Raw genomic sequence first — 121,896 nt, 5'->3', positions numbered from 1 at the left:
TAGCTAAAAGTCAACAGAGAAGATAAAATGGAATCATAAAAATTCCGGAATTGACCCAAGAAGGTTTGAATAATGGGGGGGTAAAAGCATCAAAAAACAAATGGGACAAACAGAAAACTAGTAGTAAGATTATGAACTTAAACTAATATCAATAATGACATCAAATGTGCATAATCTATGCAATCCGAATAAAAGGCAAATAATGTCAGCATCACCCAATTTTATACTAATTTGTAAGAAATACACTATAAATAGAATGACACAAAGAGACTACAATAAACACCCCTACATTTATTTTTGAAATTAAAATTGTAGTTGAAAATCTTGCAACAAGTAAACTTTAAGGTCCAGATAGATTCACTGATGAATTCTACCAAATAAAAAAGAAATGATATTGATTCTTACACAAACTCTTATAGAAATTTGAAGAGGAGGGAATATTCCCTAACTCATTTTTTATAGTGGCAGAATTATCCTGAAACAAAAACTAAACAGACACATAGCAGAAAAGAAAATACAGACCATTATCCCTTGCAAACATCTATGCAAAACTTCTAAACAAAATTTTATCAAATCTAACCCTAGAATACATTTAAAAAAAAATCTTAATACATCATTATCCAGGGGGGTTTGTCCCTGGAATGGGTTTAACATTCAAAAATCAATCACTGTGGGCCCTGGCCAGTTTGCTCAGTGGTAGAGCATCGGCCTGGCATGTGGAAGTCCCTGGTTCGATCCCCGGCCCCGGCACACAGGAGAGGCGCCCATCTGCTTCTCCACCCCTCCCCCTCTCCTTCCTCTGTTTCTCTCTTCCCTTCCCACAGCCAAGGCTCCATTGGAGCAAAGTTGGCCCAGGCACTGAGGATGGCTCCATGACCTCTGCCTTAGGTGCTAGAATGGCTAGATGGCTAGAATGGCTCCCGTTGCAGCGGAGCAATGCCCCAGATGGGCAGAGCATCACCCCCTCCCATGGGGCGGATGCCAGGTGGATACCCATTGGGCACCTGCGGGAGTCTGTCTACCCCCCCCCCACTTCTCACTTCGGAAAAATACAACAAAAAATTTTAAAAAATCAATCACTGTGGTTTACCACATTAACAAACTAAAAAAGAATGTTGACTCATCTTAATTGATGTAGAAAAAGCATTTTACTTACTACCCAGTCCCGATTAAGAACTCTGAGCAAATGAGAAACACAAGAAAACCTCCTCACCCTGATAAAAAGCACCTCTGGAAACTGTACAGGTAACATCATATTTAATGATGAAAAAATGATTTCTCCCAATGACTAGGAGTAAGATAAATATGTCTGCCTTTATTCTTTCTATCCCAAAGAGGTTCTAACTTGCACTGATAAGAAAAAGGAAATGAAAGCTCCCAGATTGGAAAGGAAAAAGTAAAAGTGTACATTCTCAAGTGATACAATTCACAGATAATTGATGCAATTTATATAACAGCTATTAGAGTAAGTGACTTGTGAGATTGCAGTCAAGCTATCAACTACAGCCACAGCTGTCATTTGGATACAAACTCACAATAGGCCTTGGACCAGAAGCATCCAGTTGAGCCAAATTGCTTCACAGAAATGCTGAGATAATAAACGTTGATGTAAGTCTCTACTTTTGGGAGTTATTGAGTATTCTTCAACAAATAACTAATATAGGCATTGCAAATGTGTCCATTCAATATTTATTTTTTACTGACTCTGAGCCAGGCATTATTCTTAGTGTTAGAAATATAGTGACCAAAAAAAATCAGCAGTGTTCCTGTTTCATGGATGGTGTATTTTGATAGGGATGGAAGAGCAGCAAGAGGCAGGCAATAGAAGAATAAACTCATCGGCCCTGGCCGGTTGGCTCAGCGGTAGAGCGTCGGCCTGGCGTGCGGGGGACCCGGGTTCGATTCCCGGCCAGGGCACACAGGAGAAGCGCCCATTTGCTTCTCCACCCCCGCCCCTTCCTCTCTGTCTCTCTCTTCCCCTCCCACAGCCAAGGCTCCATTGGAGCAAAGATGGCCCGGGCGCTGGGGATGGCTCCTTGGCCTCTGCCCCAGGCGCTAGAGTGGCTCTGGTCGCAGCAGAGCGACGCCCTGGAGGGGCAGAGCATCGCCCCCTGGTGGGCAGAGCGTTGCCCCCTGGTGGGCATGCCGGGTGGATCCCGGTCGGGCGCATGCGGGAGTCTGACTGTCTCTCCCCGTTTCCAGCTTCAGAAAAAAAAAAATACAAAAAAAAAAAAAAGAAGAATAAACTCATCAATAATAATAATCAGTGATAAGTGTTTTGGAAACAGTGAAAGAGGTGATAGAAGGGGGATCATTACCTTAGACAAGATGTTCAAGGAAAGCCTTTCTGAAGAGGTTATATTTAAACTAAGACTTGAAGATGTGAAGATGTGGGGATGGATTGTTCCAGGCACAGAGTTCAGCAACAGCAAAGGCCCAGAGGTGGTAATGAGCGTCTTGCTCCAGTTCCAGCAGAGTGGCTGCCCGTAGAGAACAAGCGGAGTAGATTGTGAAATGAGGTTGCGCAGATGAGGAAGGGCTGGTTTTGAGGGTCAGAAATCGGCAAACTCTGGCTTCTGGGCCAAATCCTGCCAAACGCCTGTTTTGGTGCAGACTACCAGCTGAGGATGACCTCTACATTTGTAGACGTTTGTATAAAAGAGGAGAAGGAAGGAGATATGACAAAGATGAGAGGTAGCCCACAAAGTTTAAAGTACTTACTATCTGGCTTTTTACAGGAAAAGCTTAGTAGCCCATGTTGTCGAACCTTATTATTGGTCAGGTTCAAGAATTTATATGTAATTTTCTTTAAAAAAATTTTTCATTTTATTTTCTATTGCAAAAGAGTATTCTACTGTATGAGTGTGTCACTGCCTCTTCACCCGTCGCCTACTTGAGGAACATGGATTTTTTCCCCAATATTTGATAATTATATGAATAAACCCACTAAAAACATTGAAACACGCATATTTTAAGCAGTCAATGTAGTGAATTTTGACAAAAGTATACATTCACTTATCTCCAGTTCATTTACAATATAGAGCATTTCCATCCCTGATGAGTCCTGTCTTTTTCTAATCAATCTCCTCTAATCATTATTCTGACTTCCATTATCATAATTCTCCCCTCCTGTCCCAGAAATTCATATAAATGCAATCATACAGTGCGTGAGGAACTGATGTTCTTTTGATCCCAAAAAGAATTAGTTAAGCAATGGAAGGCTTTCATTGGGAAGTTGGGCACAATTCGATTTACATTTTAAACTATTATTATTTTTTGGCTACGGTCTGAAGAATGATGAGTAGATGATAGTGTACTACTTAAGTATTCTTTATCTTCCCATCTTTTGGGGAAAAGAGAGCAGTATATGGCTCCATAAAATTCTTAGGCAGACCAGATTTTACCTACAGGCTTCAAATCCACATCGCATAGCTGGGTGCCGAGTTCCCTGCAACGCCGGAGCTGTTCTCGCCATCTCCAGTTCTCCCCAGCAGGTGGCCCCAGAGCCCCGTTCCCGACCCGTCTGCTGAGTCTGCCCGCTGTAGTGTGAGTGGGACGCCGCCAGGGGGCTCCTCGCTGCGATTTCTGCGCAAAGCGGTCTGGGTTTGCGCTGAAGTTGGGAAGCAGTGAGGACCGCTCAGGATGCTGCACCCAGGCTTCAGCCACACCTCAGGCCAGCAGCCACAGAGCCTCCTTGGGCCTTCGGGAGCTTGACCTCCATGTGCCCTGGACGGTCCATTCCGCGGGGACTCTCTTTGGATAGAGAGTGCGTGCAGGAAGGGGCGGCGGGATCCTGGCGGGCAGCGCTTCTAGGAATCTACCCACGGGGAAAGGGGGCCCGTGGGATTGAGAGGCAAGGAAAGGAGGGGACTTCTAAACTAGCTTTGGAAAGAGCAACACGTGGGCCTGGTTGGAAAAAAAGGGTGGGAATAGCTGGGACGGGTGTTAAGCGTCAGGGAACAGACGGAGCGGGCAGCGTGGCTCCGGGCTGGAAAAGTAAAGCCAATAATAGGCTTGTTTGCGCGGAGAGTTGCCTAGGGAAACCGAGCACTTGAGGGCCTCTTCTTTCCCCTCTCCAGCCTCCTCTTGGGTGCTGAGGTCACAACGCCAGCGAGTCCTCTCTTCTCCCACCCCTCCCTCTCGCCTGGGGAACCTGAAGCGCAGAGGGCTGAGAATGAGACGATAGTGGAAGATGAAGAAATAGTCTTGGACTTGTGCAAAATGAGGCCGTTGTCCCTACTGCAGTTGGTGCTGCTCCTCTCCCTGCCCAGGAGCACAGGGGGAAAAGGGTGCCTTTCTCCGCCCTGCGAGTGCCACCAGGAGGAAAACTTCCGAGTCACCTGCAAGGGTATCCACCGCATCCCCCAGCTGCCGCCCAATACGCAGACTCTGTGAGTACCTGGGAGAGGAGAGGGTAGGTCCCAGAGGCCAAGGGCAGCTGGAACGGTGGAGGGATGTACAAAAAACTTGAGAATAGGCCGCGTGTGTGTGTGTGTGTGTGTGTGTGTGTGTGTGTGTGTGTGTGTGTGTGTGTGTGTGTGTGTGTGTGCGCGCGCGCGCGCGCGCACCTGTGCACAATGAATAAAAACTGAATCCCAGCAACTTGGAATTGCTGGCACTGTAGTTGTTAATAACACAGGAAAAGGTAACAAAACTTTGGTATAAGATGAAAGTGAGAGCTGTTCTTTCTAAAGAGCTATTCTTTATTTTTCCAGCCCCTCACCCAGGCTGAGTCCTAGTTTCATCTCGCATATTAGTAAGACTAATAGCAATTCAAACTGCCTTTTCGCTCTCATATTGGGTAATTTAAAAGTTGCAAAAAAAGTGTATTTCTCCTTTTAGTCTTTCTAGATGGGAAATTATTTTAGCTGGTCTACTGTTTCATCAAACAGTTGACAAAAGTTTAATCAGGGGCTATTTTTAAAATATACCCTTTACATTTTCTATGAAGGTGACTGTGTGAGGTATCTGAGTTGATTTCTTCAAATGTGGATCCAAAAATCTCCTTTGAGATAGGCACGGTGGAGGAATTAAGCGATAAAATTTCATAAAAATACATTTTATCTCCATATAAAATGTTACCAAAAATTGTCAGATCGTTACTAGCCTTGTTGGGGGTGATCACTTCATAAGTTATTTAAGTGTCTAATCACTATGTTGTACACCTGAAATTAATACAATGTTTTATATCAACTGTTATTGAATCTTTTCAATTTCAGAGATTTGAATCAATGACCATTGAAAGGATAATTGCAGACAGAACCGAGGGACAAAGGGTTTTCTTGAGTGGTTAAAAATAGAACAGAAAGAAAAAAATAGTAAAACAAACTCAGCTCATTAAACCGGATTCCAGTGAGAAAGTGCAAGTTATTAATGTAGATAGATGAAAGGCAGTGATGAAATTGCACTTCAAGATTTTCTCAGGAATTTAGCTCACAGGGACATTAAACAGGGATGAATGTTGGCTAGGTGATTAATATTTCTGTACGGGTATGTAATTCAGTGCTTCGAGATACCTCAGTCTCTATCTCCCCGGATTACTTAGTGCAATACCCTCCAAATACTGCCTTATTTTCCATGCTCCAAAAAGCATAAAATATGTTCTCTACTCCTGACTGAATGTCTGCCTTGACTCCCCCTGGCCTCCAAGATGCAACTCTTTTGTACAACCTACAAGACCCTTTGTGGTCTAGCCCAGTCTTTCCCTGAAACCTCGCGGCTCCTAATCTCTCTGACTTCCCGCTCTCACTGATCAGAACCACCGGCACTTCCCTCAAAGCTTTCTGCTCTCAGAACCGTCTTTGCCTTCCTTCTCACGTTCTGCCCCTCCTGGTTAAAGCAGCTGGTGCCCTGTCTTCCCCTGGCCAATGCCTACTTCAACATCCAAATTAGAGGTCAATTCCTTCCGGAAGCCTCTCCTGATCCATGACCCCTAGGATGGGTGATCTACGCCCCCCTCCCCCCCGCAGAATTCTGAGTGTGAACCCTATCCTAGCCCTGACATGTGGCATGCTTTTCTGTAACATGTAAGGCATGTTATTTCTTTGCATGCCTACCCAAATAGGACATGGGCTCCGTTAGCAGAGTCCTGTCATTACCTGGGAACTGCCTTGATGTTTAAAAAAAAAAAAAGAGAGAGAGAAAGCTTAAATGAATGAATGAATATGCTCATCTCATTATTCATTGTGAAAATATAGAAGGCCAGAGATATCACTTATTCAGAGACTCCTTTAAAAGGCAAAATTCCAGCTCATTGAAGAGGAACAGTGGAAGGACACTTGGAGTCGTGCTGTTAATTTCACCAAATGAGAAGGAGAAAGGAGAGAGTCAGAGAAAGATCAATTGAGGAGGAGTCAGGAAACCTGCATTCTCTTCACTCCCCCCTCACTAACTGTGAAATTAGGTGAATGTACTTAAGAGGACCCACGTTTTCTTATGGGTAAAACAGAATGTTTAGTCAGGTGCTTTCGGATGTCTGTGGTGCTAAAGAGGGCATCCACTGATTCACAAAGGCTAAGATTGGGATAAGGACAGAAGCTAGGGGAGCTGGACCTTAAAAGCAATTGAGGGGGACTATTCTGAAGAATGAAGTTATTCCTGGACAAGTAAGAGAAAGTTGTTACAGTGCAGGGGTAATGTTAAATGGTATATAATTTAAACAATGACCATGACCATCTACAACAGTAGCAAAGTGATTTTCAAAACTCTTTTGTTAAAGGAAACTTTATGAGGTAAGTCAAATAGGTAAAGCTGTATTGTGATATTGTGCTTATTGCTGTTCTCGATCCTTTACATAAAATCTACCCACTGAATCCTTACAAGATCCAATTGAGTTCATGATTTTATTACTCTCACTTTATAAAAATACGAAAAGTTAGGAATAACAAAAATGATGTAATTTGCTCCATAACTCATAATTTTTAAGTGGTGATCCCAGGTTTGAAATACCACAGCATTGCTTTTGACCACCTCAGGGCCTGACCTGTGGTGGCGCAGTGAATAAAGTGTCGACCTGGAACACTGAGGTTGCTGGTTCAAAACCCTAGGCTTGCCTGTTTAAGGCACACATGGGAGTTGATGCTTCCTGCTCCTCCCCCCTTCTTTCTCTCTCTCTCTCTCTTTCATCTCTAAAATGAATAAAATCTTTATTTAAAAATTAAAAAAAAAAAACACACACACACTGCTCTCATATAACTGTAGGTCTCAGTCTGTGAGCCTCTCCCCCACATTGTCATGAGGCTTTGCGAAAAGAACATGGAAAACTAATGATGTCCAATAATTCACAAATAACTTTTTGGGGGGCGGTTGGCCCAAGAAATATGCAAGAACTTGGTAAATAGGAGATTAGAGGGAAAAGAAAAGGGGGAGAAGAAAGGAAAGGATGATGGGAGGAATGAGGAAAAGAAAGACTATATCTATGTTATAGAAGTCATTCCCTCTCAAACAAATTAGATCTTTGTTATCATAACTTGTTTTCTGTGGTAACTGCTTTTCTGAATCTAGATGCTGTAGAACCACTGCCTAGCTGACTGACAGATTGTTATGGTGCTGGGAGCAATTTTTTCCTAAGCTTTGTCTTCTATCTATAAATGGTGGTTCTGAAAGGTAAACAGATTGCCTCTTTCTGCACCACCCAGACACCTGTCACATGGTCTGGTGGCTGGTAGGAGAGAGCTGCATTGTTTGTGGCTGTCACTGCACAGTGGTTCTGAATCTTTTTCTCCACTTCTCCCCCATCAGAGGGGTATGTATGTACACTCTCATTTTAACTGGTTCTAACGAGGTGGTCAGTGAGGGATAGCTGGTATCCCGACCCTCGCCGCCCTCGTCCCATGGCATATCCCAGTGGTTCTCAACCTTTCTAATGCCGTGACCCCGCAATACAGTTCCTCATGTTGCGGTGACCCCAAACCAAAAAATAATTTTGGTGGCTACTTCATAACTGTAATTTTGCTACAGTTATGATTCGGAACGTAAATACCTGATATGCATTATGTATTTTCCGATGGCTTTAGGCGACCCCGCTGGGGTCGCGACCCACAGGTTGAGAACCACTGTCCCATGGCATATTCTACTATCTATGCTATACAGGGAGTTTGAAAAACAATTTCTTCTCTCAATTGAGGTCTGCTGGTTTAAGAGAACTTAAATAAGACAAGCAGAATAAAATTTTAAAAATTTAAATTTATTGGGTTTATAATTATAGATCATATTACCTCAAAACCAAGGATAACGAGATTGGCCCAGAGTGTTGCTATTTGCTATGATTGGACCCCACCATCCCTTCTCTGCAGGGCCAGGGGCGAGGATAGGGTTTAACAGCCATTCTGGATTTGTGTGGATTCTTCCTTAAATTGCTGCCTTATCATGCCTGCCCTCTCAACCTTCCTGCTTTTAGTTTCATGGTGGTGACAATCTATAATCACGGCCTTCGTTCCTTTTACCACCCCCCCCCTTCCATGGAGCAATGGTCTGTGCATCACACACTTGTGTGCCTCAGAAATGTTTCTGAAGGAAGTGCTGCAGCTGTTGTGGTTTGGGGGTTCTGGTTTTTACTTCAGTTTTTACTCATTTGCATTCTACACCTGTGGCTTTAATTGATGGACTATCGCAGAGTTTTCTAAGATAAAAACAGTCATTCACCATCTTCAGAATTTTTGCTCTGTTGCACCTGTGCTGCTACTTGCTCAGTTTCTTTAAGTTGACTCACTTCTGCAACTGAAATAATTTAGAAAGTTAAACCATGGCCAGAAATGGAAATTTTGCTTGACTTGCCATACATTGGAGGTTACGGGAAAACAAAATACAATGAAAATACACATGTAGTTATATCCTAGTTCAAGACTATTGTCTGAGAATGTACTGAGCGCCTTCTCGCTGTTAAAAATGGAAGAGTCACAAGTGGTCAGGAAATACTAAAGAGAAACCAATCCAACACAGTGTCCTGGGTGGTATCAGAAGGATTGAAAGACAATGGAAAATGGGAATCACTTTCTCATGGTGGGAGTCAATGCTATCTCATGCCATGTGGGTATTCCACTAAAAATAAACTCATGTATCTCCAAATCACATCTGTTCCACATTTCCCAGTTGTTTTAGACACAATCAGTGGTCACAGCCTGAGAAGCCCTCTGTGTTAGCACCTACGTGCAGCCCAGACACCTTGTGTCTTATAAAGGTGGCTTCACCTCATGTTTATAGGCTCTAACGTTTTTTTATTGTGTATGTGTGTGTCAAGTTTTGTTTGTTTGTTTGTTTGTTTGTTTGTTTGTTTTTTGTACTTTTCTGAAGCTGGAAACGAGGAGAGACAGTCAGACAGACTCCCGCATGCGCCCGACCGGGATCCACCTGGCACGCCCACCAGGGGCGATGCTCTGCCCACCAGGGGGCGATGCTCTGCCCCTCCAGGGCGTCGCTCTGCCGCGACCAGAGCCACTCTAGTGCCTGGAGCAGAGGCCAAGGAGCCATCCCCAGCGCCCGGGCCATCTTTGCTTCAATGGAGCCTTGGCTGCGGGAGGGGAAGAGAGAGACAGAGAGGAAGGAGGGGGTGGGGGTGGAGAAGCAAATGGGCGCGTCTCCTATGTGCCCTGGCCGGGAATCGAACCCGGGTCCCCCGCATGCCAGGCCGACGCTCTACCGCTGAGCCAACCGGCCAGGGCCAAGGTTTTTTATGTTAAATAACAGAAAATCCATTTTGTCTAGCTTAAGGAGGAAAGAAATATTTTGAAAGAATAACATGTCATTTACAGAATCACTGTAGAACCAGGCTTTGAAAAGAAGCCAGGGGCCAGGGCAGACAGGAAGCTGGAGCCAGAGCCAACTATCTGGTCGGAACAATTCCATGGACAGCACCTCTGCCACAGCCACTGGGCGTCTGTGGAGCTGGGCTCCCAGTTCCATGGCTGCTGGGTGGTCTGGGTGCTGCCATCAATAATTTCTCAACTGAGTCTGCCTCTTCGACTCACTTGCCGGAGAGAAATACCCTATATGAGAACATCTGATTGGCTGGCATGTGTTACCCGCTGTGTCCGAGATGCTGGAGGGGCAGAAAGGGAGGAAATCTCCCTCTCCCATTTTTGGTGTCTTTAATGGGAGATGAAGAACTGGATCCTTCTAATATTACACACAATAGGGAATTTCCCCAAAGAGGGACGGGCCTTGTACCTTCAAGATTGCTTATCACTTTCTTCATTCTGCAAACGTTAATGAAGCACTGGCTATATGCCAGACACTGTTCTAAGCTCTGGGTTTGGTGAATGGCACTAGCATGTCCCTGTTCTCAGGGATCTTATAGTCTATCATGGAGGCCAAATATTAATCAAAAAAATCACATAAACATGGTTATAATTGTGTAAGTGTTCTGAGAGTGTACTTGGTAATGATGGGGGCGAGAGGAAACTTGACTTACACTGGTGTTCAGGGAAGGCTTGTGTTACATGGTGAGTCAGTAGGAATTGGGTATCACGAGTTTCATGGGCTGGGGTGGGGGAGGAGAAGGGTGTCAGGGTCTCCTGAAAACCAGTTCAGGAGATGGAACTGCTCATTTGAAGAGCTTTGAAGAAGTCCAGCCTGAACAGTGAATGGGGTTTGATTTATTCATTTGAGACGAAGATACTGATGGGGGCAACAAAATTTGTTACTACCTTCTTTGTAACACACTACATGTAGGTCAAGGTGGGTTCTGATGTCCGTGGGGGCAGCTTTGGTGCACAGAAAGATTTCTTGGGGCTAGCCGCTGTGAATGTGTCCAGTGGCAGGTACTGACCGAGGCCAAGCGGGAGGGTGCAGTTAAGACACGGTGCTGGGTGTGCTTCAGAGCCCAGCCCCAACGTCAGGCCCACCCCCCAGAAGCGGGGCCCGTGCAGGCCTGGTCTCGGACCCCTGGGGCCACAGTGTCTACCTGTTTCACCTGTGTGAACACAGCCCGGCTGTCCTGGAGTCTGTTTTTCATATCAGCTCCGATAAACTAGTACTGTACACAGAGAAAGCATTCAGGGTACTGAAAACGGACCGTTAGCAAGTGAATTTTATCTGCATTTATCAATCAATAGTTTTTTCCCCCCTCCAGAACTGAGAAATTGTTCACTTGAACTAAGCTATTTGATTATGTTACTATTTCCTTGTACAAAGTATGTTTATTGCATTTCAGATTAAGATGTTTTAACCAGAGGCTCCTGGGTTTCCTGGGGGTCCATGACTGTCCTCCTAGGAAACTGTGAGGAAGTGAAATTTTGTATACAAGTACATTAGTGCACTGCTGAGAGAGTCCAGAGGTGACCTTGACCCCCCCACAAAAAGTTTAAAAAATTCTGTTTTAGAATAATTGGGCTTTTTTGTTTGACCAGAGTATATTTGGTATTACGTTGACTCAATCTTCCTATTTTATTACAAAGAACACTAGACATATTTTTTAAATAAATAAAATGTTCCTGAGCATTGAATGTGATATTTCTTTTCTCTGGAATACATTATTTCCTTGTTATGCCGCACACACACCCTTAAATAGACTCTTCATGCAGAAGTTCACTAAATGTGTTTAAAAATAGTTTAAAAACAGATTTTATAAGTGTCTAGTACCTCATGTCTAACATTAAATCCTTCATACTGACCCTGTTTTCTTTTTCACTGATGCTGGGTGGTATGCTTAATGACTATTTTGCTTTTTATTACTCCAATTAAAACATCGTTGAAGGAAATTTCAAGTATGGGTAAAATGGTCCCGTTTGTTTAAAGCTACATGTTGGGTTTTTAAATGGTTCTCTTTAGATATCAGACTCATTTCTCTTGAATCCTTAAGAACATCTAGGGTGTTCCAAAATCTTCCAAAATAATTTTTCCCTTAAACTGATAGAGCAGGTATTTGTGATTTTTTTTTTTTTTTTTTTTTTTTTGTATTTTTCTGAAGCTGGAAATGGGGAGAGACAGTCAGACAGACTCCCGCACGCGCCCCACCGGGATCCACCCGGCACGCCCACCAGGGGCGAAGCTCTGCCCACCAGGGGCAATGCTCTGCCCCTCCGGGGCGTCGCTCTGCCATGACCAGAGCCACTCTAGCGCCTGGGGCAGAGGCCAAGGAGCCATCCCCAGCGCCCGGGTCATCTTTGCTCCAATGGAGCCTCGGCTGCGGGAGGGGAAGAGAGAGACAGAGAGGAAGGGGGGGTGGAGAAGCAAATGGGCACCTCTCCTATGTGCCCGGCCAAGAATCGGGGCCCCTGCACGCCAGGCCGACGCTCTACCGCTGAGCCAACCGGCCAGGGCCCAGGTATTTGTGATTTTTAAGCCATCCTATAAATGCCATTTTCTTACATGTAGTGACATGTAAATATGCCCTGGATTTTTCTGCTACAGCTCTACTTAAAATATTTTACCATTGGAATATTCCAGAAACTCAAATACTTTTTCATCATCTTAACTGAACTTCCCACACCCCTCTTGCACCTGGAGAGAGCTCCCTGTGTCCCAATTTTCTTTTTTCAAAAACTTGATCTTGGTATTTATAGAATACATGAAGCCTTTGGCTTACATCTTGTAGGCATTAGCTTAATTTTACCCACACCTGAGTGTTATCATAATTCCTCAACTCCAGAGAGGGGACTGAAATGGTCTCTTCTTATTGCCAGCTCCCGTCACTCCACATTTTATTATTTCGATCTTTTGTGAGCTGGGAAACGAGAAGGCTAACTTTGGCGAAAGGATCTGTACGTGACAATGAGGAGGACCAAAAGTGGAGGGCCTCAGTGAGGGGCTCTCCCGGGACAGGGTCTTTCGTGGGCTTGGTGGCTGCTCCGGTTCCTTCTCGACACCCTTTGCAGTTATTTCTGGGCGCAAAGCCGTGGCCCAGAGATGGAGGTGACCCTAAAATCTTACCTCTAGATAGTGGCATTTTACTGCAGTTAGTTTTTCTTCTTTCTTACCATTCTTCTTTCTCTTTTTCAATAAATATTTATTGATCAGCTCTTATATGCAGGTACTATTCTAGGCCTAGGAGATCTATAAGAAATTATCTTATTGATCCTATATGCTAGCAGTGGGAAACAGCAAACACACACACACACACACACATATACATAGCATGTCAGATGGTGATAAGTATAATGAATAAAAATTAAAGAGAGGAGAGGGGAAGGGAAGAAATGTTGGAAGTTGCATTTTAAATGGTCAGAGAGAAGGCCTCCCTAAGAAGGCAACATCTGAATATCTGAATATCTTAGGAGAGAAAACTCTGGATCAATGCAAAAACCCCGAGTATATGAGAGGAGCACGCATAGTATCTTTAAGAAGTACCAAGAAGAGAAATGTGGCTGAGGCTGAGAGGGTTGTAGGAAATGAGGTCAGAGAGACTATAGAACAGATCATGTACTTTGTAGACCATTCTGAGGCATTAAATATACTACTCACAAAAACTAGGGGATATTTCCAAATGAATATGAAGCTATAAAATATCCCCTCATTTTTGTGAGCAGTAGATAGTCTAAATGCAAACATCCTATGAAGGATATTGAGACAAAAAATAAAGTTGCCTGAAATGATCTCCATTTTACTAGAATAACCCTAGCAACTGTGTTTGCTAATCAGGTAAGAGATGACAATGGCTTGGACCAACTTAACAGCAGGGAAGGTGGTGAGAAATGGTTGAATCCGGGATTGGTGTTGAAGGCAAGGCCAACAGGATTTCGTAATGGATTGTGTGGGGAGTCTAAGTGAGAGGGAGGGTCAAAGATGTCTTAGCCTGAGGGCTCCAGAAAGCAGAGCCTGTGCGAGAATTCTCAGTGGGGGGTGTGACTACAGGGAGCAGCAGGGTGCAGAGGGCCAATGAAGCGGGCAGGGAAAGTTTGCTGCTGCAAGAAGCAAATGGTTGCTGATTCTGCACCGACTCCTTGTGAATTCAGATGGTGTGCGTCTCAAGGATCCTTGCTCTAGGAGGGATGAAAGGCAGATTTCATCCATCAGCTCTTATTCACTGTAGGCCAGGGTGTTAACTCCACCAGCCTCCCGTGTTTCTCCTGCGTGGATGGTGAAAGAGTCCCAGATATTAACAGAGAAGCTCCAGGGGAGCAGGAGAGACCCTGCACTGACTCAACACCCACTCCCCATGCCCCCTCTCCCTATAGCCCCTGGCAACCGCTAATCTGCTTTCTGTCTCTGCGGATTTACCTATTCTGGATGTTTTATAGGAACGGAATCATAGCCTGTGACCTATGTGCCTGGCTTCTTTTACTTAGCACAGTGTGTCCACGGTCTGGCCTGATTTACGCTTCAGTGTGAGCATTACATCGATTTGGAGCAGGCAAGCACCCATGCAGGGACCATTTGGCAGCCGTTAGGCTTGAGGGCTGGGCAGCTTTATGAAGCAGAACAAACACTTGTCCACTATGCAAAAGGGGAGATTTTAGGATTGACACAATTTCTTATCTCCTTCCAGAGATAGTCATCCCTGGGGAGTCACTGTTAGTGGGGCAAAGTGGCCGAAATTGTGACTGGGGCATCTCTGTCCCAATAGGGCCCATAAATCTATAAGAAAGATGCATGTCTGTGTCAGATTTCTGGCTGATAATCCTGTTAGGATTTCCAAACTCTCTGGATTCCCCTATCTAATGCTTGCCCGGCCGTCTTCTGTAGCACAACCAAATTGCCATTTCAGATCCCTCCGTCCTCGAAATCTGAAACAAATCTACAAGCTCTGAACCGAGCTCCTCACAGCATGAAAGGATCTGTTAAGATTCTGAATCAGTTCTGGGCGACAAGATATGTTCTAACATACTTATGAAGAATCCCCTTTTCTCATAGAAACTTGGGACTTTGCAGAAAGGATGCTTCTCATGACCAAGAAGAGTAAGGCGACTTGGGGATGCTATGCTTTCTTTTTATCGTGTATCCAGTATCTTTATTTTCAACAGCAGCAAAGTAGGGTGGGGAGATATCTTGGCTAAAGCTACATCAGCTAAGTCATGGTGAAGAGTAGAGGATGGAAGTTTCCCACACAATAAGGAAACTACTGTATGACTATGTGAAGCAGGCATCCCCAAACTATGGCCCGCGGGCCGCATGCAGCCTCCTGAGGCCATTTATCCGGCCCCCACCATATTTCTGGAAGGGGCACCTCTTTCATTGGTGGTCAGTGAGAGGATCACTGTATGTGGTGGCCCTCCAACAGTCTGAGGGACAGTGAACTGGCCCCCTGTGTAAAAAGTTTGGGGACCCCTGTGAGTAGTAAATACAGTGTGCCCGTAAAGTCATGGTGCACTTTTGACTGGTCACAGGAAAGCAACAAAAAACGATAGAGGCCCTGGCCGGCTGGCTCAGTGGTGGAGTGTCGGCCTGGCGTGCAGAAGTCCCGGGTTCAATTCCCGGCCAGGGCACACAGGAGAGGTGCCCATCTGCTTCTCCACCCCTCCCCCTCTCCTTCCTCTCTGTCTCTCTCTTCCCCTCCTGCAGCCGAGGCTCCATTGGAGCAAAGATGGCCCGGGCGCTGGGGATGGCTCCTTGGCCTCTGCCCCAGGCGCTGGAATGGCTCTGGTCACAACAGAGCGACGCCCCGGAGGGGCAGAGCATCGCCCCCTGGTGGGCAGAGTATAGCCCCTGGTGGGCGTGCCGGGTGGATCCCGGTCGGGCACATGCGGGAGTCTGTCTGACTGTCTCTCCCCGTTTCCAGCTTCAGAAAAATACAAAAAAAAAAAAAAAGAACAATAAAAATGTGAAATCTGCACCAAATAAAAGGAAAACTCTCCTAGCTTCATACCTATTCAGTGCAGTTCGATGTGGGCTCACGCACAGATTTTTTAGGGCTCCTTAGGTAGCTATCCTGTATAGCCTCTACAGACTCTTCACTGACTGATGGCCTACCAGAACGGGATTTCTCCACCAAACTGCCGGTTTCCTTCAACTGCTTATCCCACCGAGTAATGATATTCCTATGTGGTGGCGCTTCGTTATAAACGCGCCGATATTCACGTTGCACTTTGGTCACAGATTTGAATTTAGCGAGCCACAGAACACACTGGACTTTCCTCTGTACTGTCCATGGCCTGGCCATGGGCTGCTCCACTGTATACACGGTGTTACATCATCATCTGCGCGTGCGCACATGCTGCCACATCATCCTACAGAAACTGGGAGGGTTTTCCTTTTATTTGGTGCAGATTTCACATTTCTGTTGTCTTTTGTTGCTTTCCTGTGACCGGTCAAAAGTGCACCATGACTTTACAGACACACTGTAGAAATGGAGATCCAAAGTCCGAAAACCTTCAGCAAGACATAAACACTTTAGCAAGGCACTTAATCTTTCTGTGTCTCTATTTTTGTATCTGTTCAATGAAAACCATATAGGAGGACTCTGCCCTACTTTAGAGAGTTGTTAGGAAGACCAAGAAAGTAATGGTTCAAGTGTACTAGGCACTCTTCATTATTTAGGGACAATCTTTCTCATTCACGAGAATAAGAGTATGGGGTTATCTAATATTTGGGGGAACACAGATTAATAATATAGGGATTTTTAGAGAATCAGACTACAAAAACAAACAAAGCAAAAAAAAACCCCACCACTAAATTCTTCATTTAAAAACATCTAGCCTGACCTGTGGTGGAGCCGTGGATAAAGCATTGACCTGGAACGCTGAAGTCGCTCGTTCAAAACCCTGGGCTTGCCTGGTCAAGGAACATACAGGAGTTGATGCTTCCTGCTCCTCCCCCCTTCTCTCTCTCTCTCTCTCTCTCTCTCTCTCTCTCTCTCTGCCTCTCTCTGTCTCCTCCCTCTCTAAAATAAACAAATTTAAAACAAAACATCCACCCCCACCCTTTGCTCCTGTTACTGTTATAACAATGCGAGAATCCCTCCTGCATGCATGCTCCCTGTCTCCTAGCCCTGCCGTGACGTTTTTGCTCTTTCTCCTTCTCTCCCAGATCCTTCCCACTGCTATCTAGACACGCTCAAGTCTCTTTCTGCTTAAAAAAAAAAAGTCTTCCCTAGTTTTCACATCTTAGTCCATCTACTCTTCCTATTTCTCTACCATTTTCCTTTCTTCACAGCTAAATGTTCATAGAACTTTCTCAAGTTGCTCTCTTGGTGTTTTTACTTCCCATTCATTCTTCTTTTACATTTAAAAAGTGTGAGTTTATTGTATGTAAATTATATATGAAAAAAAAACAACCCATAATCTACCCTCCCTCCCATTTACTCTTCAATTTAGTGCTATCTGTCTTCTACCCCCGTTACTCAACTGAAGTCCCTCTTGCCAAAGTCACTAAATAAGCTTTGTTGCAAAATCTAGGGGATGTTCTTAGATCTTTTCCCAGATTGAACCTTTGACAGATTTTGCCTGTGATGACCACTTCCCTAGTCTCCTCCACGTCGCGCTCCTTGGTTGCCTGGCACCCCGCACTGGGTCTCTGAGCCGCCAGGAGGGAGGGCCACTGTGCACAGTGAGGGCAGACTGTGAGACACAGAGCCAGTTAAGTGCACCCCTCCACGACTGCCACAGCCCAGCCTTGACTCTGTGTGGATCTACTTCTCAATACACCCTTGGAGAACAGATCACCCAGAATTGCAGGGGCTCTGTCTCCCTGAAGGGAAGTTGAGAAAAGGGGTCAGGGGCATGGACTGCAGCCCCTGTTGCTGCAGTTGGTCTCAGGACCACAATTAGTACGCATCTCTCTCCTCCACTGTTTATTCTAAATTCCCCTCACTCAGCTTGCTCTTCTGATGGCCTTGATGTCTTATCTGATATGACCCCAAATTTCATTCCTGAGGAGTCTGAGCCTGTTGTAACCAAACATTTCTCAGGCTAGCATTCCTGGACTTGTCCATTTTAGTCATAATTGAGCAACTCCATCATGTGTGTGTGGATTCTGAATTCCACACATATTCCTCCTTACAGTTGTATAACAACTGGCCTGCCTCTTCCTGCTGATCAGGATCAGTTACTCTTATCACTTCCTCCTATCCTTAAGTCTCTGCACATTAGGAGTCCAGAATGTCCAGGTAGCAGTCATAGCTTGTAGTTCCCTGCAGAGCCTAGAATTGTAGGGAGGAGAAGCACAGAACTCCTCAGTCAGTCATTGGCTATAACAGCAACTGGGGCCACTCCTGCTTCTGCCCCTTAGTTCCCAGACTTATATATTCTTCCTAATAGGACACAACATCCAAACAGTTTGTGATTTGATGTGCTGCCTGTATGATGGTACCCTATGATGGCAGAAGTATTGCCTACAAGCTCAGTTGTGCCTTTGGCGGGCTATTTTATTGATCTATAAAACCAATTGCTTCTGGATTTTGTGTGGTACTTGATATGACCAGTGCCTCCCATGATTGTGGCTCACCCACTACCTCCTTCTCTACGCAGTAAGTCTCAGTGTCAGCTGCTATGCTGTATGATATTATATGTCTAGATCAGACACTTTGAAATCTTCCAGAGAGTGGAGCTGGCTGAGGCTCTAAAGGCAGAAAAGGTAGACAGTTGCCAAGAATAAGTGTCTACTACTATGACAATAAACCACTGGCCCTTTGAGGAAGAAAGGGTTCAAATTGCTCATTTGCCACCAACTGACCATGTCGTCCCCCAAAGTAATACTGTTACATTGATCTCTCTTGCAAACTGGTTGGATTTTCAATTGTAGTAGTAGCCAGATCAGCCTTCACAAGTAGGGTCTATGCTGCTGACATGTAATGTCCCCTCTGTTAATGTGCCAATCATGCTAATTCTGAAGTAGCCAACGACAAATGGTGGCTACTATCAATTGATCAGGGCATTTTGTCTTGGTTTTTCAATGTATTTTTCTGTTGTGACTATTTTTTTTTGTTGGTTATTATTATATGACACAAAACTATTCATATATACCCACTCTCACATTCATCCACATGCATCTAGCCCAGACTTTTCTCTCTGAAAAATTCTAGTTTTTTCATTCATCTCAGGCCCCTACCCAGCTGGCCAATCCATTTGCTCACAATTCCATATATATATTCTTATCTCAGGCTACTTTTTTATGAAATCCACCCATTGGGAAGATTGTCCCTTGTTGCTGTCTTTTCAGGCCAGTTCCATATGCAGCTGATGTCCATGTTGGGTGGACATACTGAACCAACATCTATGTAACAAACCAAGTGATTCACTAACCAAGTTCTGGATTTTTCTCTTTCCTTAGGCTGATTATATGAGACATCTCATACAGCCATAGGTGTGAGCCAAAAGGGGCGGGCAGCAATCTTGGTGACTTTGGGCTCTGGGTTACCTGCTCATACAGTTCATTCATGCTTTACAGTCCTGCTCAGGTGTGATCTGTATGTACCACTTTTCATCTGATTTCTTGCTGCTGAGTCTGCCTGATACTATGACTTAGTCATTCCTACAGAATTCAGCTGATGATAGGCAGTTTAGGAAGCATGGTCATTTGGTTTCCGTGGTCAGATGTTCAGTCTCATTTGACCCAGTAGCCCAGTAACATACCAAGAGTTGTTTTTCCGCACTGCAGATAGTATGGCCTTACTCCAGAACTCCATGGGACTGTACTGTGATTCTCCTGTGAGGGATTACCTTAAACTCCATGACACACTACTCTTTTTCCTCTACGGACACCTCCAACACAACAGGGTCTACCTGACAATATGCCCTAAGTGTTTGTACCACAATCTACTGTGCAGGGTTCTGCTCATAGCGGGTTCACAAATTATCCTGGATTGAAATGAAACTTGCATATGGGGCTAGTAGGTATTTCTAACCAATAACCATCTTATCCTGGCTTCCCTGGAAAACAGAATCTGAGGCAGAGGTTACTTGCTGACAGAAGAATGAGGAAAAAGAGGCCCTGGCTGTTTGGCTCAGTGGTAGAGTGTCGACCCCGTGTGGAAGTCCTGGGTTTGATTCCCGGCCAGAGCACACAGGAGAAGTGCCCATCTGTTTCTTCACCCTTCCTCCTCTCCTTTCTTTCTATCTCTCTCTCTTCCCCTCCCACAGCCGAGACTCCATTGGAGCAGGGTTGGCCCGGGCGCTGAAAACAGCTCCATGGCCTCCACCTCAGGTGCAAGAATGGCTCCGACCATAATGGAACAAGGCCCCAGATGGGCAGAGCATCGCCCCCTGGTGGGCATGCCAGGTGGATCCCGGTCAAGCACATGCAGGAGTCTGACTGCCTCCCGCTTCTAACTTCGGAAAAATACACAAAAAAAAGAATGAGGAAAAAGAGAAGTAAGGCAGGGAGGGCTGCTGTTCCTTCTCAGTGAGATGTGGAAACCCCAGCAGGTGATGTGGAAACCCTAGCAGGTGATGTGGCAGGTGCATCTGTACAACCACACGGGGCATCTGTACAACCACACGGGGCATCTGTACAACCACACGGGGCATCTGTACAACCACACGGGGCATCTGTGGACAGGCTCGGGGGAACCCAGGCTCCAGGCAGTTCATATGAAGGCACTCACCGGCTTCTTCCCACCTCCTGTTTCTCACTGATCAGAGTGACTCCCTATACTTCCTTTGTGTCATCTGGCCCCTTTGATGGCTCCCTGAAAAGCTGCTTCCATGCCTTGTTGGGAGGCTTCTCATTGGAGCCCGGAGTGGACAAGGATGCACATAAGATGTGGCCAACAAACTATCCCTGAACCTAAGCCTACTATGAATGTTATTGTGTTAGTGTCTGAAATACACTCTAGAAACACAAAACTGGTGGCAGTTTTCCTTAAGAGTGAAGCCTGAAACAGGAATGACTGCTTAATGTTTTATACAAGTAAACAGTGGCATTCTTGAATAATAAGATTAAAATATAGATTGAACAAGTCTTGCTTTTTCTCTCTCTTAAAGATAATTTGCAAATCCATACATGGCTTTTTAAAAAATCTCTATTTTCTAATCGAATGTTATGATTCAAAATTAAAGGACCAATAAACTCCCCTTGCCATTAAATTAATCAATACAGTACAAGAGTCCATCCTTTTAACTTGTCACTCTCTGTCCCCATACGCAAGTCATACTTATAATGGAAGTTGCTCACCCGTGAACATGAAAACAAAACAAAACACTCAAGTAGGAAGAATTCTTTTTTTAAAAAACAAGTGGTTTTACCTACTTACAAAAAAGACTTGAGAACTTGGACACACTTTAAGAGCCTCTGAATATTTTTCTTCAGCAGAAATTCCAGCCCAGATGTTCAATAAACCCCAGTTCATTTTCAAAGAGGAAATAAAGAAACAAATTTTCTAAAGACTGGCCCAAATTTGAAAGCAATTAATGATGACAGGTCCAAGGATTTTACTTCATTTTATTATTAACCTTACCAGATTTCAGTGTCAGATATTGGAGAAGGTAGGTGAAAAGTCTGGGAATCTGGGAATTGAAGAAAAAATTCAGCATAAAGGGGACATTTTAAAATTGTATTCAGGGAAAGGAAGAGTAACTGAAGGACCCGCCGATGGCCAGGGGACACTGTGCACTTAGCAGATAACAACAGATGACACACAGGAGCCTAAGGAAGGGCTGTTCATAGGCTTCAAACTTAGAAAGGACCATTGCAGACCAAGATCAGCGGACATATTTGTGGAGATGAGGCTTTAACCTAATTCGCACCAACAAGCCCAGAGGGTGCTAGAGCGTTCCTCTCATAGATTTCTGGGGTTACTACATGGAATTTCTGGGGAGTCTTGGAAAATAAGTGTTGGCCCAGAAAGAATCACTTAGTTCTGGGTTTTTTTAAAAAAAAAAAAGCAGAAAAAAGTACTTCTTATTTGCTGGGTCATTTAACTGCTCTGACCTCTGGTTCTTCTGTAAATTGAGGATTATCCATTAGAATTATTTTCAGAATTAAAGTAAGATATGCATGTTAATCATAAGTTCTAAATCCACATAAACATGTTAGCAATTATTTAAATCTTTCTCTTCTTTTCATGGTCATTGCCCTTTACCTCTGTAACAGATTTTAACATGTCGCATGAAGGAAAAGTTGATGTCCAGTTTCCCGATTAGAATGTGAAGTACACGATAACAGAGGCTATGAACCCACAACCCAGAACACTGACTGGCACGTAATGGTGGATAAGAAATACTCGCTGAATGAGGCAAGATTAAAAAATAGTCTCAGCGGACTGTGTTACAAATCAAAGTGTATGGGATGACATATAACTTAGATAAATATAAACCCTACATTTATTTCTTAATAATAAATTGCCCGATTATGGGGGAAACTGTAAAAGTAAATAGGTAAAGTCCTAGCCTAGACTTCATAGTAAAAACCTCTGGGAGCTGTAGTTAACTATCGAAAGAGCCAAAAGGGATGAAATCTCTAAAAATGTTAATATTAATTTTATTCATAGTACGCGGCAGCAAATCAAAGGAAATGAATGTTTCATACGTTCATCACAAGTGGAATCAAATTTTAATAGGGAATTGACAAACTGGAGTAAATTCAGGTGCTATCCAAGAAGGTAGACAGTACCTCATGAAAGAGCAGGGGTCCCCAAACTACGGCCTGCGGGCCACATGCGGCCCCCTGAGGCCATTTATCCGGCCCCCGCCGCACTTCTGGAAGGGCACCTCTTTCATTGGTGGTCAGTGAGAGGAGCATAGTTCCCATTGAAATATTGGTCAGTTTGTTGATTTAAATTTACTTGTTCTTTATTTTAAATATTGTATTTGTTCCCGTTTTGTTTTTTTACTTTAAAATAAGATATGTGCAGTGTGCATAGGAATTTGTTCATAGATTTTTTTATAGTCCGGCCCTCCAACGGTCTGAGGGACAGTGAACTGGCCCCCTGTGTAAAAAGTTTGGGGACCCCTGTGAAAGAGCAAAAAGAATTGAAAGAGCCCCAATAGAAGAAAAGAAGATAGACTTGAGCCTTCTTCAGATATTTAAACGCTATCCAGTGTTGTCCCTGGTGGTGAGACTTAAATCAATAAAATGGTATTTCCAAATTGCCTTGTCACATGTCAGATTTAAATTCATTGTAAAAAGAATGTTTTAAAGATAACAGCTGTTCAACAAAGGAATGGACCGCTCTAAAAGGTGGAGAGACTGTGTCATCAGGCATTCGGGTGCAGACTAAATGCCTGTGGCTTAGACATTCCTTGTCGTCCAACCCATACCCACCATAGTGCTCAGCTCACAGTCCATATTTCCTAAATGTTTTTCACCGAGTGATGCCTAGGGAGCTAATCACACTTAACTATGCGTATGGGCCTGCCTGCTCAGTAGAGTTTAGAATGAGCCAGTCTTTTAGGGTAGTGACTTCCAGATTTATTTCATGGTGTATACCTATCAGTAAAGTTTTTGAACATGTATGCCTACTATACACATTGATTTAGAAATAGCTTACTATACTAATGTGCTTCTTAGCATATCTTACACATGTTTACCAAACACACATAAAGGTAAAAGGTGTGAGGCAAAGAAATGTTGTGTGTTTTCTTTCTGCGCACATGGGGTGTCATGACCCATCCACTTTGCAGGGCGCTGGTGGACGACTGAGGAGTTTAACGTACCTCCATCTCAAATACCTGGATGCTTCAGAACTTTTCTGGTCTGAATTTCCCACATATCAATCTTTAGTTTTTCTCTTTCCTTTCTTCCCTGTAGATAAAACTAGTTAGGAGTTTTAGAATATGATTCAGTGATTTTTTTTTAATTTCTCTATATGTTTTCTGTAAGCTTTTCATGAAAAAACAAATATATGGTGATTGAAAATGATTTGACTTTGGGTAATGAGCACACAACACAATCAACAGGAATAAATAAACAAATAAATAAATAAATAAAAATTTGTAAATCAGTTTCCTGGTGATCCTGCATGATTTTGATCCAATTTTTATGTCTTATGTATCAAAAATTGGTATGATCCCTTATAATTACAATAAGTTTTACAAAATTGCAACTGAATAATGTTCTGTTGAGATGAGAAATTTAAATGACTCAATAACCAGAAATGAATCAATCATGCTTATTCTTTCCTGTCAAGTTTTTAGTTAAATTCCTCTTTTAGTTAAATTCCTAAGTGCCAACAGTAACCTGGCAGCCTTATTTGAAGATTTAGATGCTTTTGCTTCCCCAATATCTTCTCTCTTTCCTAGGAGATGTGGACTATTTTTAAATGAATTATTATGCAGTACATTCCCACAATTCTTCTTTACTCTTGGAAACTTTCTTCTCTGACCTAGTTAAGTGACTATGGTCTATTTAGTGCAGAATTTTCTGAATCGTGTTGCTCTGTCGTAGTAAGCTTTCGGACAACCAGCAGAGGGCGCATCAAGAGACAAGCTGATTTCGTATCAGAAGTTTACCTCCAGTTGCCCAAGGGGGCCAGAAAGCTCCCACAGATTCAGACCTGTGCTCAATGGGAAGTAGTGTTGTCCTAGTAATGGGGAAACCCCGGGCTTTAAGCAATGCCGCCACTAGGAATCCAATCTCTTGCCTAAGATTTCTTGGGATTCTTACAGCAATGAAGGAGGGAAGTCTCTTTGTACTGGTTTCTCCTTGGGCCTCTAGTGGCTCCTGTTTTCTCCAAAACTAAAGAAATAGACCCTATGAGCTGAAGAGGTGGTGCTGGTGGGATGGAGAGAAAAAGAAAAATTCCTTCTCGTTCAGCTTCCGCTCACCAAATTGTTCTTCCACAGCAAATACAAGGGTCACCACGGGTTTACTTGAGTTTTTTACTGCTGTGCTCTCTGAGGACCCTGAAACCAAATCAGTAAGATGCTAAATCTCTGTTTCTTCAACTGTAAAGAAAACATTATTATTACTTTAATTATTCTGCTGCCACTATTATCCTCCAATTAGTAACTTCTATTTTCTGTACTTGTCTCATTTAACCTACATGTCAGCCCTATGAGGTAGGTTTCCTTGTACCCATTTTAAAGATGAGGAAACCTCTCTGTCTCTCTCTTCCCCTCCCGCAGCCAAGGCTCCATTGGAGCAAAGATGGCCCGGGCGCTGGGGATGGCTCTGTGGCCTCTGCCTCAGGCGCTGGAGTGGCTCTGGTCGCAACATGGCGACGCCCAGGATGGGCAGAGCATCGCCCCCTGGTGGGCAGAGCGTCGCCCCTGGTGGGCGTGCCGGGTGGATCCCGGTCGGGCGCATGCGGGAGTCTGTCTGACTGTCTCTCCCTGTTTCCAGCTTCAGAAAAATGAAAATAAATAAATAAATAAAATAAATAAAGATGAGGAAACCGAGGTCTAATAAGGTTTAGGAACTCGGCCAAGGTTATACAGCTAGAAGGGAGTGCTGGGAACCAAACGAACCCTCTCTAACTCCAGCGCCTCATTCTCTTCATCTGCATTGGGATGTTCTACTCTTCTTATAGTGACACCATCTCACAGTTCTACCTTACAAAGTACTTCAGCCTCTCTTATCCCCATTTCAGAATAATCCCATGAGGTGAACATGGCAAATATTGACATCTGTCCCTTCCCAACCCTCTGTACCATTTTTTAAAAATATAGAACCAGGTATTTTATTAAATTTATTGGGGTGTCATTGGCTCACAAAACCATATAGGTTTCAAGTGTAAAATTTCATAAAATGCCCTCTTTACCTCTTCAGCCCCCATTTTAAAAAATTTCAAAGAAAACTGAAAGCTCAGAAAATGCAAAGGATTTTTCTGAGGTTGCATCGATAATAAATGGAGTAGGAATTACACGGGTTTCGTCCTAAGATTGCTGCTTTGTTTCCTAGAGATGAAGGCCCAGCATGGCCTCTGACTAGAACTTGAATCCTGAAAGGCTCATGTAAGCCCTGCAGGTTTTGTCTATGCAAAGTACCTAGATGGGAATAGCAATAATAATATTTCTTGTTTTAACTACCTCAATATTATTATCAAAATCAAGTGAAATATTATACACAGGTGTTTATGGAAAAGGTAGACAATGTACAAACCAATATATTTTTATTATTAGGACTGTCTCAGGGTAGACATTAGATTGATTGGTTTCTGGGAAAACTGCAAGACAGGGCAGGTTAGTATTCAATGCTACTCATTTCCCCATTCCCCAGTTCCCAGGTCACACACGCAGTCCTGCTATCTTCGCCCTGCCTCTCAGAAAGAAGTGTAACCTGAAAGGCATTTCAGAGGCAGGAGATCTTCCATATTTACTTAAATTTTATGGTGAGGCTGCTTGTGTTAACTGTCCCATGAGGTGGTATTTACCTCCTTGGGAGGCCACCCACAGCTCCTTCTCCACTGCATGGGACTGGAAGCAATTTTGTTGTAATTTAGAGGGAAACCTTGGAAGCCAGGTGAGTTGTCCTTGCACCACTATGAGCTGTCTCAGTGTCCACTGATAGAGTTGACAACAAAGATGAATGAAATAGCTTTAAAGGAAGAAACAAGCTTTTCACTGATCCAACATATGGGGATCATATGCAGTGTGTGAAACAAAAATAGATTGTTTCTATTCTTTTAAGAAACTCTGTGTGTGTGTGTGTGTGTGTGTGTGTGTGTGTGTGTGTGTGTGTGTGTTGATGTGGAAGACATAAAGAGCATTGGAGAGAGCAAGAAATCATTTCCTTGCTAGATTTATTATTTCAATTCAATCGTTTTTGAATGCTAGCACTACGCTAGGTAGTGGACATGGAATGTTAAGCCAGATAACTTGTTCATACTCTCATGGAATTTGCAGTCCAGATGGACAGTCAACATTGATCAAATAATTACAAGTTTGGTGGTCATGTAAAAAAGACAAATAGACTTCCATTATGGCTTTATTTCTAAGTGCACCGCAGTGTCCTGATAGTATTACTCATGAAGATCAAGCAGACACTGCCACATATTAGAGAACTCCAACTGATTTCCAACAATGAAAACCTAAATTTCTGAAATAGCAACTATTCTAAAAAAGAAAGTAATCTTGGCTCCTGATCTCTTTAAAGCCAATGAGATACATGAAACATTATCTTGACCTCACTGACCACTAGATAGTCTACAGTGCATGCAATATGGTAGAAGGAAGGATCAAAGAATAGTTTTATAAGGATCATGCATTCTGCTGACTTTTCCACTTCTGGACTATAATAATTTCAGCCTCTTTTGTAATCATACCCTGTTGGAAAGCCACAAGGCTTGGATTGATTTTTGCTTACTACAGATTCTGGTTTCCAAAAGTACATCTCCATGACTAAGGAAATGGGCAGTCTCAGGTTGGCTGGCTCCATCGAGAACACTTAAAACTTGATTACACAATTGTATGAGCAACCGGGGTCTTAGCATCAACTTGAATTTTCTCATTGGCATCCAATTTTGAGGATATCATATTGCTTGGGAAAGAATGAAGGAATAGTTATTATGATTTTCATGAACTTATAGAGTTTTAGCATTGAATGAGGGACTTGGAGACTGTCTACTTTAACTTCCTACCCAATGTAAAAACCTCCTATACTTGATTGTTGATATTCATCTTTTGAATACATAGGGTAAAAGGAACTCACTATTTCAGTTTTAAAGAATTCTGTTAACTTTTCTTACACTGCAAAAAAATCTACCATCAATGGTCTTAGATGTGTCCACTAGAACCCCACAGACCAAAACAGAAAGATTGCCACTTCTATTTAATGACTTTCCTTCTTCCCAGTATAATAAATCTTTTCTAAGCTAAACATTCAGATTTTTTTCTCCATTCCATATACAAAATGATCTTCTAAACTGTTACATTTTTGGTTCAGGGAAATTGAGAAGAAAAGGAGAGAAATAAAATGTTTGTGTCTCTTACCTAACTTATTTGCTATTTCTTTCAGTTCTGTAACATTGGCAGGTCAACCAGCATACCACCTGTGCCCCCACTGACATTGATAATTAAACTGCACAGAGTTACTTTAATTGTAAAAACAAAAGCAGAATTTCTCCATTAATATTGCCAGATGGGGTAGCTTGCCAACTCATTCTCTTTGGTTCTAGAACATGCCCAATAAAATAATATTGACTTTACAATTAAGCTCTGGGTTTGACAGTGTTGTCATTCTGTTCAGTCACAAGAATATATAATTTTTTATTTCTGTTATGCTACTAATTTTAGTAACTTTACCAAAAGGAATTTAAAAAACAAGCAGTCCCCAACTTACAGGGTTATGTTCCAGAACTCAGTAGTTTGGAATGTATTTTTCATGCATATTAAACTTTCTGGCTAGTCTACAGTGACTTTTTAACTCTTAAGATGCCTCACATCTAACACCCACCCAGAAATCAGCTGCAAACCAGAATTCAGTCTCAGGTTTTGTTTAACATGTACCTTAAGCACCACCAGAAATATTTTAGCATATAACACTATGTTTAATCATGTTTCGCAGCCTGACCTGTGGTGGTGCAGTGGATCAAGCATCAACCTGGAACGCTGAGGTCGCTGGTTCAAAACCCTGGGCTTGCCCAGTCAAGGCACATATGGGAGTTGATGCTTCCTGCTCCTCCCCCTTTCTCTATCTATCTATCTATCTATCTATCTATCTATCTATCTATCTATTTATCTATCTATCATCTCTCTTCTCTAAAAATAAATTAATAATAATAATAATAATAATAATAATGTTTCTCTGGATGACTATGTCCAAGCGACTACTGGGAACACAAGAAATATTTTCATACTTACCCTCTCCTATCCAATTGAATGAAGGACTCCCTCCCCCAGTCAAGTAAACTAACAAACATGGGGCTCCTGGTGACTTGAGCTTGGTGGTGGTTGGGAAGGTGAGTGTAGAGATAGGCACTACAGGTCTTCTGGAAAAAGCATACTGCTCAGCTATCCTCATTCTTCATTGGTTCTACTCAGACTCCCATTCTTTTCTTCCATGTCAGCCTGATTCATAGACTCTTCATCCACATTCATTGTCAATATCTCTCCCTCTCTCTCTCTCTCTCTCTCTCTTTCTCTTTCTCTCTCTCTCTCTTTCCCTGGGGGTCACAATAAAGTCTGTCAGTTTTGTTTCCCTTGTCCCTTAACAAATCAGTGAATGAATGAGTGATTGCCAGTTGCAAAAGGGAAATGGGACCTAGAAAGAACCTCTCTAGTAGCAATCTCCATCCTTCAACCTCACTCCCCTTTTCCTTTCTCACACCTGAAAGATAGAGGCAGAATCACCTCGACCCTACTGGTTGGTCAAGTAAAATGCAGAAAAAGCTGGGCAGGCCACTCTGGACCTTAAAGGAAAGACGGTGGAGTCCATCTGGCATGTTAACCTTTGATGAGAAAGCAGAGCAGAGCTTTGTGGGGCTGTCACACGTGAGAAGTTGGGGGCCTAACCTTGTTGGTCTCCCTTTTGCTGGCTTCTCTTTACATGAAGGAATGGGTGCCCCTGACCTCTTCCAAGGCCAGACCGCCACCGCCACCACCTTCTCCACTTCCTTTCCCCTGGAGACATGCTTGGCTATTGCAGGAGCACAGTTCTTTATCTGCAAGTCTCAAACTCAGAGGGCTCTGAATACTGACAAGTTTTTAGAAACTCGTGGCAGCAGCACTTAGCTGCTGAGGTTATTGATGTGAGGTTATTTTCATATTTATTTCCTCACACATTTACTACAAAAAGATCAATTATTGTATTTAAGGTATGCCTCCAGATCCTGCATGGGTGAAATAAGACATATTATATCACCTTTCTAAAATCTAAAAATTTCTAAATTTCAAAATACATCTGGTCTGCGAAATTTCTGAGTAAGGGATTGTATGGCTCTTCGTGCCCCATTTCCTCACATCTTCCTCTTTCCAGCGAAGTGTAGAAGTTAGGCGCATAGACTAAGCTCTCTCTGCCTCAGTTTCCTCATTTGAGAAGTGGGAGAAATAACAGTGCCTACCTCGGCGTTGTTGTGAAGATTAAATAAGTTTATCTGTGTAAAATGCTTAGAGTAATTCCGGACACATAGTAAGCACCTTACCTTTCCTATCTCCATCATCCTTTGTCCTATGCCACTGCTTACAAGTATGACTTACTTTCCCCATCATAAACCCTCCCCTCGACTCTGTCTCCCATAGTTAGCCCTTTCCGTTTCCTTACGTTCTCTGTCTTAGAATACAACACTGTCTCAGCTTCGTTTATTCTCCAGCCTGCTAAAATATGGTTAACTATCCCATTATTCACTTTTACAATAACTGCTCCCTTGAAGGTCTAAGGCCTCTTTTTCTAAAAATTTATTTATTAAATTTAATGCAGTGACATTGATAAATCAGGGTACATATGTTGAGAGAAAACATCTCCAGATAATTTTGACATTTGATTGTGCTGTATACCCCTCCCCCAAAGTCAAATTGTCTTCTGTCACCTTCTATCTGATTTTCTTTGTGCCCTTCCCCTCCCCCACCCCCTCTCTCCTTCCTCGCCCCATCCTGCCTCCCCCCACCCCCCCACCCCTGTTGCCATCACATTCTTGTTCATGTCTCTGAGTCTCATTTTTATGTCCCATCTATGTATAGATTCATATAGTTCTTAGTTTTTCTCTGATTTACTTATTTCACTCTGTATAATGTTATCAAGGTCCATCCATGTTATTGTAAATGATCCGATGTCATCATTTCTTATGGCTGAATAGTATTCCATAGTATATATGTACCAAAGCTTTTTTATCCACTCGTCATCTGACGGACACTTGGGCTGTTTCCAGATCTTCGCTATTGTGAACAATGCTGCCATAAACATGGGGGTGCATTTCTTCTTTTCATACAGTGCTATGGTGTTCTTGGGGTATATTCCTAACAGTGGGATAGCTGGGTCAAAAGGCAGTTCGATTTCTAATTTTTTGAGGAATCTCCATACTGTTTTTCACAGTGGCTGCACCAGTCGGCATTCCCACCAGCAATGCAGGAGGGTTCCCTTTTCTCCACATCCTTGCCAGCACTTATTCTGTGTTGTTTTGTTGATGAGCGCCATTCTGACTGGTGTGAGGTGATATCTCATTGTGGTTTTAATTTTAATTTCTCTAATGATTAGTGATGTTGAGCATTTTTTCATATGCCTATTGGCCATCTGTATGTCCTCTTTGGAGAAGTGTCTATTCATTTCTTTTGCCCATTTTTGGATTGGATTGTTTGTCTTCCTGGTATTAAGTTTTACAAGTTCTTTATAAATTTTGGTTATTAACCCCTTATCAGATGTATTGTCAAATATGTTCTCCCATTGTGTAGTTTGTCTTCTTATTCTGTTCTTGTTGTCTTTAGCTGTGCAAAAACTTTTTAGTTTGATATAGTCCCGTTTGTTTATCCTGTCTTTTATTTCACTTCCCCATGGAGATAAATCAGCAAATATATTGCTCTGAGAGATGTCAGAGAGCTTACTGCCTATGTTTTCTTCTAATATGCCTATAGTTTTAAGGCTTACATTTAAGTCTTTTATCCATTTTGAGTTTATTTTTGTGAGTGGTGTAAGCTGGTGGTCTAGTTTCATTTTTTTTGCAGGTAGCTGTCCAATTTTCCCAACACCATTTGTTAAAGAGGCTGTCTTTACTCCATTGTATGCTCTTACCTCCTTTGTCAAATATCAGTTGTCCATAGAGCTGTGGGTTTATTTCTGGGTTCTCTGTTCTGTTCCATTGATCTATATGCCTGTTCTTATGCCAGTACCAGGCTGCTTTGAGTACAATGGCCTTGTAGTATAACTTGATATCAGGAAGTGTGATACCTCCCACTTTATTCTTCTTTTTTAAGATTGCTGAGGCTATTCGTGTTCTTTATTTGTTGCATATAAATTTTTGGAATATGTGATCTATATCTTTGAAGTATGTCATTGGTATTTTAATTGGTATTGCATTGAATTTATAGATTGCTTTGGGTAATATAGACATTTTAATGATGTTTATTCTTCCTAACCATGAGCACAGTATATGCTTCCACTTGTTTGTATCTTCCTTGATTTATTTTATCAATACATTGTAATTTTCCAAGTACAAGTCTTTAGTCTCCTTTGTTAAGTTTACTCCTAGGTAATTTATTTTTTTGGTTGTAATTGTGAAGGGGATTGTTTCTTTAATTTCTCTTTCTGACTGTTCATTGTTGGCATATAAAAATGCCTCTGATTTCTGAGTATTGATTTTATATCCTGCCACTTTGCTGAATTCATTTATCAGGTCCAGTAGCTTTTTGACTGAGACTTTAGGGTTTTCTATATACAATATCATATCATCTGCAAATAATGATAGTTTTACTTCTTCTTTTCCAACTTGAATGCCTTTTATTTCTTCTTCTTGTCTGATTGCTGTGGCTAGGACTTCCAGGACTATGTTAATTAAGAGTGGTGAAAGGGGGCACCCCTGCCTTGTTCCTGATCTTAAGGGAATTGCTTTTAATTTTTGCCCATTGATTATGATGTTGGCTGTGGGTTTCTCATAGATGGCTTTTATCATGTTGAGGTATGTTCCCTGTATTCCCACTTTGCTGAGAGTTTTGATCATGAATGGGTGCTGGATTTTATCAAATGCTTTTTCTGCATCTATTGAAATTATCATGTGGTTTTCCTCCTTCTTTTTGTTTATGTGATGAATCACATTGATTGATTTATGAATATTGTACCAGCCTTGCCTCCCCAGAATAAATCCCACTTGATCATGGTGTATGATTTTTTCCATATATTGTTGGATCCAGTTTGCTAATGTTTTGTTGAGGATTTTAGCATCTATATTCATCAGAGATATTGGCCTATAATTTTCTTTCTTTGTGTTGTCTTTGCCTGGTTTTGGAGTCAGAATTATTCTCGCCTCATAAAAGGAGCTTGGAAGTCTTCCTTCCTCTCGAATTTTTTGAAATAGTTTGAGAAGGATAGGAGTTAGTTCTTCTTTGAATATTTGATAGAATTCAGTTGTGAAGCCTTCAGGCCCCAGACTTTTCTTTGTTGGGAGTTTTTTGATAACTGTTTCGATCTCATTTGGTGTAATTGGTCTGTTTAGGTTTTCTGATTCTTCCAGATTGATTTTTGGAAGATTGTATGTTTCAAGGAATTTGTCCATTTCATCTAGGTTGTCTAGTTTTTTGGCATACAGTTCTTCATAGTATTTTCTTACAATATTTTGTATTTCTGTTGTGTCAGTTGTTATTTCTCCACTCTCATTTCTTATTTTATTTATTTGAGTCCTCTCTCTCTTTTTCTTGGTGAGTCTAGTTAAAGGTTCATCAATCTTGTTTACCTTTTCAAAGAACCAGCTCCTAGTTTCATTGATCCTCTGTATTGTTTCTTTAGCCTCTATGTCATTTATTTCTGCTCTGACATTTATTATTTCCTTCCTTCTACTACATTTGGGCTTTACTTGCTGTTCCTTTTCTAGTTCTTTTAGATGCAGGGTTAAGTTGTTTATTTGAGCTTTTTCTAGCTTCTTAAAGTATGCCTGTAGTGCTATGAACTTCCCTCTCAGTACTGCTTTTGCTGTGTCCCATAAATTTTGAGTTGTTATATGCTCATTGTCATTCGTTTCTAGGAATTTTTTTATTTCTTCTTTGATCTCATTTTTAATCCAATCATTATTTAACAACCTGTTTCCATGTATTTCAGAATTTTTGAGCTTTTCTATTGTGGTTCATTTCTAGTTTCATGCCGTTGTGATTGAAGAAAGTGCTTGATATGATTTCAATCTTCTTAAATTTGTGGAGAGCACTTTTGTGCCCTAACATGTCGTATATCCTAGAGAATGTACATGAGTACTTGAAAAGAATGTATATTCTGCTGCTTTAGGGTGAAAGGTTCTGAAGATATCTATTAAATTGAGTTGATCTAGTGTGTCCAATAAGTCTGCTGTTTCTTTGTTAATTTTCTTTCTTGAGGATCTATCTAGTGATGTCAGTGGAGTATTGAAATCCCCTACTATTATAGTATTGCTGTTGATCTCGCCCTTTAAATCCACCAAAGTCTGCTTTATATATTTAGGTTCATAGATATTTATAATAATTATATCTTCCTGTTGGATTACTCCCTTTATCATTATGTAGTGGCCTTCTTTATCTCTTACTATATCCTTTGTTTTAAAGTCCAATTTGTCTGATATAAGTATTGCTACCCCAGCTTTTTTTTCATTTCCATTTGCATGAAATGTTTTTTTCCATCCTTTTACCTTCAATGTATGTATATCTTTTGTTCTAAGGTGTGTCTCTTGTAGACAGCATATATACAGGTCCTGTTTTCTTATCCACATAGCTACCCTATGTCTTTTGATTGGATCATTTAATCCATTTACGTTTATGGTTATTATTGATATGTAGTTGTTTATTGCCATTTTATTCTTTAAAGCTGTATTCTTTTTTTGCTATATTCTTTTCCCACTTTGATCTGTTTACAACAGGCCCCTTAACATTTCCTGCAGCATTGGTTTGGTTGTAATGAATTCCTTGAGTTGTTTTTTGTCTGGGAAGCTTTTTATTTCTCCTTCAATTTTAAATGATAGCCATGCTGGATAAAGTAGTCTTGGTTGTAGGTTCTTGTTCTGCATTACTTTGAATATTTCTTGCCATTCTCTTCTGGCCTCAAGTGTTTCTGTTGAGAAGTCTGATGTCATCCTTATGGGGGCTCCTTTGTAGGTGATAGCTTTTTTTTCTCTTGCAGCTTTTAATGTTTTCTCTTTATCGCTTTGGTATTTTAATTATGATGTGTCTTGGTGTATGTTTCTTTGGGTTTCTCTTTAATGGAGTCCTCTGTGCTTCTTGAACTTGTGAGAGTTTCTCCTGCATTAATTTAGGGAAGTTTTCAGCTATGATATGATTGAACAAAGTCTCTATCCCTTGTTCTTTTTCTTCTTCAGGAACCCCTATGATGTGGATGTTATTTCTCTTCATGTTGTCACAGAGCTCTCTAAGAGTTTCCTCAGACTTTTTGAGTCTCTTTTCTTTTTTATTCTCTGCTTTCATGCCTTCATTCCAGTTGTCCTCCAACTCGCTGATTCGATCCTCAGCTCTATCTATCCTGTTTTTAATTCCTTTCATTGTGGTCTTTATTTCTGATATTGTATTTGTCATCTCCATCTGATTCTTTTTTATACTTGCTATTTCTTTATTTAGGTGTTCATAATGACCATCCATTGTTGTTCTAAGATCCCTAAGCATCCTTACAATCATTATTTTGAACTCCGCATCTGGAAGTTTGATTATTTCCATATCACTCAGTTCATCTCCTGAAGGTATCTCTTGTGGTTTCATTTGGATTGCACTTTTTTGTCTTCTCATTGTGTTTGGGTGTTTTATTTGTAGAGTTGGTTGAGTCTAGGCTTGGTGTTGTCTGCCTCCAGTTTTCAGTTGTGTTATTTCTAGGTCTTCTTGGGTTGGTATCAGCTATTATTTGTAATCCACTTTCGGATTTGGGCAGCTTTGAAGTCTTGATTTGTTTGTTTTCTTAACAGGTGATAGTCTTGTTTATTGATCTCAGCAGTGGGCTTCCTTGAAACTGTATCCAGGAATGCGATGGGTGTAACCTGAGACTCTGAAGGCCTCTTCAGCCAACTAATCTCTCTGGGGGCAGGGTGTTTTCTCAGCTTCAGTAGGGGGAGGTGTATCTCAGATCTCCATGGAGACCTGAGTTACTGCCCCTCCTCTCCACTTCTTGTTTTCAGCTGTGTCATGTTGCGCTGATTGGAGCTGGAGAGATGTCCAGAGATCTTTGATCCGGAAGCAATTCAGTACTGTTTTGTGGAAGGTTTAGTCCCTCCACCAGCTATGGCCGCCTCCAGCATGGATGAGTCAGCTTTTTTAGTTTGTTTCCTGCATTCCTTAGCCCTCACAGTCTGTTCCTCTCCCTGTCCTTTCCACTTGGGAGATAAGCTGGTCTTTTCAACACACCTCGCTCCCTGGTCACCAGGCAAGTGGCTGTGAGCAGTATTTTCTGCTCTTTTCCCTTGGGTGAGATCCCCTCTGGGCTCTCAGCCTCCCCCTCTTCTCTGTTCCTGTTAGCAGAGGAGATTCAGGTGCTCTCTACCAGGTTTGTTGTGGCTTCTTCTTTGCTCCTTGGTTTTTGAGAGCTGTTCTTGTAGTCCAGATTTGGTTTTTCATGCTGATTTTTCCTAAATTGATTTGTATTGCAGTTTGGTGGTGAGAGCTGGGCGTCTGTGCATCCGCCTACTCTGCTGCCATCTTCCCATCTCCAACTATGTGCAGTTTTATGTCTATCAGTTATGGTCCAAGGCCTCTTAACTGCCAATTTGAAAGATCATGGTTTAGTTTTCATTCTGCTTGATATTTCTGTAACATATGGTAGTTTCATAGCACAGACTCGCCTCCTACCTTACTTCATTTAGTATAATGTCCTCAAGGTTCTATATGACCCCGATATGACGTATCTGAAATCATGAAATTCATCGAATCAAAGAGTGGAATGGTGGGTGTGCAGGTCTGGGGGAGGGGGAAATGAGGAGTTACTGCACGGGGGGCACGAAGTTTCAGTTCAGCAAGATGAACAAGCTCCGGAGATCTGCTGTACAAAATTGTGCCTAGAGTCACCAATAATACATTGTACACACAATGTATTTACACTTAAAAATATAATGCTGTAGTTCTCTGATGTTCCAACCACAATACAAATAAAATTAAAAAGTAATTAAGATAACACTAATACTTTAAAAAAAGGTTTTAAAAACTGGCATTGTTTAATGGACAATTAGATATGTGATAAAATTTTCTTAAATTTTTCTGCAAGGAAAAGCAACTTTTGAAAAAGAATGCTTAATATGTATGTTTTAAAATGAAAAAAGCATATTATGGTTTATGTGAAAGTTGGTTTCTTTTGAACAATAGTAAAAGAAGCAGATTGTCTGCTCAGCTCAGTAACGTAATGGGTACATTATAGAGTTAACCTTTTAAAAGTGACTTCTGGCACCATCCCACTGAAGGAACAGAGACAATTTGTTATGTATCTTGCTGCCTATAAACATGCTTGCTCACTTCACACTGATGTTTCAATGTTCTTTAATGTATTATTGCATTTTATAAAAATTTCAAAGTTTTATCATAAAGTGTAACTGTATTGATTGATCTACCTTAGTTCTACTTACTCTTTTACATTTTTTGTTTATTTTTTATTGAATTTATTGGGGTGGCGCTGGTTAATAAAATTATTCAGATTTCAGATGCAGTTCTATAATACATGATCTCTATATTGCACTGTGTGTTCACCACCTTAAGTCAAGTCTCCGCCCATCACCATTTATCCCCCTGTCTCCTCCTTCACTACCCCCACCCCACCCCTCAGCAATTGTCACACTCTTGTTTATGTCCATGACTTTTTTTTTTTTTTGCTCAATACTTCCACTCCACCTCACCCCACCCCCAGCAGTTGTCAGCCTGGTCTCTATGAGTCTGTCTCTATTTGGCTTTATTAGTTCATTTTGTTCATTAGATTTCTCACAGGAGTGAAATCATATGGTACTTGTCTTTTTCTGACTAGTTCTATTTACTTTTAATCATATCACCAATGAGGCACATTTAAAAGACATTTAAAATGTCATCCTTCATCTTGTGCCAAACTAATTATTCCTGTATAGAATCCTAAGAGAGTGCTTTAAGTACCCAAATGTAAATGAAGTGGAAATTTATGGTGTAAACTCCTTCTAGGTATAAAATCTGGATAAACCAAAGAATAAAAAATAATTTTAAAAGAAGAAAGAAATCTCTAATTTAACATGCCACCTGTCACCTATATCATAGTGACTACAGGCTTTATCATTAACCCTGAACTCTTTCTTGTGCTTCAAACTTCCTTTCCTATTGACTCCTAGACATCTGCACTTGGGCGACCTGCAAGAATTTCAAACTCAACTCGTCTCAATTATTAAATGCATTCCCTTCTCACCCACATTCTGCCCTTAATCTCTACTTCTAACCCAAAGGAATCCCTTTGCATTTTACTTCCTCATTCTAAAACTTAGTTTAAGGACATTGTCACCTACTAGTGTAAGCCAGAAACTGTGGATCATCACCTTTCTTTATCTCCCACATTCGATTAGTCACTCAGTCCCATTGATTCTTTTTCTCATTATTATCACCAGAATCTACCTACTGCTTTAGTCAGGGCTCCCGCCAACTACCATGTAGCCCAGTGATTGACACTTTTGACCATGACCCAGGGTAAAAAATATATATATATTTTACATCGTGTCTTAAGATATACAGACATATATATGTATATGTGTGTCTCATTTTATTTAATTTTTTTTTAAAAGTGTAGTCATGGTACAATAAATTGATTTCGCAGTCTGCCAGTGGGTTACAGCCTGCAGTGGGAACGCTCACCCAGGATTATGGCACTTTCCTCCCTGCTTCCGTCTCCCGATGGATATGCAATACTTCAGGGGTGTGCACCAGCGCCTCCATGGGTGGGGCTTGCAAAGTAAAAAAGAAAATGTTCCCCACAAACGATCCTGCTGGCTCCAGTATGTTCTGAATGTTCCTATATGACACTCAGCTATTGGATATTTATCAGGCTGCATACATAAAGCCTACAGCAGTGGCCCAATGAGCGTGATTTGTTCACTTGGTCTTTATATTTCCATTTTCTCAGAGTCCTCACAGGTCCCTTAGCTCTCCACTCATTTTCACACCTCCATTCCTTGGTAGATATTATTCTCCTTGCTCGGAATACCCTCCATACCCCTCTTCATGAGGCAGATGTCTACCTTTAGCAATGTATATAAAAATCTATTCCTTTACAAAAGCCAGCCCGGGAGTAGGGGTTCTGAGGCCAGAGGACGTGCCTCAGCAGTTACTCCGTTCCTGGTAAGAGTGGTCCCACCAACAGCTCCTCCGTTCCCGCCAGCTCACCTCATAAAGTTCTGGCGCTGTGGCCTGCCCCTCATTTTTCTCTGATCTGTTCTGATGCAGAGGTGTTAGAAGTCAGGTTGAAGTTTTGTTGATGAACAAGGAGAAGTCAATCTGAGCATTGCAGGTCTTACAACCACATGGCCTTCTGATGAAGAGAGTTCCCATCCTGGTGAACCCATGGTTTCCTCCTCATCCCTCTCCTACTTGGAAATATAACACAAGACAGGTCCTGTTAGAGCCCCCCCTTTACGGATGAGGGAGCGGGGGCACAGGGAAATTCGGTCATCTGACAAAGCACATTCCAATAAGTGGCATAATTTGAAAACATCCGTCGAGACGGAACTGTGCTACTTGTGTCTGCTGTTGTATTAAGGGGAAAATACCAAGAACCCAGTTTATGCTTGCTCCCCCAGTGGTCCAATTTTTCCTGTCTCCTCATAATATGGTCTTAAACCTTTTCTTTGTGGATGTTAGCAGTCAGCTCTCTAAAATATATGTGTATATATGCATGTCTTATAGACACACATACTGTATCAAATACCATGTAAATTATAAAATAAACACACAAAAACAGAATTTCAAAGAGTATGAATTTTATAACTTCTAAGTTTTAATTATTTCTCTGCACTTTGGAGACCAAGTATAAAATATCACATTTAATAGAAAAACATATGTTCCTTCCTATACAGAAATAATACTGATCCACTATTACTGGTTTTTCTCCAGAGTTGTTCTTCCGGTGTGTTGTCAACCTGGCCCATCCCCCAGGACAACACTGAAGACAGGCAGGTACAGTGTGAGTTGCCTAGCCCTACCCAAGAAAGGAGATTATAATGTGACAAAGACTGTAAGCTGATGACTGTGCCCTGGGAACTTCTGGACTGCAAAATTTCTAAGTTTGGGGTCAGTTAGGAATGATAAAAAGCGCACTAAAATAATAGCAGACAAGAGTTCAAAGTAATTTGACTTCTGCTTAAAATGGGCGAAGTAGTTAAGAGCAAGTCCTTTGATTAAATCACTTTTGCATGTATTACTCCCACTGATGTCATAATAATGCTGTGAATACATAGTAGAGACACTACCATTGTCATTTTACAAATGAGCAAAGGTTAAAAGAGGGTAAACATCCTGCCCTCGCAGTATGAGCTGTAACCAAGTTCACCATGGCACTGTCTTGCTTAACCTCTTTGGGTTTCACTTAAAAAAAAGTTACATATTTTAAAACAGTTTAGATTTAGATTTATTGTTTTCTTTGAAGTTATAGTTATAAATTTATACAGTATTTGTAGCTTCTTTTTCATTTTTAATACAATTATGTATTGTGTTTTCTCCCTTCTTTTTCCTGATCAATCTTGCTATGATGTTTGCCTATTTTACTAGGTTTTTTTTAATCAAAGAACAAGCTTTTATATTAGTTTATCAAGTTTTTGCAATTATGGTACAGCCTGACCAGGTGGTGGCACAGTGGACAGAGCATTGGACTGGGCCACAGAGGACCCAGGTTTGAAACCCCGAGGTCACTGGCTTGAGTGCAGGCTCACTGGCTTGAGCGCAGGTACACCGGCTTGAGTGCAAGGTCGCTGGCTTGAGCCCAAGGTCACTGGCTTGAGCAAGGGGTCACTGGCTCAGCTGGAGCCCCCGACCTCCATCAAGGCACATATGAGAAAGCAATCAATGAACAACTGAGGTGCAGCAACAAAGAATTGATGCTTCTTATCTCTCTCTCTTCCTGTCTTCTAGTCCCTGTCTATCCCTCCCTCTGTCTCTCAAAAAAAAAAAATATGGTACAATATTTATGGCCCAAAAGAAATATTAATTAGAACATTTAGCCACATATAGTAACCACTAGGGGGAAAATATGTCTTTGTTTCAATGACATAGAAAAGTCTCCTGGCAAATGTAAATTAAGATTTATTTTTCTGTGTAGCTTTTGCAAGGAGAATCTTAACAAGTAATACAAGATTATAGATACATTTAGATGGTTTTATTCTGATGAATTTTTTTAATGGAAGTACTTTAATTTTATTCTTTTTCCTTTTTTTGAATGTATTGGGGTGACAGTGGTTAACAAAATTATACAGATTTTAGGTGCACAATTCTATAACACATCATCTCTATACTTTTTTGTGTGTTCACCACCCCTAGTCAAATCCCTGTCCATCACCATGTATCCCACCTGTACCTACTCCATCTCTCCCACCCCCCTCTCCCCAGGAATCACCACACTGTTGTCCTTGTCCATAAGTTTTTGGGGTTTTTTTTACCCCTCTTTTGCTCAATCCTTCTATCCCCCATCCAGCCCCTGCACCCGACAGCTGTCAACCTGTTCTCAATGAATCTGCTTCTATTGTGCTTGATAAACATTGTTGCTACAAAGATAAACATATGGGCCCTGTCTTCTAGGATTTCTTCAAGCCAATGCAGATGTCTAGTCACTATTGTCTACTGTCCTCTGTTATGAGTCAGGGGATTTATGAACCAGTTGTCATGACACTGGGCTCTGGCTTTCTGGGAAAGCAAGTGGCTGGCCTGGTCCTCACAGCCAGTGAGTTTGTATTCCATTCTCCAAAGCTTATTCCTCATACTGGACCACACATATGGGCCAAGGAGTGATATTTACTCTTCCTTCTTAGTGTCTAAGAAAACATTGTTTATTGGTCTGGCATCATCCATATTTACTTGGCTTGATTGGGATAGAGTATAATCCTAGTTCTTGGTGAAAGGACTTCCATGTGTTAGCCTTATGGGTCATGATGTTTGTGGGGTTATTTCAACTCATGGAGTGATTTGTGGGGGGGAAATGTGTACTAATCTTTAATTTAGGATTAAAACGAATATACCCATGAGAGATGGGTCTATAAAATTCATCTTAATTGAAGAAATGTCATAAATAAACATTTCTAAAATATCTAGCTATTTTTATTATTTCAGTCCGAAAGCCAACTGGAGGTCTGTTCTCTATCAAGCTTCCCCAGCCCTCCTGTGAGATGGAGCTGTTTTTCATTTGCTTGCAGCCTGAAGAGGAGGGAGAACAGTGTCAGGGGTGGTCCTCCTCAGAGCCCTGGAGGACCTGCCTTCAGGGCAGTGTTTGTCCTCCCAGGAGGACACCAGGTGATCTGAGCTGAAGGGTCTGATCCAGAGAGTAGCTGGATATTAGCAGCCAACCCATGACTTTAAAGGTCTCCTGCCTGGGCCATCTACCTGACAGATAACAAACATCTTTCTATTGGGTGCCATAGGCCAGCATGGGACAGGGGTAAGTTTGTGTCTAGCAGATTTAAAGGAGAACAAATGAGATAATATGTATGAAAATCTAGCCAAAGTGCCTGAAAGCAATAGCCTTCAACAGACTCCTTCCCTACTTTCTCTTTCTTCTCTTCATCTCATCCTTTTTTTTTAAGATTTTATTTATTTATTTTAGAGAGGAGAGAGAGAGAGAAATAGAGAAGGGGGGAAGGAGCAGGAAGCATCAACTTCCATATGTGCCTTGACCAGGCAAGCCCAGGGTTTCAAACCAGCGACCTCAGCATTCCAGACTGATGCTCTACCCACTGCGCCACCACAGGTCAGGTTCTTTATCTCATCCTTAACATCCCTCTGGACTTGTTAATAGGAGCCCTGAAGGTCTCATTTAACGATGGTACTCTACAGTTAATGCCACTAGATTCTTTAATTGCTCTAATTGCCACAATTTCACTGGAAGGGAGCAGGGTTGGCAACCAAATTGAGGTTAATGGATTTGATTGTGGAATTCCCACACCGAGCAGGAGGCACAAAATGACTTGGAGACCTGGTCATATCCTGCCACTATTAGTCACGGTGTGTTAGCAGAACACAATCTCAAGAAATTATTTCCTAAATGCTTTCCAGAGACCTGCTTCTTCACACACAGAGTTTTGGCCAGTTGCAATGACAGGAAGAAGCTAGAATATCAGGAAAAGGAGAATTTATGCTTTAAGTTTCATTTCGTTTAGGATCAGATGTTCTTTAAAAGTAAACCCTCACCTGATCCTAATTTTCCTTTCAATTCCACGGACCGGTGATTTGAGTGTTGGGGATTGAGTTCTCAAGAGTCTGTTTATGTGATATAAATACAGAAATTGCCTGGTTCTGAGTATTAGGATCATGATCAGTGTTTTGATATAAACTCAAAACCTCTCTAAGTCACGTGTCATTTTTTGAAGCATAGACATTGGACTTCACAAACAACCTAAATCCCTCTGCTTGAGAAATGTTAAATCAGCATTGAACTTTCTTGTCATAAAAGTCTGCACTGCATCTACAAACTTCTTCAAAACATAATTCTGGAAGACTGATACCAGCCGTGGCTCCTGTCTTGTGTAGGGTGGCCTCCGTCCTGAGATCTCAGAGAAGGGATCTCCTTTCTCTCGCTGTGTGGTCACCAATGTCACCCCTATACGTGTAATTTTAAAAATTTACTTTGTAAAGTAGCTCTGAAAACGTGAGGCTGACAAAGAAATTGGATGGTTGAAGGCAGATAGGATAGAGAATGCTGTTTTGTGGTAAAGAGGAACAAAAGGAGGGGGAAAGTAATTACTGTCAATTTAAATTTTTATATTAAATTTCTAGCATACAGTTTTTAAGACTGGAAAAAAATTCAGCTTATGTTAGCCAAACCTAGTTATGGCATTCGGTGTGTGTCAGAAACCCAGCGCATGAAAGTCACTTCCTCAAATGTTAATAGCACAAAAGGAGGGAACAGCAAAGGGAGTAAGGAAGTGAAAGGAACACAGGCTCTGAGAGCCAATGGGCGGCCGAGAACTCTTGGGGATTACGGAGGTAAGCTAGAAGGGAAATTGAATTTGGGCAATGTCTTGCTTTCACCAGCATTTTAAGTTTCAATTGGTTCTAAGGTTCTGCTCACATTCTGTGATTTTGTAGGATGGTAAGTTTGGATGGTGGAGAAAAGAAACTGGACATCAGGATAATGGCCGGAAGGACCCCACTGGAGCTCTGGGTAACCAAGGGCAGCCTGAGGGTACCAGGACTACATAGGGTTGGGCAAAGGGAAACCTGTCTGGCTTTTCTTTTTAAGCTCACATCAGCTGTGCCTGGCACTACATGTGTGGCCCCGGGACAGCTTGCATCCAGATTCCCTGTGGGCCTATCAAACACTCATTTCCAGACGATGCCTAAAATCAGTAGAGTCAGAATACTGGAAGTGGGGCCTGAGAGTATGAATTTGAAACAGATAGCTAGGTAATTCTTAGCCACGCTCTTGTTTGGACCTCTACACCAAAGAGTAAGTCAAGAGCGCATAGGAAAGGACCCTGCACAGTCCATCATGAAAACGGCCACTGCTCAGGCTGCCACAGCCCACAGGTCAAGTCCCCTTTGCAGTGGCCTTCAGTCGCTGGGAGAATTTCAAACATGGAACTTTTAGAGACTCTCTAGGGTATAAGAGAAAGAAGGAAAAGAATTGCAAAAATGCTGGCTAGGTAAATAACATGCCACTTACTGGGACAGACTGGCCAGGGCCAGGGTCACATCTCTCCGTTTCCCATCTTGAAATCCATAGTCCCCTGCCTGACCTGTGGTGGCGCAGTGGATAAAGCATCGACCTGGAAATGCTGAGGTTGCTGGTTCAAAACCCTGGGCTTGCCTGGTCAAGGCACATATGGGAGTTGATGCTTCCAGCTCCTCCCCCCTGTCTCTCTCTCTCTCTCTCTCTCTCTCTCTCTCTCTCTCTCTCTCTCTGTCTCTCTCTCCCTCTCTCTCTCTCCTCTCTAAAATAAATAAATAAAATAAAAATTAAAAAAAAAAAAAGAAATCCATAGTCCCCAGACTAAGCTGACATCCTTTCCCCACATGCACCATGCTTGCCCTGGTCTCCACCTTTGTACTTGTTACCTCTGCATAGAATGTCTTTCTCCCAGGGCAGATTTCTGTTTGTCATTTTCATCTTCATTCAAGTGTCACTTCCTCTGGGAAACCTGACCATCCCAAATCCACATGTACAAGTCTCTATAATAAGACTGAACACCCTCTATTTAATTACTTATCTTCCCCATTAGCCTAGATCATTTATTTATCTCCTACTTTGTGTATGAAAGATGCTTAGTAAGTGTTCTTCAAATTAAGGAATGACATTAATGTCTTGATGTCCCAAAACATATTTCCTGACCTGCATATTCCAGTCATCTGAATAACTTCACTTCACTTCACTTCACCTTGCCTAAGATTCCATTTGAAGTAGCTGAGAATTTTAGTTTAATAAATGAAATCAGTCAGTTATACAACAGCGTGAATTAATTCCACCTCTGTTTTTGCAAAGATGAGAGAAGAACTACACACAGAATAAAGAAAGAGGAGACGTGGTTAACTGCCTATCTCAAATTTTTACCTAAAAGAACCTTGCACCCAGAATGTAGGGAGAAAATCCTCTTCCTGTGATACCATGGCCTCCTCAGAGTTCCTAAACACAAAACTCAACCTGCTCCTAGCTCTGCCACAATAATAAATGAAACAGGCTTTGGGACCTGACCTGAGAATCTGACCACCTTATAGAAAAAAATGTATTCCAAATCCCAGGAAACAGCCTGACCAGGCAGTGGTTCAGTTGATAAGAGCATCAGACTGGGATGCAGAGGACCCAGGTTTGAAACCCTAAGGTCACCAGCTTGAGTGAGGGCTCATCCAGCTTGAGCGCAGGGTTGCCAGCTTGAGTGTAGAATCATAGACATGACCCCATGGTCACTGGCTTGAGCCCAAGGTCACTGGTTTGAGCTCAAGATCACTGGCTTGAGCAAGCGGTCACTCACTCTGCAGTAGAACCTCAATCAAGGCACATGTGAGATAGCAATCAATGAATGTCTAAGGAGACAAAGGAGCCACAATGAACAATTTCTCATTTGTCTCCCTTCCTGTCTGTCTGTTGCTATCTGTCCCTCTCTCTGTCTCTCTGTTTCTGTCACACACATACACAAAAAAACAGGAAACAGATTTACAAACAAGCATTTGGAATCTAACCAACTCAGAAACTAAAACAAGGCCTAGATTAGATTTCTCTTGCAAATCCATTTAGTAATGAAAGCAGATTATACTTGTGAAGACAACGATCAGGACTGTAGGGATACAACTAAAAACATTTCATGAGACGGAAACTACATGCCTGAAACAAACAAATGACTAATAAAATGACCAAATTTTTTTAACCCAAAAGCAGGTGCACAATCTTCTAAATCATATAACACGTGAGTGTGCCTATTCCATAGAACTGGTGGCACGATCCAAACATAAAGAGGGAGACTAGAGCTGTGCCAAAATACAAGCAAGATTAAATAGACAAGAAAGTCTGAGTGCCTTCTTAACAAACTTAGGAACAAGTTCTTATTGAGCGTGTATGTGTATTACACTTAGTCATATAAGCAGTGTTTAGTCAATATTGTTGAATGAATGAATGAATGAACGAATGAGCATCTACTATGTATCAGGTGTTATACTGGTCCTGGGGAGTAGTCCTCTGTAAGACACACATATTGTTATAGACAGTACAGTGTAGTGGGATGACAAACAATTAAAAGTGTTTTGTATAGAAAAGAAAGGACCAGTTTGTATTAGCACAAAGCAAGTGGGTTTAATTTAAGCCAGAGGGTCAGATAAAATATCCCTATGGCAGAGTGGAGGAAGAGAAAGTAGGGAACAGAGCTGCAGTGTAGGACTGTACAGTGCATTGAACAACCCTAGGGGGTGCCCTTCACATGTGATTTGGCCCTGGAGAGATGATTAGGATGGAACAGGGTATGTAATGGCTTGGAATGTAGAAGTGTAGCAAATGCAATCAAGGAACTGCAGTCTAGAGAGACAAGGGAAAAGTCTACTCGAGTGAGGTGAGAAAAGTAGGCAACGTCCTGTTCAAGGAAGGTTAAGGATTTGAGACTTTATTCTAAGGGAAACTGTTTACAGTTTTGAGATTCGTGTTTTGAAAAGGAAACCAGCTCTGCTGGCTGAAGGGTGGAGGATATTTTGGAGAGGGGCAAGAGTGAATGCTGGGCAGAGGAATACTCTAGCCTGGACCATAGTGATGGGGGAGACAGTCTAGCACATGAGGAATCGTCAACAAAGATGCGCCAGTGAGTGGGTTTAGGAATAAAAAAAAAAGAGAGAGAGGAGTCGAGTATGTGTAGTGGGTATGAAATAAAAAAATAACAAAGTACCATATGTGTGCAAAAAATTACTTTTTATCTTTAAAAGAATATAAATTGAACTCTGAGCTTCTCTCTTGTTCATGTATGGTTCTCTTTCCCCACGTTTATTACTTGAGAATGTATGAAGGAACCCAGTACCTACCCACAACGAAACATCCTGGGAGGCTCCTCTAAACCATAGCAAATGGACGGCAGTGGTCCTACACTGAATCTGGGGGCCCCAGTGCTTAGGATGGAGCCTCCCAGCCTTCCAAGCAGCCATTCCTTCTTTAATCTTGGCCTCTATCCAAGGTGCTAGCAGACGGTTCTACTCCAAGGAACACAACCTTTCAACCTTTCTCTTGCATGAGGAATTCTTATTCTCCCTCCCTGCACCCCACGACATCTGCACTGTTGCACTGTGTTCTTCCCCTTAAGGGCACCAGATTTCTCTAAGTTTTAGAATTTCATAACTGGGGTGGGGGGTCCATGAATTTGTATGGGAAAAAATTAACACCTTTATTTTCACAGATATCTAACTGTAATTTAGCACCTACTTCAATTATGAATGATGGCAGCAAATCACAGCGTGTTAGGAGTACTTGCAAATTTGTCACCAGTAGGAATCACAAATGTTTTCATATCCTGTTGTTGAAAATATCTGGAAACATGGTTTACTGTTTCTTAGATGTTTTTAATATGTTAATAAAAAAAAACCATAGACTAAATATCATACATTTGTTTTAATTTGGGAGTTCAGTATATTTGGTTTCCTTAGTAATCCAATGCATTTTATTTTGGGCATGCAAAAGCATTATCAGTCTTCCAGAGATGTTTTCCAGGTTTCTGGCTTGAATAACTTGGGAGATATTAATTATTATGAGAAGAATTGGAGGAAAGCCAGATTTGGGTCTAGGTGGTTAGACAGTGATCATGTCATGAGTTTAAGGAAACCAAATATACTGAACTCCCAAATTAAAACAAATGTATGATATTTAGTCTATGGTTTTTTTTTATTAACATATTAAAAACATCTAAGAAACAGTAAACCATGTTTCCAGATATTTTAGTTTAGAATATACTGAGGTATAGTTAAGCTTATTTAACATGTAAATTCAATGAGTTATTGTGAAATGCAAAACTTAACTGTATTTCGAAACTTTAAAATAAAGCTAGAGTTATGCTAAAAATATGCCCAATATATTTAGCATTACTAATGAAAATCTTAATATTCATGGCAATGTTCATTTTAAAAGTCATTTATGGATGCACGGGCATTTTCCCCTCCACTTTTGGGGGAAAAAAGTGTGTCTTATGGAGCGAAAAATACGGTACTTCCTCACTTGCTTGCTTCTTATAAACTTGGGGGGGAAAATCTTCCTTTTAATTAATCTTTCCCCTTATGTTTTATCTATATTAGCCCATATAGTTATATAGTCACAAACTCAAAATTTATTCTAAATTTATAAGGGTTTTTCCTACCTTTTTCAAGAGCAAAAACTTTTTCTGCGGTTGTTTGTCTTAAAAGATAAAAAGTTGAATAGTTGTCCAAATCTATTTTCTTTTCCTGTAACTATTTTTAGGAAATAGATGACTTTTCATTGAAAACAACTTATTTGGTAACTTTGTTTTCTCCAGGACTGTGAGACAATAAATACATTTTTTGTTTTTTTAAAAAAAAGTCATTTATGCAGTAAAAGTAAATCTATTCTTTGAAATGGAATTGATCGCCTAGCAGAACTGTTTCTCTTCCTGTCAATTTTATGCTAAACTAAAAGGACTCAAGAGTATAGGTATTACTTAAATTAAGTAGTCATTATGTTTCAGAGGAAGCCTGTATAATAACTGACTTAACTAAAGCGGAGTACACTCAACTAATAATTTTAGCTAAGTCTTTTGAAAATCTACATAGGGTCAAAGCAACTACCTTTATTCTACAGATCAGATGTACACATACATAAACACTCATACACAACTTCCCAATAGATTTTTAGGCTGAAATATATGAAATTGCCTTTTGGGGGGTCCAAACTGGTTGAATATTAGTTGTTCCATATGGATTTTATAAGGTTCAACCTAAAGTTCTGAAACAGTACCTTGAGATCTCTGGTGAAATAAAAAGAAAAATCTCTGATATTCATGTCATGGAACAACTCAAGATCAATTCAGACTAGACAGAGAGATGGATATATAGGCAAATAGATATTTTTCTTTCACTTCGCTGTAAGATAAATGTTGAATCTGAGGGAAGTACATATTTGTTTCTATCTTTAATCATTTCAAACTTCTTAGAAACATAGACTGTTAACCTAGAAACAACCTTAGATAATCACCCAATGAGTTTAGATAGTCACTCAGGTCAAATGATTGTTTTAATTTATTGATGGTATTATGATCTTTAAAATCAAAGAGATCTTGCTTTATCTACATATTTGACAAATTCTTTTTGATATCTCACCATTAAGCTAGACACCGATAGAAGCAAACTTAGAACAGTGAATTTACTAACTCCTCTTCCTAGCTTATACTGCGTTGCTTTTGTGGGACTCTGTATTCTCAGTTATAGGAGTGAGAGAAAGATAAAAACATATGCCTCATAGAGTTGTCCTAAATATTAAATGAAATTAATGCTTGGAAGTTATTTAGCAAAGTGCTTAGCATATAGTAATATTTCAGTGTATGGTAGCTACTGACATGACTGTGGACCAACTTCTTGTCTTAAAGCTGAAAAAAACTATATCACCCAGACATTCTCATTCTCCTCACAGGCCTTACCTCTGCATAGGTTTTATTGTCAGACAGCTTTGCCAGTGGTGGCAAAGATGGACACTGGTAACTTTAAGCTTACTGTCCCTATTGCTAATGATTCTAATGAGAAGACTGCTTGTCCAGAGTGGTGGGTGGTCAGCAGAGTAGAGGGGTCAGCTCCACTTGAACCACCTGGAATAAATGTATGAGAAAGAGAGTTTCTATTACTAGAAAGCAAGGATAAAGGAAAGACATGCTACACAGCAAGAACCATAGTCACTTTAGTTCACAAAGCAGGGGAAAAGGATGTATATGGGTGGTGGAGGTAGGGGTTGGGGTGGTGGGTGCACCTGTATATGTTTGTGACCTGGGATTTTTACTTCAATGAAGTCAGAAACAATGGGCTAGAAACCACAAAAGTGATCAGTTTCTAAAGAAAAAGAGGAGGTGAGTAGTGAGCACTCCCCCCCCAAATTTGTTACTTTATTTGCATTCAAATTCCTTCATTTTATACTATTTGGCACAATTCCTTATATTTTAGATAGTGGTGTCAACTACAGGACTGTGGATTAGAGCAATCAGATTAGGACTCCTCTGGCTGCAATTTTCAGAAACTTATTGCAAATTACCATTTCATGAAGATAAAGATGGAAGTTAAAGATAGTAGTCATAGGACTACCTGGAAATCGCCAAGCCAAACCAGGTTTATAAACCAGGTAAATGCTGGTGACCAACCTGCTTTTATTTGCAAAGGCAAAATGAGAGAGCTACACTCATGAAATGTAGATTCAGAAATGTAAAAGAACAGAAAAGATAGGACTTCCTGAAGAAGATTTCATAACAATCTGAAGCTAAACTTTCTGAACAAGTGTAACTGCTGAATGAGTTTATGTAATTAACAGAGTAATCAAGAATTTACACGGCTTTACCATATTGATCATAATTTGCATCAACCCAACATCCTTGACCTTAGAGTGATGTTCAGAAACATATCCCAAAGTCACTCAGCCTGCAAATTAGAAGGCTAAGTTGGAAAACCCAGGTTCCTTGATTCTTAACCTGCAGCTCTTTGTCTGTATGAGTGGTTCTCAAACATGAACACGCTTCAGAATCACCTAAAGGGCTTGTTGAAATATACATTAGACCCTTAGCCCCAGGTAAGGGCCCAAGCATTGGCATTTCTTTCAAGTTCCTGGGCAATGCTACTACTTCTGGTCCAGAGACCACACTTTGAGAATGACAGGTCTATACAAAGACTACTTACTACCTTTAATGTTTCTTCGGTAACAAATATGAGATACAATTAACTGCCAACATTCATTGAGAGCTTACTACGTGCCACACACTGTTCTAGATATTTTATGTATGTTACAAGTATGAAGTAAATAACTTGCCCAAGGTCATACAGCTAATATGTGGCAAACCTGGGATGCAAAATTAGGCAGTCTGGCTCCAAAGGCCAGTATGTAACTCATACACTATAGCCCATACGTAGTACTGTAGTAGTCCTTGTGGTATGCAATTCTACCCTTGCACATATCTTGGTGTAATGCTAAAAGACCCAGAGCTTACTGGGAGCTGTTGGTATACAGAGCTAATGAGTAAGAAAGAATTTTTCTAGTAATATCCACAATTTCTCTATTGCCAATAATTTCACAAACAGTAATCACAATCTGTCATAGTTACATTATCTTATTTGCTAATAATTACCAATCAAAAAATATTAAACATGAAAGAAATTTGATTGCTTCTTTTTGTCTATAACAAGAATGTGCAAGCAGAGAGTCAAGTAAGTAAAAATGGAAGCAAGGACAAGAAGCCTAAGAGATAAACAAATGAGTTATCAGAATAACAAGGGTCAAGAAAGATACTGGAAGCTGGAATGTGAATCCATGCCAAAGATCAAGACTGGGAGAACAAGGAAGTATGGGTAATTTAGTTGCCAGCCACATAAAGCAACCTTGAATGACTTAAGAAAAAATATACTAAAAGACTACAGGTTACTTATATCATTTAATTAATAATTATGTTTAGAATGTGTCTCTCTTTTTTTGTATGTGAGAGAGAGAGAGAAAGAAAAAGAGAGAAGACAGAGAGAGACACAGGAAGGGCGAGATATGAGAAGCATCAACTCATAATTGCTGCACTTTAGTTGTTCATTGATTGCTTTCTCATATTGACTTGATCTGGGGGGAAGGGGCTCCAGCCAAGCCAGTGACCCCTTGTTTAAGCCAGTGACCTTGGGCTCAAGCCAGCAATCTTAGACTCAAGCTAGCAGCCCTGGGCTTCAAGCCAGTGACCTTTGGGCTGATGCCAGTGACCATGTGACCATGTCTATAACCCCACACTCGAGCTGGTGACCCCACATTCAGGGTAGTGAGCCCATTCTCAAGTCGGATGATCCCAAAGAGCTCCATCTAAAAGTAAGAAGTATCTGGAAAAAACTTGAGGCTGAAGTATAGTTTCAAATCATCTCAGCCCCTATAACTAGATTAAGGTGATCTAAGATTGTTGGTGTCTCTAACCACCAATCAAAGGCAAATGTAAATCCTCCTTGGAAGAAGATAATTCTAAGCTTTAAATTATTTTAACATTTTTTATATATATACAATGTCCTGCACACAATAAAAATAACCAGACAAATGAGAAGAAAAGATGATGTAGCAAAAATAAAATTAAAAAATCAAGAGAAATAACAGCAATAGACATGGATGTACAGGAGATTTCCATAATGAATTATCAGACAACAACTTTAAAATTTTTAATAGAGAAGATTTTTTAAAAACCCAAAATGGCTTCTTTAAAAAAACTAATAAAAGTAGTAAGCCCCTGGTGGGGCTCATCAAGAATAAAGAGCCAGAAATGAAAAGGGATATATCACTACAGAGCCTACAGATATTTTTTAATTATCATAATATCATTTAAAGATAGTATTAACAACTTTATGTTTCTAAATTAGAAATTCAGGTATAATGGACAAATTTCTAGGAAAAAAATACAACTTACCAAACCAGACATAAAAAGAAATAGAAAATCTGAATCATCTGATAAACTTAAAGGAATTAAAACCATAACAAAGGCACATTGTGATTTCCCGAGTTATTCTACTTAAAACTTTATTTTTATATGTTTGAGAAAGAATTCTTTATTTTGGCTATAGGAATGTTTCAGGAATTAAAAAATACATGAGTACCTATTTTCTCTTCATCTCATCTTACTCAATGTTATTAAACTCTTCTATGATTTACTTTTGAGGATTATATGTACTAGCTTCTCTTATATCTCAAAGCATAAGAGGGCAGACCATGAGGCATAAGAAGGAAGAAAGGGAGGAAGGAGGGAGACCTGGAAAAAGGAAGGAAATGAGAACTGTTCTGATTCGGATTTTTACAGTTCTGCATCCACTTTATAGCCTTTTGACAAACAATAGTCATAAATAGTCATGGGCAGTATTAAATATAAATTATATATATTCAGAGAATCAATATGACAAAATGGTTAAGAATTGAGTGTGTGTGTGTGTGTGTGTGTATGTGTGTGTGTGTGTCTAGTCTTGGAGTCCTTGAGCAAGATCCTTGAACAAATTACTTAACCTTTCTAATTTTCAATTTCCTAACTGATAAGAAAAATCACTGTGGTATCCCTCACATATCAGGGTAAAGGTTAAATGAGTACAGGTAACAGTATTAGCACAGAGCCTAGGATATAGAAGTATTCTGTAAATATTAGCTATTATTTATGATTAAGATGGAGAAAAAATAAACTAAAATATAATTTTAATATGTGTTGATGAGGAAAAACCCAAATCAATCAAAGTCTCTTCATGCTTCCTTCATTCAAATAAAAATCTTCTGTGCTAAGTAGTAGGAACAGGTATGGCCATTCAGGGAATCTGTTCTAAGTTAGGCTACCTGGTGGCCTATGATTTGATCAAACATTTAACATTTTTCTAAAGAAAAGAGGTTGAAATAATAACTTGGTTTTTCTTTTTAAAAAAAAATATAATAGGAATTCTGCATTCTTGCCAGTTAGTTGTCTGTTACATAGTTTGTTGAGACTGTCTGACATTGCCTGAAATTTCCAAGCCTTAGAATTGTAGAAATAATTCACAAGAACTGCATCCAAATAATTTTATGTTATGTAATTACTTAGCATGGGATGGATGTTCTGGGGATCACGTTGGGTTCAGTGAGAGTCCTGCATAGAGCCTGTTTGTCATAAAAAGCATCTCCTCGCTGTTTAAGGAATGGTTTTGATAGGTTCTAGAAACAGCACTAAAAATACTGCAATATATTTATGGAAGCAGAGAGGGCAGTTGAAAAAGGCTGATACAAACTCTGAAAAAACAAGGTCATTGACATTTCAGTGTGAACCCTCAAGAGCCCTTAAGGGGAAAAAAAAGTTACTTTCACAGGGAATTGCCTGCTCTCTGATATTGAAAAGGAATAAACTAGGTTCATTTATTTATTTATTTTTTGTCTGTTGGCTAAAAGACATCAGAAAACTGTTCAAGGATAGAACTTCAGATTATCACATCAAAATATATATTTTTAATCTGAATTTTTTTTTATTCTGAATTTTATTGAAAGTAAATTCTACTTTATGATAGGGAATAAAATACTTTAGTATTGATCCTTTCCTCAATAAATTAAGACATGTAGCAGCACTATTTAAAATTATACTGGAAGATAAATGTTCATTCAATTATTTTTACTGATGATCTTTCATTTTGGGAAACCAGCTTTTCTTTATCCAACTTTTTTTTTTCAGTTCATTTTCTGAAGTTTCATTGGTGGCATATAGGAAAGCAGTAGACTTTTGTATATTGATTTTGTATCCTGTGACTTCACTGTATTTGTTTATTGTTTCTAATAGTTTTGCAGTGGAGTCTATATACAGTGGTGTTTTCTATATACAGGGTCATGCCATCTGCAAAAAGTTATACCTTTGTTTCTTCTTTCCCAATATGATGCCTTTTATTTCTTTCTCTTGCCTGATTGCTCTGGCTAAGACTTCCAATACTATGATGAATAAGAGTGGAAAGAGTGGGCAAACCTTGTTTCATTCCTGACTTTAGAAGAAAAGCTTTCAGTTTTTTACCATTAAGTGTGATATTAGCTGATGGGTTGTCATTTATGGCCTTTATTATGTTGAGGTATTTTCCTTCTATGCCCATTTTATTGAGTGCTTTAAACATAAATGGATGATGTATCTTATTAAATGCCTTTTCTGCATCTATGGATAGGATCATATGATTTTTGTCCTTTGTTTTGTTGATGTGGTGTATTATATTGATCAATTTGCATTTTTGAACCATCCTTGTGCTCCTAGAATGAATTCCACTTAATCATTTTTAATGTATTATTGTATTCGATTTGCTAGTATTTTGTTTAGGATTTTTGCATCTATATTGATTAGAGACACTGGTCTTTAGGTTTATCTTTTTGTATTGTCCTTGCCAGGTTTTGGTATCAGGGTTATGTTTGGCCTCATAAAATGTGTTAGTGAAACTTTGAAAAGGATAGGTATCAAATCTTTGAATGTTTGGTAGGATTCACCGATGTAGCTATCTGGCCCCAGACTTTTGCTTTTGGGGAGGGTTTTTGATAATTGTTTCTATATTCTTCCTGCTTATAGATCTATTTAGGTTTTGCATTTCTTTGTGACTCAGTCTAGAAATATTATATCGTTCTAGTAATTTATCCATTTCTCCTAGATTGCTGAATTTGGTGGCATATAACCTTTTATAGTATTCTGATATGATCCTTGAATATTTATGATATCTGTGGTAATTTTTCCTCTTTCGTTTTAGATTTTGTTTATATGAGTCATTTCTCTTTTTTCCTTAGACTAGCCAAGGGTTGATCTTTTCAAAGAACTAGCTCATGGTATTAATTTTTTATAGTTTTTTTTGTTCTCTAATTTAGCTTTGCTCTAATTTTTACTCTTTCTTTTCTTCTGCTGACTTTGGGTTGCCTTTGTTCTTTTTTTCTATTTCTTTAAGATGTAATGGTAAATTGTGTACTTGGGATTTCTCTTGTTTCTTGATATAAGCCTATAATGATATAAACTTCACTCTTCTTTCTGCTTTCATTGCATCCCAGAAGTTTTGATATGTTGTGTTGTCATTCTTTTCTGTTTGTATATATCTTTTGATCTCTGCTTTTATTTCTTCTTTGACCTAGTAATTTCTTAGAAGTACATTGCTTAATTTCCACATTTTTCTGGGTTTCTTTACTTCCTTTTTGCAGTTGAATTCTAATTTCAGAGAATATGCTTGGTATAATTTCAATCTTCTTGAATTTGTTGAGTTTAGACCATATGTAGCCCAACATATAGTCTATCCTTGAGAATATCCCTTGAACACTGGAAAAGAATGTATAATCTGATGTTCTGGGATGAAGTGATTCATAAATGTCTATCCTGTTGATTTCATCTAGTGTGTTGTTTAAGGCTGATATTTCTTTATTGGTTTTTGGTTGTTGATCTATCTAAAACTGTCAATGATGTGTTGAGATCTCCAACTATAATTGTGTTTTTGTCTGTTTCTCTTTTTTTTCTGTTAGTAGATGTCTTATATATTTTGGTGCTCCCTTATTCAATGTATATGTATTAAGAAGCATTATGTCTTCTTGATATAGTGTCCCCTTTACCATTATGAAATGTCCATCTTTGTCCCTTGTTACCTTTGTTGTCTTGAATTCAGTATTGTCAGATATAAGTACAGCTACACCTGCTTTCCTTTGGGTACTATTTGCTTGGAGAATAGTTTTTCAGCCTTTCCCTTTGAGTTTACTTTTGTCTTTGAAGTTTAGATGTGTCTCTTGAAGGAAGTATTTTGTTTTTTGATCCAGTCTGCTACTCTGTGCCTCTTTATTGGTTAGTTCAGTCCATTTGCATGTAGGGTAATTATTGATGCATGAGAATTTCCTATAGTGATTTTATGTCATGTTTTCTGATAGTTCTGTGTCTCTTTATGTTCTTTTCCTTTCTATTTCTGTCAGTAGTGTTTGTTTTGTTTTATACTTCTTTCCTCTGTTTCTTCTTTTTTTTAAGCTATGTGTTTCAGTATTGTTTTTTTCATGAGTAAATACCACTAGGTTATTTTTTTAAAGTTTCTTATATGTAAGAGTCCTTTGTCTTATGAGTGCTTCTGCCCTCCTTCCTCCTTTGCCACCGCAAATCTTTATCCTCTCCCTTTTATGTTATTATTGTCACAGATTATTCTTATTTATATTGTAACCTTGTTGGAGCTTTTACTTGTAGTTCTGTGTTGTTTGGTTCTTTGTATCCAGTAGAATAACTTCCTTGAGTATTTCCAGCAGTGGGGGTTTTCTGGTGATAAATTCCCTAAGCTTCCATATAACTGTATACATTTTTATTTCTCCTTCATATTTGATGGATAATGTTGATGGATATAATATTCTTGGCTGGTAATTCCTTTCTTTCAGTATTTTGAATGTTTAGGTGGATTCTCTTCTAGCTTGTAGAGTTTCTGTTGAAAAGTCTGATGATAACCTGATGGGCCTTCTTTTATACGTTATGTTCTTCTTTTCCCTAGCTGCCTTGAAGGTTTTTTCTTTGTCATTGATTTTTGACAGTTTTATTACAATATGCCTTGGAGAAGACCTATTTAGTTTGAGGTAACTAAGCATTCTGTTTGCCTCTTGAATTCAATGATCTAAATCTTTCCAGAGGGTTTGGAAGTTCTTGTAAATTATTTGTTTGAATAGGCTCTCCATTCCCTTCTCTCATTATTCATGTATTGGTTTTTCTGATAGTCATACAATTCTCATAGAGCTTTATCATTTTTTAAAATTCTTGAGTCCTTTTTCTTTCCTCTATATGATCTCTAGTTGCCTGTCTGATGTCATTGATTCTCTCTTCTATCTGGCCCATTTTATTAGCTAAATTTGCTAGCTCATTTTCCAATTCACATACTGAGTTCTTCATCTCTGTTTTTAAAGTTCCAGTCTCTTTGGTGAACTAGTTGTTTTGTTTTCTGAGCTCATTAAATTGCTTATCAGTGTTTTCCCACATCTCCTTGAGTATTTTCAGAACTTCAATTTTGAATGCTGTATTGTTGACTCCAATGTTTCCATGTGATTGAGATTGCTTTCTGGAGATTTTTTATAATCTTTCTGAACTTCATCTCTTTCTCGGGTAGTCATGGTATTAGTATTTTTCTGCCTTGATGGCATTTGAGAGTGGTATTGTTAAGGAATCAAACAAAAAAACAAAAAAATAAAGAGAGAAATAAAAAATAAAGAGAAAACCCACAAAAAGCAAAGAACAGAAAATAAGTTTGACTATCCAGAAACTTAGTTGGTAAATTGTCTCATGTTCCATAGAACCAGCCTCTCAGTCCTGGGAATACGTCAATCCTAAACAGCTGTGTCTCACTTCAGGAGGTGGTGATATGGGTAGGAGTAGGGCACCCACTTATCTTAGGCCTCTATATGGTATTAGTCATTAAGCATTTAATGAGGTACTTTTCTATGAAAATAAAACAGGTAAATGGTTAGAGAAAGCTATAAACTAGTTATTTAGTCCAAAGGGCAGGCAGTCAGAAAGATTTCTAGATGTTGGGTTCAAAGCATCTCTAGGTGGTAAGGATAGGCAGTAGTAGTCCAGTGAACTTTCTGGTTTGCTGTTTGAATATCTCTGTTGATCACATTGGGTGGTCCAGTGAACTTTCTGAGTGGCCCACACAACAGTAGGCACAAAGAGTACCCATACATGATCTGTTTTAATAAGTCTATGTCATTGTCCAGCTTCAACTTGCAGGGCTTTGAGAAATGGGCAGTTTTAGTTTTTAATGATGCCAAGTCAGGAAGGTGGGATGAATCAGAAACATAAATTATTAATAAAATGCACAAAATGCCAGGATCTATTTTATAAAAAGACGAAAGTAGCTCAAAGATAAAATAAACATTCACAAAGGTAGATTATAGTTTTTCATTGAAGCAGAATTTTTCTCTACAGGCACCTCCATTTCTACCAAAGATAGTCAAAGACTATTTTTATTTGCAAATATAAGTCTAGTGTCATTAAACTTGGCCTAATTAGTTTCAGTGCAGCAAGAAGAGTGACTGATCATATAAATCCTTTTTAAGTCTGCTTTGCTGGCACCCTCTGAGAAATCTCAATGATGTTTCAAAGTCAAAAAGATTTTTTTTTAGAATTTTATTTTGAGACATTTGTCAAAATGTCAAAAGGTGTGAACACTTGATTAAATAAGATATTGGTCACCTATTTAACCAAAGTGACAATATCAGATTTTAAATAGCAAATACGGTAGATTACATAGTTATGAATAAGCCCTTTTAATATTAGGAAGATTTGGGTTATCATTAATCAAAAAACCTGATAAAGACAACAGGAAGCACAGGAAGTTATTTTGATAAAACACAGGATCTTTGTTTCCTAGGTGAATTACTTGAAAGGTAACTGACAACCTGCATGCCCTGGCAGGTGAAAAAACCAAGCCAAGCCAAGCTCTCAGGACACAAAACAAGCAGGAAGGCAATAGCAGTCCCTGGAATGGAAAGGATCAGTAACCAATGGGCACTCAAAACCAAATTCACAAGGGGCACAATCCAAACAACTAATTATTGTAAATGTTTTTTCTTGCCAATCTGAATTTGGAAAGGAAGGGACAAAGAAAGTTTTATCTTCTTCTCTCAACTAAGCACTAAGACAAAGACTCACAAAACTGGTACAGTAATAATTCTTACCTTCTGCCAGCTTTTTTGTCAGTTGTCCCAGACCTCAACTGCAGTCTCCCAGGAGAGTGGCATATCCCAGCTTTTGAATGTCCCATCCTTGCTGCCAAAAAGACTGTAGGGGAGGAAAATATATGTATATATTTTTCCTTCTACCTTAGTTTACTAGCTGGAGCTTTCTAACAAAAGATAGATTTACAAGAGGAAAGCACAGAACTTTATTTCATATAGGTTTTATGTGACGTGGAAGCCCCCATAGAGAAATGGAGAGCTGAATAAGTGGGTAAACCTCAGTGTTTTTATGCTTGTTGGATGAAAAGTGGAAAGTCATGGAAAATACCATAGGACAAGGAGGCATGAGCTAAGGGTAGTAAACTGAAGAAACTTGGCAAAGCTTCTCCATTTAGATTCCTTCCGGTGTCTTCAGAGATAATGATGCTCCTTTTCTCTGGGTAAGGGTTTTGTGACTCGCTGCAGGGGAGAAGAAGAGTCAGAGAGACCTTCCTGCACCTGCCATTTCTCAAATTCTTCCTGCTTAAAATATTCTAAATGCAAAAGTGCCATATTTGGGGATAGTGTGTCCTGACCCCCATTGACTATAACTAACTTAGTAGGAGGAGAAAGCTCTTTGTTCTGACTTAGTGTGTATGTGTTTATGTGTGTAGAAGAGAAAGATAAATTCACACTTTGGGAAAGGATATAAAGAGTATTTGAGTCTTAAAGTTTATTAAACTGTATTTAGATGTAATTTATATTCCAAGTCAAACATCTTAGAAACCATTACTCTAATTCTTTTAAATAAAAATGTTATTTATATTTGAACATAGAATAAGCCCCCAAATTTTTAGCCAACGTAAGTTATAAATTAGGTCCGTGCTACCTACAAGCAGTGTGTGCAATCTTTCAGTGAGTATGCCCCAAGATCTTTGTCCTAGGATATGATCTCCAAGTAAGACTATCTTTAAGCTTAAGAAAATCAATCTCTTGGATGATACCCAATAGGTGTATGTCTTATTCTTTGTTTTCCTTTGTCATGGCCCAATTTTTCTCAGAGATTTTAGTCAAATGACTTGTTATTCTCATATCTTTGTAACTTCAGAACCTTAGATCTGGACCAACAGGCTTTTTAATCAATCCAATTAAGAAAATGTAAGTGGGAGACCTGTGAGGAAGGGCCAGTCATTATGGAACCTGAATTTCTGAAATCATATTAAGGCAACATTGGGCTTCAAGCTGAAGCACCAACGTTTGTAAAAGGCTGACAAATCTACCCTTATGTCATTCAAATCACCTTGTCCACCCAGTTACTAAGTTCTTTTATTTATTTATTTTTATTAAAATATAGTTGTATACAATATTATACAGGCTATTTTGGGGTTACAAACGAGATAGGTTCTGTGAGTTTGAAGATGTTCAAGTATTTATATGTACAGAAAGGTAAAAATAAATACTATATTAAGACAAATATCTAAGTTCCATTTAGTAGGTAAATGTAACATGTTCCAACTTATATATAAATTCAACTTAAGAACAAACCTATAGAGTCTATCTCATTCATAACCCAGGACTGCCTATATAGCTTCAGTTGTACAATGTAGTGATTTGACACTTTTATACCTTATAGTGTAATCACCCCCACTAATTCTGGTAATCATCTGTCAACATACAAACTTATTATAAAATTATTGACTGCATTATTGAATGGATCCTTTTATTAATTAATTTGACCCAGCTGAGGCTTTGATTTGGCAAGTTACAAATATTTCTTAATGAGAAAACATGATATATCAAGTAAAAGTAACCACTATAAATAGGCTTTTAGTAATGTGGTGGTAAGATATTGGGGAGGGGAAGCGCTCTATTGTCCTATGATTAGGTCTTAGTCATTCACTGAGCCTATACCTCTAGACCAGTGTTTTTCAACCAGTGTGCCATGAGACATGGTCAGGTGTGCCGTGGGGAAATTAAACATGGGTCCCCAAACTATGGCCCGCGTGCCAGATACAGCCCGCGGAGGCTATTTATCCGGCCCGCCGCCAGCCACCTCCATCCGAACATAAACATTCCCCTAACAATCCCTCCGGCTATCAGTGACAGGAAGAGTGGAGGCACAGGGAACGCTCACTGACCAATCACCTTCTAGGATTCATCCCGACCACTAGCAATGAACCAATAGTAGGCCGCAACACTGCTGCAATGTGCGAGGTGATTGGCAGACATTTGAAAACTCTTGAGAAGACATTGCCATTTTATTTCTCTTCAGCCTTCACAGAATGCCTTGACTGGGTTAGGGACCCATACAGCTCAGTATCCGTTGCTGGAAAGGACATGACTTTAAAGGAGCAAGAGGAACTCATTGAACTGAAACAAGATTGTGGTTTAAAGCTAAAGTTTGTTGATCTTCCTTTGGACAGTTTTTGGTTATCTGTTGCCAAGGAGTTCCCCATTCTGGCCAACAAAGCTATTTTGACATTGCTCCCATTTTCAACCACATATCTATGTGAGCTGAGCTTCTCAAGCTTGACTGCAATAAAAACTAAAAACAGAGAGAGACTGAGAACTGTTGAGGAAGAGCTCCGTGTGTGTCTTTCTACCATTCCTGCCAGGATATCCCCTTTGTGTTCATCAAAACAGGCCCAGGTTTCACACTAAATGAGTATAAATACATTTAGAAACTATATTATTAACTATATGTATAATATTTACTGTGTTAGAGTATCATTTTATGTCATTTTGGTAGGTGGTGTGCCCCAGGATTTTGTAAATGTAAAAAATGTGCCGCGGCTCAAAAAAGGTTGAAAATCACTGCCCTAGACTGTGAACCTTACAAGCATTTCTCAGTTTTTTTCTCTCCCCTTTGTAGGACAGTATGGCTACATTGAGCTAAAGCTGGGTATTTCCTGGCTCCTGGTCAGTTAGGCTTTGGTTAACAAGTTTCCCCTGAGGGCACACCTTGTTAAGAACAGAGTTCTCTGTTGTATTTCCAAATACTTCCTTTTCCTCTTTCGTTGATAGAAGTGATATTGGTTCTGAAGCTGGTTCTGAAGATGGTTCTGGTGGGGTTTGTGTATGACATCATATAAAACCCACCCTGGAGAAGCTTAGATGTTTGCAGTAAGATTTATTTGAAATTGAAATAGAGTTGTGGAGACAGAGAGAGAGACATCAATTTTTTAGTCCACTTCTTTATGCATTCATTGGTTGATTCTTATATGTTCTCTTACTGGAGATAGAACCTGCAACCTTGGCATATCAGGACAACATTCTAACCAAATGAGGTATTCAGCCAGGGCTGAAATACTTTTAATTCTGTTTAATATTCTGATGGCATTCCAAAACATATCCATTGACAAGTGCATGATATGAATTCTGTATTCCTAATAAACTTATAAATATATTATGTTGTTCTCTAGTTAACAAACTGAGTATGATTCTACATTTGAATCTCACTCTTAATTCTTGTTTTGTTGGGGGAAGTGTATGTTTGTTTTTCCATCCAGTGTTCTTTTTGTTGATTACACTGGGGAACAATTTTTTTTTTCATTTTCTGTTGCATGAGGTTTTAGAACTGTTTCTATATATTTCTGCATCACTGGTTCCAAATCTAAAATCCGTTTTTTGGTGCGTGCTCTAGTTTTCATGCAATTTTAATTTTTTTCTGTTACAGTTAATGGCATGCATTGGTTTTTAAATTGGAGTTAAAGAGCAACAACTCTTGGATTGAACATAACCACAAGGCAATTAATGTTTTACAAACATTACTTTTACATAATTGTAGTTGTTTTTAAATGTAAAAAATTATTATCTGATAATAAAAACACCCTCTTATTTTGTTTTAAGATTGAATCATGGCTTCTTCAAGTAGGCATAAATGTAAGAATAGTCCTGACACCTTCTGTTATATATGTGGCTGTTACACACTTCAATGTCAAAGGCGTAATATTTCATCATTTGTGACACATGCATATATTGCCTATTTTCAAGTTCTCTTTGGCAATCAAGACAAGAATTGGGCTCCTCATATTGTGTGTCATAATTGTGAGGAAATGCTTTGTGACTGGACAAAAGGAAAACGCAAAGGAATGCTTTTTGGTATTCCCATGGTTTGGCGTGAACCTAAGGACCACAGCAGTGACTGTTATTTCTGTCTGATCCATACAAAGGGCATCGGCAAGAAAAAATGGCATAGGATTGGATAGCCTAATATTCCTTCAGCAATACGAACTATCCCACACTCTGAGACATGCCTGGTTCCAGTTTTCAATGGTTTTATTTCTTCTAAGAATGAAGAAAGTGAACATGGTGATCAAGTGTATTTTGATAAGATGCATGAGGAAATGGTTGTAGAATCTGAAGAGTCTTCTTCTGATGCCAAGCAGTCATTAATCCCTCAGCAGTTTAGCCAACCCGAATTGAATGACTTAGTAAGAATGACATAAAAATTGTCCTCTACTTTCTGAAGTATGAGGAGCATAACTGGATCATTTGTGTGGATCTTAAAATGGAAAATTTCCTGCCAGAGCAACAGAGAGGTTTCACAAAGTATCCTTGCTTTCTGTGTTTGTGGGACAGCCGAGCTCGGGAGAAACACTGGACACAGAAGGAGTGGCCGAAATGCGAAGCTCTGGAAGTAGGGATGCAAAATATTGTGAATGAACCTGTAGTTAATCGAGACAGGATCATATTTCCCCCACTTCACATCAAACTTGGCTTAATAAAGCAGTTTGTTCAGGCTTTGAATAGAGAAAGTGAATATTCTCAACATATTATTTCTGCTTTTCCTGTCTTATCTTTCGAGAAGATAAAAGCAGGTGTATTCAATGGACCTCAAATTCAAATCCTCATATGTGACAAAGAACATGCCAGGAAGATGAATAAGGAGGAGAAAGCAGCATGGCAGTCTTTTGTGGCAGTTGTAAAGAACTTTCTTGGCAACAAAAAAGCAGAAAACTATGAACTTCTGGTTCAAAGAATGCTGTTGGCTTTCCATGACATTGGATGTAACATGAGCACTAAGATTCACTTCCTGAACAGTCACCTTGATAAGTTTCCTGAAAATCTTGGAGCTGTTAGTGATGAGCAGATTACTGCTGGAGCACCAAATGAGATTGTCCTCAACAAGTACACAAACGCAAGAGCAACAAACGCAAATTTTGCCTCAATAGAATTTAAATAAGTTTTGCACAAATTTATGATTAAAATAAGTGTTTTATTATGTTTTCTTTTGAAATAGTAGACAATTTCTGATGCAATCATATCTTTTAGTGTATTAGTGTATTTACTGCATTATATAAATTATTATATTTTCACAAAGATCATGCCCAAGAAGACATTCTACTTCATTATGTTAAACTAAATGTTGAAAATTTTACAATAAGATAAAAACCTAAAATCTTGAGTTGCAAAAAAAACCTGTAACTTACAGAGAAAAACTAATGTCAGATTTGAGATCAGCACACTCAAATTAGGTCAGAACAAGTGTTTTTGTGGATGCAACAGAAATTTTGTTGCCCAGTGTTATGTATGATGAAATATACACTGTAAGGACCATCATGTCTCTAATAGTGTGTTCTGTATAATTAAAGTGAGTTACTAGAAAAGTTCAATGATTAAAACTCTGTGCATCTTATTTTTACAGGAAGTTTATAGAGACTCATCTGAAAACCATTCCAAGTCGTGCGTTTTCAAATCTGCCCAATATTTCCAGGATGTAAGTCATTTTTTAATATAAAGAACTTGCAACTGTGGTATTTTCTAAATGTGTTCTATCCAGAAAAATAATCTATATATGCAATATATACAAATTTTCTGTATAAGATGTTTATTTGATTTTGCTACATCTCTATCCCCTGATTCCTAAATAATTTTTTAAAGCTAAAATAAATTGAAATTCATTTGGCCTTGAAAATTTAATAATTTTTTATGTATTTTAGTATATCTCGAGATGTGGCAAAATCTTAGCTGGAAATCTCTCCCATAAACAGACTTCTCTATCTATACTCAATCTAGCCAAATTACCGAATCTTGATTCACTTTTTATCACCAGTACAAATGCTTACTTTTTGCCATAAATGTAGCCAGTGATTTCAGATTTCACTATTACTTAATATAACTAATTCCTAAATGAATATCTCTAGCCTCAACCTGTTCTTACAGGTCAGGCCTGCGTTACAAACTGCCTTCCAAATATCATCACCTTGATGTCCCACTAGCAGGACAAATAGCATTTCCCAAATAAACTTTCTTGAATGGCATTTGTTGAATGAAAGCACCCATACGTACACGAATCATCAAAAAGGTTATAAGTCTAGGGGGCAAGACGGAGATCACCAAGGAGACCCCAAGTAGGTTTGCCTGGGACGGTACAAATTCCTTCCTATTATTCTGGCATATTAATTGCACCCTGTTTTAACTCACAAAAATATCCTATTTTGCTTGATAAATGGTGTGTTCACCCTCGTGATTACATAAGACTTAAAGGATAAGAAGAGATTTGAGGAAGAAGTGGGATCTGAATTTCCTGGTTATAAAAATGGGATAAGCAAGCGGAGAACCACACCCTTCATCCCCTGATAAGTGATTCCTATGTGTTGGTTTCCCAGTCTAGCTACGAGAGTCCTCTACAGGGGCATCATTCAGTTGGAGAAACTGGAACTTTAGTTATGACATGACCTGAATATCCCCACTAAAACCCTGAGAAAGCTCTGTACTTCTAAACTAAGGGATTCAAGAGAAAATTTGAAGCAAATGAATGTGATGCAAAATTAGCTAAACAAGTCCTATGTATTTGATTTTGCTACACCTCCATTCCCTAATTCCTAAATTATTTTCTTTTTTTAAGTGTGTCATTTTTTAATTTTCTATTAATTTATTGTGTTAACATGAATTCAAGTGTCCCACTCAATACAACTTCCTTACCCCAACTTCCTTGTTTCCCATAGTCCCCCTCCCCCTTTCCCCCTGGGCCTTGCCATCCTGTTATTCATATCTCTGTGTTATGTATATATAATTTCACTAATCCCTTCACCTTCTCTGATCCCATCCCCTCATCCCTCTTCCCTCTGACAGCTGTCCCTCTGGTTCCTGTGACCCCGCCTCTGCCTCTATTCTGTTCCTCAGTTCACTTTGTTCATTAGATTCCACTTATATGTAAGATCATATGATATTTGTCTTTCTCTGCCTGGCTTATTTCACTTAGCATAATAATCTCCAGGTCCATCCATGCCATTGCAAAAGGTAAGATTTCCTTCTTTTTCATGGCCGTGTAGTATTCCATTGTGTATATATATTTTTTAAAGCTAAAATAAATTTAAATTTACTAGGTCTTGAAAAGTTAATAATTCTTGGTGTATTTTAGTATATCGTGGGAGGTGACAAAATTAATTTAAAATTAGGCTTTAAAATGAATCTTGTCTTTCAGATTGCTCAACTTCATCCATTATAAATCTCCACAATCTTTACACAATAAATTAATCTTTTCCAACATCTTCTGTTGCTTTCTCTATGTTTTAGCTATATTTGTATCAAAATAATTTATGCAATGGTATCTACAAGTGGCAATATAGTGGCAGACCTGGTAAATCAAGGGATAATTGTTTAGGGAATAGATAATTCAAAAACAAAAGTACAGGGCCTTTAGAATACTCCTAACGACCATGGTAAAACTCAACTAGAACAGTCAGAGCTCCTCTTATGAAAATATTTTACTGACAGATTCAATGCAATAAAAAAAGCCCAGTGGTTCTCAACCATGCATGCACATTAGAATCATCTGGGAAGTTTATAAAATAAAAGTGTTTGCCCCATCCCTTATAAACGCCCACTTAAAAATCCTGGATGAAGTCTGGGAGAGCTCTATTCTTTCCAAAGCCTTCCAGGTAGTTCAGTTGTATGGCCAGGGTTGAGAATCTCCACTGTGGCTATGGGTGGACACCATCTGTTAATCATTAATTTTCTTAAATGTCATATAAATGCCTCTCAAGAATTTGGCTGCATTAGTCATTCTCATTATAAGATGGAATTTCAGGAGACTACTTGAAATGTCATTCCTTACGTATTCTTGTAGTTAGAAGTTTCTTGTTCTCCCTTTTTGGTGCTTAGAGCTTTTGAGTTATCTTTTGCTTACAAAATTCAAAACAAGCCTTGAATTTTCAGCCCCATCAAAATCAAGAACAGAAGTACTGACATGACATGCAGTCATCACCCTATGGAATGTTCCACTAGAGCAGTGTGGCTTTCTCTTCATCTTCTTTGAAACTGCACCTCTAATTCCATGTTATTAGGTACTCCATTGAAAATTCCTCTTATTCTTCCTGATGTTCTTTTTAAATGTCTTTTCTTTTCTGCTGTTTTGAGTAATTCACCTATTCATTCATTGATTCACTTACACAACTTTATTGGGAGTCTACCACATGCCACGTACTGTGAAAGGGACTCAAAATTCAATGGCCACCAGAAAAAAAACATGGTTCTCCATTTCATAGAATTTGCAGTGTAATGAGACAATATACAAATATCATCCAAAGAGTTGCCAGGTTGCACTGTGATAATTAGGGAAAGGAGTTCACGGTGCTATAAGATATATTGTGGGAAATTTGACATAATCAATATTTGGGGAAAGTTTCTGAAGGCAGAAGTAACATTTAAATGAAACCTGAAGGAGGAAGAGGACTTCATGTAGTGGGAAACCTTTCAGGTCTCACAGAATCTTAAAAAAAAAAAAAAAAAAAAAGTAGTAACTAATTTTAACATAATTAAGGAGAACATGAGGATTGTGTATGTTTTATGATCTGGGAAGCCCCTGACAAAGAAGTTGCATCAAAACAGTATGTTTAGAGTTACCAACCCTACTCACTTTTTACTTTGTCTTATATGTTTGTGGTGTTCAGCTACTTATCAATAGATACGACTCTGCAGCGGCTGGAATCACGTTCCTTCTACAATTTGAGTAAAATGACTCACATGTAAGTACAGTGAAAAATGCAGCCTAGATCCAAGCCACTGCCACTCTTGATTGCTAATTTTGGGGTTCCAGATGGCAGTGACAATCTAATTATGGCTAATGGGAAGACCATATGGGGAGGTCCTTCCGGCAGATGAACAGAGCCTTCCGGCAACCCCCCGGCACAGAACCCTCCAGGTTGATCCAGACACCGCTTAAATACCAACTAGTGATCCCAGTGGATTCCACATTGAGTTATAATAAAATGGTTGTTATTTTAGCCACTTTGTTTGGGGTCATTTGATAGCCAGAAGAGGTGGCAGTTATATATCAGTCAACAATGGGTAAAAGACATTGAGGATTTGCAGGAGAAACTACAAGACTGGCAGATTTCTCTGTAAGTTGTTGAGGGTCCTAAGTGGATACAGATCAGCTCTCCTGGGTTTTAAACTTCAGCTGGGTTACTATTTGGACCCAAAAGTATATGTACCTCTGTTAAAGATGAAGATTTATACCTGTTAAAAGTAACAATGGGCCTGACCATGTGGTGGCACAGTGGATAGAGCGAAGGACTGGGATGCAGAGGGCCCAGGTTTGAGACCCCGAGGTCACCAGCTTGAGCGCGGGCTCATCTGGTTTGAGCAAAAAGCTCACCAGCTTGGACCAAAGGTTGCTGGCTCGGGCAAGGGGTTACTCGGTCTGCTGAAGGCCCATGGTCAAGGCACATATGAGAAAGCAATCAATGAACAACTAAGGTCTCGCAACAAAAAACTAATGATTGATGCTTCTCATCTCTCTCCATTCCTGTCTGTCTGTTCCTGTCTATCCCTCTCTCTGACTCTCTCTTTGTCCCTGTAAAAAAAAAAAGTAACAATGGCCACTCTCATCTCTTATTTCATTTCCTCTATAAAGAAACCAATAGCATATAGACGGTTGCCCTTATTAACAATATCTTCTAATTACTGAATGCCTTTTATGGGCAAGCACTCTGCTAAAAGTACTTCACATAGATCATCCCACTTAATCTCACTAAGCCTCAGTTTCCAGTGTGTAAAATGAAGACAGTAATGCACGGCTGACAGTGCTCTTGTCCAAGTTTCCACAGCTAAGAAAGTACAATCAGAATTTGAAACCAAGAGTGCCGACCTCCAAAACCAGTGCAAAACCATAATATCTCTTTTAATGAAAAGCAGACATAATTAAAGAAAATGCTACCTTCAAAAAAATGTTCTTACTTGTATTTAAATTGTTTTTCTTCTTTTTCCAAGTGAAAGGAGAGGAGATAGACAGATTCCCACATGCTCCTCAACCAGGATCCACCTGGCAATCCCCATCTGCACATCTGGGGCCATGCTTGCAACTGAGCTGTTTTTAGCACCTGAGGCAGAGGCTTCACAGAGCCAACCTCAGTGCCTGGGGCCGACGTGCTCTAACCAATCAGCTATGGCTGTGGGAAGGGAAGAGAGAGAGAGAGCGAGAAAGGGGCAGGAGATGGGTGAGGAAGCAAATGGTCACTTCTCCTGTGTGCCCTGACCAAGAATTGAACCTGGGACATCCACACACTGGGCTGATGCTCTACCACTGAGCCAACTGGCCAGGGCTATGTGAATTCTTTAAAAATCACAAGTAGGCCCTGGCCGGTTGGCTCAGCGGTAGAGCGTCGGCCTAGCGTGCGGAGGACCCGGGTTCGATTCCCGGCCAGGGCACACAGGAGAAGCGCCCATTTGCTTCTCCACCCCTCCGCCGCGCCTTCCTCTCTGTCTCTCTCTTCCCCTCCCGCAGCCGAGGCTCCACTGGAGCAAAAATGGCCCGGGCGCTGGGGATGGCTCTGTGGCCTCTGCCCCAGGCGCTGGAGTGGCTCTGGTCGCAACATGGCGGCGCCCAGGATGGGCAGAGCATCGCCCCCTGGTAGGCAGAGCATCGCCCCATGGTGGGCGTGCCGGGTGGATCCCGGTCGGGCGCATGCGGGAGTCTGTCTGACTGTCTCTCCCTGTTTCCAGCTTCAGAAAAATGCAAAAAACAAAAACAAAAAAAAACAAAAAACAAAAAAAAATCACAAGTAAATAAAAATTCTACAGCTGGGTAGGTAAAATGTGTGATTTTTGGCAGGTAGTGTGATAAGACTTAATTTTGGATTTGTTACAGGTCTTAGGATCCCAGTCTTAGTCCCAATCATTGTATAATCCTAAAAGTAGCAATATGTATCTTCCAAGCAATTTGGAAAATCACTTTTATATAGTTGTATTTTCAGTGGAAAATCTGTTGATAAACTTACATTTTCCTCACTGTCCTTCAAAAATCTGAACATTTATAAACTATTTGAATGAACATCTATTGTTTTTCATTCCTTAATAAATTAGAAGAGGCATCAAAATCATGAATATCACCTTTTGGTTATAAATTATTTTCCCCCAGTTATATAATGGAACGTTCGTGGTAAAATATTTTCTTGATAATTATCAAAGTAGATTTCTTCCATTGGAAAGCCTTGGCAATATAGGAGATAACTTTTTCTGTGAATTAATAGACTATTACTAAAAAGCAGTACTAGTTTAAAAATCAGGACTTTAGAGGGTAAGGATCTAATATATCTCAAGAATTTTGTCAGACATTATACTTTTTGACCCAATAATTTCATGTCTATAAATTTTCCCTAATAAAATAAACAGCAGTAAGGAAAAGTTTATATAAAAAACCATTTGTCTCAGAGTATTAATTTATAATTGCAAAAACTTGGAAACCAATAATGCTTAGCTAGGGGAATGGCTTAATATTAAACACTGAGCAACTATTAGAAATCTGTTGTCATAGATTATTTGATCCCAGAAGAAATGCTTTTGACATAATACTATTTATGTCAATTGAGCAAAAAAGGACAAAAAAAAATAAAGACAAAAAAACTCATGGGGCCCTGGCCGGTTGGCTCAGCGGTAGAGCGTCGGCCTGGCGTGCGGGGAACCCGGGTTCGATTCCCGGCCAGGGCACATAGGAGAAGCGCCCATTTGCTTCTCCACCCCCGCCCTCCTTCCTCTCTGTCTCTCTCTTCCCCTCCCGCAGCCGAGGCTCCATTGGAGCAAGGATGGCCCGGGCGCTGGGGATGGCTCCTTGGCCTCTGCCCCAGGCGCTAGAGTGACTCTGGTTGCGGCAGAGCAACGCCCCGGAGGGGCAGAGCGTCGCCCCCTGGTGGGCGTGCCGGGTGGATCCCGGTCGGGCGCATGCGGGAGTCTGTCTGACTGTCTCTCCCCGTTTCCAGCTTCAGAGAAAATACAAAAAACAAACAAACAAACAAACAAAAACTCATGGACGTGGACAACAGTGAGGTGATTGTGGGAAGGGAGGTTGGGGAGGGTGTGGGGGAATAAATGGCGATGAAAAAAGATTTGACTTGGTGTGGTAAACACACAATAAGGTATACAGAGATGTGTTATAGAATTGGGCACCTGGAACCTGTATAATTATGTTAACCAGTGTCACCCCGATAAATTCAACTTTTATAAAACAAGATATACTTACGGAAAGAGAGAGAAAAACCCTGATTTTCTTTGAATCATGGAATAAGAGATTTCACATTTTTTTATGTAAATGTGTTTAAAATTTTTACAGTGGCTATGTATTATCTTTATAGTCAGTCAAAATAAACTTTTTAACAATGAAAGTTCCCTTCAATCTGCATTAATCTTGAAACTAATACTTGGTGCTAAACTGCATAGATGATTCATTATGTGATAGAAGCCTATCACAAAGTGTTACTTTAGAATGAATTTACCTAATTTCAGTCCCAGTTTTCATCCTGGTGCTGTACAGCATGTAAAGGATTTAAAGGAACACAATGATGGATTTGCCAATACATACACATCTTGTTTTAATAGTTAAATAATTAGTTCCTACTTCCCTGTATCTCCCAGAGCTAAGGTAAAGTTGCACATAATAGATGTCTAATAATTTTCATGAATCTCTCCCGCCTCTATGAACCAGAGCGAGCAGACCTAGTAAAAGTCAGAGTGGCCTTCCTCCCTTTTTTTTTTTTTTTTTTAAACCATTGGCACTTAAAAGCAGACTACGAGCACGGTGAGTATCAAAAGAAAGAGTGAAAAAGCTGGGCACTGGCTGAAAGCTAGGTTTTTGGCTAATGCTCTCCTTTAGTTTCTTGTTTTAAACAAATGTCTTACACATTACGGCATTTGTAGTTCTTAAAAACCCAGCTGTACTGACTGGGACCACTTCTCTTCTCTTCGGATACAGCTGTGTCCTTGTCCTGTGTGAGTTTGAAGCTTTCTCATCTCCCTCGGCCCCACCTAACTTGGCAGGTGGAATGCCAACTTGGCTTCGCCATTGCCCTCTGTTGGTTTTCCAGCTTGGTGTGCTTTTCACTCGTGGACTGGGGGTGTTTAGGGTGTGGGCAAATGTCTCTAAGCCTGAGGATCATAGTTATCTGCCATGACCCAGTGCCTGTTAAATAGCTGAGGTGGGAAGGGAGCCACAGGACGATGGAAGGAAACCCATAGTTGGAAAGTTCCTTTATTAGAAGGGTTTTGTTTTGTTTTTTATAAAATCCTTTTTTTATTTAATTTTTTTATTTTATTTATTCATTTTTAGAGAGGAGAGAGAGAGGGGGAGAGAGAGGGAGACAGAGAGGAGAGAGAGGAGAGAGAGACACAGAGAGAGAAGGGGGGAGGAGCTGGAAGCATCAACTCCCATATGTGCCTTAACCAGGCAAGCCCAGGGTTTCGAACTGGTGACCTCAGAATTCCAGGTCGACGCTTTATCCACTGCGCCACCACAGGTCAGGCTATTAGAAGTGTTTTAAGCCTCCATTCCCCTTCTTTCTGTTCCCTTGTCCCCCCTACCTGAGAAGTCCCTTCTCTCGCCTTGCTGATTTCCCACAGTCTTTGGGTTTAGTCCGGGCTACGAAGTGCCCTCCACATTGCCAGTTGTTTTTGAATAAGCCAGACCCTCTGGTCTTGACTCTTACTGAGACTTAACAAATGTTTCTCAGGAAAAGAAACGGGAAATGGAATCTAGACATATGATTAAATGAATTTAATGTGTGCTAAATCATTAATCTGCTCGTTTGTGACAACACCACACACTGGGCATCAACGTTACACTTTTTATCTCCGTGTCTGTTTTATTTGCAATCTAGGAAGGAAAATTAAGCAATAATACATATTTAGATCTCCTCTTAGTTTTGATGGATAATTTCCTTTGTTTATTTATTAATTTTTAATCTGCACTTAGAGTTAGAAATCCTAGATCCAGGCCCAGGGTTGCCTCTTACAGTTGAACAGGAGACGAGGTGCTTCACCTTTATAAACGTGTCTCTGCTGTTTTATCTGCAAAATGAGGGTGACATTACCTGCTTCACTCAAGTCAGTTCCGCCATTCTGTCACTGGCAGAACCGTCGTGAGTAATAAGAAGTACACCCTTGTGTTTTTCCCCTGTAATTTTCCAAGGCTGGGTGTTTCTAACCGCCAAGCTTCACGACCCTGATCTATTTCCCTGACACAGCTACATTGCACCGCTCCATAGAGGAGCATACTTGAAGATGTGAGCAGACGGCCCCGCATATTCAAAAAGAAAAATTTGATGTAGAATATCTATTGCTTTGCTATTTTTTTTTTATTAAAAGTGTGCTTTATATTTTAAGGATTTTATCGATGCTTATTGTATTGGTTTCGGTAGGCTAATTACTATAAGAAATAGACAAAAATGTGGAATAGCCTTAAGGTGACTGAAGTTTGTTTCTTGCTCCTGGGACAGCACTGGAGGAGAGAAGGTCAGCAGGACACCCCTCTGCACACAGTCACCCCTGGGTCCAGGCTGCTGGTCCAGAGCCCCTCCTCCTTCCACATCTGTCCACATTATTAAGGAGGATGTCACCATTTCAACCCACTGCGCACCTATTGCACACAGCCATTGTTCCCTCGGTGTCCCTGGCTTCCCGGCAGCGTAGCTACCCTCCTGTACACTCAGGCCAGACTTGCTTAACTCAGAATTGTGTGGTTCAGATTCACCCTCCCGGGCATGCTTGGAACTCACTCAAATGTGGACCCCTCTTTCACCCTGCTCCTCATACCAGAGGTTCGGTGGTACTTGCCTCTACTCCTCTTTGCTTGCTTTCTTAGAAAAGGTCGGACCACCTGCATTCACTTCTGACATTGTCTCCATTTAGCTAAACTACTGGCAGTCTATACTCCCCTCCCCTTCTTTACTTCAGAAGAGATTTGAGTTTTTTCTAGCTTTATTGAGCTATAATTAACAATATAACATTGTGTAAGTTTGAGGACAAGGTACTGATTTGATACACTTACATGTTGCAAAATGATTTCCACCATTGCATTAGCTAACACCTCCATCCTGGCACACAATCTCCATTTCTTCTTTATGAGAACATTTCAGATCTCTTGTAGCAACTTCCAAGTACATAACACAGCATTATTAGCTATAGTCACTGTACTGTACATTAGAGCCCTAGAATTTGTTAATCTTATAACTGAAAGCTTGTCCCTTTCATCAATATCTCCCAATCCCCAACCCCCAGCCTCTTGTAACCACCACTCTGCTCTCTACCTCTCTGAGTTCAGCTCTTTTAGATTCCCTACACAAGTGATATCATACAGTTTATCTTTCAGCAGAGTTTCTTTTTTAAAGTCATTTGTGATAAGTGTTGAGCTGACTGTCTTCTTACCTTGGAAGGCAGCCTCTTTCTCCTGGTGTTTTCTTGTGTTATCGCTTGTTCATCTTTCCTTTGACTCTTCCGTCTCCCAGAATCCCGTCTTCTCTCTGTGTCTCCTGGCTTCTCCTGCAGCCTCTCCTGCCTCTTCCTCCTCTCCCGGCAGCCATGCAGATCACAGCCTCATTTAACCAGCGGTAACCAACAGCTGGTCGGCATTGGGCTTTCATCCATTACCTCTAAAGCTGATTCCGTTGGGCTGCTCTTAGTTTTACCCTTACATTGGGTTGGTATGCTCACTGAAGTCTGCTTACTTAACAATATTCTGATATGGGACAACTTTTCCAGACTGCAAACCACACTCAAGACAAACTCGCCTAAGTATTTTCCATTTGATTGTCCCCGACAGCAGTTTGAATCCTCCTCCCCAAATGGGAAAGCTCCAACAAGGATTCTATTGCTCACCTTGCAGAGGGAGAGCACCGCCTTGACCAAGTGACAGTCCCTCCAAGGAGCAGGGCAGGCAGCTCTGCAATTGCGTGCTCAAGTAGCCAACCACCCCAGTTACTCAGGGCAGAGGGAGTTCCAGGGGTGAAGGGCTTAGTTTCAAATCAGGACAAAAAATTTAAATCTAGCTTCAAGTGGGTCTTTCTTTTTTTAAAAGTGAGAGGAGAGGAGGTGGAGAGACAGATTCCTGCCTGTGTCCGCACCAAGATCCACCCGGCAACCCCTGTCTGGGACCGATGCTCGGCCCAGTCGAGCCACTGGCTGCAAGAGGGAAAGAGAGAAAGAAGGGGGAGGGGAGGGAGAGAAAGGCAGATGGTTGCCTTTTATGTGTGCACTGACCAGGGATCGAACCTGGGACCTCTGCATGTCAGGCTGACAGTCTATCCACTGAGCCAACCGGCCAGGGCCAAAGCAGGTCTTTCAGTGCAGGGTCTTCGTTGGAAAAAGATCATGATATGATAAATTAGGATTAGTGGAAACAAGGCGAAGATTTTGAGGTGAGGAGTTCTAAGAGTTTTGGGGATATAAATTGTTGACGCTTTCTGTTGAAGGACTAATGAGTCCTTCAAGAAGTTCTTGTAATGAAAAAGTTATAGTAATGAAGATAATGGTCCAATAAGGTTATATTAATACAGACAGTAAACTGAGGTAGGGAAGATGATAAATAACTTTTGTTCTCAGGAGTAATTCCATCCTCCTTTTTCCAAGGTCAGTTTCATACTCTAGATCCTTTGTCAAATACCAAACTTAGTACTTTGTTGTTGTTGTTTTGTTTTTACATTTTGTACGAACATTGCAGCGCCTCCAGCTCAAGTTTTATGTCTGCCCTAGCTTCATTCCACTTAGGAGAATAGCAATAACAAAATAATTGTTTATAGAGCCCTCACTGGGAGTTAGGTCACAAGCAAATTCCTTACAGGCATTATTCACTCCTAACAAGAGTTCCTGTAAAACAGGTGCTGTTACTGTCCCTATTTACTTTACATATGAGGAACTTATAGCTTGAAAAGGTCAAAGAACTTGCCCCAGGTCAGTCAGCTAGCCAGCCAGCCGTGGCAGAGCCAAGATTCGATCTCAGGTCCAGCTGACTCTTCAGCAGTAAAAAGGAGCAAACTGCTGATACATGTTACACAAAGATGACCACATTATGGTAAAGGAAGGAAGCCAGACGTAGAAGACTACGTATTTGTGATTCCGTTTATACGAAATGCCCAGAGAAGGCAAGTTTATAGGGATAGAAAACAGATTCGTGACTCCAGGCATGGCAGAGGGGATGGGAATTACCTGTGAACGGGCATATACTTCTGCTAGTCATTGGCAGAAAGATTCTAAAACTGGACTGTGATGGTCTTTGCACAGTTCTATAAATTTACTCAAAATCATCTAATTGTATACCTGCAATGCATGAATTTTATGGAAATGCTCTTTCAATTAAACTGTTAATAAATAAAATTACAGAGGCCAGATTCTAAGTCTTTTAATTGTCACCATCAACAACTGAATGCAGGTTCCTTTAGGCATCAAGCCTTCAGTGCCGTCCCAAGAGGAAAGGCTGCTGTTTTTCTGGGCTCCTCTGTCCTCTTCATGTAAGCACAGGGGGTGCCTTTACACTCTTTTAACTAACCTACATGTATTGACTACATTTAACTTTACCAATGACAGCCTATTTCTAGCAATCACTGATTTCCCTAATGCTAACGGCATTTTGATTAGCATGTACATAAGCTATGTAAATTACAAACATACGTGATATCACATCACATGTGCTGCGGAGTCTCAAATTACTGACTTAGAAAAATAAACCCAAGTAGACTGTTGAAATTCACTCACTACACCCACTCCCTCTGAAATAGCAATTAACAGAGGGACCTCACTGCTGTCATTACATGACTACCATCCATCAAATCCACTCCACCTCCCAGCCAGGGCCAGGATCCTTGCTGCTGCTAACAATAGAGATTTCTGTCCTCCACAAACCACTGAAGAGGTTTTTCTTCCCTATTTACACTAAAGGTAAGAAAAGGCTCTGACACCCAATTAAGAGAAAGGCTTCTGTTGAATTCAAATGGACCAGACCTAAGTCAGAGAAGTGAGAGGGCTGAACAGCTATTGTGTCCCTGCGAGGAGCCAGGAGGTGTTTCTTGGCACTGACTCCTGGTAGGAACAGTCTGTGGGGTACACAGCAGTGTGTATTCTTGTCGCATTAAACCTGATTTATGTCGTTTCTGTTCTTATCAAGAACAGAAATGGATGTGTTGTGGTGAGTGTGCTTCTTGTAACCTTTATAGAGAGATCCGGAATACCAGAAGCTTGAATTACATAGACCCTGGGGCCCTAAAGGAGCTGCCTCTTCTGAAGTTCCTGTAAGTATTAGCTCCACTCCAGTCCCATTCTTTAATTGTGTTTTCTAGAGCATTATAATGTTATTGTCTCCCAGGGACCTCCCTGGGGTGATGTGAGCCAGGCTCGGGTTAGTAGTGCAGGACCTGGGGCAAATCATGTCCTGTACTTAGTCCCCACCCTTGCCCATCGGGTGAGGAAGGTATGGGGTGAAATCATCCACATTGTAAAAACACTCTTCAAAAGTCAGCACATAGTCCTGGGACCAGAGGCCTGCTCTAAGAGACAGGAAGGAGAAACCATTATATAGATATATCTCAAGTTTTGACACGTAAGCACATGTTTATTTGGCGCATGTGTGCCTCTCTATTTTTATCACTTAATGTATACATACTGACGTAGCAAATTAACTAAAACAAAGTTGATTCACGTTAGTCTTATGTGTGAAGCGACAGTGTACCCATGGCTACTGATAAAGTTCATTTACGCCACTGTAATTTTTACGAATTTCAACAAGGAAGAAATGCTACAGAAGCATGTCTGTCGCATCCACCATATTCCCCGGACTTAGCACCCTCCGACTATCACTTGTTTTTGTCCTTACAAAATTTTTTGAAGGGCAAAAAATTCAAAAATGAAGAAGATATCAAACAAGCACTGGTTCAATTTTTTGCATCAAAAGATAAAACATTTTTCAAAAATGGGATATACAAATTGCCCTCACACTGGCAAGAAATCATTAATAATAATGGCAATTATATTATTTAATAAAGTTTATTGACGGTAAGAAAAATTTGTATTTTGTTTTATTCCAAAAACGGACAGGACTTTCCGGTAGACCTTATATATACATACACACACACACACACACACACACACACACACACACACATAAAATATTTATTTGATAGTATAATATAAAATTATATTATATTACATATTACATTTCATATTACATATTATATATTATATATTTGTATGTTTGTTAATTGGAGTATAACAGAACAAAACAAAACAACATAGAGAACTCTGAGTGCCCCTTGCTCAATTTTATCAGAACGTGGGCACTGCAACAATAGGAGAGTGTCTGCTACACAGCAAAAATAAAAAAGCCACAAAGCATAAAATCCAATCTCCTAGAGGCTGTGCAGACAAAAATGGAAAGGGTAGCCTTACTGCTTTGTTTTGGTGACACCTTAATCATACTTCCATGAGAACAGAAGCCACATTTTTGTCCTCTTGCATCTTTAGTGCCTAGCACAGAGTAGGTGCTCAATAAAAATGTGTTCAGTGGCTGTGTGTGTGTAGCTTCGGGTCCTCTAGGCGCCAGCTGGAAGAACCCGCCCCACCCTCCCTCTCTCCTGCTCACATGTATTGTGAAAAGTAAGAACATACAAAATTATGAGGAAGAAGAAATAAAAATCAACCTAATCCCGATGCCCAGAAATAATCACTACCAACGCAGTTCATTTCCATTTAAGAATTTTAAATAAAAGTATATAGCCATATATACTTTACTAAATAAGTTTTTATGGATGAATAGAAGTTATCTAAGTAAAGAAGGGGGTTGAGGTAGGAAAGACAGATAGACAGATAGGACAGAATGGTAAAGACACAGAGGTGTGGAACCACCTGGCTTATTTGGGGAAACTGAGACTCAGTAGTGAAGAGGGGGGAGTGGGAGATGCCGGAAGAATGGAAAAGGATATTGATGGGTGAGGTGGCTGAAGGCGTGTCTGGGGAATGCCAAAAACTTATGGGACAAGGCAGTCACTCGTTGTGGACTTTGTGTTTTGATCAATAACTCTGATGTGATGATCCCCTGCTATCTGCAAGGCTTAATGGGGAACACATAAGACAGTAAAGCATTGCCCTTGCCTTCAAGAATGTTATAATCCAGTTGGGGAAGATATGTATGAAATTGAAAAGTTCCTCCCATGCAGGAAAATTGGTAAGTGACAAATGAGAATCACATACATTGTTTGGGGGATAGAGAATTAGATGAGACGTCAAAAAGAAGATGGACTTGTCTAGGGTTTTGAGAAAAAAGAGGTCCTGATCCCAGCCCCTAACCTGGCATTTCAGTCCTGTCCTATATGTTCTCCTCTCAATCTTGGGCCTGTCCCCCCACTACTCTTCTATGTGAACCATGATTGCACTTGAACTAGTTTGTCTCCTGTTCCTCAGATATACCTTGTGGAACCTCATTCTGTCCCTTGTTATCTGCGAAGTCCATTTGCTCTCCTGAGGCTCTGGCTCCTGCTTCCTCTTCAAATCCTATGTCTTCCCCTTTAGAGGGATCAGGTCAGAATTTACCTTAGAAGGTACATCAATAGAACTAGAGATCTCTCCATCAGAAGACTTTCCTTAAAGCTTCACTGGTGGCGTCTGGGTCTCACCCCATGCCACACCAACCCTCTCATAAACATCTGTTTTTACCCCCTACATTCTAGTAACTGCAACAGATGTTAAACCAAGTGAATCCAGGAGACATCCCGAGCCTGCCAGTTTTGTATTCATGCTGTTCATGCACATGTTTTACTTTTGACATTTTGCCCTGATAATACAAACTTTGGAAAGTGAAGAAAGACATCTTTGACTACTCTCCTTCCTTGGACGGACACAGTTTTTAAGTGGTACTGTTGCCATGGTATTCCCATGACTGCCATGGGAAAACCATTCTTGGCAAAATAATGAGCACAATATTATGTGGAGGTTGATAGAGGAAGCTTGGCTTGGAGTTGGGTGATTATACTGTCTTCCTGCCCCACCCTCCCCTTATTCCAGACACAACACATGTACACCACAGTGTCCTCCAATTAAAACAAGGAAATCAGGTATTTAGTGGAGGAGCTGGGATTTGCTTCCCGCCTCATACTTTCAGCTGTTACAGTAGTCTACATCTTATATGTTTCTGTTCTTAGATAATTTCTATTTTTTCTTCTCTTTCATTACTTTAGTGGCATTTTCAACACTGGACTTAAAATATTCCCCGACCTGACCAATGTTTATTCCACTGATGTGTTCTTTATACTGTAAGTATGCACATCTGTAGTGTTTGGCAATATTTGATTTGTCACTGACAAGGAATAGAGTGTAGCAGCCATTGGTGTTGGTCAAAGCCTCATGGAGCAGTTGTTTTGAGAAAGAAGCAGTGATCAGCTGTGACAAATGCACTGATGGATGAGGAATGTCAAAGACTGAGAAATGGCCATTGGGTTTAGTAACCTGGGGCATTGGTGATCCTGATCATGACAGTGCCAGTGGAGCGCTGTTGGTGGGGAAGTCTGGTTAGAGGGAAAATTAGAAAGGGAGAATCAGAGAGAGTGGTAACAACTCTTTGAGACGTTCTACTGTTGTCTCAGTAGTTGCTGGATATTGGGTCAGGAGAAAAGGTTTGTTGTGGGGTTTTTTTGTTGTTTGTTTGCTTAATGAGAGAAATTGTGGCATGCTGGTTTACTGATAGGAATGATTAAACAGAAAGAAATTTTGATGATGATGCTAATGATGATGACAGTTTATCATCTAGTTTTTAAATACTTGTTAAACACTTTCTAATGCATTATCAAGGTTGCTCCTCTCAACCACCTTTTTAAGCCATAAAAGGAAGTTATCATTTCTCCATTCTACAAATGAAGAAACTGAAGAATAGAAAACATAAGTGACTTTTCTGAGTAGAGTCCCAAGGAGCAGTCACTAGGGGGGCCCAGACTACTACCTGTCACTTCCAATTGGTCATGTGCTCTTTACCAAAACCTGTGACACAGTCAGGTTTTAACCTGGTTGTACAGAAGTGCGGGGACATATGCAGAGAGAGTTACAGGTTGACTTTGTACTACACAGTCAACAGAATGTGGAGTGATAGGATCCAAACTGTTGAGATTTTGTAGAAAAAAAAATTGACCATGCTTCCTAGCTGCAGAAGAGCTCCGTTCAAATACAGGCAGTCTTCCAGCAACTCGGCTGGCACAGAAATGCTCTCCAAGGGTGTCTGCTTGGTAGTGCTTTCCGAGTAGAGAACACGTGAGTAATATTTAGGAAATGAAGTCCACTGATCCCATTCTACTGACTCTTTTTAAAGGTTCTATACACTTAGAAAACTCTAGTTGCTATGGACAAAGTATTTGTCACATAGATCCACAAGAGGTCTCTGAGACCCACCTGCTCCCCTTGCAGATAAGGATTTAGTCAGGGGTCTCAGCCAAGTCAAAGCTCACTTGCTTACTGTACACTTGGGGCTCTGAGTGCATGTCCATCTAAAATAGCTCTCACCTCGCTCAACCTCTGAGCCGCCAGGGCTAAGTCAATGACACTTAAAAAGAAATAAGATTAAACTACATCGTTTCAGTTTCTTTGTTTAAGTGAATATGTGCAGCAAGGGACCATCTCCAAAACAATAAAAGATAAAAGCATGGTTTTCACCAAGTGTTTTGTCCCTCTCTTACAGGGAAATTACAGACAACCCCTACATGACTTCAATCCCTACAAATGCTTTCCAGGGACTGTGCAATGAAACCTTGACACTGTGAGTGTTGTTATCATTTTTTCATTCTACAAATGCCAACAACTGAATTTTGAGATGAAAACTGTCATATTTTCACAGGCCATCTAGGAACCATTCTATTTTATAGTAATCACTTTATGGTCTACCAACGGTTTCACATAATTAAATAAGAGTATCGCTTTATGGTATATTTTTCTGCAGGTGACCAAATGGTTTAGGTAACAAGACAAGAGAATTTTTTATAAAAAATAACCAGCACCCTTTATCTGTGAGGGGCCATGTAGGCTTTACAGACCACATTGCCTTAGTGACAGCTGCTAAATTCTGCCATTTTAGGGCAAACATAGCCATGCACAATGTGTAAAGTAATGTGCATGGCTATATTCTAGGGGTCGGGAAACTTTTTGGCTGAGAGAGCCATGAACAGCACATATTTTAAAATGTAATTTTGTGAGAGCCATACAACAACCCGTGTACTTTACACATTATCCAATAAAAATTTGGTGTTGTCCCAGAGGACAGCTGTGATTGGCTCCAGCCACCCGGCAACCATGAACATGAGCGGTAGGAAATGAATGGATTGTAATACATGAGAATGTTTTATATTTTTAACATTATTATTTTTTTTATTAAAGATTTGTCTGCGAGCCAGATAAGCCATCAAAAGAGCCACATCTGGCTCTTGAGCCATAGGTTCCCAACCCCTGCTATAGTCCAATAAAGTTTTATTTAAAGATAAAGCAGTGGGCCAGATTTGACCTAAAGGCCTTATAATATAATATTTTGTATTCTATTATCTTCATTGTACAAAGCAAATTTAAGTGACTTTTCCAAGGTCAGTGAGTTGGAAAATGGTGTCACTAAGGGGCTTTCATACCGTCTGCTCTCGCACTTTAACTCTGTCCTCATGAACTAGGTATTTAAGCTCTCATGAAGGGATCTTGAGTAGAAAGCATAGTACTGCTCAACATTATTTTTTCAGTTTGAATGGTTTCCATACTTTATATGTTCAAAAGGAGATGCTTTATCAGAGAAATTCATGAACTGTTCTAATGAGAAGAAGGAAGAGAAGAATTAAAGAGAAGTTTACTGTCTAGCCTGGTAGAGAATTCCTCTCTCTCATTCAGTGAGCCACAAAGCAGAGTTGGGACTGAGGCCAAAGGGTCCCTTCGCTCTAGTTTCAGAATCACTGCCCACGTTCAGGCGTGGTGGGTGTGCTGTCACCTGGCTCACTTTCTCTGGTCACACTGCAGTTCAGGGGCTCTTCGTCATATAAAAACCTGACTGAATTATTCCCCAGCAAAACTGCTCGATGTTTTTACACAGCTCTTTGAAGAGGCTGTCTCCAATCCATTCTAAGTCTATCAGTCTAGGTCCTACAATGCTATCTCAACCTCTGGCTCTCTATCCCCACTCATCCTTCTCTTCAAAACATAGGAGGGCTCTCTTGAAGAAAGACAAGAGCCTCCTTCTCAGCCACCACTTCATCTGACAGCACAGCAAAGACTTGGGGGTCTTAGCTTGCTCATTCCCAAACCTCAAGGCCATTTACTTCTTCTGTAAAGCTGTCCAGTGTACCATTTACCACCAAACATACCTAAGGGCCATTCAGTTTCTTTATAGAATGGTACCTTCAGCTTTGGGCATTTTTTCCCCTATGAACCCATAACCCAAGCAGCTGTCTCAAGTGAAAGCAGATCATTGTCCTACACCCAGCCTGGGGCCCAGCAGGTATTCAGTAAGCATCTAAATGAGGATTTCCTGACACCCAGAGGTGGGATAGTGGGAGCTGTCTACTATGTTTTCAGATGACTATGTCTACATTCTTGCAAAAGTCCTTGCTTCTTTGAAGTCCATGCTCAAAAAACTATAAACATGAAAGGATATGTGTCCAACAGCAGTTTGGACCCATATTCCTGGTAGGTAGAGTTCAATCAAAATTTGTTGTCCTTTTTTCTTCCTTCACTGTTTTCTCTTGTCAAGGCCTACTTGTCTAGTAAGAGCTTCATTTCATCTCTGAGATGTAATTCCAACAAAGAACAATTTTTATCACGTAGGACACTCAATGAAGTTTTGGTAAATAGAAAAATCAAATGTATAATTCCCACATCTTCATAAAATAACTCACACACACACAAAAAAACTATCAGTGTTTCTTATTCTCCATGCCCAGTGTCCCTGTGCACTGCAGTCTTCACCTAGGGTGCCTTAGGGACTGGAATTACACTCATTGTGCAATTATTTAAAACAAGCAATGATGACCTCGTAGTTCTACACAGAAGATAAATTCAGCTTTTCAAGGTATTCCTTTTAATATGGCCATCTCATAAGTGTTTCTCGCTGTGTTAAATATGTAGGCATTCCATTACCCCAACAGGCTTTTGATTGGGTATTATTATCATAGTTTTACAGATGAGAAAAGTAAGAATAATAGAGGTTGAGAAATTCTCAGAATCACTTACTATGAAGTGTCAGAGCCAGGTGTAATTCCAAATTTGGAGTCTCTTTTGTGCTTTTTTATGTGTCACCAGAGTGTACAGGTGGTAGACTACAGTAGTGTTTAGAGTTGCCACTAGCTGTGCCTGATTGTGGTCAAGGCCACCTTCTCTTCACTCAAGCCAGTATTCCCCAATCACCTCCACGTATCCCATTGTAGACCAGGGTTCCCACGGTGGGGCTCCTTCTCTGCACAAAGGGTGTGTTTTTGGTGAGTTGGAAGAATGGCTTTGGAGGTCAGGAGTCCTGATTCCCAACAGCTCTGCAGCAGTGTGGTTTTGACAAGTCACCTTCATGTCTCAATAATTTAACTAGGAAATAGAGGTGATGACACTTTAGTCCAGCCCCTGAAATCATTGCATAAATTAATTGGTTGAAGAAACACAGCAACATATTAAAACAGGGGTCGGGAACCTTTGTGGCTGAGAGAGCCATGAACGCCACATATTTTAAAATGTAATTCTGTGAGAGCCATACAATGACCTGTATACGTTATGCATTATCCAATAAAAATTTGGTGTTAAAAAAAAAAAATTGGTGTTGTTCCAGAGGACAACTGTGATTGGCTCCAGCCACCCGCAACCATGAACATGAGCGGTAGGAAATGAATGAATTATAATAAATGAGAATTTTTATATTTTTAACGTTATTATTATTTAAATCTAATAATTTATTAGATTAATCTTTTTATTAAAGATTTGTTTGTGAGCCAGATGCAGCCATCAAAAGAGCCACATCTGAGCCCTGGCCGGTTGGCTCAGCGGTAGAGCGTCAGCCTAGCGTGCGAAGGACCCGGGTTCGATTCCCGGCCAGGGCACACAAGAGAAGCGCCCATTTGCTTCTCCACCCCTCTGCCGCGTTTTCCTCTCTGTCTCTCTTCCCCTCCCGCAGCCAAGGCTCCATTGGAGCAAAGATGGCCCGGGCGCTGAGGATGGCTCCTTGGCTTCTGCCCCAGGCGCTAGAGTGGCTCTGGTCGCAACATGGCAATGCCCAGGATGGGCAGAGCGTCGCCCCATGGTGGGCATGCCGGGTGGATCCCGGTTGGGCGCATGCGGGAGTCTATCTGACTGTCTCTCCCTGTTTCCAGCTTCAGAAAAATGCAAAAAAAAAATAATAATAATAAAAATAAAAAAAGAGCCACATCTGGCTCACAAGCCATAGGTTTCCGACCCCTGTATTAAAACGTTAAAAATTCCACAAAAGGGCATGGCCTATCTACTTTCTTAAATTTGTCTCTGAAATTCAATTTACTTCAGTCCACAACAACTAAGCATTTAATCTATGCTAAAGCCCTGAGAATAAAAACATAGATAAAATACAAATGTGAAATAGCATTTTAAACAGAAAAATATAAAACCTATGCGTTCAGACGGATAATGTCTTTAAAAGTGTTGATCTTTAAAAACTGCAGTTATTCCTCCATTATTGACATGGGGTTGACTATTAACTGAAACCCTTAACTGTGGCAAATCTTTGTTCATCAAAGTAAATCTGTTTCTGAGAAACAGTTGTCAAGTTATTAGCAGCTAAGTCTGGAAAATGGAAATTCAAACTGAGAAACATTATTCTATGTCCCAAACTAGACATACTGTAACGTTTTCTTGTGAGTTCAGATGTGGGACCTGAGAACCTTCACATACATTTCTGACACTGAAGTACTGAAGCCCAACCTCAGAAAAGGGCCAGCACCACCTCTTAGAGGTCACTGATTTCTCCTCTCTCTGTTGATTGTAGGAAACTATACAACAACGGCTTTACTTCAATCCAAGGACATGCTTTCAATGGGACAAAGCTGGATGCTGTGTAAGTCAAGAGGAGCCATGGAAACTTCTCTCCTGCCCCACACTCCCACCCCCACGAAGGACTGTCCAGTAGGCTGTAATTCTTCTAGAGATAGTTTCTTCCAGAGCATTCCTTAAACACAGTTAGTATGACTAAGACTTGGGGAGGATGTGAAGAAACCTGGCAAGAGGCAGCTCTAGTGGACACTTACATAGACTCCAATTTTAAATCCCAAAACTTTTACCCTCAATAGAATGGAGAACCAGGGGGGGGGGTCGTCTTCAGTTCTCTTATAGGAGTGTCTGTGTGTGAATGCTCATCCACTATGTGCATGAAGTGAAGGAGTGTCTTTCATAAGTTCAAAGCTGTTCAGAAAGTAAAGGTTTTCTTTTAGTTTTTTATTTTCTGTTTTCAAGAAAAGTGGGAGTTTATATTTGATTCACCCAGAAACAATGCAAAGGCCATATTCAACATTTGCCTTCCCCCAAAATAATGCCTAGGACAGAACATAAACACAAAAAGGTAGCCATTGACACTGGTTTCTGTCTTTGTTGTGCTTTTCTGTGGGGTCTCTGTGGTCCCCAGTTTCTGTGCCAGGGCACACTTTGTGTCTAAGAGCTTGTGGACTGGTTCAGCCATACTGGTGTGTGTTTTAATCTAACATCTAACAGGTGAAATGAAAAATACCTTCAGAAGAGTCTGCTTCCCACAGTATGGTAGGGCTAGTTTATGTGTAGGGTACTCTACTACAAAACAACTAGATCATAATTTTTTTTTAATCTTGATTTCATAGCTTCGAGACAGGCAAATAAAACAAACTAATAAACAGGGAGCTGAAACCGAAGTGGTGAGTGTTCACCGAGTGTGCAGTTCCCTGGGTGTAGCTGCCAACATCAGTATTATTGCCAGGAGGAATCCTTGCAAAATCCGCAGGCTCATGACTCGAGATCTGTTGTGTTGTACTGGGTTTCTCCAGCTTTAATGAGCCTAATAAACCATCATGTAGACCTTGTCAAAAACTGTATCCTGATACAGGTCTGGGGTGAGCCCCAGGATTCTGCACTTCTAACTAGTTCCTGGGCTATGCTGATGCTTCTTGTCTATTGACCAAGTGGCGGGGTGAAGTAAATGACCTGTACAACCCTATGCAGAAGCCCTCAATGCAACAAGAAACAAACAAACATGTAAATTAAGTGATGTTGTTCTGGCTTGGGGTTTAGTGGTGGGTTCTGGTATGATTCTATTTTTAAAGGATAAACACTCATAAGATTTGAAATTATACCTCAGCATGGCTTTCTTAATTCTTTTTGAAGTGGGGACTGATCTTTGCCAGGCTTTTGGGCTTCCTAAGTCTCTTTATCAAATGAAGAGCTTGAGTACTTTTCTTTAGACTGTCTGGTTGTGGGCTCCGTTAGGATGATTTTAGTCATTTTCTTAAAGTACGTAATAATAGGGGAAGTCTATAAAAGAACCAATAGACTACTATGAATACTTACACATCAAAATTTATTTACAGTATTGGAGAGACCCTACTTCCAACTTAACATTACAGTACATATCTCACACAATCCATCATTTATTTTCAACATATTTGCTGAGCACCTGCAATGAGCCAGGTGTTGTGCTATCATTAGTGATACACAGACAAGCAAGCTTTCCACTCACACAAATCATATATTCTGGTGGGGTCAACTCCAGGGCAACAATATCAAGGGTCAAAGCACATTTGGAAGAAATGTACCCAAATCCAAATATGCATTTCAGATAGAAAACAGCTGAACATTAAATATACAATAGCATTAACTCCTTGCTTGGAGATCTAAGTATAATTTCTCCTAGACTTATGTGTTTTGCATTATTAGCATTTGATTTTGATGTTACATAGATATAACCAAATATTTTTCCCTTTGCTTTAGCTATTCCCACAAAGCCCTGACCCTTAGGGAAATGACCCTCCCAATTCAAATTTTCTATCACAGAAGTAGGGTACTGGGGCTACTTAAATAATTAAGACAATTTGCAGATACTTCAGGTATAAAGTTTCAGAAGACTGTCACATTGTTGTAGACATTGGGGACATCAAGAGATTATCATTCAGGTAGCAGAAAACCACGTCTTCATAAAGGTATTCAATAAGAATGGTCATTGTGTGAGAAAATATGGAGTCTATTTCTCTCAATTCCTGGTCAAGGTTAATGGGCAAGCATGGGATAAAGATAAGTATTTGGATAAAAAATATTTGGGGGGGGGTTTGAAAGTTCAGATCTAATCATAATAGAAAACAAAAGTGTTTTTTTTCCAGCCAGTATTTTGAATCCAGACTCAAAACTCTGCTCTTGTTATAAAACCATGTTCCATCATTCTACCCTACATTTCTGGTTCCTGGTTGATAGGAACTTATGGTTTTCTTAACTTTAAGCACTTCAGTAAAAGGTAGCATGATGTAAATTCAAGGTGGAATCAAGATGATCACAGTAAGGAGACCTGGGACTACAGGAAGATAAGGGTTAACTGTAGATGGAGAAACCGGAGGTCAAGTTTCCATAATAATAATGAAATAATATTCACTTCATGATCTTAACATAGGACTGATGTGAATCATGATTTTAAATGAATACAAACATATCCATATCCTGTAATTATCCTAAAAGGTTTCAAAGATTGCACACGGCATGGCAGCAATTTGGTAAATTCTCCAAAAGTGTGTTCAGGTTATCTTTAGGTTCCAATTTAAATGATATGTCATCCTAAAGAACAGTTATTGCCCATCATCTATCTCATACAAATTTATTGAAATTAGGAAATTTGGCCTCTTTTAGACCCATTTGTTGTTAGTATAACTGAAGAATACGATTGCAGCCAAATTGGACCAGTTCCACGTCTGAGAACAAACACTGATGCTTCCCCCCACAGTTGGGTTATTAGTTAAAAGTTCACGAAAGTTACGGCAGATGTGTAAAAGCACATGGTCCTGTGATTTCCTACGAAACCAAGCACACTGTCATCACTCAGATGGGAAAGTAATAAAAACACAAGCATCCTTTGTTCAGCAGAAGTCGAACTGCCCGCAGTCACAACTTAAGTCACTAGAGCATTCTTTGGAACCTCTTTCCCATTCTCTCTTTCCACACAGTCTGGTGTGGGAACATGTTGCTTCTCTCAAAATGTCTAATGTTCTACATTGCATTTCCTGTTGTCAAACTCTAGTAACTAGCCACTATCTGACAGTCAACATTTGGATGTGGGAAGAATTACCATTTTTGGTGTGCTAAGAATGAACCAAAACACTAATCATTATGAACAGAGAAGTCAACCTAATTTATGTACTAATTAGCAACACGTATTAGCTGATTAGGAGCAACGCCCAGCAGCTTGGAGCACCGGGGAAAAGATGACGATAGAGGAGATTATAGGATTAAGCAGGCCATTATTTCTCATTAAGTACACTGCTCACAAAAATTAGGGGATATTTTATGGCTTCATATTCATTTTGAGATATCCCCTAATTTTTGTAAGGCAGTCTATTTGAACAGCTTGCGGGATACACTCCAAGGCTGCCTTTCTCTGCCTAATGAAACCTTGTGCATTTCCCCACCAATGGCTGTTTACTGACAGGTATCCTGATTTCTCTACCGAAGGATTTCTACAGAGCCATGAGGGCTGGGCAGGGGTTCCCTTTAATTTTCCAAATAAGAAATGCTGTTGCAGGAAACCATTGATCCCCACAGAAGCGTTCCCATGAGGGTCTCACAATATAAACAGGAACAGGTGCCAGCCCAAGTGTCCCCTTATGGGATTAGGAAGACATGGGCTGAAATTCTATCTTGGAGCTGAAACGCAGCCTAAAAACTCCCCAGAGAGCAAAAGCTCAGCAGGAAATGTAGCTTTCCTTGCCGCATAACCTACCCCCTCCCCCACGCACACATGTCAATTCCTCATCTGAACATACTAGGAATTACACAGCAACTGGGCCTTCATTTGTTGACCCAGCATGTTTTTACTGAATGGCTGCTGTGTGCCAAGAGTGAGTTCAATGGGGAAGGATATGAGCCCAAATATTGTATCTATGGCACAGAGTTCTTCAATCGCATATTCTTCCCCACCTCATTCCCAGCCATTTCATGTTCCTGATCACAGTGTTCTTCCTTAACTGTGAGGAACACAACACTGAAATCAGGGCAGAGTTTCTTACCAACCCCTCACCCTGAAATGTCTGACTTATCTCTTCTAGGAAGAACTTCATTTCTTCCAAGAGATTCTGAAAGAGGCTTAAGTCCTCCAGAGAAGGAAAAGGAGTTGAAAATACACACGCAACAGTGCCTCTCTTATTTTTAAATGAGGTACCAGTCACTTTCTCATAAGCCCTTCCCAGTATATATAGTCAGAAGTCCTAAATTTCAAGAAGTCTTTCCTTTCAACTCTGACTAAAGACTTTCTACTCTTTTCACTTATGTTCATCACAAGAGATAGTTGAAATGATCACACACATCCTTATGAAATAATTATTGTGTGAAGTATAGCCTACCAAGATTTGTAATTGATTTACTCTAGCTGGTTTATAGATTATGACTTCCAGCCCTGGCCAGATGGTTAGAGCATCATCCTGATACACTAAAGTTGCCAGTTCAATCCCCAGTGAGGACACATATAGGAACAGATCAATGTTTCTCTCTCTCTTTCTCTCAAAAAAAAATAATAATAATAACCAATAAAAATTTTTAATTGGAAAAAAGAAGAATATGGATACCAGAGGAATCGGGGGAAGTCATGGTCAAGGAATCATTTAACTAGACTGACATTCCCAGTAAACATGAGGTGATAAAGGGGCCCATGCAAGCGTGTCCCTCCTGGCTATCAAAGCTTCTGTGTATGTTCCCCCATCCCACCCCCTTAGATTCAGATGAAAGGTATATCAGCAATCTGAACCCAAGGTTACAAACTAAATAAGGCAGCCCACCCCACCGCTAAAGGCAGGGTGGTGGTTTCATTTCTAAGCGCCGAATGATCTCTGAGAGATAACATGCCCAAACAACCATGTTGGCTCTAGAGAACGCAGCCTCCCCCAAGACTCAGTTCGTTCCCGTTCAAGTTGGCTGCACCCTCTCCATCCCCCTTCCACCCGCCTGGACTCTGGCTGGCTTTCCCAGTTTGAAATCTTCTCCAGTGTTTCTGGTAAACTACGCTTATCAACCGGCCTCCTGATCCTTGGGGGCGTATTGAATATCAGACAAAAGAACTGCGGAATTGGACGAGCAATTATTTGGTTCCACAATAACTTCTAATGATTAGAGCAAGCCGATTTGCACTCATTCCACTTGGAGACGAGGAGGACAAACTGAGATGAACTCTCAAGTTGTTCTTGACTTTCAGCAGTCAGGGAACAGAATGTGATCTGCAAGCTGAGTGGCACAGAGAATACAAAAAGAGACACAAGCCAGCAGGCACTTATGCTGAGCTTAACTGTCTTGTTTATGATGAAATCATGCTGTTAAAGAGCTTCCTTCCCATTGTTTTCTCCATGGTGGCTCTTTGCCTGCTCTATCCCTGAACAAAGGAACTCCGGGGGCACCATAAATTGGGAAGGAGTGAAACAGCAATCCAATGAAGCCTGTGATTGAGAGTCATAAGCGACAGCCATTCATCTAGAAAGTACATATTGGCTGCTGTAGCATCTCAGTTGGACCCTGTATATACATGAGATTAACTGACCCCCTTCAGTTCAGACTTAACAATGCCCTCGAAGCTCGGTGTCCAGCCACTGCCTTGAAGAGGCCATGTCTGAGCCATACCTTTGTGGCATTTGTAAACCAGCTGCCCTGCGATGGCCATCAAGAAAGTCCATTGGCCACCATAACATATGTTGAGTCTTCTAATTTTTCACTTTCCATTATTTTTTCCTTAAAGCAATCACATGTGTCACACTGAGGGATTAGCATTACCCACCTTACTAATTTGGAGGACAGGCACATTGACTTTTTATTCACTTGTTTACATGTTCATTCAACAAATAGTTATAAAGGCATTGAACTTGGCACGGATGATACAGCAATAAATAAGACAGAGAGCTTATATTTTGGTTGGGGAGAGAGATGGTGAACAAATAAGCAAATAAAAAAACAAGATTATTGCTTGTGTAGTAATGCCAGGAAGCAAATAAAGAATGCGAAGAGAAAAACTGTTGGTAGCTACTTTTGATCAGCAGACTCATGTGAGAAGAATTGGGGAGAATCACAAAATCTATGAGACCTCAATGTCATTGGACGAATCCCTCATCCTGCACAGCAGAGGGAGACTTCACTGGTGGTTGGTAAAACTCTTCAACTACACCCGTGAAGATCCATCTCGGGCTCTGAGGCTGCCGTTTCTTGTTCTAAGGAAGTTCCCTCCTCGACAGGAGACTGGAGCTGCTGGGCCAAGGTGCCACCTTACACATCAGCCACAAATGGAGCCCACTCCCTCTCCTCAGCTGACTCAGAGGAAGAAAGGAACAGCCAGTTAACCAAGCAGTTTCTCTGGGAGGGCTCTATAAAACAATCCTTCGGACTGAAAGTCCTCATATCACACTTATTGTTATTAACCATCATTCTTGAGAGTTTTCCATCATGGAGAGCAAACAGAGTACCTGGAATGATGGAAGCACTACCTGAATCTAAGCAGCCCTCCAAAAGGTCTCCGCTGCATTCATTCTGCATCAATAGGGGACCACTCACCAGCCATTCAATTGACCAGGCTATGGGGTAAGCTATTCTAAACCTGTGTGAACTTAGATCACTTATAACAAGGAAATATACATATATATGTGCTTTATTTCTTTCTAGACAATTTTACTCTCTAAAACAACTAGGGGTGGATAGCCAGTTTTTAAATCCTTGAAAGCTTTTTATCCATTTGGAGGTAACTTTATGTTTCAGACTCATTTTGTGACTTCATCTGCTTCAAAAATATTTTAGTCTTAAATGCCCAATGGCTTTTCAAAATGGAAAGATTGGTGTGCCCATCAAACCCCTGCCATGAAAAGTATACTCTGTAATCTTATCTGCATAAGCTAACCCCCCCCCCAATAGAATTGTTAAAGAAAACACAAGTTGCCCAATTAAATTTGATTTTTTGGGTAAACAACAAATAACAGTATAATATTGTTTCGAAAATTGTATGGGGAATGCTAATACTAAAATTTTATTCGTTGTTTATCTGGGCTGTATTTTTATCTGCCAAATCTGGCAACTCAGCCCCAAAGAGGAGACCTGAACTCCTGACAGTCTCCGTCACCACATGCCACCCTCACCACCTCCACTCCATTCCTGACTGAAGCTCGGTGTTCAAAAGTAACCGGGACTACTGATCAATATGGAGAAAAAAATTAAATCACTCGGTATTGAAGAGGACTGAAAAATACAGTTGCCACTGGTCAGGTAAATAGGGAATTAGGCAACTTGTGTAAAATCTACAAATGCAAACTAGACAATAAACATGCACACTTTCAAAGACTTCTGCCATGACTAATGAGAATAAACCTTGCACAATTGAAACCCAGACTATTTTGAACCATAGGAAGTAATTCTTAAGTTTCCAATATCTTAAAAACCAGTTGATAGCAACGGGAGACCATGCTCACATTTTATTTTGGTATTTCTATTAATTTGCCTTTTATTATTTATTTATTTATTTATTTATTTATTATATTAATTTTAATTTATTGTGTTAACATGGATTCAGGTGTCCCACTCAATATAACACCCTCACCCCCACCCCCGTGTCCCCTATTACATCCCCTATGCTCCCTCCTCTTAACTCCCTCCCCCTTCCCTTTGGGATTGGCTGTCCTGTTATCTGTATCTATGTGCTGTGTGTATAAAATTTCACTAATCCCTTCACTGCACCTAATCTATTTTCTCTCTCTCTCCCCTCTAGTTACCTAAACAAGAATAAATACCTGACAGTTATTGACAAAGACGCTTTTGGAGGAGCATACAGTGGCCCAACCTTGCTGTGAGTAAGACAAGAGAATACGTCAGTCTGTTTTTCCTTTTATTTTCTGTTTCTGGAAGAGAGGTAGGCATTAAGAAGAGCAGCTGATGTTTGTAGGTAGGAAATGTTGTTGTCTTGGATAAAAGCCTCTGCTAGTGCTTTTCTTCCCAGCTGTTTGGAAGAAAGTTCTTGGTCTTTGAGACTCAGAAGGCCCCATGTCCTACTGTGTCATCCTGATGCCTGATCAGGCAGCCCCCTTGGTGTGGACATTTGTGGAGGCCCTCTTGTGGATAAAACAGATATTTTGAACAGCTGTCATTTACAAAGTTCTGACACACAACGTCTGCAAATAGGCAGAAGGCACTCTAGTGTGCACAGAACACTTAGGTGAACAATGCCCGGCACAAAGAAGGGAGAGTATAAATGATAATTGCATTCATATCTGGAAGAACTTAACATCATTGGGAAAGATGGGCTGTAAACATTTTTTAAAACAGCATGAAAAAAAAAAAAGGACCTCTTGGTGCATTTCCTCTGATGTACACCTCCACATCCAGTCAGTCATCAAGTTCTGTCAATTCCGTCTCCCTCCGCCTCTGTCAGCGCTGTCTTCTCATCCCCCGGCTTTTACCCTAGTTTAGTATCTCATCACTGAGCAGCTAGTCAAGTCCATGCCAAAATGGAGGAGCACAGCAGCCAGGAGAAGCATGAGACCGACAGTAGAGGCAAAAGGAAATACTAGCGGCTTTCTGACAGTCTCAAGGACTCATCCTCACTCTCACTTCTAACAATCCCACCTCCTTTTCAGATTAAATGCACCCACTTACTTGGGTTTATAGACTTATTCTCTTAATACATAGGATTCATGTAAGAGGGCAACTGAAAATCTATCATATCGCATGGAGACTTACTTTAAATTCATGGCAAATACTTATAAGTATTATATGCATTTTTATTTTTACTAAAAGACAAGTGAAAAAAAAAAAGATGTGTTGACCTTTTCTGTGGTTTATTTTACACGAAAGATATTTTTTAAAGATATCTTTAGCTATTTCTTCAAAATAAAGGTGCTATTTCACCAATGAATGAGGAAAGTTGTTGCTTTTCTAAAGAAACTTGTGATTAGGAAAGAGCCCTTCGAAACAGGTATTTAAAAACATGTCCATTTGATGTGATTCTCCTGATGAAAATGGTGAACGTCACTTGTAAAAAGTCTGTTTGGTTAACATCAGAATATAAAGATTAACCTGTATTAAATCTTCCCATGAGAACGAAGTTGCTCAAAACTGAACTGTGCGTTTAGGAAGAAGCTGGCTTACATTCCGGGACAAGCTTCTTTTTTTTTTTTTTTTTTTTTTTTTTGTATTTTTCTGAAGCTGGAAGCGGGGAGAGACAGTCAGACAGACTCCCGCATGCGCCCCACTGGGATCCACCCGGCACGCCCACCAGGGGTGACGCTCTGCCCATCTGGGGCATCGCTCAGTTGCGACCAGAGTCACTCTAGTGCCTGGGGCAGAGGCGAAGGAGCCATCCCCAGCGCCCAGGCCATCTTTGCTCCAATGGAGCCTTGGCTGTGGGAGGGGAAGAGAGAGACAGAGAGGAAGGAGGGGGGGGGTGGAGAAGCAAATGGGTGCTTCTCCTATGTACCCTGGCCGAGAATCGAACCTGGGTCCCCTGCACGCCAGGCCAACGCTCTACCGCTGAGCAAACTGGCCAGGGCCTGGGACAAGCTGCTTATCTTGCCACGGACTCGTGAGAAACCCTGAGCCAAAGGCACCACACTTAAAGTGGCAGTAGCCTAAATGACACAAGCCTCCAAATCTCCCCTTGCCTTTCCTCCTGGTCCCTCTCCATTCCACCAAGAAAGAGAAAAATGAAGAATTTGGAAGCAGTGATCAATACAAGAGAGAAGTAAATGTAATTCCCAGGATGACCCAAGAGAGAGGTCCTGGGACTCTTGAGACTAAGGCGCTTATATCAGAACTAATGGATAGAGGGCACCAAGAGAAAGTTCTAGAAATAAAAAGGGGTAGATAGATTACCTGACAAGATTAGCCGTACGAAAAACGGGTTTGAGAGGTGTTTTACACAACTTCAGAGCACATGGCAAGACAAAGGAGGGCCACCCGACCCAAGATAACGTTAATAAAAAAGAGAGGACACATCACATGAAGAAACAAAAAAGTTATACAAGAAAGGAAATTAAATTACAATATGTGGGTTGTAACAGGTAAAAAAAAACAAAACATGGGTTTAAGCCAGTGGTTCTCAAAGTGTGCGCCCTAGAAGATTTCCAGGTGTGCCCTATGGTATTCCAGAGAAATATGTGCCTGTTGGGGACCAAAAAACCAACAGGGTTTTTTCAGTTTAGATTTTTGGGGGACAGAGGTGTGGGGAATTGGCTGTAAGCTGACAGTGTGCCCAACCCCACACCTTATTTGCCTGATTAGGTTGCAAAAGGCTGTCAAGCTGTGGTGCTGGATTGTTTACACTACCCCCCATGTTCCCCGGAAAGACTGGAGGCAAGTTTTTTCTATCCATTGTTTGGTATAATGTTATGATATGTATGGTGGGGGTTTTGGATTGATGAAACATAAGGAATTGTCTCTTGGAGCCTTTTCGATTTCTATAAAAGAATAATATGTGGCAATATCTAAAAAAGCTTTGAACATTTTACTACAATTTTCAACATCCTATTTAGGTGAATTAGGATTTTCTACCCTCAACACAATTAAGAGTAAAAAGAGAGAAATTCTTCAATGTATTGACGAGGAAATGAGAGTTTGCCTTTCAAATATATGCACAAACATTGAAGAAATCGCTAGGACACATCAGGCTCATGTTTCTCATAAACACAAGAATGAAAAAACTTAACACATCCATGCTGGGACCTGCCAAATTTACTAAATCTTACTAAGAATGTATTTGCTGTATATATATACATATAAAAAATAACTTTTTTTTCATTTTTTTTATTTTTTAACCCCTCTTTTTTATGAATTCTAAAAATCATAATTCAAAAATGTAACATAAAAATGTTTTTTAATGTCAGAATAAATTTAATTTTGTCATATTTATTTTGTTTAATTACCATAAAAGCATGCTTGGACTTTATATATTTTTTCTTTAATATTTGACTTAATTATTATAACATATTTCTCAGAAATTTGTATATAGTGGGCCTACAATTATTTGTAGGATTTTAAATGCGCCCCAACTTCAAAAAATTTGAGAACCACTGGTTTAAGCAAATGTGTCCTCAAGCTATTCCAGGGGAATAGGCAGGGTATCAGGCAGGCATGTGTACAGTGTGATGAGAGCTAAACACTCTTGTCTTCCATAGCAGGGAGTCAGTGGGTGAATCAAAAACCAAGAAGTCAAGAAATATTTACCATTATAGAAAAAATATCAGAGGATGACAATGGTTGCTTCTTCAAGAAGCAGAAGGCAGGGAGGCACCAGGGCCAGCTGTGTGTGTTATCAAGCTTCCAGTGGAATTTGCTTTTTAAAAAATAGATCCATGCAGGCCCTGGCCGGTTGGTTCAGCGGTAGAGCATCGGCCTGACGTGCGGGGGACCCGGGTTCGATTCCCGGGCAGGGCACATAGGAGAAGCGCCCATTTGCTTCTCCACATCCCCCCTTCCTTCCTCTCTGTCTCTCTCTTCCCCTCCCGCAGCCAAGGCTCCATTGGAGCAAAGATGGCCCCGGGCGCTGGGGATGGCTCCTTGGCCTCTGCCCCAGGCGCTTGAGTGGCTCTGGTCATGGCAGAGCGACGCCCCGGAGGAGCAGAGCATAGCCCCCTGGTGGGCAGAGCATCGCCCCTGGTGGGCGTGCCGGGTGGATCCCGGTCGGGCGCATGCGGGTGTCTGTCTGACTGTCTTTCCCCATTTCCAGCTTCAGAAAAATACAAAAATAAATAAATAAATAGATCCATGCAAATTTTAATTAAATTTAAATTTAAAAATACAGCCCCAGCATAGGAAGAGAGGACAGTGGAGAGGCCAGTAGGAGGAAAGTAAGAAGTGAACGAAGATGAGTCTAGTTTCATTCTTCAAATTCCCAACAGTTGTTTAAAATGCATTTCTTAACGAACTATGCACTAAAGTGACATCACTTTAATTCTTGTCTTGAACTTCTGTCAAAATCTTTATTACTTTATTTCCTGCATTCCTTCTTCTAACTAGATTTTAATATCCTAGGGGGGAAGGGCTGTATATATTTTGTAATTACGTACTTCAAAAGAGGACAGCAAGTACTCAAAAAGTATTTGATAAATTGTAACAGGACATCAAATAACCATGATTTGGTTGTGACTTGATGTAAAAGCCAAATTTGGAAAAGCTTAAATGCCATCTAAAAAAGAGAATTGAATGGCATATCCATTTCTGCCTCATAAAGGTATTTATGAAGTAATACAGTCATCCCTAACAGTTGGCAAAACCGGTCAAACTGGCCCACTTAATTTACAACCTTTCATCAAAGTTATTTCTTAAAAACAAATATAATTTTAAATAGGTGGCACATCTAAACTGAGATCTAGTCTACAATCTTTGTTTTTCAAAAAGTCTTTTTAATTTTATTTAATAACATTTTTACTTATTGATTTTTAATCAAGATATGCAATCTCATTTACTATTTTTATACTTTCCATTTTGTATTATCTTTGCTTCTTTCAATCTTATTTTGAAAGAGAAGCTCAAATTGATGTTTATAATCCCAAAGGAAAGAGCACAGTGAAATACAATGCCATCCATAATAACCAGAGCTCTCTAAATTATGTAACCATCGCTAATGAGCATTAACTTACTGTTGACAATAACTGTATCATTACAGTCCCTCTTACTATTATAAGTATCTCCTAAGAAGAGGAAATCTCTGTGATAATATCCTTGAGTTTACATTATATGTATCAATAAAAATAAATTTCAAAATTAACTTTTGTTCTTTTAGCTGAGCAGACAAATCATTTGAAAATCTAAAGGTCATGGCACTGCCACCTTGGTTTACAGAAAAAAATAAGCATTTTATGTTTTTCTTTCTGACTCAGTAATCGCCACAAGATCATACTGTTAGATGTCTGAAAAGCTGTGGCCAGGTTCTTTTGGGCAGTGTGTGTTGAATACATGATTTCCTAGGTTGCTCACTTTGTATTGAGGTATAATTTATATACAGTGATGTGCACAGTCTTCAAATATACAGTTTGATGAGTTTTAGCAAAACTATGTTTCCCTACCCCAAGTCAAGGCTTAGAACATTTTCATCACCAAGAAAGTTCCTCATGCCCCACCATCCCATAGACATCTATATATATCATTATTCTTCTAGTGTAAAAATCCAAGGGTAAAATTATCAGGTCACAGGATAAATGTATATTTAACTTAATAGGAAATACTGCCAAACTTTTCCTAAATAGTTGTTCCATTCTCTCTTCACACCAGTGAAGTCTGAGAGTTACAGGCTGGCCAACCCCCTTGCATTGCCAATCATTTTTGATGCTAGCTATTTAATGGGTATAAAGTGGTATCTCATTGTGGCTTTACTTTGTTTCCCTGATTCTTAATGATGTTGAGCATCTTTTCCTGTACTTATTAGCCACTTGTATATTTTCTTTTGTCAAATATCTGTTCAAATATCTTACCCGTTTTTATTATTGAGTTGTGATCCTGGGTAAAATGATTGGCCTAAATAAAATGTTTAGCGCCCTGGCCGGTTGGCTCAGTGGTGGAGCGTCGGCCTGGCGTGTAGAAGTCCCAGGTTCAATTCCCGGCCAGGGCACACAGGAGAAGCGCCCATCTGCTTCTCCACCCCTCCCCCTCTCCTTCCTCTCTGTCTCTCTCTTCCTCTCCCGCAGCCAAAGCTCCATTGGAGCAAAGATGGCCCGGGCGCTGGGGATGGCTCCTTGGCCTCTGCCCCAGGCACTAGAGTGGCTCTGGTCGCGACAGAGCGACGCCCGGAGGGGCAGAGCATCGCCCCCTGGTGGGCAGAGCGTCGCCCCCTGGGGTGCGTGCCGGGTGGATCCCGGTTGGGTGCATGCGGGAGTCTGTCTGACTGTCTCTCCCTGTTTCCAGCTTCAGAGAAATATAAATAAATAAATAAATAAATAATAAATAAATAAAATGTTTAGCAGTGAGCACATGGGTCCTCCCCCGTCCTCTCTTTCTCTTTTCTCTTCCCTTTCTAAGAAGAAATGGCTAATCTGAAACTCGTGCAAGGTCCGCATTTACTTACTTCTTCTGCAGGCATTTTACTGAGCACCTACTGAGGACCAGGAAGGTTCGAAGGATGAGACTCAACCTCTGCTTTTAAAGAGGTTGCAATCAAATTCAGGAGAAATATGAATAAGGAATTACACTCTAAGTTTAATGTAAAAAAAAAGCCATAAAGATATTAGAGAATCAAGATAACATTTCTGGTTAGTATAATCAGGAAAGGTCTCATTTAATGAGGTGGTATTTGAGAAGATCTTCCGATGAGGGGTAGAATTGCAACAGAGATAGAGTTATAAAAAAAACAAAAGGTAAGTCTAAGGAAAACCTAGGATGTGTTCAAAGCTCAATTGGTTAGAGTTTCATCCCAATACACCGTGGTTGCGGGTTCAATTCCCAGTCAGGGCACACACTAGAATCAACAAACGAGTGCATAAATAAGTGGAACAACAAAACAATGTTTTTCTCTCTCTTTCTCTCTCTGTATCCCTCTCTTCCTCTCTCTAAAATCAATAAATTTTAAAAATATTTAAACAACAAAAAGAAAAAAAAAGAAAAACTGGCAGTTCCAAAATAGTCACTGTGGTGTAAAGCAGTGGTCCCCAACCTCCGGGCTGCGGACCGGTACTGGTCCTTGGGCCATTTAGTACTATTCCGCAGAGAAAGAATAACTAACTTACATTATTTCCATTTTATTTATATTTAAGTCTGAACGATGTTTTATTTTAAAAAATGACCAGATTCCCTCTGTTACTTCCATCTAAGACTCACTCTTGCCCTGGCCGGTTGGCTCAGCGGTAGAGCGTCAGCCTGGCGTGTGGGGGACCCGGGTTCGATTCCCGGCCAGGGCACATAGGAGAAGCGCCCATTTGCTTCTCCACATCCCCCCTCCTTCCTCTCTGTCTCTCTCTTCCCCTCCCGCAGCCAAGGCTCCATTGGAGCAAAAGATGGCCCAGGCGCTGGGGATGGCTCCTTGGCCTCTGCCCCAGGCGCTGGAGTGGCTCTGGTCGCGGCAGAGCAATGCCCCGGAGGGGCAGAGCATTGCCCCCTGGTGGGCAGAGCTTCGACCCTGGTGGACGTGCCGGGTGGATCCCCGTCGGGCGCATGCGGGAGTCTGTCTGACTGTCTCTCCCCATTTCCAGCTTCTGAAAATAAAAAAAAAGAGAGAAAAAAAAAAAGACTCACTCTTGATGCTTGTCTCGGTCACGTGATACATTTATCCGTCCCACCCTAAAGGCCGGACCGTGAAAATATCAATACTTTCTGATATTAAACTGGTCCATGGCCCAAAAAAGGTTGGGGACCACTGGTAAAGTACAGCATAGTGAGCATAGTCAATAATACTGTAATAACTCTGGATGGGGTCAGGTGGGGACTAGACTTAACAAGGTAACCACTTCACAAGTTATATTAATGTCTAACCATGATGCTGTACACATGAAACTAACAACTAACAACTGTAATTGGAATTTTTTTTTATAAATTTTTATTAATGTTAATGGGATGACATTAATAATTCAGGGTACATATATTCAAAGAAAACATGTCTAGGTTATCTTGTCATTAAATTATGTTGCATACTCCTCACCCAGAGTCAGATTGTTCTCCGTCACCTTCTATCTAGTTTTCTCTGTGCCCCTCCCCCTGCCCCTAACTCTCTCCCTCCCTCCCTCCTGCGTCCTCCCTCCCCCCACCCCTGGTAACCACCACTCTCTTGTCCATGTCTCTTAGTCTTGTTTTTTTATGTTCCACCAATGTATGGAATCATGTAGTTCTTGTTTTTTTCTGATTTACTTATTTCACTCCGTATAATGTTATCAAGTTCCCACCATTTTGTTGTAAATGATCTGATGTCATCATTTCTTATGGCTGAGTAGTATTCCATAGTGTATATGTGCCACATCTTCTTTATCCAGTCCTCTATTGAAGGGCTTTTTGGTTGTTTCCATGTCTTGGCCACTGTGAACAGTGCTGCAATGAACATGGGGCTACATGTGTCTTTACGTATCAATGATTCTGAGGTTTTGGGGTATATACCCAGTAGAGGGATTGCTGGGTCATAAGGTAGTTCTATTTGCAGTTTTTTGAGGAATGTAATTGGAATTTAAAAAGAAAAAAGAAAAACATAATTTGGGCCAAAGGATAGAGTCCAAAAGTGTGTTGTGTTGAAATTATATCGTGAGGAATATGGCCCGACTCAGGAGATGAGTTGACTTACTGAAGGGTTACCATGAAACTATTTGTAAGGGTTGCATGACCCTTCTTTCCTTCGCCTCTGCCCACCCTCAGCCCTGACTATCTTGGTCCTAGACACCTCTGTCCCAGCCACTGCTCCGGACTGCTAATCTCTACCTTGTGGCTATCTGGCCTGCCCTGGACCTCCATTACGGAGAGGGCCATTGAGCTTGAAGGCCAGACCCAATCAGCCTGCAGTTCCTTGTCTTGCTTTTGTGCTCACTTAGCAGAGCTCTCCTGGAGAGGAAGGGGACTCCCTAGGGGTGGACACCGGAGGAGGTTTGTCGACTGTGAAATGAATTGCAAAGATAAACAGACTTTCGCAGTTCGCCTTCGGGCACCAAGCCAGACTCTTGCCAAGGGGCCACGTTGCTGAGGAAGAAACCAAAGCAACTTGATCTTCCTAAATCACATACCCGTGTCTTCAGAGGCACAGCAAAGGAGAGGGCCTGCCACCATTTTCTGGAGTCTATGAGAGCTTTGAGGGAGGTGACAGAAGAATTTGAAGAGAAAGAAGAGACTTTCCAGAATTGGGTGCATGCTGGCCTCGTGCTGGGAACAAGAGGATAGTCAAGTTCAGCTCTAGGAATCTTCAGACCAGAGAGGATGGGTCAACAACTCAAGATAATTGATCAGTAACATCTTTTCCTACCACAGCCACCAATATGAGAAAAATGATCGATACTATAATGATAGGGTTACTTTTTATAACTACTGAGACATTTTCAGAGCATTTCCCAGTTGGATGGTTGGATCATGGTGGGAGAGAGACAATGGAGTTATTGCAAAGATCCTCAAAGTCATTCATACAAACCTGTGTCATTCTTCAACTGACTAAAAGCACAAGTACTATTCTCAAAAGTTTTTTACTTTCAAAAGTTTTTTAATTTTACAAAAAGAGTTCTCCAAAGCACTGAGAGCCGCTGTCCTAGAGCAATGGTCTCAAATGATCAAGCATTTGACATCAGGGATTCCAGCTGAGTAAACGTCTTCCTATCTGTGCCAAGCCAAAAAATAGACTAAGATCACTTCTCATTTTTAAAAAAGAATAATTCACCTCTATTAACTGTTTCTTGTGACATGATTTTGCCAAAGTTCATTATTTAAGTAAGAGCTTTTTGCCTTGATCAAAACTGATAGAACATAAAAGAATGTTTTGCTGAGTCTGAATCCTAGGAAAATAACATTTGTAAAATTTTCTAAACCATATAAATTCTGAACAGTTTTATTAAATAATCAAAACTCTTTAGCCAGGAACCTATCAATAGTGATGAATCTTCAGAACAAAAAACAAGTAGGAGCACAACTTTTTTTCTTTACAACTTTAAGTATAAATAAATGTACCTATTAGTGAGTGTCTATGAGACTCACTGGTAAACATATTCATTTAAATTATTTTATTTTAGCCTATCAACCTCAAAGTACCCTGACTTCTCCAGCACCAGTCCTCTCATAATTTCTGGTGATTTCACTCATATCAAGTCTCAATTGCTTGTGTAATGAAGGAAGAGAAATGAGATTACATAGAGACAAATAGATGAGGCAAAACTCATGTGTGCTCTGTTCTGTAGCATGCTTTACTCACGACTTTACGATTATCTAAAAGATACTGCCAATAAGCTAACTGGTAGGAGGGGTAAATCAACCTAGGATTAACATTTTCAATAAATAGCACACAAGAAGCAGTTTTCAATTCATCCCAAGTAAATATGGAAGAGTATTACATTTTGACTCCTCTGGGATTTTTACTCTAGGAACAGGTGGAAGGAAAGTAGGTCGTTAAGGGTTTTCATTTGGATACACTAGCTCTGCCAAGTCTCTGAAATCCATTTTGTTAATTAGGTTCTGCTTCTGAGTCTAAAATAAATAAACACATTTTTTTTTGAAAGTGGAGTTTTCATTTCTCACAGGTAGTGCTAAGGCTGATCCTTTCGCCACTGTAGAGACGGCCATTTTGTATGTGTGTTGGGGGAGGGGGAGGAGAGGGAGGAGGATTTCACATTGGGGAGGACATAATTCTGTTTCGCCATCTGACTATTGGTAATAAACTGGCATCATTTCCTCTCGTCTCTGTGTGCAGGAGCTCTGAACTTACTGAGTTATATAGTCCACGGGTCGTTTTTCATTGCAGGATCCATTCTGCTAAGACATTAAACTCCATGAGATTTCAAAATCTGTCATTTTGAAACTATAGGCTTTTTAAAAAAAATGTGCAATTATGCAAACTCAAGAGAAAGAGGAAGAGGATAACAGTGTTATCTGTGTTACAAAGCAATTTTGTTTGTACACAAAGACTTCAGGAAAAGGGTTGGTAAATTATAATCATCTGAATCTTTGGACAAGCATTTTTTAAATTACTAAGAAGAGCCATTTTTAGTTTCAACTATGTGCTAGGTTCTATACAGATAGTATATCACCTTGAGCCTTTCTAACAATTCAATAGTAGATGTCATTATGCCTACTTGACAAGTGAGAAGACTGAGGTGCAGAGAAAGCAGCTTTGAGGATCTTAACGTAGACTAATTTTAAGGCATGCTAATTAGTGACTCACACGGTAGAAGCATAGAAGTTTATATGAAGTGGAGTTGAATCAGATGTCCTCCTTGGTCTTCATTGTTGCTTTCGGATCATTATCCCTCCCTCCTCTTTAAAACCCCTTCCCAACTTTGATCTCAGACCATCAGATATTACCATCCAAATATGTTTCTGTTTGTTATCGTTGACCTCCAGAGTAATTTTGTCTCATTTCTTGAAGATTTCAGCTGATTCACTGTGAGTGACTTTTCTAACAGTACTCCTCTCATCATTTTTGGTGATTTCAATATCCATATTGATCATCTTCCTTATACTTTGGCCTCTGGCCTTTACTCCTCCAATAAACTTGCCACTTGACCTTCAAACTTCACTTTCATGGTCAGACCCTAGACCTGTCATTGCCAATGTCTGTGAACCCTCCATCATATCAACCTCAGGCATCTTTCCACCTCTTTCCCTTTTATACGTTAATTCCTTCAACTCTTTGGTCTCACGAGGATCTATAATCCATCAATAATATTGTACTATCTTTCACCTTATTCCTTCCTGATGCAGCTTAAATTCTATCGTCTGCCATTATAAACACTGACATGTACCACAGCCAACTAACTGCTTTGCTCCTCTCTCTTATATTCCTGTCCTAGAAAATCCCTACCTTGGTTAAATGCAGCTACCCTCCTACTGTGGGCCTGAACTTTTGCAGGCGAGCATGGCAAGTGGCTTTGCTTTAAATCATTTACTACTGTGGCCCCAAGGGCTCCAGAGCAGTACCACCGCAGTTCCCCACTCACCTTCCCACTGTCCTGCATAAACATGTCATACTTTTCATCAGTTCTCTGGTCCTTTTCCCCATTCTCACACCAAGTTGGTCACCTTGACTTCCATTTCATGAAGAATAAAATCAATTAAAAGAGACTTATCTGTGTTCCCACCACCACATCTACCCATCTTCCTGCATCTATGTCCACACCCTCTGTCTTCTCTCCTGTATTCTGAGTCGCTGGCCCCTTCACCATGGTCCTCCATTCCCTACCCTCTCAGCAATTCAAGAGCATTTAGTTAGCAATCCTCACCTTTCTGTACTATAGCATCTATATTTTCCTCTTCACCAGGTGGTCGCCCAACAGCACTTAAACATGCTATAGGTTAAAAGATACCTAAAATACATACATATCAATCAGCTATAATACCAAGATCTATTTGGGTCCTGACACCAATGAGGCAGCCACCTTGCCTCTCTTGGAACAATGATTGACTATTTGATGACTTTAAAGGGTTATTATTGTTTTAGGCGTTCTTTTAGTTTAAAGAGATGATCTTTTATAGCTATACATTGAAATATTTATAATTTTAAAATATCCCTTCAATTCCATATCTACTTCTGACCTATTTATTTGTGTCCTTTTATAGCAAGACATCATAAAAGACTTGGCTAGGGTTCTAATTCCTCTCCCCAAATCTCAGTGCTCACCCCAATCTGGTTTTCACTGCCTGCCATGCCACTGAAACCGTGGGATCAGTGACTTCACAGTTCCTACATCAAATGGCCAATTCTTAGTTCTCATCTCAGAAGCCTTTGACTCAGTCGATGGGTCCAATCTCTTAGGAGTACCTTCTTCTTTGGCTTCCCAGGCACCAACCTCTCTTGGTTTTTCTCCTGACCTCTGACATCAAATATCAGTCGGCTCTTCATTATTTCCTAGCATCATGAAATCTGGCGATATTCTTGCCTTGTATATATCCCGGTAAGACTCATTCTCTCCAAGTTCAGATCCTGTTAGTTTCATCATACACCTAACTTGAGACAGTTCCCATGACCTAGACTTCACACTGTCTGCCAGGCTCGGCTCAGCTGCATTCTGTTTTGTGAGTATATACTTGCTAGAGACAAGTTCTCATGAAGCTTAGTGCCCATCGCTTAATGAACTCTTTGTGGAAAGTGCCTGAGTCAATACGAGAGAGGGAGGCCCTTCAGCCTGTAGGTTTCCATCCATATGGCTACATTCACAAATTCAACATCCCTTAACTGCTGATAGCTACTCTCCTTAGTCTTTTCATTCTGAAAACAAAATTTAACTATATTTTGAAGATGGTATTTTATAAAAGTACACTATTAAGAAATTCTGGATTCAAAGTGGTCAAAAATTTTAAGTAAACAAGAAAAGATACAGCTTCAAATAACTTAAAATGATCCCTGCTTGTCAGATGTTAGGATTTCTCCAGACTGAGGCCCTTCCTCTGTCAATGCCCAAGTTGAGAGACTATGTACTGTGGCTCAGTTCTCAACAAGATTCGTTCTAAGCTTTTGCTTAGAACAGTATTACATGCTAAATGAAGCAGTAATTAAACGTTGAAGATGGTGGCTTACGGTCCAGGACCTGTGTCCCTGCAGCAGCTCCCTATTAATGGAGGAGAAAAGTCCCCTGGGTCCTTTCAGGATTAACTTATTCAAAAGGAAACAATAGAGAAATACCCAACATGCAGAAGTTTTGTGAAGAAAATGAAGGGAAACCACAGTACATGCCAAAGGCTGAGGAAGACCGCCCTTCAGAGGATGTACCGCAGGAGGCGGAAGAAATCCTCAGCCTTCCGAAGAAGGTTGGGAAGTGTACAGTGCATCGACCTTCCTTCCTGGTAACCCAGACTGCAGATCTCTGCAAGGAAGCTTAAATCCAAAAGGCTGGAGAAAAGCAACTGTTCTCTTGACCTGACTCTGTAAGCGCCGAAGTGGCAAGAGTAGAGCAGCCTGAGTCCGGAGAGGGTCCCGCTCCTGGGGAACTTTTGCAGCAGCAGGTGTAATGGGTACTTAGAGCTACATCAGGTGGCTCGTGCCCGTGCGGAGTAAGGTGGCTCCAGATAGAGTCCAATTTGGGCTGTAAGTGGCCTTAAGCCCCTGAGATGAGGTTGTAGAGGAAGACAAGGGTTCTGCAGGACCTTGAAGGACACAGTAGGAAGAGATTTTATTAATGGTACTTCAGGGAATCACTGCAAGGTTCTGAGCAAGAGTGTGACCTTTTTCAACTGATGTGTTATGACTATTCTGGCTGCTGTGTGGAGAATGGATCAGAAGAAATTAAGGGTGGACCAGAAAGCTATTGCAGTTAGAGATGATGTTAGCTTGAACTACAGGGCTTATATTAGGGATGCAAATACATGGACTCAGGAATCTTTAAGAGTTCAAATCCACAGGTCTTTTTCCAGGTTAAGCAGAGAAGGAGCAAGATGGGGTTGGGGTGAGGAGATCATAAGTTGAGATGGACCTGTTAAGTTGGAGGTGCCTGTGAGGCATCCCGGTAGAGATGTCAAATAAGCAGTTGGATATACAAGTCAAGATCTTAGCTAGGCCAATATTTTCTGGTTGCTAGCTTCTCGCTTGAACTCAATAAACTCCAAATTGAGGTAAGGAAGGAATTAACATTCAATGACTCATTATGTTACAGATGTTCCCGTCCTAAAGTTTATATGCATTTTCCATCACCTGCTTTCTCCACGCCAGCCCAGGTACCCTCCCAATTCAGCCTCACTGGGACCCAACTAGAGGCCACCAGAGGTACACCCATTGCAGATTTACTCAGACAGACCATAGAATCAATTCCTCCCAGACTCCAGAATTAGTCCCTAGAGAGGGTTCACAGATCCTTCACCTGGATCTGTGTTCAGAGACTCCAGAGACCTGCCCTGACTGGGTGGCTCTGTTGGTTGGAACATCATCCCAGTAGCCAGGGCTGCGGGTTTGATCCCAGGCGCATACAAGGAACAACCAGTGAATGCGTGGATGGGTGGAGCAACAGATCTATGTTTCTCTCTCTCTCTTTCTCTCTCTCCCTCTCTCTCTAAAATAATTTAAAAAAAAAAAAAAAAAAGGACTCCAGAGACCTGAGGTAAGGGGTAGAGAAAAGCTGGAGGGACATGGGACCGAAGAACTCTAAACCCAAATGTCCATTATGGCTCCACTCTTGGTTCCATGAGTGTTTGGACACAATATGCCTTGTCTCTTTGTCTTAACTGTAGTATCCACCTGCTTCACAAAAATGCTGAGAATTCAGACGAGATTCTGAATTATCTACAGAGCATTTTCAGTTATGCAGAGTCCTGGGCTCTGCCATCAGAGAGTGTAACTCAGATGGTCTGGGGTAGCTCTGGAGTCTGGTTCTGGTCCAGGGTGGGGCTGGAACTGGAAACACAGATTTATAGAGAGGTGGAGTACCAGTTTTCACCCCCTTTCTGCCTCAGGGCTGTCCCCACCACTGAGATCACTATGGCAGTTTTAAAGGTACGCATCCAATTCTTTGACACTCCTCCCACTGAAAGGTGGGTTCTGTGTCTCCTGCCCTTGAGTCATCAGTTGTCTTGAGACATTCTCTCCAGATGTTCCCACTCAGAACCTGGTTGCCATGATGTGAGGAACCCAGGCCACGTAGAGAGGCCACATCATCAGTTCCAGCTGAGCTCAGCTTTGATTCATCCCGGCCCTGGTACCAGACACGCAAGTGAAGGAGCCTGCCGATAGTCTAGCCCCTAGCCATTGAGTCGCCCCACCTTCAAGTCTTCCCAGCTGAGCCCCAGACATCACAGAGCAGGGACAAGTCATCCCCGCCATGTCCTGCTAAAACCCTTGACCCACACACAGAAGTTATTCTTGGAATAAAAGGATTGTCGTTTGATGCCACTTGGTTTTGGGATGTCTTGTCACGCAGTAACAGGAATGGCTACAAAAGTGTTTTCTCAAGAAATTCCTATTAATACAGAGAACAGACTGACTTGTCAGAGGACAGGAGGCTGGGGACTGGGTGAAGAAGGTGAAGGAGCTGTAGAAATTGGTAGTTAAGGATAGTCACAGAGATGTAGATCACAGCATAAGGAATATAGTCAATATGGTGATAGCAGTGGGTGGGGCCCAGTGGGTACTTAAAACACGGGGGGACCGCTCTGTAAAGTAAATGATTGTCTAAACTACTCTGCTGTCCACCTGAAACCAACACAGAATGATATTGAATGTGGACGATAAGTGCAACATAAATAACTAAAATTTAATTTAAAAATAAAAGAAATATCTAATAAAATCCAAACACAGTCAGTGTATCCAATACTGACAAACAAGCATCACTGGATCCAGAGACATAGAATTTGCTTCTAGAAGCCTGGAGGCAGAAAGATGGCCACAGCGTGAAGGGAGCCCAGCTAAAAGAAAAAGACACCCCTCGCAGGGACAGAGACAGGAGCGCCAAGTCTGGCTTCATTTACTTTCCATTGGGCTCAAGGCTGCCTCCAGAACCCCTCAGCTGCAAAGTTGTTTGTTTAGGCCAATTTCTTCCCAAACGTACTTGCATATTGTTAAAAATCACCTGGGAATCAGACAGTACGCAGCACCAAGGGGAATGCTTATCACCAGGCAAGTCTGGAGATTACTGATCATAGAATTTTTAAATTAAATAACAAAACAAAAAAGCAGCATGGCACCTTTCTCTGAGAATCACAGTTCTATAGTGAGAATGGGGTTAATACATGAGCTTCATATTTATAAAAACTGAGTAGTGGCCGTGCCTGGTTGGCTCAGTGGTAGAGCGTCAGCCTGGTGTATGGATGTCCCGGGTTCAATTCCCGGTCAGGGCACACAGGAGAGTGACCATCTGCCCCCCCTCCCCCATTTTCCCTCTCCCCTCCCACTGCCATGGCTGAATTGGTTCAAGCAAGTTGGTTCAGAGACTGAGGATGGCTCCGTGGAGCCTCAACCTCAAGTGCTAAAAATAGCTCAGTTGCAAGCATGGCCCCAGATGGGCAGAACATCACAAGTAAGGAGCTTACCTGGTGGATCCCAGTTGGGGCACATGCGGAAGTCTGTCTCTCTGTCTCCCCTCCTCTCACTTAAAAAAAAAATGAAAAGAAAACTGAGTAGGAAGTTCTTGCGGCCTGGAACTCTGAGAGTGCAAACCCCAGTGAAGTCCAATTACAATGATGTGGAGGAAGAAGTTGTAATATTGAAATCCACTCACTAATCACCATAATTATATTAAATATTTTTAAATGTAATTGCAAAAAAGTGATAAAATATGTAAAAATAGACGGAATCGTAACAAATATTTTTACTGATAAAATATAAAATGGGAGATATTGGGTTAAATATTCATGATAGTATTCAAGCTATGATTCAATGCAATTAAAAATGATGGAGCAGCCTGACCTGTGGTGGCGCAGTGGATAAAGCGTCGACCTGGAATGCTGGGGTCTCCGGTTTGAAACCCTGGGCTTGCCTGGTCAAGGCACATATGGGAGTTGATGCTTCCTGCTCCTCCCCCCTTTGCCTCTTTCTCTCACACACTCTCTCTCTCCTTTCTCTCTAAAAATTAACAAATTGGGAAAAAAAAATGATGGAGCAAGAGGTGTAACCCGGGCCCTCTGGGACTGAGCAGCAGACTAGAGACTTGTTTGGAGGTTCTAGCGGGGGAGCGCATCTACTCATATACCCTTGACCGAAGAACGGTCCTCTCCCTCTAGCGGAGAAGGTCGTCCTCTTTCACCGAGCACGCAGCTACGGGAGGGATGCGGTGAAGGAGGAAGGGGACCCCCGCCTAGCCAGCCAGATCAGCTGAATCAACCCTGGCGATCAACGGGGTGACAGATGTTGCAGCCAGATCGCCCTCACATCCATAGCAGCAGACTAGAAACGTTGCACAAGAGCCATGCCTTAATAATACTTTAGTAACTAACACCAGTATCTACACTGTCCCCAGCCTCGCCACCTACCCCAGCGTTTTCAGAGAGACTTCGACCTTATTTCAGATTATTATTGAAAATACTACAGTTTTCTTTCCAGGAACACATTTGCATCCTTCTAAAGAAACCAGGGAAGCATCCTGAGTCATGAATTCGCCATGTAACTGGTATGACTCCCAAGTGCTGCATCATTAGGAGACGTTCATGATACTGGTATTGATCCGTATCGTTGGGCAGTTTATTAACCTTAAAAACCTAGTGCACTCAGAGACTGAGAGCAATTTTGGCCCCTTTGAGCCTGTGCAGATATATCTCTCTTGCCTCTTGAGACCCTTTAAGAGTCATAGGTGTCATTTTCCACAGTAGGATCTACATCTGTCTCTCATTCCAATAGTTTGTATAGATTGCGATGGATAAAATAAAATGTCTGCTCAATGGTTATTTGTATTGATGGATGCTGGAGTCCCAAGCAATAAAAATGGGAGTCCCTTGTAACCTTTCATTAAATGTCTAATATCCTTTCTTAGACCAGAGGCTATATATAAAGAGTGCATATCCAATAGCAAAAATCAACCTGTGATCTCTGATCATTTCCTGCCTGTTTGACTTTCTGGCCAAGAGGTAGAGGCCCTGGCTGCTTACTGCCACTCTGTATTACTCTGTGTTCTCCCCCTCCATACCCCTCCAGGGACATCTCTTATACCAGTGTCACCACCCTCCCATCCAAAGGCCTGGAGCACCTCAAGGAACTGGTAGCAAGAAACACTTGGACTCTAAAGAAACTTCCACTTTCCTTGAGTTTCCTTCATCTCACACGGGCGGACCTTTCTTATCCGAGCCACTGCTGTGCTTTTAAGAATCAGAAGAAAATCAGAGGGTAAGTGGCAGGTGTCTGGAATAAGTAATAAAAGGCCTTGGAAAAAGTTGAATTAATTTCTAGGTTCGGCGAAGAAGCTTTGTGGTTTGAAAAACATGTAGAAAGACTTGGAAGCTTCCCTAAGAAACATGAAATCCATGGGGCACAATGACTGCAGACTCAAAGTGGTTGCAGATGACCAGTCAGGCCAAGGTCAGTGGATCACAAAAGGGGAAGGGAGGAGAGTAAGAGATGACATAGGAGAGACAGGAACCACTAGATCGTATAGAAGCTTATCAAGATCACACTCCATGACCCCTGGCCTCCAGATGCAACACACTTGATGACACAATTATGAGTACAAACTTAGAAGCACAAGCTATTGGGTTACCTGGTCAATTATGGTTTTGCAAATATCACATCTTACTGATCACATGTGTGGGCTTTGGAGTCAGCTGGGTTTTTACCTCATCTCTGCAACTTCTCACTTCCTTGGTGTGTTGTCCCAGCTCACTAATGTAACCTCCCTGAGCCTCTGAGAATGGAGCTCATAATGCTTTATCATTCATAAAGGTTTTGAGAGTATTACATGAAAAACTGAATGGAGCCTGACCAGGCGGTGGCGCAGTGGATAGAGCGTCGGAGTGGGATGCGGAAGGACCCAGGTTCGAGACCCCGAGGTTACCAGCTTGAGCACAGGCTCATCTGGTTTGAGCAAAAGCTCACCAGCTTGGACCCAGGGTCACTGGCTCCAGCAAGGGGTTACTCGCTCTCCTGAAGGCCCATGGTGAAGACACATATGAGAAAGCAATCAATGAACAACTAAGGTGTCGCAATGCGCAATGAAAAACTGATAATTGATGCTTCTCATCTCTCTCCGTTTCTGTCTGTCTGTCCTTGTCTATCCCTCTCTCTGACTCTCTCTCTGTCTCTGTAAATAATAATAATAATAATAATAATAAAAAAACTGAATGGAAAATACCTATCACAATTACCTGGATTGACTTGGGGTGGTGAACACACAATACAATATAAAGATGATGTATCTGAAACCTATATGATTTTATTAACCAATGTCACCCCAATAAAGTCAATTAAAATTTTAAAATAAAAATATAAATTATTTTTAAGTAACTTTAAATACTTCCACATTTTATTTTAGGCAAAATGTAATAGATTTTTATAGACCTAAAAATTGTCTACTGTCAAACAAACAAACAAAAAATTTTAACCCTAGAAAAAAACAATTACCTGCAATAGTATAAGCTCTCAATGTGTATTATTTTATAATTAGGCTGCTTATGAGGCTGCCAAGGTGAAACTTGTCTTCACCTACACTCTTACTCTGCACTGTTTCGCCTTTGTGTCTCATGCCATCCCATTCTCCTAATGCCACCGTCATTTACGGTTTATTCATTCTCACTGTCTCTAGATAGTATCTACTGTTGACCTTCTGTACTCACACTTGCATTCAGAAATAAATTGGGATCCAATAGCAGGGAGAAGTGAGTGGGAAAGTTGAGCAGCTGTGCAGAGGCCAATACAGGTGCAACACCTGCAGAAAGCTAGGGTGGGGTATAGGATGGTGACAGCAGGCTCTCAACTGATGCCATGTGGCTCAGACTCAGAAAGGACCAGTGATGGGTGGGAGGCTGATGGACTCCAAGGGCAGGTTCCAAATTTCCCGTTAAACTCCAAACAGGTTGTAACAAGCAACACATCGAGCATTTTAACCCAATGGAGGATCAACATCCACTCACTGAGTTAAAGAATCCCTTTTGATGTTAGTCTGGTAGGCTAGCAATTAACTAAGTCTTACTCCCATGAGCATTCCTGCATGATAGTGTCCATTTTTTCATTTGTTCAATAAAGATTTATTGAGCACCTACTGTGTGCCTGGCACTGTCCTATCCACAGCAATAAATAGGACAGACAAGTCTTTTATTTATATCCTAGTAAGTCAGAAAATAAACAAGCAAACAAATAAGTTATCAGATAATACTATGCAGGAAATAAACCCAAGGGTAGGACAATTTATTTAAGACAAGCAGGGAAGCGCACTCCAACAAAGGGACATTTGAGTTTAAAACTGAATAATAGAAGCAGTCATGATTTTTTTTTTCAGGCAAAGGGAATACACGTTCTAAAGCTCTGAATGGGAATAATGACAATAACCAACACATACCTGGCACTAACCATGTTCCAGCGGCAGTAAAAGAGCTTTAAAAAGATGAACTCATCTAATCCTTTAACAACATTATATGAAATAGATACCTCCATGATTCCATTTTTAAATGGGATAAACCAAGGTTCATAGACCTGCCCGAGGTGAAACAGCTAGTAAATAATAGAGCCAGGTCCTAACCAAGGCAGACCTGCTCCAGCACCAACCCTTCCTTTCTCACCACTGTTTCTTAAACTGGTTGTAGACGAGAATGAGAGCCAGTGTCACTGGAGTACAGTAGCGAGGGGGAGGGTCCTAGGAAATGACGTAGGAGGGACGGGCCTGACCAGATCACATAGGATCTTGTGGAATCATATAGACCATAGTACGCATTCTGTATATTTTGCTAAGTGTTGTGAATTTCAGCAGTGACTTATTTCTGTTGCCTTGCAGAATCCTGGAGTCCTTAATTTGTAATGAGAGCAGTATTCGCAGCCTGCGCCAGAGAAAATCTGTGAGTGCTTTGAACGGTCCCTTCTACCAGGACTATGAGGAGGACCCGGGTGACCACAATGCTGGGTACAAGGAAAAGTCTGAGTTCCAGGATTCCCACTCTCACTATTACGTCTTTTTTGAAGAACAAGAAGATGAGATCATTGGTTTTGGCCAGGAGCTCAAAAACCCACAGGAAGAGACCCTACAGGCCTTTGATAGCCATTATGACTACACAGTGTGTGGGGTCAATGAGGACATGGTGTGTACCCCCAAGTCAGATGAGTTCAACCCCTGTGAAGACATAATGGGCTACAAGTTCCTGAGAATTGTGGTGTGGTTTGTTAGTCTGCTGGCTCTCTTTGGCAATGTCTTCGTCCTGGTCATCCTCCTCACCAGCCACTACAAAATGACGGTCCCACGCTTTCTCATGTGCAACTTGGCCTTTGCAGATTTCTGCATGGGGATGTATCTACTGCTTATTGCCTCCGTAGACCTCTATACTCATTCTGAGTACTACAACCATGCCATCGACTGGCAGACGGGCCCCGGATGCAACACAGCTGGTTTCTTTACTGTCTTTGCTAGTGAGTTGTCAGTGTACACACTGACAGTCATCACCCTGGAGCGCTGGTACGCCATTACCTTCGCCATGCGACTGGACCGGAAAATCCGCCTCAGGCATGCATATGCCATCATGGTTGGAGGCTGGGTGGGCTGCTTCCTGCTCGCCCTGCTCCCTTTGGTGGGAATAAGCAGCTATGCCAAGGTCAGCATCTGCTTGCCTATGGACACCGAGACCCCTCTTGCCCTGGCATATATTATCCTTGTTCTGTTGCTCAACATAGTCGCCTTTATCATCGTCTGCTTTTGTTATGTGAAGATCTACATCACAGTCCGAAATCCCCAGTACAACCCAGGGGACAAAGACACCAAAATTGCCAAAAGGATGGCTGTCTTGATCTTCACTGACTTCATGTGCATGGCCCCAATCTCATTTTATGCACTGTCAGCACTGATGAACAAACCTCTTATCACTGTCACCAACTCCAAAATCTTGCTGGTTCTCTTCTATCCACTTAACTCCTGTGCCAACCCATTCCTCTATGCGATTTTCACCAAGACCTTTCAGCGGGATGTATTTGTCCTGCTCAGCAGGTTTGGCATCTGTAAACGCCAGGCCCAGGTGTACAGGGGCCAGAGGGTTTCGCCGAAGAACAGCACTGGTATCCAGGTCCATAAGGTCAGCCATGACAGGCAACAAAATCTGTCCAACATGCAAGATGACTATGAACTGCTTGAAAAAAACACCCATCTAACCCTAAATAAGCAGGGCCAAATCTCAAAAGAGTATAAGCAAACAGTTTTGTAAGCTGACCCTACACTAATCACAGTGGAAGGGGGACTTATACAAGGCTGGTTTCTTGAATACACATTTCAACCCCTTGACACACACAAGACTGCTTACCTAGCTCTTGTGCAGGTGACATTTCATCTCTCCAGAGGAACTAGCTTTAACCTAATCATCACTCCCAAGAAGGAAGAGAGGCTATCAGCATGTCGGAACCCCCAGTGATATCTAAATAATCTCTACTTTCTGGAAGGCTTGCTTGATGCTACGTGCAGACATGATATCATGTAAGATGCTCAACAAATAACTCATCCATGTCAACACTGAGCTTCTCACTTTTATATAACATTTCATACTAGAGATTCAGCAAATGACCAATGATTAACTGGGTTGGCAATTACAAAATAAAAGCAGCCACATGTTGGCTCAGTCCAACCTCATGTTTCCTGATTCAACCAAAGAGAGTTTGAGTTCCTTGAAAGTGAAAAGTCAAACACCACATCACACAAGGAATGGCCATCGGGGGACATGAAGGAGGGGAAAGGCTTAGTTTTGACTTTTTTTTCAGTCTGTGAAACTATTAATCATCTCTTCATAAGGACCTACCTGATGTGACCCAACTGTTATGTGCTGCCCAGAAAAACTGGCAGGATTTCAGCTTATGTGGCCAAGCAAACTAAGACTTGCTCATCTTGGCTAGTCTCGTAGCCTGACAGACATGACCTCAAGAAATATTTCTAAGGAGCAACAAGTGGGAATTATGAGCAGAGCACACTAAATCACCCACTGATTGAAAAGCAGGCTGGACACCAGGTAACTGTTGAACCCTGGGCAAATCCCTGGCCCTCAGGGGTCTGCAGGAATGAAGGAGCTAGATGGCCTCTTTGAGTTTTAAAACTCTATATATGTCCTTTTCCCATAAAACATGTTTCCATGACAAAGAGAAAGAAAAGTATTAAGGAAGAAGATTCTGCTTTTCCCATCTTGTAGGGCTGCCATCTCCTTCCCTTTGGAGCCTAGACATATGACCCAGGAAATGTTTTGTTTATTTCAGTTTTGGTTATGATGTCTGTACCAAAAATTCTATTGAGTGACCATATTGGGCTGGATCTGAATCACTAATTACTAGACCCACACAGCTCTAATTATCAGGCCAAAAGCAGATTGGTATTCATACAATAGAATAAAAGGCAGTTTTGTGAAATTCAGTTCTTTAGAGTTACTGTTTCACTGTGCAGATTCACTTGAAAACATTTGACTTGCTTTCAGAGATTGATTTCCTTACTTAGCTATTTCCAACCCACAATACAATACTAAAGCATCAAGAGAAGTTTCTTCTCTCAGAAACTACCAGCTTTTTCCAACCTTGTTGATCACGGGACATAACATTTCTATTCCCCAACAGTGCTCCCTTACTTAAAGTGCTCGGGATCTTTATCTATACTATAGATCTACTCTCCAAAGTTATCTGTCAACACAGCCCCTTAATTTCATCCCAAGCAGAGATGGCATTTGATTCTCAGTGCTCATGAACCACCCATGAATTTAAACCACACCATGAATTTAAAGCTTTTCTGTTTTAACTCTGTGGGGTAGGATTAGTGGGCCCAATGGGCCCCCTGAGGCGATCTCGATTCACGTGGAATTTCCTGATAGCCACAACAATTTCTGTTGATCACAGCAACTTGGATGTCTTAATAGAAATACATATTATGTACACCTAAAATCATGACTTAGACACAAGTTCCTTTGTAACTAATAAAATTAAACAAATGTACTACCTTTTGGCAAGTGGTTTCTCACCTGTGACATTTTAAAATATCACACCCTGATAAACAATGTGTTTTCTCTTGAGTAGTTGAAATAATGATTTGATAACAATCCTAGAAAAGTAACTTCATCAGAATTATTACTAAAATTTGCATTTACAACTTGAAATAAATATTCTTCCTCAGAAATGACCCTTGGGTCCTAGAGGGCTGAAGTTTGTAATTTGTGACTTCTTTTAGGGCTACCATTAATGTATTAAAACTAAAAACAGGAAAAAAATTGGCACACTAAAAAATCCATCTTAATAAATTATTGACTATCAATAACTTCAGTATAACATTGTATCCTGATTATAAATGGTCTTTAAGTGAAAAAAAAAACATAATATATTAAGTTATGATACATTGACAGGAAGTAATGGTTAAGGGAAAAAATATGATTAGTATTAACACTAAGAATTTAAATACCACTCTACTGAAGATAACAAATCTATAAGACCTGGTCAGAGTTCACTTTTTCTGTTGGCTTTCAAATATCTGAAAATAGACCTAAATGAATGAGGAAAATTGACCTCAGGAGTGTCATAATTATCAGGTCAACAGCAGATTGGTATTTGTAAAGCCAGGAGCCACCATCATGGCCATTCACATGCAGGTTTGCATTAGATTTGGACAGATGGTAATGAAACAATGGAGACAAGAACTGGTGGGCCATCATCTTTAATCCTAGCTTACATCCAGCGGGCAAGTAAAAGCACACACTGGGCTCAAAACACACTCATTCAGTGCTCACAAAGCTACTGACTTATCTGAGTTTCCTAGAATCAAAGGTTTCTAGCTCACCAGATTTATTCACCTCTGTTCCCCATCTCCTTCCTTCTCCCTGCACAAACTCTGTACAAACTGGCTTCTCACTCAACACTTCGCCATCTTGGCTTCTTCTCCTGGCCTCCTCCACATGGCCTTTCTCTGCTCTCCTTTTCTGCTCTCTCCTCTAATGCTAATCTCAGGAACCAAGAGAGCAAGCTCCCGGTTTGCCCCATTTTATATTGTAGAAATCAAAACCTTTAATCCAATATACAAAATAGGGAAATCTCTAATACAAAGTCACTTATCTGAGGCATGATGGGATTGTACCACTCCACATCAAAAAGGGTGGGAAAGGCTTAGTCTTAAAACCAAGCCCCAGGCTACAAGGATCCTGCCTGCCCACAGCCCACCCCCAACACACATTAATATCACCTGGGCGACAGGCTTCCATGTGGGCAGCGCCATCTTCAACAAAGTGAGCATAATATATTTTATCTGCCCAACAGTATTCATATAATAGAATAAAAGGCAGTTTTGTGTCATAAAATTTATGTCCTAAAGTTTAAGTGTTGTTCAAAAGAGTGTCTCTTTTGAGACACTCTTTAAACTTTGACAGTTTATTGATGCTTGCTTTATGGATAACCTACTACATATCAGAAGCAGCCAGGTAAAAGAAGAAACTGTATTACAGGGAGGGCATGACAGAGGCAATAAGGTAAAAGTGAGGCCAAAAGATGATCATTGTAATTATGGGAATTCAAAACAACAGTGGATTGAGAACAAATACTCAACTGCTTGAAGTCTTTGGGGAAAATAATGTATTACAACATAGTAACGTGCTTCTTATCTGTTGGGCAGATAAAATATATTATGCTCACTTTGTTAAAGATGGCACTGCCCACGTAGAAGCCAGTTGCCCAGGTGATATTAATGTGTGTTGGGGGTGGGCTGTGGGCAGGTTGGATCCTTGTAGCCTGGGGCTTGGTTTTAGGACTAAGCCTTTCCCACCCTTTTTGATGTGGGGTGGTACAATCCCATCATGCCTCAGATAAATGACTTTGTATTAGAGACTTCCCTATTTTGTATGTTGGATTAAAGGTTTTGATTTCTACAGTATAAAATGGGGGCAGACCGGGAGCTTGCTCTCTCGGTTCCTGAGATTAGCATTAGAGAGGAGAGCAGAGAAAGGCCACATGGAGGAGGCCAAGAGAAGCAGCCAAGATGGCGGAGTGCTGAAGGAGAAGCCAGTTTTTGCAGAGTTTGTGCAGAGAGAAGGAGATGAGGAACAAAGGAGAATGAGGCTGGTGAAGTAAACACCTTTGATTCTAGGAATCTCGAATAAGTCAGTAGCTTTGTGAACACCGAATGAGTGGGTTTTGGAGCCCAATGAGTGTTTTTACTTGCCTACCAGGTGCAAGCTAGAATTAAAGATAATGGCCCACCAGTTCGTGGCTCCATTGTTTCATTACCGTCTGTCTGAATCCAATGCGAACCTGCATGGGCCAGGTGGCTGTGATGGTGGCCGTGCCTACTGGCTTTATGTTATCTGTTCTGAATCCCTAAAGGGACAAGAAGAACTTGTTGGTAGCAATGCATTCTGTTTTAGAAGATCAAAAAGTCCCATCTTAGAGTGGTAGACAGACCCCCCGCATTTCCCAACCTACCTCTTTCAAATTCCACTGAAATGACAGTGAAGAAGTATAAAATGGGATTAAGACAAAACTATACTGTGAACAGGAGGAATGGCCTCAACAACAGATAGAAGACTTTGATGGGTTTCTAAAATATTGGAAGTCTATGGTGTTGATGGATAACTTAGGGTGGAAAGGGTTCTGGCATCCTAGAACACATGCACAGAATAAGGCTACTACCGCGGAGGGATATGTTCCTCTCTGCAGATGTCCTGAGAGACCTAAGCCTGAAGGTCACAGGACTGTGGGGCTAATTAGGGTAATTATTTGCAAGTCTATCTCACATAGCCCCGCCCACCCCCTATCATTCCATTCAGTTACAGCAAAGGATACATCTCAGTGTTGGTTGGCCCCAGGCTGAAATCAAGAAACTGAACTTTAAAAATGTGGATGGTCGGCCTGACCAGGCGGTGGCACAGTGGATAGAGCGTCAGACTGGGATGCAGAGGACCCAGGTTCGAGATCCCAAGGTCACCAGCTTGAGCGCGGGTTCATCTGGTTTGAGCAAAAGCCCACCAGCTTGAACCCAAGGTCACTGGCTCCAGCAAGGGGTTACTCGGTCTGCTGAAGGCCCG

At 40.8% G+C, this 121,896-nt stretch overlaps 1 protein-coding gene across 1 annotated transcript; it reads left to right on the top strand.

Moving 5' to 3' along the window:
- The first annotated feature begins 3,627 nt into the window (after positions 1–3,627).
- Positions 3,628–118,620, top strand: TSHR (thyroid stimulating hormone receptor). The gene is made up of 11 exons (XM_066388558.1): positions 3,628–3,766; positions 4,080–4,391; positions 64,925–64,996; positions 68,175–68,249; positions 77,697–77,771; positions 80,709–80,783; positions 82,196–82,273; positions 86,483–86,551; positions 94,442–94,519; positions 112,877–113,065; positions 115,662–118,620. Exons 1-11 carry the CDS (start codon positions 3,720–3,722, stop codon positions 117,070–117,072), a joined length of 2,481 nt encoding a protein of 826 aa, XP_066244655.1. The 5' UTR covers positions 3,628–3,719; the 3' UTR covers positions 117,073–118,620.
- The last annotated feature ends 3,276 nt before the right edge of the window (positions 118,621–121,896 follow it).

This window comes from Saccopteryx leptura, chromosome 6 (genome assembly GCF_036850995.1).
Source record: "Saccopteryx leptura isolate mSacLep1 chromosome 6, mSacLep1_pri_phased_curated, whole genome shotgun sequence".
In the NCBI taxonomy this organism is placed as follows: domain Eukaryota; kingdom Metazoa; phylum Chordata; class Mammalia; order Chiroptera; family Emballonuridae; genus Saccopteryx; species Saccopteryx leptura.
The sequence above is the reverse complement of the archived record's forward strand: the minus strand, read 5'-3'. Positions and strand labels throughout refer to the sequence as shown.

Bases quoted from the DNA above. Each gene is read 5' to 3' on its own strand.
- TSHR (XM_066388558.1), top strand. From the start codon at position 3,720: ATGTGCCCTGGACGGTCCATTCCGCGGGGACTCTCTTTGGATAGAGA. The intron at 4,392-64,924 runs GTGAGTACCTGG...TTATTTTTACAG, and splicing joins CCGCCCAATACGCAGACTCT to GAAGTTTATAGAGACTCATC. The intron at 82,274-86,482 runs GTGAGTGTTGTT...TGTTGATTGTAG, and splicing joins TGCAATGAAACCTTGACACT to GAAACTATACAACAACGGCT.